This window comes from Poecile atricapillus, chromosome 4, assembly GCF_030490865.1.
Source record: "Poecile atricapillus isolate bPoeAtr1 chromosome 4, bPoeAtr1.hap1, whole genome shotgun sequence".
In the NCBI taxonomy this organism is placed as follows: domain Eukaryota; kingdom Metazoa; phylum Chordata; class Aves; order Passeriformes; family Paridae; genus Poecile; species Poecile atricapillus.
The window spans coordinates 40,830,367-40,974,545 of NC_081252.1; the positions used below are offsets into that span (position 1 = coordinate 40,830,367).

Here is a 144,179-nt window from a genome sequence, read left to right on the forward strand (position 1 = left end):
CAATTTTAAAATTAGTGTCTTCTTCTGTATATATTTTGTACGGATAATAACTATATGAAACAAAATGTACTAAGAATCAGGTCTCTTTTCTTGTTTCTTTAATGATTTGAGACAAATAATTTGCATTGGGTTACTTTTGTTTTTTCAGATGTTTGAAATTACATCAAGGGAAGCATTTGGATTTACTGACGCTTCTGGATTCTGGAAGGGTAACTAGGTCTTTTTTCTCCCACATGCTCTCTGAAATAACTGGCAGTCCCATTTAATAATCCTTGACATGCAAAACAGTTTGGCAGGTTAAGAGAAAAATTAAAAATAAGTGTTGATTCTGAACACATTGTCCTTAGCAACAGGAAGGAGGGAATAGAGGTGTGGCTGTATTCTTGGAAATAGTGGAAACCCAAATGTAAGAATATTAAATTGTGTTATATTTTATTGCAATTTAGATCATTGCAATTATATAAAAACTAAAAAAATTGAATTACACATTCTCTAGGAGTGAAAGACAACTTTAAAAACAGTTTTTTATAGAGATACTACAGATTTCTGAATTCACCTTTTCTTCTCTGAAGACAAATGTTTTTCTGTAAATGACACTGCTACGACCTAAATGTGTCAGTGCTTTAATCAGCAATTTCAGATTTTTCTTTTCTCTCTCTAAAAAAGTATTATCATGCAACCAAAACACTTTGAGGAATTACGCTGAGATGTTCTTCTAAGGTTTATCACAAAAATTTTACATTCAATAACAGAGACTCCTCCTCTTTAGGTGACAGATATATGCTGGGAACATTCTAATAGCTCTCTAACACTGAGACAATCCTCCATATGAAATTAGTTTGTGCCTATGAGCGTATGTATGAAAAGGGAAGGATGGAAAATCTGTTTTTAATTTTCTGAAAGCAAGAAATGGCATGACATGAATATTTACTCAAAATTTCATGCTTTCTTCCTTAAAAGCACTCTCATTACAGCATGTGAATAATATGTATCTTGGCTATGACAGGGAAACTTTGTTATTATTGAGTGATGGGGACAGCTCTACTGACACAGTCTTAAAGCCTTTGAAGACTTCTGAAGCTGGGGAAGGAATTTTAAAAGGAAGGTTTACAAGATGTGACCAAAATATCTTGCTCAAATAAGAGCAAGATATAGCCATAGCTATAGCAAGTAGGAGACTTACTAGTATTTGTGCACAAAATAAAATATATGGATTAGTATGGTATGGCTGAGAATGAATCAGCAGAGGCATGAAGCTGTGAAGAAGAAAACATATAAACAGGACCCTATAACCAAAACATGCAAAGTAATCCCTCTTCTCTGCACCTCACTAGCAAGGCTTTCATTAGAATACTTGGTATAGTTCTGTTTTTTCCTCTCCAAAACAAGCAGAGGATTGGCTGAAATGCACAGAGGAGAGAAGCAACAGTGATTTCAGCTCTGGAAACCATGATCTATGAGAAAAGAATAAGTAATTTTTATTTTTTTTCCTGAAAAACAAAAGAGAAAAATGAAGAAATATGGTGTGGAGAAGGAATGCAGTAAATAAGCCATTAGCAAAGAGGAAGGGAGTAATGCTTTCCCTGTTTGTTGAAGATAAATTGAGAAATAATTACCTAAATTGCAAAAAGAAGGAGTTACATAAGGTATTTAGAAAAGAATTTCTGAGAGTAAGAATTATGAGCTGCTGAGAAGCGGTGAAGTTCTTTTAGTCAGGTTTAATAAGTATCTGTCCATACATATATATCTGATTCTATGCCAACTCAGAAATCTCTTTTACTTCTATGATTTTATGTTCACTTACAACGCACATTTTAGATACACTGAATATATAAACTTGCATCACATAATTGGTATTGAACCTTTTTTTCTTAATCAAAACATTTAGTTATGGAATATTTCAAATGTACCTGTGGGATGGACTCATGTTGGAGAAGTTGATGGAGAACTGTCTCCCGTGGGAGGGACACCACATGGGGGAAAATCGAATTTGAGGAGTCTTCCTCCTGGGGAGGGAGGAGTGGCAGAGATAATGTGCAATGATTGCAACCACCTTTCCCCATCCTCCTGTGCCTCTGAGGGGGAGTGGGTAGAGAAAATCAGAGGGAAGCTGCGCTTGGGAAGAACAGAGGAGTAGTGGGGATGTGTTTTCAAGATTTAGGTTTGTTTCTCACTATTCTGCTTTGGTTTGATTGGTAATAAATTCAGTGTATTTCTCCAAGTTAACTCTGGGATTTGCCTGTTACAGTAAGTGTTGAATGATCTCTCTCTGTCCTTATATTGAACCACGAACCTTTCCTTATAATTTTTATTTGCACAGTTATAAGAAAACAAATTATTTAGACAGATCTATTTCATAAGTAATTTTTACTCATTACAATAGCCAAGGATGATTCCTCTGCGTGTAAAATATGGGTGTAATCTGTTTCATCACCTGTGCAAATTTTTCCTGTTTCTGATGATCAAAGGGAAGTTCTTATCAGCACAGAAACTCCAAGGAGGATGTTTATATGTTTGGACTTAGAGCAGTGTCAAAAATATCTCAATTCAATGGTATATATGTTTGGAGGGTACATGCAGATTTTGGAGTCCACTTCCTTCCACAAAGGATTTGCTTTATTTTAATAAGTTTATTGTCTGGGGAAAGACAAGAGTTGTTATCATTTAATGGGTTTAAAACATTGATATAGAAAATTTCAATTTGGGTTTTGAAGCAGGAAAGGAACAAAAGCATGACCCATTTGGGATAGTTATGTATATTTTCTAAAAACTTGAAATAGAAAGAAAAAAGTTGTTTTTTTTCTAAATCTCAATCCAAATATGTTGTCTAGAGCTAGGTGATTAAAGTGTTTCTTTCCTTGTTTTGACCTCTGCTGACTATTTACTATCTAAATATTAACAGCACAAACAAAAATATTTATTTTTTTTCCATAGGGTTTTATTCCTAGAATTAAAAAATAAAAAACAAACAAACAAACAAAAAAAAGTTAGAGGATAAAATAAGTGTCAAAAAATTGTATGATGAAAATAATTTTTTTTGGTAGTGTTTTTGGACATTGCATGGTACTATGTTACCATCTCTGACAATATTTTCCATATTTATTTTACTATTTAAAATATTATAATTGAAACCAGACGCTCTTGGGATCTGAAGAAATATTTTTGCTTAAGGCAGAGCTAGATTTGATGGTAGTAGAATTAAGAGAGGCAAGATGGCAAGAATATTTTACAGATGTTCAAGTTTGGTTCAGATGTTCATTTTAGATTCTGCTGCACTTTATTTTTATGAAGAGAATAAATAGCTCATTAACTTGCAGGCACACAACAATTAAACACTGGAAAAGACTCACAGTTTGCCTAGCTCCATGAGTTGGGAACATCTGTTTAAGATCTGAAGTAAACTGAAGTTTTTCAGAACAATTATATCAAAGAAGAGAATTCAATTTCCTTTGAAAAAACAGTGATTAAAATTCCAGCTACAATGAGATATGTAACCACTGCCTTTTGTAAGCAGGTAGACCATCCTGATCCAATTTCTCAAACATTTTTCCATTGACTTCAGACCCACAAGACAGGGATATTGGTAGCTACCCAAACAGGCTCGACAGCAAATTCTCATTCAAAATAGATTCACAGAAACTCCAGCCACTGAAACTCTGTCAAGGATATTAAGCTCAGAAAACTGCAGCTCAGAATTAACTCAGTCACTCACTGATTAAAACTATTGACTATGCAATTTGAATTACCTTTTTCAATGGAGATTTACATCAGGAAAGGTGGATGGGCATGTATAATTTGTAACATTCCCACAGAGGTGATATTACAAGGTTTTTCTCCCAGGTAGACAGCCCAGAGTGGTCTGGTAGCCTGGTTAGACACTGTGAAATAAAAAATTGTTTTGGATGGTTTTGCATATGCCCCAGGAGGCATGCAGATTATGTTGTTTTGGTGGTTACAAGTAAAGTATTCTGCTTTAATTTAAAAAAGGTTAAGTAACCTTACAAAATCGACAAATGAACAAATGCTGGCTGCACCTTGAAATTACCCTGTAGACATCTCATGAGTATTAGAGAGTAGGATAAGGTTGGATGAGAGCTAGTACAGGCTCAGGAGAGATTATGAGGGTGGACAGGAAAAGAGAAAAGAGAGTGGATAGGATTTTCTGTGTGTTTACATTACTTGTCCTGCAGTCCCTTTGGTGCTTCCCAGGTGAACACAAGGAAGGAATGAATAAAAAAAAAATAATTATAAAATATGATATGATTTAGGCATAGATTTGATAATTTGAAAATGTGTAGTGAAAAAGATACTTATAGAAGGTTTAAGACTATTTGGACCACTAATACTGAAAAATCTTGAGCTCTTTCCAGGATTAGGTAGTAAAGGAAGAGGTGAGGAATTTTCTAGTAACTCTTATGCCAAGAGAATGCTTGGGGTTTTCATGTTAATATGTCCATACTTTTCCTTGCAGGGAGTGTCAGAGTAGGAGCACAAGCATGAGTACTACAGGTGAGAATAAAGTGTTCTAAGCTTAATAATCTGCAAGGCAATGTAACTGTTCTACAAGTGGAGCAGCTCTGTGAAATGTTGATGCTGGTCACAAGGGAGAAATAATTAGAAGGTGAGCAGGGATAACAAACCAATTAATACACTTGCCCTGTGTCATAGGGTGGTGTTGGAATGTACTGCCTTTCAAATGAAAGCAGCATTCTGGTGGTGACATTAACAAATAAAGGAATTAACTCGGGTGAAATCAGTATGTAAGGAGCTCTCAGAAAGGGGCCTTCTTACATCAAGATTTTGCCTGAACACTGAATTACTACACAATCATTAGAATCTTTTCCTTGTTCCCTCATCTAGAAGCTGCTTTGATACTGCTTCAGAAATCTTCAGAAATTTACTTGGTCTCGTATATTTGCAATAACAAAATTCAAAGGTTTTTTTTTTGTAAAAAAATAAGTTTTTTCTTATAAACCTTAACTAAATGTGAGGCTAGTGGAAAGGGGACAGATTATTTTTGAAAGTGCTTTTAAATTTATTTTCTCAAAATGATGTGTACTATAGAATTGTTTCTATATTATGTATGACCACAGTCACATACAATTCAAAATTTTCCTATTGAAGTAAAATATGCTGTTCCTTACTTATTTTTACTGACCTCCTTTTATTGTCAGTGAAGTTAAATACAAACTAAAGTAATTCAGTTGAATGATCACTGAGGAGAGCCTGCAAAGCTTGTTGGGAAAAAGAGTTTAACAATCACAATACTCCTTGATTTTTAAGTCGTAAATACTTCTGTAAACCTTTAACACACAATTCTTTAACTTGGGAGAGATGTTTTATTAAGTAGTACTAAATTCAAAATTAATAGTGTTAATCGTGGTCCATTTTAATTAGCATCTTAATCATGAAAGAAACTGTATGTTGTACTCTCTTGAGAAATGAAGGAAAAACAATAAATGTATATTAGACGTACAATGTAGTATCTATGCTAGTCTGCAACATTCTGTAGTATCTATCTGTAATTATCTTCTCAGTATCATTTCAGATCTAAGTTCAGGGTGCTCTTGCTGTTGTTTCCATATTTGTTCAGTGAACGTGTAAAGGTGTGAAGTCTGCTAGAAAAGCAAGAGGGTGGTGATAAAACAAGCTATCAAAAGGGAAGCTGAGTTACAGATTTACATTGTTAATATTGCTGAAGTTTATGGGCTCACCACAACTTGTATATGAGATAATATGAAGTTATCCATTCCTCAGTGAAACCTAAACGTCATAAAAATCTTAAAATGTTTTAGATTGGAAAGGACTTTAAAGATCATCTCATTCCAACCCCTCTGCCATGGGCAGGGACAATTTCCACTAGACTAGATTGCCCAGAGTTCCATTCAACCTGCTCTTGAACACTTCCATGGGTGGGGCATCCACAGCTTTGGGAAACCTGTTCCAGTGCCTCCTCACCCTCACAGGGAATAATTTCTTCCTAATATCTCATCTAGACCTGCTGTCTTTCAGTTTCTATCCACTCCCTCTTGACCTATGTATAAAGTTTTCACATCCTTGTAAAAAGTCTCTCTCATCTTGACAGTTCCCTTCAGCTACTGGAAAGCTGCGGTGAAGTCACCCTGAAACTTTCTTATACTTCCTTCTTTGTGTTTATGACAGCATGACAATACATGCTGTTAATGACTGTTGTGCATATGTAATAAGTGATGCATTTACCTGTAGCTGTACCTGTACTCTGAAGGCATCCTTACCCTGAGGAATCTACTCCAAACACCTTCAAGGTTTAACTGTGTTTCTAAGACAGCATCGCCTCACAATTTTTCCATCACTTTCAAAACGAATTCTGACCTTTAGCATGAATAGTAAATATATTTTATAAATTTCCTTTTTAATAATGACTGCCAGTGGATGGAATGTCTTCAGGAAGAGTGTATTTTGATAAGATTTTTTTCTTTAAACGGAGCGTGTGTTCCCAAAACATGGCTCAATCCATATGAGGGCGCGCCATCTTGTGGTGCAGTTTATACTGCGCTGAGAATCCATGGTTTTCCTACAATAAAGCAAGAAATGGGTGGAGAGGGACGCCTGGTTCGTGTATAATGTAATGAAGTATAATTGAAGTTTGTAAAAATATCCAATAACCTCCTACTTAAAGTATGTTAATCCTAATTAACATACTTTAAGTATGGAGTAACGTGTAGATATGTTCTGATCTCTTCATGAGGCTTACTCTTACTTCATACAGAATCACAGAATGGGTCAGGCTGGAAGCGACTACAGTGGCTCATCTGGTCTGATCTCTCTGCTTAAACAGGGTCATTCCAGAGCACATAGCACAGGATTGTGGCCAGACAGTTCTTGAATATCTCCATAAGGGAGACTCCACAACCCCTCTGGAAAATCTGTTACAGTGCACACTCACCCACACAGTGAACTTCTTCCTCATATCCAGGTGGAAAAACAGCTGTATCATATGCTTTTAAAAACAACTTTTTGATGTCTTCTGTACCTACAAAACTTGCCTAATGAGAATAACGAAACACATCCAAAGTAACACTGAGAAATTTTCAAGTCAGGTCAGCGTGTTATTTGGCTTGTTAAGAGAGGAAATAAAACATAAGTAGGGTTGAGGCTGAACTCAATACCCCAGTAGAGGTTTTTAATACAGATTATTTAAATGGGAGCTAATATTACAAGAAAAGTATTTTCAGCCTTGTGAGGGAACGTGCAAAGCCCTTCACCTGAGAAGCAACAACCCCATGCACAAGTGTATGCAGAGGGATGAGCAGCTGGACAGTGGTGTCCAGAACCTGGGGTCCTGCATGCCTTGGGCTGAGCAGGAGCCAGAAACGAGCCCTTGTGGCAAGGACCGCTAATGCTAGGCTTGGCTGCCATCAGAGTGCTGCCAGCAGCTTGAGGGAGGTGATGGCTCCCTTCTGCTCAGCACTGGCACAGCCACACCTGGACTACAACATCCAGTTCTGGGGGATTTCATCAACTCCTGTGAAAATCTCTGTGAAGCATACAAAGATGTAAAGATGATGGAGCCAGGCTCTTCTAAAAGGTGCTCGGTGGCAAGATTGGAGGCAACAGGCACCAACCAAAACACAGGACGTTCCCTCTGAAAATCAGGAAACACTTTTTACTCTGAGAGGGACTGAGCACTGGCACAGGTTACCTGCAGAGGCTGTGGAGTCATAATCTTTGGAGATTTTCAAAAGCTATCTGAACATGGCCCTGGGCAACTGGCTGTAATGGCCCTTCATCAGCAGGAGGCTTGCACAAGAGGACTTCCAGAGGCCCCTTTCAACCTCAGCCAATGTGAGACTTTGTAACTCTGTGAAATAAATGTTTAAATATTTCATTTCTGCTAATGAGAAAAATATCATATATAAAATGTATACTTGTTGATTAAATTTTTGGGAATATTAATACATTTTTGAGAAAGTATGATTAATTTCCAAAAGGAAAATTGATCTGTAATTCTAGGTCTGTGACTTTTAAGTATTGTTGTCCCAGGATTTAAATTCACAAGCTTGTGTCTTATTATGGGGAAAAAAAACCAAACCTGTTCTCAGATCCTGATAGTACAAAATAAAATCCACTGTATGGATTATGTGAAATTAAATATTTTTAAATGATTTGCAACAGCTAGGTATTTTTAAAATTAATAGGTCACTATATATGCAATCATGAAAAGAGGATATTTGATATCTGTTTTTCCAGAACATTGTGTTGAAAGGGCCACATAGTTTATGCCATAACTCACATATTGATCTCTTTAAAATGTTACTTCTTTTTCTTGTGATTCTCGGGTCACATTATTACTTTTTGTTTAATTGCTTGTTGCACACCTGCTACAGTGCATTTTCAGTTTTCATGCTCTGGGAACTGCGTGCCTCATCATGGGAACATTTTGCTGCTTGCAGTAGTTTCATGACATTGCTGCTTGTGAATATATCTGAACAAAGACAGAGGTACCCGCTGTGCTTCGCTTTAGGAAAGACAAGATGCTATAGATCTGCTGAAGCAACAGCTGTCACAAATAGCAAAGATCTGAGAGTTCTGCGGGCTCTGTGAAGGCTCACTCCAGATTTTTGCTAAGGCTTCTCTGGTGTTCTTGTTTCATTTGCCTGTTCCTTTGAGAAATTTCCATTTTATAAAGCTCCAAGCTACAGGTTTGCAGAACTGAATTACTTTCAACCAGTAATGGAAACACTCCTTTTGTAAGTAAGTCAAACTTGCTGTTTTGTGTCCCATCAATATGATAAGCAAATTGAGAGACATGAACTGATTGACCCTTTGTCACATGTAGGCAGGGAGTGACAGACAGCTGTGTTGTCCCCTAAAGACGTGGCTGTTACTGACTGTGCTCTTTATAAGAGTATTAACACTGCTCTACTCAGATTAGAAGAACTCACTGTTCTCAAATGACTTCTTATCTCCTAACTTCAAGTTTTCTATCAAGGAATACATAGGAGGGGCTCAGATATCTATAAAATTTTCATAAGGGTATTTTGCTGCAAGTGAAACTCTTTGCCTTTTTGATAATAAGTTCAGCAGAACTATTTTGGAGTGGCTGTACTTATTTCAATAGGCACTTACCAAGATAACATTTGAGTTTTCAGAACAAGGCTGTTTTTTCAGAGCTAGAGCCCATATAACAATCAAAGGCACTCTACTCCTCTCTCTTGCTTTGACTCCTGAAATAGTTAATGGTAGTGCATTGTAACTACTGCTGAGGGTTTCATCCTTTTATTCCAGTGTGGTTTTCTGTCCCTCTTTTGACTTTAAATTCATTGCCAAAAACATAAAAAATATTTCACAGTTTCTGAAAAAAGATAAGTTTATTTTTTTGAACAAAATATCTACAATGACATGGGTGACACCATAAATTTCACATTTTTAACACTTCTGACTGCAGAGAATGTCAGTTTAAGTGCAATATGATACTGTAATACAATAAAAAGGGATCTAATCAAATCCATGCACAACACATTTACAGATTTTTGCCAAAAAAGGAAGTACTTTGAGATGAAATTGCTGTCAGAGAGAACTCACAGGAGAATATTTTGAAAACTCACAGACAAGTTATTAATACACTATCATATCAAGTTTTATTTTTTTCTCTCTGTAGCCTTTAAAAAGCCAGGATCACTAACACACAAAATACCATATATTATGTTAAACCTTTATGTCAAAAGCTTATGGCACAATTTCATTTATACAGCTCACAATTCCACATTCATGGAACATCAGTAGCTACTTTAGTCCATCTCATCTGTTAATATCACTCTGATGTACATTAAAATACAAATGTAAGAAATGTTTCTTGCATATTTCACAAAGATGAAAGTGAAGAAGTGCAGTAATACTCGAGAATGTCAAGAAGACAGGATGAGCCAACACTTTTTCTGGCAATAATCCACTGCTTCTAGCAATCTAACCTGCTTCCACAAGCCTTCCAAACCGATAGTACTTCAGTAATTACTGTAGGTTATTGTTGCCTGAAGACACCTTTTCTGTAACCACTCCAAAACAGAACACCCATTTTATTACTAACAAGTAGTCTGGTTTGAGACATATGTTTTTCTTCTTAGTTGTCTCAAAAAGGAAAAAAGCCATGAAATCTGGTATTGTACTCACCTAAATAACCATATGATTGTGCAGTAAGGTGTGGAAAGTTACTTTACTACCTCACAGGGATACTGTATGTATTTCTAGCTCATTCAGCAGTTTCACATTTTAAAGCCAAACTCCATTCTGTTGGATTAGATTAAATTCTGTGATAGCTCAGAGAGCAGAAGTTGCACAAAAAGTGTATCTTGCAACCAATCATGTCAGCTTGGACTGGGAATTGTATAGATTTATTTCCTTCTACTATAAAACTATTGCTGAAAATAATACTTTTACTTATTCTAAGATTAAGGAAGACTTTTTATCTTTCCCTACTGTTAAAAAATATAAGGTTTTGTACACATTCTATCTTTTGTATTATATTCTATGTTTATCTACATTATCAGTCTACAGTTCTGTAAGGGATTATACACAGTGGAAGCAAGACCTCACTCCTTAAATGTAAAGTGCAAATTTAATCACCTAAATATTTCTGTCTAGTGAGTAAACAGAATAATCTCTCACACATCACAAATTAATCTTTATAAAGCAGATTTTGGAATGAACTATAAGAAAAAGAATCCAAAGAAAACTAATTTATGATTGAGATGAAAAATAATTAAATCTTAAGTAAATTCTCTATTCTTCCTGAATTATAATAACCTGTTTAAATAATACTACTTGCTGTAAAATGTCCTTGAAAGTAAAATCTACTTTATTTTGGTGTTAAAATAGCTGAATTCTAGGTAATAAAATACTAGTATTCCTTATTCCCTTTCATCTTCACATAGTTTTGCAGCATTATAGAGAAAAAAGCCATCCCTCTAACCATGCAAGCCTACTGTGTTGGTATTTGAATCTAGTTTTAAAAATAAAATGTATTTAGCTGTTTGTAATTTAAGTTGAAGTTTGGTACAGTAATAGTTGAGTATTTCTACTGCACCTCTAAAGGGCTTTTCTTCTCCTCTCTCAAGGTACTGAAGTTTTTTGCCTTATGAGTGGTGACATGGATTCAGCCATTCAGTCATTCAGTAAGAGGTTCCAGGCTCTGCTTTGGGCTTTCTCTCTCCCTGTGGCCCCTGCTCTGCTGTGCACAGCCCAGACTTTTCCTCCTGTACCTTCCTGTTCCACTCCTCTTTCCATCACGAGAGGATGGTGTGGAAGTCAATCTGCACAGGTAGAAACTACTGTCACAAAACAGTATAAATTTTCCAGCAGATGATATAAATTGTTTTCTCTCATAGTTACTGCTTCCACCTGAGCAAGTGTACCTAAGGAGACATGGTAGGGCTGGGAAAGATACTAAGGGTGCCTAATCCCTTTCTTCCCCTTTATGGTGACTGTGTCAGCTCCTCAGTAGCTCTGTTACTCGGGTATTCCTCCAGATCCTACAGTGCCTCCCTCTGTTCTCATTGTGTTACAATGTCCTTCTAAGTGCCAGTATTTAATTTTTGAAGTATAGGGCTGGTCCACAGAAATCACATGAGATCATGACCTGAGCAGTCCAGGGTCTGTGTTGAGTGATGACTTGGGACAAAGCTGCATTATCCTGCCACACAGGCATTGTGCTTATGAGAAGCCTTCCTGTGTTCTCTGCGGAGGCCAGCTTCAGTGACAGTGAAGTGAGGTAGCTATTACTTCTGCTAATGGATGGGGCTTTTTTTATATGTAGGAGGAACCCTGCTAGATACCATTTGCCTCAAGCATTATTTCCTTGATGATTTTTTCCTGCATTTCCACTGCCTCTTTGATGGGAGTGCAACATAAATAGTGAAGTCTGGTAAATACTGCAGGGTACCTTTCAATTCTTGCATCTCAACATCATTTCCTGCTGCTTCATTATACAGTTGCAAAAAAAAAAAAAAAAAAATCATCTCTTACAGTAATCTTAGCTGATGTCAGTGGCTGTTGATTCCAGCTTTGCACAGGGGGCTGGCATGCCTGCTGGCAGTTTTGGACTATTCCCCTTGTCAGTGGTGAGTAGCAGGCATTTGTGCCTTGAAGTTTCTTACCATCTTAAATGACATTTCTCTCTTTCTTTACCATGTGACTTTATACAAAGTAATTTAGGAATAATCTAAATGAAACTTAAATTTAAAGTAATTATTTCCTTTTGAAAAACACACAATTAGTTGACTACAGAGGCTTCTGTTACTTTGGTAAATGTTATGGTTCCATTAAAAAAAGTCCACAAAACCATCAGCCCCAGAGAGACCTTGGTTCCATCATATCAAAACAGAATCACATGCCAAATGTTTTGTGCATTTGAAAACAGCCTTTAAACAAAAACCAGTTCATTTTGCTGATAACAGAAACATGTTAAAATAACTTTTTCCTACAATAAAATTAACCCTAACTTTGAGAGAGGTGAATGTCAGCCATAAATTTGTGATACGCCCTCACACCTTCAAAAGTGAATGAGATTTTTTTGGAACATGCACATAAAGAAATAAAAAAGATAAAAGAAGCAGACACAATATCAGAAAAAAAAAATCAAAAAAAGTGAATTGGATTAATTTTAGATTATAAATGAAGCAAAACTATTACAGAATAATAGTTTTGAAATAAAAGTGGGTTATACATGTTCTTCCTGACACAATTTAAGAAAAGGTAAGAGCTGCTATTATAGAATCTCTCTAACTAATCCTGGGAGGAAAACCATAACAAACAAAACCCAAGGTTGCTATGTTACAATCCCCACCACAGAGTTACATTGCTTTTGTTACTTCACATGCAGGGTGCCTTTGGCAGTGCACCAGATGTTTGCCTCCAGCGATTCTGCTTTTGTACACACATTCTGGTCATCAACAAAGCACAGATTTTAAATGTGTTCAAAATAAAAATATTTTGCAATGAGAATCAGCCTCACCTACTGGACTTAGAGTATCTAATAATTCTAAATGCTATATTTCCACATCATAGCATGGTTTTGCTTTGCCAATGGATTGACAGAAGTAAATACTCTTGCCTAGGTACGGTGCCAAAAATGTGATGTATGGTGTTACAATTCAAAGAAGCAACTAATATGGCTTATTTAAACCTAGACAGGGAAGGTTTTTCTAGACATTTTAATAGTTGTTCTCCTATTTATTAATGAGAAATCCAGTAAATGTAAAAGACCATTCAGGTCTTTTTTTATGTTTTAGAAGAGCTGCAAGGTTTTCCAAAGTTGTGAAGAGCTTCTTAACCAGTATCTAAGACATATTAACAAACTTCAAAGAATGAATCAGAAAATTTGACACATTCATAAATTAAACTTCCTGTAATTATGTAATATATAGGAGATGAATGTGCATAAACATAACTGTATTCATCCTCCAAATGCTTCAGTGAAGCAGTTGACTTTTTGCTTTCAGTTTTGGTCCAAGATCTCTGCATTGAATCAAAATGAAGCATTGCAAAATTTTGATGTAATTTGTGTATTTCACAAGCTGTATGAGTTTTATGAACTGAGAAAAAAACCACTTAAAAATATAAAAAAGGTTAAAGAATATGCTTCAATTATGAAAGTGTAAGTAATTAAAAGGAACAAATCCTTTCAGGAATCAATACTTTACAAATTTCTCCCATGAGATGTAGACTGTTAGGCTGTATACCTTGTGCTGTCTGAGATTATTTCAACATACACCTTCCAGGGGAACATTAATATGAGGTACATTGAATAAATTATATGACTTAAATACATTATGTATGTTAAATTGTAAAACCACCAGTACTGTCCTTAAGACTAGATCAAGTCCTTTAAACTGTTTTCTCCAATCAGTAATTTGTCATTATATTGTAAAATTAAAATAAAACTTACAAACACTAATCTATTCTGTAACACTGTGGGATTCACCTAGATTATTCTGGAAACATTTTTAAAATTAAAAATACACCAGAATTAAAAAAAATTAAGGACCATCAAAGAATACTGTACAGTTATACCACTATGTAACAGTATGTATAAATACTTGGCAGTAAAGCTTCAGTAGAGAGTGATTTTCAATGAAAAAGTTGTAAATATTTAGTTTGACAAGGAGAGTTTGCAATAGCAGATGTATCTTCTCTGGGTGCCATTCTTCCATCCCAGTGTAGCTGGTCATTTTAGGCCGTGCAGGATCCTCTCTCTCCCCATCATTGCTTTCAACTCTTCCAATCAATTTTCTGAGGTGCATTTCTAACGAAAAACCTCCTGTTGAGTGTGACAGCCAAATCTTTATGTACTGCAAGCGTAAATCTTGTTATTGGTGAATGTCCTCGTGCCTGATGATTTTGTAGATTACCCAGTAAAAAATGTTGAAAATCAGAAAGGCTAATGGGAAACAAGCTCTGGATATTGTGTCTATCTTCTTGGCCCGGTCAATGAACACCTTTCTCATCTCATCAGGGCTTTTTGGTACAGCTTGAACAGGATTATTTGGCCCCTTTTGTGTTATTCCGTCTTTTGCTGGCACACATGGGCCCACTCCATATGCTGTAATGCTAAACTGACTATCACGTGTATCATCATCCTGCTGAAAAAAAAAAAAGAAAGAAAAAGAGCAAGACATTTGTTTGTTTTTTTTTTAAATTATTATTTACAGAAATCTTACCTGCTGCTAAATAGCAGTTGCACCATTGCCTCATTGACTTCTTGAATCCACACCTTAACTTGTTGAAATTTCATCCCTATTAGGATCTGCCAAAAATATTGCTGGATTGCTAACAAGAACAGAATTTTTCTATTTGTTTATAGACTCTGTAATCTATTTAGAGAAATGAGAAAGCCTAGTAAACTAGTTGTAATTGGGAAAAAAAACTTCTGCTTTGGTTTAAGTTTCCCCATTTACAGTAAATATGTGCAGTCTTCAAATGGACAAATTTCACACTGGTCTTATAGAAAACAGCTATTAAATCTGTACATTGCCTTAAAACCCAGGATCCTGGCCTCTAGAGATGCTCATCATAAAATTACTAATGATATGCACATTCATTATCTTAGTGAGAATTCTGCCTATTTGGCTTCTGTATATTTAATTAATCTCAACTGTATGCCTAATTTCTGCTGTTCCCTGTGAATGCATCAGATAAAGAGAACAGCACACAAAGTGTCTTAGTTTAAAATAAAGGAAATGGAATCTAAAGGCCAGATTTTTCTTCTGACTCACTCTTCTGTCAGTTCAGGGGAAAACTGGCAAAGACATTCAGGATTAGGGAACTATAAAAGAAAGTGATTCTTAATCACATGGCACAGAAACAGTAGATGTTCTGAAGATACACATATTTTCATAGCATACAATTTAAAAATGTAGCTTGTGTCTGGAGACATCCTTTTTACTTCTCTTTAACTAGGTATCCTTAAGTAATAAAAAAGGCACATATGCAGACAAATAAATGATACACAATCAGTGAAGTCAGGGCTAAATTTGGTTCTGAAATATATTCCAGTGTACTCCTTCTTTACATAGATTACTCAAAAATAATTATGCAACTTTGATGGCATTCACCATTTTCTCAATACTAATTTTAATTCAGGAATGTCAATTTTTCATGTCTAATTTAGTCTAGTTGCGTTAGGATTTTACATTTTTATGTAATATAGAAATTATTGCATTAATTCTTAAATAAGTATTTTGAGAAGTGATTTTCATAAGTATTACAAAATAGTTGAGCAGCTGCCAATATTTCTTTTATAGGAGAAGTTTTCATATTTTAAAGCTCTTCTTAGCTTAAATTAAAATAAAAGTCTAAAAATTATTTATTTGCCAAAGCAAGTCAAATAATTACAGTTTCAATTCAATAGCTAGAAGCATTTTTTGTTTTATTTTATACAAATACAATTTCTCAATGAGCACAACTTAAATCCAAAGTTCCAAATTTTTCATTTTGAAAATGTCTGTGACATTTAGAAAATCTGAAAACACTTTTCAATGAAGAATTAATTCTCTGAAAAGTATTTAAAGCTTCCATCAAATAATTGCTAATTACTTTGTTTAAAAAAAAAAAAATCCAGGTTTTATTATCAATATAAGTTGACTATGTTAGCTACAAAAGAATGCAGATGAATTTCCTAATTTGTAGTGAACTATTTGGCCATCAGCATGACCATCCAGCAGAGCTGTAGATGTCACCCAAGTGAAACACTTTTTCATGTATGTAAATTGAGTAAACATAGAGACTGATAAAGCTCACTGAAACTACTACATCTAAAATCTGTATTAGAATTTCCCTTTAACAAATAAAAATAAAGAAAAAATAACATAAAAGAGAAAGAGGAGGAAAAATCACTGACTGACTTTACTATGGAAACGAAAAACAGAAATACAAAATGATAGGATCATTATTTGATGACGTGATAAAAGAGAAATTTAATTACTGCAATAGTGTTCCTCTCCTGTCAGACAAGAATGGGAAATAACATCTTCAATGTAGTTTTATTCTAGAATAGCTGTACTCATGCTCCATATAATAGAAATATTAAGTTAGAAATGCATGTACTATGAGAATTTACTATTAACTTGCCATTTAAACATCTTCATATGTACATTTCAGGATTTTGTCTTTTTATGCTCCTCCAGAAAATAATGCTGATGACTGCACAGGCAGAGAAAGATAATAAAAGGATTCTTTGGAGTAGCAGATTTCAGCTCTGATGTTTTCAGGATCACACACTATATACTAAGACTTTCTTGTCATTGTTTTAGGTTTATTTGAATGGAATGATACCCCTAGAATGTTTTAAAGGTCAGGTCTCTCCTTATTTTTGCTCTTGCAGACCTCCTGTATTTCATCTGCAAGCAGACTGCTTGGAAATGCTCTCTGTTGTTGAACTGATGTGAAGCTCCTTGCAGGAGTCCAGCATTTCTGCCCAGTGTCTGTCGGATGGTGTCTCCACAAGGGAACGCAGGATGGCTGGAGTCAGCCAAGTGACTCCCAAGTGCCAGGGCTGGTGGATATGCAGGAAAGGACACCTTCTGGAGCATACCAAGAACTGCCAGAATTCTTTTCAGGAGCAGCAGCTTGAATTTTCAAAATGTGGTTCTCCATGTTTTCCAGCAGATTCACAATGCAGAAAAATCACTAGGTTGGCCTCAGATTCATATCTGAGGGTGCTTGTGCACAGCAGGAAAGATGCAGTTACTGTTATTATCTGTGCTAGCTCTGAGTGCTTTTTTGAAGGTATTTATGTCAGTTATTATTATCCCTTTTCTTTTTTTTTCTATTGATTGACTTGGCTGAAGTCCCTCTTTTTGACAAGAAATATGTCTCAGAAATGCATGTGTCTGAGTCTACAGATGTAGAAAACATCTGAAGGACAATACCCTGTATCACCCAGTTGTGAGCCTTTACAGTGAATCTTCCTGAAAAAGTCCTGCATATTGGCTGAATTAATAGAATTATTCTTTTAAGTGATAATGAAGCTTTTGTTTCTTTTGTGTCCTTTTTAGTGTATCATCACTAAAGAAAAGAAAACTGTTTGCTATAGATGTTTGATAAAATTTTGAAAATGTTTTTATGAATGAACTTTAGTAAGAGTTTGATTTTAATGCATTTTTTACCCATTCAGCTTTAGAATTAACAACTTGAAAGTTGTTCTGCATGCAGTTACATTTAAATATTTTATCATTTCTATTAAAATTACTGTAATTAAGGAATGGAAAAAACTTAGATAAGAAGTTTTATTTGGAAAGTTAGAATTCTTTAGTGGTCTGAAGGAAATAATTTCAATTAATTTACTTCTGCATCAGTGTTGTTCTACAAAATACCTGGCTAGAAATGAATAGAAAACTGTGAGTTTTGTGATCTTGTGACTATGGTGTTTTCTGTTGGTGTGCTTAGTAATACATTTATTTTGAGAAATAAAATGTATATAAAGGCTGAAAAATAACTCCATAGTCATTTGATTGTAAGGTGTCATAACGACTTGAATATTTATTTGAAGCCTTGACTTTGGTAATTTGAACACTATCTTTTTTACTGCTCAGTTTTGAGAAGGAAAGTGGTATTGATTGTTTTGCACTACAAGCAGTGCAAAAGTTTAGTATTATGTTCTAATCCAGATTTAAACAGATCAAAATGGATTATGAAATTAACAAGAATGAAATTAACAATGAAATTAACCTTTACTAACATTTCACGTCATCACATACAGGTAGCAATGAAGGTATATGAAGTTCACATGGGGAGATGTTACTGTAGACAAAGGGACACGGCCTCTGTTAATGGTTGGATAGCACATTATGACAAATGGGACATCTTCTTCATAGTTTACCCTTAAATTTGTACTGTAGATTTGAGGCAAAGTCCCGTCTATACGTCCTGCACATCTCAAGCCATTGCTATGCTGTAATGATTCACTGATTTCATTTCCATCAAGAACTCCCTCAAAATACTTTCATCAAAACGGATGGTTGACCAAAAAGAAAACAAAAGAAAAAAGGCATGATTACCATTAAAGACAATCTAGTGTGCATGTCTATTTTCCTCTCTAAAGATAGGGTAATCTTTAGATTTGGAAAATAGAACTAATAGACTGAATATTCCCAAAACCTAAATACATTAACAACTAACCTAAAATCAAATAGTTATTGTTCAGTATATGTACAGAGTTAATATTTTTCCTATAGAATGTAAATGCAAATAAGAAAAAACAATGATCATGGCTGTGTTTCAGTATCCCTGTATGATTTCTGTCATTTTTTTCCTTTTGTCTTTTAGGAAGGAAATGAATAATTAACATTCATTCTGAGGGAATGGTAACATAATATTTCTGAATAGTTTTTTTCTGGACAGGTTTCTTTTATGTTGAAGAACTGTGGCTCATATACTAAGCATCAAATGAGGTCTCAAACCAGGAGCCAAAATTCCCCTGTTCTCAGGATTCATTATGCCATGTGTGTAATAATAAAGACATCAGACCCTTTTTAAAAAATATCCTATACCTACTGTGATGCTTATTGGAAAACACCATTGAGTAGGTTGCACATTATGTTGCAACAACAGCTTTTATTTATAAATGAATTAATAACACAATCCCAGACACTACAGAATTTTTGCTATTTCTGTACAAACTGGATAGGGCCTCTGAAAAGAAATTTGCATTTAATTTGGAATAACTGAGTGAAGTCCATACTTACAATCATAAAAATGGTGGCCAGAGGGTGCAGCTGTACCTAAGAATTGCCTTTGATGCTGCTGCTATTGTTGTCTGGGAAGGGAAGCCACAAATGAACCAGATGGCGTGAAAAAAAGGCAGTGACTATAAGTGGAAAAAGCATAAGGAAAATGGAGAGGATAGAAGAACTCTGGATGTCAAAATGTCTTGTTGCAGTTCTGTACATAACTGTAATTTGTATAACTATGGAATTTACTGCAGGGGTCTTATCCGAGTTCAAACGTGATTCTTAAGAGATTCCAGTTTCTCTGTGTTTTCAGAAGGACATACCCATAGTTTTAATTAATTTAAAAAATATTCCAAACTGTGAAAACCTGAAAATTTGTTTGAGGATTTGTTTAGAAATAAAATTGAATTCAATGATTCGAACAAAGCATCTGAAAAATACAGAAGAATCATGACATTTAGCCAGAAATAATCAGCTTTGCATTAGATGGAAAGCCAATGTCTCTGCAGGGTGTTTCTCTGGAAAAAGACCTAGAAGATATGGAAGATCACTGTTGTGATATGGGTCAGTAAAATGATGTTGTTTAAAAGGCAAATGGTAAATTGGTTGGGATAAACAGCTGTATTAATTTCATCACTTGATCCTTTAGCTGCTTTCAACTGTTACTGTATAGGTTTCATGTTGTTCATGTTGCAAACATAGTTTTGAGGAATTATATGGACTTACTAGGAGAATTTCCAGGGAAGGTGAATGAGAAAAAAACAAAACAAAACAAAAACACCAAAACCCAAAGCAAACCAAAACCAAAAACTGTATCTACTGGGAATGTTTATAGAAAAGACTGAATGGAAATGTGCAAATGGTGGCATGAAGGAATGAAGCAGTCTGGTGTCTGTGTCCTTTCTAGACAAGTCATGACAGGCCAAAAAATACATTAGTTAAAAAAACCTTTTTAAACAATTGGAATAGATTTCAGGGGAGCTTGTTGATTTTTTTTTTTTTTTTTTTTTTTTTTTTTTTTTTTTGGCTAGAATAAATTAGGTATGAATGATCTTAAGTCAGGAAAATGGATCCACTTACCTCCCAAAGACACTGAAATCCAATCATAGGACTATTTCTTTGGTTACTTGGTAAAAATAAGTATTTCTTGCAACAAGCATATATTTCTAATTACAAAGAAAACAAACTTTGGAAAGTCTTCAGCTTCCCTACACATATTTGAAATGAAACATTTCCAAACTGATATATTTTTGTACTTCTGCGACATGTCAGATCACTAGAAGTTTTGCTGTACCCTTGTAGATAAAATGCCAGTGGCAAAAAAATCTGTATTCAACAATTAGAATTCACCTGGAGAAAAACCTGATCATAGTAAAATGTTCCAAGATGGTAAGCATACAGAAGGAAAAATTCTAATAAATTATCCTATCTGCTTTATTTCTCTAATAGTATTTACATCCAAAACTATTTTCTCTTTGTTTTTCTCTTTGCCAAGGAAGAAGATTTAATTTTCAAGGAAGCTTCTGAAGTTTATTTAAAATGCAGCCTTTTTATGTAACTTCTTTTCACCTCTTGACTTTATGGTCAAATGAACATTTTTTTAATATACGGTAGTTTTCAAAGTGAGAACAATCTAATCCTTGAGAGCCAGTGGCTGCTTGACCTAGTCCAAAGGAATAACAAACATACAAAATTTATAATCATGAGCTATAGTTACTGACTTTAAAAAACACAAAAGAAGAAGGAAAATCAAGTTACTTTGAGTTATGATCCTAGGGCCTGCATTTCATGTTATAAATTGTGGTGAATAAATAATAAAATTTGTGGTAAGGAAGTTACTAGCTGCAATTTTTAATCTGTAAGTCTTCATTTATTATTCGTATACCAGAGGGTTTAAGATGTGATCTAAATTTCTTTTTGAGAGATAAAATCTCCATGCTCTTTCCTGTATATTTTTTGGGCAAGGAAAGGTTTCATAGAACGTGGAGAAAGAGAGAAGCAATTAGTTGAGCTGTCTCTAGAGCTTGAGAAGATGCCTTCTCAGAGGTTAAATCTGTCCAGTAGCTCTAGCTCTACATGAAATTGAAGTGAGTTAAGAAATATTTAATTAAATTAATATTTTCTGAAAAATTACTATTTTTCTAAAATCATAATCTTGTATAGGGACAAAGCATTTTGTGCTAAATTTAGATGAGAAGCTTGTCTCATGATGAAACATATAGGTACAGGGAGAAGGGAAAGCCCTATACCCCCAAATATATTTAATACCCACATCTGAAGCATATTATGAAGAAAAGCATTGAAATGCATGTCTCCATCCTTCAGAATCAAAGTGAAGTACTTGGTACTTTATTGTACACTCTAAAGGCTCTAATTCTAATCCTGCAATTTTATGAGAATTTAGCAGGCAATCTACCTGAAGCTAAAGACTGTCTAATGAAGCATAAAATTAGAATAAGGACTTTTAAATGTGAATTCAAAAATACCATGATCCAGAAAAACACTAAAGTCAATGCAGTTATTAATGCACAAACCTTTTTTCTTTAAAAGGTCTTCTCTTAGAAGTCCTTTTTATATTGTGGTTCCTCTCTCACATACTTCTAAGCTGAAATTGCATTGATTGTGATTGCTTGAATGAGTGTCTTTGGTGAATTTGAAGTCTTGCTAAGAGGGAGCTGAAAAGAGATTTGGTTTGATTCTGAGGAAGGAAGGTACTATCTGCCAGTTCCTAATCCTGTGGTCATGATAACTGACCTGCATTTAAGAAAGATCCCACTTAAGTTGAATGTGGGAAATTTGCTTGAGATCCAGAACAATAATACTTGGTGAGAACGTTAAATGGACTAAAAGTATAGTGACACAATATATCACTTACCACAGCTGTTTGATACACAATTCACTTGTTGTGACTTACCTACCCCTGTCCAGAAATTCACATCTGCCCCACCCCATTCTTCCCATTCCAAACCTTAGGACAGCTCTCCAAGAGCTGCCATATTCCAAGAACAAAAAGCTTGTTACAAAACTGCTGTTTTTTCTGCTACTGTCAGCAGGAAGAAAGAAGCACATTTTTCATAGGGTCAAATGCTGAATGAAGGTACTTGCAGTCTGAATCATCCTCTTGTCTACAGTTTGAGTTTCTCTGTGCCACTGAAGAAGTCTGGGACTCAACACACAGGGAAAGGCAAATGTATGAAAATGTCATTTTCACCTGACTGTCTGGCCTGCCTTTTAACAAGGAGTCTTACTAATAGGGACTGCTTAGGTGGGGTTTACAGCAGTGCAGATTTTCAGTATCTTCTAAGAAGGAAACTTGCAAAACGTCTTCTCCTGGTGATGTAGGCAGTAGACTAAGTCTTCAGGAATGAAATATGGCTGAACTGAATTGTGTTGCTTTGTTCAAACTTTCATCCACTAGTAATCCGCAGATCCACAGGCTCTGCATGATATTGTTGGAGGGGGACTCATTTAACAAGCAGGCTGGAGAACTATTTACACTTTGTAAAATCTGAAGTAGGAGTTACACATTGTAAGAGATTTTCCTTATTGCTTGATTTAACTACAGATTTTAGAATTCAAACTTGTAGCCTTAGCTGTTTGGCTTTGCACACGGGTAGTGAGTTATTTTACTGGAAGTCTGTATAGCTCCAGCTCTAATATAAATACTAATAACCATTACTATAATTAAGTTTCTTACTAATAATATGAACAACTAAAACAGAATTGCAGGACGGAAGAAAAAAACCCAAACTTACCCACCTTTTAAAGCAAAATGTTTGTTCTTTTACCAATAATGTTATTTGAATAAGTACTTTGAGTATTGAAAAAATATTTGCATGAAACACAGCTGTTAAGGCTTTGAATTGAGTATTAGAATGAAATTAGGAAACAACATTTGTTGAATCTCAACGTAGTAAAAACTGCCTCAAATACTAGTAACATTCATTCACTGAAGTATAATCTAACTCTTCCAACAGAGTGAAATTCATGCTTGTGCAGATGGCTCCCACATGGCCCATGCCTCATTTAAATCCCTCTTAATTCCTCTTTCGAGAATTCAAGTTGGATTTATGCAATTCATAGTCCTTGTAGTGACCCTCTGCCCATAGTGAATTTTATGCTGTGCTGCCATTTTATTTCTATTGCCACTTCAAGCTGCAGTATGTTTACCAAATTAACCCTGTAGCCTAGCATAATTCAGTCAGACCCATTAAAAGCTGTGAACACTGTTACTTTTACCTTGCTCTTCTTCCTCTTGCGCCGGAACCGCAGAAGCTCTTTATGCTGCCTCGACACAAAGTTAACAGCCGCATACTCCAGAAGTGCAGAAAATACAAAGAGCAGACACACCGCCATCCAGATGTCAATGGCTTTGACGTATGACACCTATGAGAGGAGACAGGAGAAGCCTGACTATGTTAAAAGCACAGATGTGAAGTATAGTATTTCATGGCAGGAGGAAGTGCATTAATATCTCCACATCCCAACAGTATTTTTATCGAACAAAACTTTGCATGACAGACAATAATAAGAACAACAATTCAATCCATACATGTTAAATTTTTGTTTAAAAAACGTATTATTTTACAAAATGTGTTCAAATCATTAACAGTTCCTTACAGCGTACTTTGTATTACATCACAAACCAAATAATCCTCAAAATACACATGCTGTTCCTTCATTTGTCTGACTGAGATCTGTGAATGGCACTGAGGATGCAAAAAGTAGCTTCTAGTGGGACAAGTGGGAATTCCTGAATTAAAATGGATGTGGAATAAAAATTTACAAGAAAGGAGATAGGTGGAGAGGCCTGATGTGTTCACTCTCTGCTGATATAGGCACAGTAAATTGAATGCATAGTTTCAAATTAATCCTGTAGATTTGATGCAGTGAAAGAACTAAAAATCAGACTCAGATTAGAGCTCATTGCAATCCTGTATTGCCAAGATCAGATGCAGGATGGGATCTGAACCAAGAAAGTAGTCTGTGCAGAGTTACAAGATTTTTTTTATATAAGTAAACATAGCTAACTTCATTCCTCAAAATGTGACAAAAATAATCTGCAGCTCTCTGTTAACCTCTTACATTGTTGCTTTTTTGAGTTTTTAGAGCATTCAGTTTTATCTATTGATGTTAACTTTGGATGCATCCAGTTCTGTATATTTGGGACACAAAGCGTGCTCAAATCTGCAAGGGCTAACTGTTTCACTTAACAAAAAAGTTAAATACACAGCCTAAAAATATAATGTTAAAACTAATCCAGAATTGAACTTTGTGTATTTTTATTGTATACATTTTATTTCTATTAACTGCAATGGCACATGAAGGTGGCCAAGGAATAAATGAGACAAAATATTTAAAGCAATTACATCTCAGAATTAGTTAATCATAGAAATAAACTTTAAGTGATTTTCATTGTGTTGACAATCATTTTTATGCAATTGTTTGGAGCTGTTAAAGTTTACCATTTTTTACATTTTAATGTAAATATGTAACTAGTGAGCTAATTCATAATTTAGGCAGTTTTGAGGAAAGGAATATAACTGATGATCTATGGTAAGAATCTATGGCCTTTAGAATTTCAGTCATATCTGCTAGCATGTTATCAGATACTGGAATGTGAAAAAGGATGAGCCAGTCAATGGTTAAGCAGGGTTTATGCACTATGGAATAACACTGTTTTCACTACTTGTTAGGGTTTGTGGAATTAACTAGACATGTGGCTGGCTATATAGTTGAGACAAAGGAGAAATAGAATATATTTGAATAGAGAATCAAAAATCCCCTAAATATTTCAAAATTATTTGTTTGATTTAGAAAATGATTGGATGCTAATAATTAAAACACATAAGGTTGACTGAAAGTGTTTTTCATATAATATTATGATTAACATGGTACAAACAAAGGAAATTTAGCCTACCTTTGGAAGAGATGCTCGTGAACCTGAGCTTTGTGTTGTCATGGTCAGTACAGTTGTTATGCCTAAAGCCACTCTGGCTGGAGCTGCATCCATATTGATCCAAAAGGACACCCAGGAGAGAATCACGATCAAGAGGCTCGGGATGTACATCTGGATGAGATAGTAACCCATCTGCCTCTCAAGGTGAAACCGGACTTCAATACACGTAAACTTTCCTTTTTACAACAAAGAAGAAATATTCAACAGAAATAGAATGTTTTTACTGTCAACATCTAGTGCACACTCCTGAACAATGTATGACGTATCAATTATATTTGTTCACTAGAAAAATATTTATGTTTTCAATTCTCTACAGTGACTTGCAATAAAGACAGACCCAATTACAACAGGAGTATCTACTGGAAAGAGGAAGAATATCTGAAAAATTAAGAATTTGATATGGTCTGAAATTCATATTTTTTTATTAAAAAAACCCTACAATTCATTATAACAACAGGAAATTTACATGTCCTCTGTGCAATCACCCATCTTTGAAACTTATGTTTTGGAAATACTTCTGTGTACAAGGAAAATGTTTGCTTCCCCATTGTATAATATCTTCTTTATATTTGGTTTAATTTTAAGCTTAATTTTATTTTTATTGAACTGAAAATTGGGGAAAAATAGTTATATTAATATGAGCATTAGGTTATCAATAGGAGAATCTGCTAAATCTCTCCCTGTGTCCCCATTCAAACTGTTCCAGCTCATAAGAGAAACGATCAAGTTTCAAACACTGATCGAAGACTGGAAAGACCAGAGATTAGGAAACTTTAGGAAGGTAATTAAATGACTTAGTTTTATCCAGATACTGAATATAAAGCAACTTCTACACACTTATTCAAATCAGAACAACAACAACAACAAATCTATTGGTAGCTCATAAAAATGCAATAAACTCATATTTTTATATTAGCCAGATTATGGTGTGGTTGGGGGATTTTTTCCACCCTTCAAGCTGTAGATTATTTCACAGATCTCAGCCCAGCCTCACTAGATATTTTAACTCTGCCCAGTGGCCATATAAGTCACATAGGAATGGTGCTGAAGGCAATGCTGTTACTGTAAATGGTGTATATAAAAGAGCTTCTCACAGCAACAATTACACATAATTCAGTTTTCTTCCTTATTTTGAGGAAAAACATTTTCTAATTCTAAATTTAAGAAGGAAGGCTATATCATTATATTTTCTTAAGTGGTATGAAGCTCTTTGGTTACGTTTTCTATTTATTTTTGAAAGATATTTTCCTAATCAATTTCCATTTGCCAAAATGCCATTTTATACAAATTTTTTCCACAGTAATAGAGAGTTGATGCTTATCAGATTAAAAAAAATTATGTAATGGATTTATAAGCTTATCATATACTAATGTATTTTGTTTTATGCTGTGACAATAGTGTTGGGCATACAGAAATGAACTTCAGATAAAGTCAAACAAATATTTTTATTCTAGGGATATTAAGTGCTTCTGAACTTCATTATTTTCATAATAGTTCTTTTAACAGGCCATTAGTTTTTCCATGATGTCATAATGAATCCAATTTTATGACAATTTTATTCTCCTGAGGCACTAAAAAAAAATTTAGAAAGACATTTGTTATGATGTTTAATTTTAAGGTTACATTTCGTATCTCAGGAGTTTTATATCTGCAAGTTCAATTATTAGTTTCATTCCTAATTGCCAGCATTCTCTGAATCCTATCTAAACTCCCGAAATCTGTGTCCCAGATCCTGCCTCAACCATCTGCTACCCCAGCTTCAAGACTGATTTCTACCTCAGTCACAGGATGAAATCCTGGTTTAAAAATGTGAATGGGAATTTTGGTGTTTACTTCAGGAAAGGCCAGGATATTACCCTATGCTTCTCTTCCATGGCCTTAAAAAGGATACCTATGCAATTTAGTCTTTCATTTAGCTGTTCAGTACACCCCACATACCAGAAGTTCTGCACTAACTGGCCTTTGTTGGAATCATATTCTTACTTCAAACTGGTTCTTACCCTGAAGATTTCTTTTTTTTTTTGTGACATTCATTCTGTTAATTCAGCAGCCTTGGACAGCAGCAGTCTGTGTCTCATACATCACAGTAAATCGTGGTGGTAAGGAGTGACAGAAATGCATCAGCCCAATCTAGGTCTAAGCAAAGCCATTTTATTTGGCATCATATCAGTATGAATTGCTCAGCATGCAATATTTTCTTCTTATAGGATCTTATATTCTCCTTTTAGAACAAAATAGGAAGGAAAACTAAGGAGCATCAGACTGACTAATATATGCATATGCGTATATAAAGTGTCAATAAACATTAGCTACTGTTTGTAGGTTGTTTTTTTTCCACCAAGAGAAATGTGGGATAAGAGATCTGAGTTTCTTTCCTGAGGACTTCAGTGGACTTGAACTATTACAGACCGCTCAGCACAAAAATTCTGTGGTCCTAAATGGTGAACAGTAAATAATATAGTAGCTCTGATATGGATTATTTTATGTGGTTGCAAATTTGACAGATCTAATTGAACTAAGGTGGAAGAGAAGAACAGTTGTAAACAACAGAATCCTAAAAAAATTAAAGAGATTATAAATGAAAAAAGGGCAAATGGAATATATTGTAACCACAGAGAAAGGGAGAAAAAAGCAGGCATAATGAAGAGGCCAGAACTTGGACTGAATGATGTGTCAGAAGAATTATACAAAAGTATGTTTTTGCTTGGTTTAGTATTTTTGTAAATATCATTGTCCAAGGAAAAAAACCCTCAAAACATGTAACACCAAATTGAAACAAACAAAAAATTGAAAAAAAGAAAAGGAAAAAAGAAAGTGGATGTGTCTCAAAGTAGAAAAATACTTTTGCTTAGCTTCACAACATGTGTGAATTAGAGTCCTGCCTTTGTCTTAGACCCAGAGACTTTATGGACTTGCTAGGCATACTTCCAGTGCTTCCTAGTCAAGACTACTGTGTTCCTCTCTTCCTGTACAGCTCTGACAAATTAATATACAGCAGCTCCTCCAGAAGACTGGTGGCTACCCAGCTAGACACTCTGCTGCTCCAGTACTGAGTGATGGAGAAAAGCTGCAGATTGAAGTCAGTCTAGCACTGCAGTTGCAGCAGTTGCTGGTCTAAGTGTGAAAGAGTTGATGTTATCTTTTGCCCTTCCTGGCTGAAATCAGAACCACTTGCATAAACTTGGCTAATGTAGCTGACTGAAAAAAGAAAACCCTTGTACTAGCAGATGTGAGTCCTGCCAGAAGAGGCTCTGCTGTTTTTTCCCACCTGAAGCTGTCGGTCTCCTTTTCCTTCCTGTATTCCATTTCAAATTCAAAGGCAGGTTAGCTGTGGTTTAATCTATTTGACTGGATGCTTGAATGGATCAGAAGAGACATATCCATAAAGTCACCTCAGCTGGGGAATGAGATAGACAAGCAACTAAGAGCATTGCTCTATTAATTCATTTGTAGTACATGAAGGGTAAGGTCTAGTTCATTTTGACAGGCACTGTGAATGTCACAGAGAGTGCCTAGCAGGAGGATAGAAATCCCTTGTGGTATTGTGGCTGAGTAACAAATTAAGACCTGATGGTAGTTTCAGACTAAAGCTGTCTAAATATAAGTGTGCACACAATCCATAAAATGGATTTTTGTAAAGCAAAAGAATGAAAAGGTATGCAGGGCTTCCCAAAAGAAATATTTTTTCCTGAATTGAGGTTACATTTTTTGTTTTTGTAAGTCTAGTCTAACCAGGGATTTAAGTGCATGAAAGGGCCCAAAAGTGCTGACTTGATGAGCATTGTTACCTGTGCATGCGAGGTGAATGTACTGGCATATATGCATGTGATGGTGCATTTTTGTCTCTTACCCATATTCTTTGGTAACAACGTTAGAGCTGCTAGACTGCCAAGATTTCCATGCAATGTCCATGCTGAAATCATTAGTGTAGTGAAAAAAATAAAATTGTATCAGTCTGTATGAGATTTCTTTTCCCCAGAAAGCATAAATTGCTTTTCTTTGGAGTCAATATCTAGATCACACACTTTGTTGTTTCTTGCATGGCCAACTGTGAGTAACCCAAGAAGAGCATTTTGCTACTTCAGGTCACCTTCACACTACACAGCCTCCTCTGACTGTGGCATGTGCTGTTTAAAAAATGGGCTATGCAGGCAGCAGTATGCTTGTGTCATTAAAAAGTACTGTCAGTAGCGTGGGATGTGCAAGAGAAATCAAGCATAAGTTGTAAATTCAGGCCATAAAGAGTCCTCTTTTATAGTGTCATCTGTCTCAAACTGTCCCAGAGGTAAGAGTTGGTAGGACTTAAAAGTGTTTGTCTCCTTTTAGCAGCCCTTAAGGTGTGTTTTGGGGAAAGCTTTTATTACTGTACCCCTACAATGTCATAAACAGGTTATGATTCCCAAGAAGGCTGAGTAGCTGTTTTTGAAGCTATACAAAAAGTTTTAATAAGGGAGAATTACTTCAGGATTCTGAGTCAAGGGAATAATGTGCCTGAGAAGTAATTAAGAAAGGAGTAACAATTATTAACTATAATGAAATTAAACATTAATAGCATAATATAATAGAAAATTAATAAGTATAAACAAATTAGAAAAGAGCTAAGCATGCAGAGTTCAACTTTTTATCTGTGCAGAACAGAAAGTTATCTGCTGAAGATTCTTGATGCTACTTTAGATAGTAGTAAATGGTAGTCTGACCTTGTAAGTCATTGATAATGTTAATAAATGATTTGTTGTGAAATATCTTATGGATATAGAGAGAACTGTAGCTAAAAGACTGTACAGTTTAATGAAATTACATTAATCTATTTACTTAAAATAAGAATCTTATGCTTGCTGAATAGAGATGATTTAAAGGCTAGCAAAACTGAACTGAGTTAAGCAAATCTGAATAAATCTTTATGGTGTTCTGCAGAATATGTGTCTTGGATCTGGGAAGCAAATACTTCATATTGTGATTCCAACACATCTGTCAGTATGGATGTAGACTACACAATTCTGATTTTACCAGTGACCGATAGCCAACAAGCAGCCAGTCTAGCAATCAAAATATTGCTAGCTATAGAGATTTGCTAACAGAATCCTGGGGCAATTGGACTGTGATGATGTTCCTGTGCAACAACACTTCACTTTTCCTCATGAAAAAAAGCTAGAGACAAAGGCTTAGCATGAAATTAGAGAAAAAAACTGAGAGACAGCAGGGAAGGAGAAAGGGAGAATGAGACAACTTCAGTGGCTCAGATGTGCTCAACCTAAATGGCTGACTCAGATTTAGATCTCTTAATACGATAGAGAGCTTCTGCCACTTGTCTGTCTTCCTGAAAGTCATTTCTTAAGCACCTCAGTTCCTCTATTCCCCATATCCTGACAGAGATCCTAAATTCAAAATGAGCTTGAAAATTACATTAGACAGAGTATTTGCCTCTCGGTGTTATTTTAAACCTCTGTTGTGTTCAACATTTTTAGACATGTTAAAAACAGAATTTGACATCTTATGTGGACGAGATAACATATTGCAAAAGCCAACTGACACTTTTCCTTATAGAGATAAAAGTAATGATAGTTCCATCTTCTCAAGACAAAACTTAAAGACTCTTCTTCCAAAATGAAACAATAGGTGAACTCAAAAAACAGGTTTTGTATAAATGGATGTAACATGGCTATTGTATCTTATGCCTTTGACTGCTTTCTATATTTCAATACCTTGGATTCTTACTACTAAATTTTAATACTTGGATCCTTACAGGTTCTTACTAAATGGTTGCCACTGCAATGCTTTGAGTAATCCTATCTACTCTCTGTACAAGGACAAATATATACTCTAAACAAACACCTGTTGCAGGACAACACACACTGAGGATAGTTCATGACATATAATATATACTGCAAATATGATTTCACTGCAGGCCATCATACACCTTCCCTTTGCTGTATTTCTCCAGCCCTTCCTTAATGCTGGTTCTGCCACTTGTCTCCTCCTGAGCTGGGGAACTTCAGAGTGGTAGGTAGTAGAAAGCTCGTCCTTTAAATACTTGTGTGTTAAAGAACAGATAAAGTTTTATCAGAATTGCCTTGACACAAAATCTTTGATCATTTAATTAATCAACACTTTTATTAAAGACCCTGCATATATAAATCCTAATGTTTTATCTAGTATACAGGATAGAATCACCCGGGCAAAGGTCATTGCCTTCAATAAGAATGTGGCTATTGGCTTCAGCTGTCTTCAGACAAAATGGATTGATGAAAAAAAAAAGCCCCAAAAACCAAAAAAACTAACCAACCAAATAAAAAAATCCCCAACCCAAACACAAAACAACAACAACAAAAAAAACCACCAAAAACCAAAAAACAAAAAACAAAAACAAAAACAAAACCCAAAACCTTTTTATATTGGAAGTTATTAATGTTGAAAGGAAATTTTCTTAGGATGATTTCATCTTCTAACTGAAAAAAGTCTTAGCTGAAAATAGACAATCTCAGGAGGAAATAAAACTCTGTATGAAAACTGATTTTCATACAGAGGATGAATGAGAATGAAATATATAAACTGACTTTTCCATAAGGAAATACTGTCCCCTTAACTTTTTCTTCTGTTTGAGTCATTATCAGAATCACCACAAGAAAAGCAGTCCACTTGATTTTACCCTGTTCAGCCTGCCCTGATACAGGCTGGGGGTGGACTGGGTAGGCAGCAGGTCTACTGGGCCTGGGAGCCTGAGAGATGTCAAGCTGAACAGAAGTCTTGCGATGTTAAAGACTTGTCATGTGCTACACTGTGTTAGCAGGGGCAGAGAGGGGAGACATATAAACTAAAGAGGCATCTAGATGTGATATTTCCACTTCCAGGACAGAAGATTAATTTTTTATTCAATGAATCTAAAGTAGAATGCTCAGATTTTGATCAGTGCAGGGTTGACATTTGTGGCCTCTTTGCCCTTGAGAAAAATGTCTTGTTGGAGTCAGGAAGTGCCATTTTGTGCATCTAGGGATGGTCACATCCTCAGCCTGCCACAGACTGTTTTCAAAAGTGTTTATAATTCCTGCTTTTTCAGCAAAGGAATGAGCAGCTTCAGAGATTTCACACCCCCTGGGTAAAAAGTACAAACCTCCTTTTTGGAGGAATGGTCTATGAAAAAAACCTGAGGGAGTTAAAAAAGTAATGTCTTAAAAATCACTATTATAGTCTCAAAAAGAGTGTTTTAGGTGTTTGTGAACACAAGCAAGGATTTGAATTGTTGTGAGAGTAAGACACTGAAGTTATGTCTCTTTAATCACTGTCATCAAGCTGGCAGCAAAATGGCTGAATATAAGGCACTAGGTCAGTCGAAGGTGAGACTTTAGAAGGGCCACAATCTACAGCTTGTGAAGCAACTTTTTTGGATATGGGAGGACAAATGGGATCATGAGAAAAAATTGTGTTTGGGATGTGCATATTAGGAAGTCAGATGGGGAGTGTGGAGCTAAGGAAATATGCTGTTCATCAAGATTGCAATTATCAGAAATGGTCATGTATAGAATTTATCAGTCCTGGTGGTGAGGGCAGCAATCACAGCTCCCCTGTTTCCAGGACCACTACATCAAATTTTTTGATCCAAAAGGGATTATTGGACCTAGGACAGTTCTGAGCAGCATCGCTCAAGTGGGAGTGTAAAGCATTATCCATGACACAGGAGTAAAGCCAAGACTCATTTGTGCCTCTGAGCCAATGAATTTATGCATAAATTCATGCTACTGTATATTTGCATTTAAAAAAAAAAAAAAACAACCCAACGAGCTTTTTGCAGCTGTGATTGAAATTATCTGTGATTGCAATAAAATGTAGGTGTTGCATAATAGCCCAGGGAAGCAATTAATGTCACATAGGAATGCGGCAAACAAGACCATCCTTGTAATGTAAATGGTTCATGTGTGATTTTTCTGGTTGTTATGATTCTACTTCACTTTCCAAATTGGTCACTGCACATATGCCTGTGGATGCAAAAAATGAAAATTATCAGAAATGTTGTTGTGTCACCTCAGAACACAAGATTTGATGAGCCATTTTGCTGTACTGCTGCTGAAACTGTTATATCTCTATATTTAGACACAGTTTATTTTTTGAGCTCTGGTTACAGTGAACCATTTTCAACTGGGCATGAAACACTGATGAGACATGCACTGATGACTTTCCACATACTGTCCTGAAGCTTCATGCTAATTTGCTTCACGGGGAGAATTTTGGGGTTTTTTCTGTTTTACAGGATGTCTCAGAAGAGCTTTCCATCCTGTGTTGTAACTAAATTTAATTTGAAAACTCTTCTTTGGTCACTTACTACATACCAGCTGCAGTTGCTTAGCATTATTTTAAGAATTCATTTTATCTAATCTGTCATAGGCCAGAGAAATAGACTTCACATCATATTTTAAAAATTGCTTTTTGTAAATTTTTGTTCTTGTGAAGTATCCTAAAGGCGTATCTTCCTGCAATATCTCATTGCAGAAGCCTTAAAAAGCACATTACTGATGATGTATCCAAGTAACAGAGTGAAAATAGTTGTTGTTGTCTTTTAATATAATGTTTATGGGGTTTTAGCCTACAAATGGTAGTTAATAGTGTTGGTTGGAACAAAGAATTAAAAGGAGTTCTTACTCTCCTAGAAACCAAACCCTTCTAATCAGATTAAATTTGCTTCATACTGAAGATTTGAATTAAAAAAAATACTTTGGACAAAATACTTTTATCTTGAAGAGAAGACTATCACAATAAATGTAGTCCTACATGGGTAAACCCACCTTTTCTTTCTGATTTGCCCTGACAAAGTTCTGTACCTGTAATTTTGGTGCTGTAACTCAGAGCAGGCCACTCAGCTGCTTCCTCTGGTGAGACACACCCTTCCACCTCCTGCTCAGCATCAGCATCACCATTTTCCCCTCTGCCCATCACAGGCAGGTCCCACAGCTGTGCAATTGCTTTATTTTTTGCTGACATCTTTCAATATTTCCATCCTCTACTGCATACAGGCTTCCAAGGTTTCTGTGTTAAACGCCTTGATTTTTTTGTGGACAAGTTAAATGGTCCAATTACTTTTTCAGTACAGTCTTCATCTTTCAAGGGCTGTGGGTTGCACTCACCTCTTAGAGCATGTTTGGCTAAGAAATGCAGTTTGGCCAAAGCTATACAGAATACAACAGGCTGCTGACTGGACACACTGTCCTCTAGACTTATTGTCCCCTCCTCACCTAAATGGGACAGAATTGCATGGAGACAAGCACACTTGTAGCCACATCTTGCGAGCCATGAGGCCTCACATGCAGCTAATAACATCTGTTGCTCCTGCTTCTCCACTCAGGTTAGGGCCACAGTGAACAAACAGCACATATAATTTGACCCCAAAAAACCTAGTATAGTATAGGCGTAGCATATTTTCCTATATTTCCTTAGATAAAAATGAATACCAGGTTAAATAGGCTTGAAACATAGGTTGTGAAGAAAAATGTTGTGCCTTCAAAATACTGAAAAAATGAAGTTTTAGTCAAAATCACAAGGTTTAAACTCTGACGATTATAATGTAAGTCCTCAGACAAATGAGTAAGAGTACAACTCAGCTTTGGGTGGAGGCTTTGAAAATCACTGGAAATTCTGAAATTTTAAACCGGGTTTCCATTCAGTATCAGGTTAAGCATCACAGTAATGTCTCAATTTCTCAGAGGTTTTTGATGCATCATATTATGAAAATGGACTTTAGAAAAAGGAGAAGAATACTCTATACCATGGTTTCTTATCAGTTAGTATCATATACAGGGTATAGAATACAATTACAGACACTCATTAAAATGGCATAAAATCAGGTGAATCCTAAAAAAAAAAGGGGTAAGTTGCTTGTATATTTCAAAGGAGACAGTGGAAAATAATGAAAATAAAATTTTCTTATTTGTCATAAGGATTATGGTAGAAAGGAAAAAAGGAAAAATAGGAATTTCTATCTTATCATTAATGAATAAATATCTGAGTGAAAAAATTATTCTGCTATAGGATATGTATCATATATTTTAGAAGGTTATTCAGATATTGGTATTTGTACAACAGAAGTGCACGTTAAGTATTTCCAATTTATTTTAGGAAGCAGTTCAAAATATCTCTCTCAGTATCATCCTATTCTAAATGGAAATTATGACAGAACCTTCCCTTCTCTTAGGGCACTACTGCAGTTGCGGTAAAACTCGGTGTTGGAAAGCACTCCTCCTTAATTTTGATTATAGCAGGACATTCCTTATGAACACCATCTATTTGATTTTTCTCTCCCTGACATTTCAGCAGAATCCAAATGATTCTGCTGAATTTTAAGACATGTTTAATCATACTGGAGAGCAAGAATTTAAAGATACATGGATTAAAATGGAAGACCTTTAACTTTTTATTTTTTTCTCAAGAAAATATATAAACTATGCAACTTAGGCTTTGCTTTTCAGGATTATTAAGCTCGTGATTGTTCAGTTATTGATATAGTTTTTCACAATTAAAAATAAAAAATATAATAACTATAATATTAATGTTAATCCCCTCCTTTTTCAAATTATCCCAGAGATGAGCTAAATACCTCAGTTCAACAAAGGCAATGATTCAGTATCATAGAATCATAGAATTAGAGAATTATAGAATGGCTTGAGTTGAGAGACCCTAAAGATCACCTAGTTCCAGCTCCCCTGCCATGGGCAGGGACACCTTTAACTAGACCAGATTGCTCAACCAGCCTGGCCTTGAACACTTTCAGGGATGGGGCATCCACAGCTTCTCCGTGCAGCCTGTTCCAGTGCCTCACCACCCTCACAGTAAGGAATTTCTTCCTCATATCTACACCTACTCTCTTTCAGTTTGAATCCATTCACTCTTGTCCTGTCACTGCATGCTCATGTCTAGCTTGTACACCTTGCCATTGCACACTAAAATCCTTTCAGCTCATTCACATTGCCCCCTTGCTGCATGAATTAAGGCAGGAATAGCTTGGCTCAGCCATGCTATGTCCCTTTCTCCCAACTGACCCAGGCTATGATTAGTGCACAGCGTGTAGACCTTTGGATTTTAGCAATGCTTCAGATCCCACATTGTAAATGGGGTCACAGCACCTACTGAATAAGTAAAACCCCTGACTGAACAGTTTTGGAATTATTTCAACTCTATATTTACTTAAGGTACCTAAAATTGAAGTTTGTTCAGCCTTCAGGTAGTTTTGATTTGCCAGTTACTTAAGACTGCATTACCTTGCACAATACACCTGTGTGTTTTAAGCCTCTTCTGAATTCAGTGAGAATATTTAAAATACAACCCAACTGTGACATTTACATAACAATAAATGTTAAATGTCTTTCAGTTGTAATCTCTTTCCTACCTGTATTGTAATGCTTGGTGCAGTAACATAAATCCTTTTCTTCTTTCAACAGAAACTGTGGCAGAGTGAGACCTTCGGCTACTTGAACCGCTCCCTTTTCTTGCCACTCAAAAATGAGATCATTCATTGTGTATCCAACTAAAACAAAGAAAAAACCCAAATAAACTCTAAGTTAGCTGCAAACTTTGAAAAGCAGTAACATATCAAATTACAATGTTTAAAATAAATATTGTAAAAATGAGGTAATACAGAGGGCCTGCTTATACTCGTTAATCACAAATTTTTATCTGATATTCTATATATCTGATATATCTATATTTATATAGATATTCTATATCTATATTCTATACCACATATACACCAACAAAATGGCTGTCTTATGAAACTCTTTTATATCTTAATAATTAGATACTCTATTAATGAATTCAACAAAATCGTTTAAATTACCTAAACATCCAAATCTCGTGTGCTTAGGAACATCTTTTACTCCCCAGCCCATGAAGGATAAAATAGGCCGTTCACACTCTGATCTCTTTCTCCTTTTACTTGAGGTGAAATGTGGATTGTCAAAGTTATGTTTATGGATTTATGTCAATTTGAATGGTTAAGTGCAAATTGTTCAAAGATAAGAATGAATTAAAATTCTGCAGTAGTATTAGTTGAACTGAAAAACAGATTTTCTCTGAAACTGGAACAACACATGGGAAAGCAAATGATTATAATCTTCTCATATTAACTGATGTGATATATAATGATATTAAAAAACACCGAGCTTCAATATTCATTCTCCTGCACTTATCCATACTTTATGCATGTGTATAAGATTAGATATAAAAGCAAAATACATACTAATCAAAGCCCAGACTTTATAAGGGACAAGTACCTTTTCCTTATATTTCCCTCTCTCAGATAAATATTTGCATGGCATATCATTGGGGAAAATATCCCTATTTCTTCTGAATATGTGATCTGTTAATTTTCCCAGGCATTTCAATCTATTTTTTTTTCCCTAAATAAATTTTATCTGGTTATTACAGATGGAAAAAAAGGCTTCATATTCTCATTCAAGTTTGAACCACATATACTAGAATGAACCAGAAGGTACAAGGATAATTTTTTCATCTAATTTATATAGCTTTCAGCTTCTTTGCAATATTTCCTTTCTGCTTTAGTCCAATACTAATAAACTGTTGAAAATAACCCATCGAGAACCAGAAATTCTTTCAACCTTTCAGTAACAAATTGCTGTTTCAAGTATATTGTTCACAACCTTCTAAGAGTAATTGTCTGCCCAAAATTACTGACATTTTGAGTTTCAGCAGAGAAAGTAACCTCTTTGCTCTGTGGGCATAAATCTTACCCCATTATATTCAGTGACTTTGTTACTCTTTTAATACACCTACTAATGGCATTCAGTGACGTGATCTGCTAACCTGAAAATTTAGATACACTTCATCTCTTCTTATCTGTGCTGAATGAACCTAGGAGCTAAGAATTAATGTTTATAAATATAAAAATGTTTTCAACATTTCTTCCTCCGTCTAAATTCTTGATGTTTCTTTTGGGGAGAACCCTTATACAGGGTATTCAAAGGAACTCAGGCTGACTGTTGAATTACTTGGCACTTTTTTTTGAGGCTGGATGAATATGATAAAAATTATACCATCATATCCTTTTAAATAAGTAATTAAGATCAGATGCTGCTCAAGCCACTCCAGGCACATATCAAATGTGCAAGAAAACACTTGCTTTTCTTGTTGATTGCATGATATTGCATAAACACAGTTAGAATTCACTATTAAATGGCATAAACTGTGAAAAATCAGAAGTATATATCTTATTGAACTTTGCATGAATTCAGACAAAAAAGCAGTTGTGTGTAAAGCAGATTACTGCTTGAAGCATGTAGATTACGGCCAGAAGTTATATTCCCTGAGTAAAACTCATTGAACTGTCTAGAAACAACTGCTGTGTCAAAATGTATTTCACTAAATCCAGTTCATTCATCTCTAATGCGTGCTTTTTATTTTTTCTACGCTGCCCACTAATTCTTCTGTAATGTGATATACTACAAATAATAGCAGCATATTCAAAATGCTGCTTCCATAATTAATTTTTGTCATGTTTACATTTTAAATGCCCAAATATAGTGTTAGCATTCAAAACTGTAACTTCAGTTTCGTAAGTCAAGGTCACAGTCATAAATTAAAGGTGCCTTAAAATATAGAGAAATTAATGAAGATGTGAGTTTATATTATACCAAATAATTTTAAAATAGCATAATGTTTCCACTAGTATGTTAAATTAAATCAGCTTGAATGAAATCGAAAGAAAATATCTTTCTTCAATTAATTTTATGAAGAGGACCTGCTGAATAGCACAGTACTTAACACTCAGAACGCTCATGGCACTGTATGCATTGTACGTAAGTGGAAAAAGATATTTCTATGGAAATCATTCTTTAAAACAATCAGTGGTTACCATACCAAAGTATTTATACTATTACAGTTTAGGTATATGGTGTTATATATGCAATGAGCCTAAAATACAATCCCCTGATACACTGATTTTGGGACCTCTCCTGATTAATTGTAATAACTGTCCCTGTCCTGTTCTAGAAATAAGAACCTGAAGTCCACCTGAGCTTTTGGCTCTTGGCTACTGGCTACCCAACTAACAAACGTGCATTATCTTTCAAGCAATTAAAAAAATGTCATTCAGTAACATATACTTAACTAAAAGTGTAAATGCCTTTTACTGATATTGGTCTGCTTTTGAAGATTAGAAATACACTGTGTGTATTTTCCAAATGGTCTGTGAGCTAAAAACTCCCAGAAGTTGTGTTCCATTACACAGTTATCACTGTGCAAATGGAGCAGTAAAGTGTAGTCTTGAAAGTGAGTGAAGGCTTTATTCTGAATGGATTTGTGGTTACCAGTACAGACTCGTGCTATATGTGTTAGTTATATTGTTAGACATACTATGTAACTTGTAAGAACTGCACTGAAATAGGTAGCAGTTATAAAGAACAAGACATTTCTCCTTGGAGCCTATAAGGAATTAATGCAACCTAACATGGTATTTAGCCTCTCATAAAACCAGAAGTTTTTCTCTTTTGACTGTGAGGGGGTGTTGATGACTATTATAAATTGCTACCAGATATTTTTTTTACCAGTGACTGGGAAGTACAGTGTTATATAGGGAATTCCTAGTGGGTAAGTTTTATTGTTGAATAAAGGACTGACAGTCACTAGCCTAGGTAGTATATGAGGGTGCAGCTCACTGGTGCAAAAAGTGAAATCTTTTATTCTACGTGAATAACTGAAAGCAATGGAGGCTATAAACTAGCATGGTCTTCAGGGCCAGGCCAACCTAAACTAAATCAAGTGGCTTAGTAAAGACCTCTATCACTGAAATGCAGTGTTAGGGTTTGGGTTTTCAAGGCACGAATGAATGAAGAATGGGAAAGGAAGTACAGTTGTTGTCTTTTATGGGACAAACACCAGCTTCTGTGGCTGAAGGAGAGAGCAGTTGGCAGTGTATTTCTTTTTGTCTGGGTACTATGCAGCATTTGGTCTTACTTAATTCTATAAAGATATTACAAATTACAGAAAATCTAGGTGGTATCATGGAACCATAAATAAAGGAAAGAAGAAACAACCTTGTTATGTTTGAACAGCGGTGCTCAGGAGTTACAGGGCTGGTTAGGTTACAGTAATACTCTGTCTATTAACCCAAAGTCTGAGGTCTTGCACATTTAAAATGCAAAAGCAGGCCATAAATTGTAGGTAATTATATGACAAAGACATCATCCCAGGAGGAGAATGTTTCCAGGGGGAGTATTGCTCAGGAAAACTGAAGAAGTGTCTGAATGTCTGGTGCTGTAGTCTCTGTGCAAACTGTTCTCTTAAAGAGACAAGTAATTTTCAGGAGCCTGAAGTCATTCCAGGTAATTAGTTAATGAAGCATATACTGACAGAGTGAGAGCTCTGCCTGAGATGAATATGACAAACTAGGGAACTAATGAGAATTTAGAATTTACTAGAAGGGAAGAGGACATGAAACAATTGGGCAACCTGGATTTGGTCCACCGAAATATTATTTTAGAAAACAATGTGCAACAGAGGGTGTGACAAAATTAAAGTAAAATTCTATCACACTAACAGAGGGAGAAGGTGGAAGAGATAAGACACTGATGGAAAGTAGTTCTCAGGAGCTGTGCCTGGAATAGTTGATGGAGGGTTTTTAATAACTGGACATGAAATAAAATTAAATTGTAGTGGTATTTTATTTAGTTCATGTAATTGATACAAAACTCTGGCAGATGGTGGACAAGACAGACACAGTAACTTTAGTCTTTAGACAGCATTGAAAATTGTTTAGCTAGACTAAAAATTTTCAGTATTTTCAATTACAGGTTCCAGAAAAAAATTCAGGAAAAAAAAAGAATGTGATCCTGCTGAAATATTTCTAAGTATCAAGGGCATTAAAGTGTCTTGAAAGAAAAACCAAACTTTTCCCTTGGTCTGACTCATCTTTCCCAGAAATACTTATCTTTTCAAAAATGGTGAAATCAACGCTCATATGAGGTTCCTGAAAGAAAGAATTAGACTGTATCTTTGTCTTTTGTTTCATTTTTGTTTTACACTGCCATTAATAATAAATATCAAGTTTCCATTCATCCAATTTTGAACGTATAAGACTAAAGCCTGCCTTAAATTAATAGAGCCCCATTCAACTCACATCAGTCCACATTACTCTGTAGAACTTTTTGGAACCAGGATATTTCTATTAGTTGCATGCTAAGAGTAGGAAGATTTTATTTTCGCCAATTCAGTATCAGTGGTAGGTATGAAAAGGCCATTATCTCATAGACAAGACAGTGAACATCCAACAAGTGTGTCTTGAAGAGCTGTTGAAGTGTCTAACATCTCTTCTCCTGCTTCTCCAAGGACTACACTGTCACATATGTTTTTATGTTATTCAAGGCAAACAGCTCCCCTGTACCTTTAGAGACTCTACACCTTTGAACCCTCATTGTCTTGGCAATGACAACATAATTCCTTTATCACATTTGCTGACACTATTTTAATTGCTTTGTCTGTCCACCTTTAGCATACCTTTCCAAAGCATGAGAAAACTTGTGATCCAGCTGAATATCAATATATCCTGTAAATTTTCTACTCATTCTGTTTTATTACAGGATGGCTGTGCTTCCCTTGTGTCATTTAAAAATACCTACAGGTGTATTAAAACCCACATTTTCCTCACATTCATATGTCTAAAAAGCATAAAACAACTGAGTGTATCTGGCTTTTTTGTAAAAGAGTTTAGTTCAACTAAAAAATTTATTTTTTATTTTTTAATCCAAATGATTTATCTAAATACCATTCTCATTTCTTTAATTTTTAGTAAGGTACAGGTCCAAAAGTATCATTGGATTTAGTCAGTAAACCCATCACTTCTTCAGGTCTACAGCTGAAGCAAGAACTACAGTCATGTTGACTAGGGTTATTCCACTGCTCTTCTGTTAGGCATCCCATCAGTTTGCCTCTGGGACAAGCTGCCTGCACATTACTGTTCCTAAGAGCATGACAGACACTTCAATTGTGCCCTAAATTCCCAGCAACATAGCAGGGGGAAGATATGCCAGAGCTAACGAGTCTGGTTTTGGCTTGAGGTTAGAACAAATTCTTCTACATTATGCACTAAATATATTAGCTTCAGAAATGAGCTGTGATTCATTTCAAGGCTAGATTTGTGCTGGAGCTCCAAGAAGGCAGGATTTTATTCAATGTACTTCTGAGCAGCTTTACAAGGTGTCTGCCCCTTGCACTGCCCTTTAAGTTGTCTGAAGGAATCTCTCCCTGGGGAGTTATAGGTTTATTCGTCTTAGCCTGAATTTTGGAAAAGAATATTTCAGCTCAGCACTCTAGCACATCTCTCAAACCTACTATCCCTTGCTGAAGCTTATAGGTGTTCAGCTATCACATTTATTCTAGTTTCTGAATGTCAGCAGCAGTTATACAGTTACTACTGCCCTTTCCTCCTGCATTGGTCAGGAGCTGAAGACTACAAGTATCCTGATGTTTGTAGCTGTGTGTCATGTCTCGCTTCAGATAGACACAATAGTTTGAGTCACATATCTGCACAACAAAAGCCACAGCCTGAGCAGTTGATAGTTTTTGTGCTACTGAAATGGAAAGGAGAGAAGCAGTATGGTTTCTATACCTTCGGGCACAGACAGGCATTGACCCAGTGTGCCCATAATTTCTGTCATTCAGGTAGAGACCTGAGGATTCCCTGGCAGATGAGAAATACACTCCAGTTATTTTATCTTTCTTACATTGTCTTTGTGCGGTTGTGGGAAAGGAAAAACGTGCACATACTTTTCTGTAATGCATTGGCTTATACTTCTGCAGCCTGCATACCCACCTTTCCCCTTGTACAATCTTGAAATTAGAGACTGGGGGGAAAGAAATAGCTCAAATAAGAATCATGTGGTATAGAGGGAATTTTCTTTAACAATCCAGAAGACAAGAGCATGATTGCTTAGAAAAACTAAAAAGCCTCCATAAATAAAAAAGGGGGAAAAAGGGCCACTTAAATTTAAAAATAAATATAAAATTAAAATTATGAGGTAAGAAAATGCTTTATACTTTACCTATGTTGCTTTTCATAGTATATTTTTTCTTTTGTAACTTAGTCTTTTCAATATTCTTTGAAAATTCAGGAATATTAAATGTCACATAAAGTTATAATTGCAATTTATGAATAAAGGAATGCTCTAAGGTAAAAACAAAACTTGAAAAAGGAAGACAAGCTCTAGCATATGAAAGAAAACCATTTCTTTCCTGGGAGACAGGCCACAGAAATAAATATGTATCTAGATGACATTTCTTTGTATCTTATTCAAGCAGAATAAAACTAAAATTATCCCACATGCCTATAGGCTGCCCTGGTGTAAGGCATAGAACTGTAGAAGGGACTATTTCATATGTGCATTTTCATTTGTTCCCTTTCTAAGATAAAAAAGCAGCTCATTCTAGCTGCTGAGAAATCATTTGGTAAAATAAATCCTTTAAAAATAGGAGACATTTCCACTTAAATATTTTTCAGACACTTCATGATCTAATGAAGTACTTTTGCCAGGGGCAAATCCAGCTGCTTAGATTGACCTTGGAGAAAACATTACATGAGCCAGCTAAAAATAAAGATGTCATTTGGGAAAAAAGGCTATACATGATTTTTTCTTTTAGACTTTTCCATGATGGAGCAACAGTATCAATACTGAAGGAAAGTACCTAGTACTAGAAGAAATCACTGCTTTAAAGGAGAGACAAAACTCATGATCTGTCTCTTGCCAGTCTTTGCAACCCAGTGGTAAAATGAGCAAAAATAAAAGATGAGCGATTTATCCTAATTTGCTTAGTGACACATGCAGGAACAAGGCTTGCAAGATCAGACACGGTTTACAGAAACCATGAGACAAATGTGCCTTGTAAATTCATAACGTGCAATGTCCTACACAGCTTGGCACTCTGTGGAAAAACCAGCAATGATCACCACTTCAAAAAGAAACATCTGGAAGCATGGCTACTCCTGTTTTGCTCCTGCAAACACTTTGGTTTTTATAACATAGCCTGGTGGTCAGATCATTCACTCAGGACATGAGAGGGCTGTGTTTTCTGTTTTGAATACAAATGTCTTCCACTTCCCCAGACAAGGCATTAACCACTAGGGTTAGTGCTTTGATCCCTGTTTACATTGCCTCAATGTGCACCAAAAAATGCAAGGCAGACACCCAGAGCAGAGTATGACACTGTGGCCTAGAAATTAGAGATGCTTGGATGGATTTGGGCTCTCAGGGTTATGTCAGTTCTTACCTCAGGAAATTTGATGTGAAGCCTGGGAAAATGCCAAATGCACCCATCCTCCTTTTTTCTTCTATAATTTTACATAGAACTGGATGCCTTTTCTTAGCCAGTGACCCTGGAATTTGAATGTTTCTGCTCATCCTCTCCTAAGTTTTGGAAATTGGTCAGAGTTCACTCTTATATAAAATAGTTGGTTTTTTTGGTTTGTTTTTTGTTTTGTTTTGTTTTGTTTTGTTTTGTTTTGTTTTAAATCTGGTTACCCTTCTTCCCAGCATGTAGATATTTTTTGTAACACTTCCAAGCAGTCTGTTTTCTTTCCTGTCCTTCCTGTACAGAGAAACTGACTACGGACAGGTGAATTCCTGCTCTCAAAGATCGAGGATCTTGGAACTTAGGTCACATATCTGCTTTGGATCTGTCCCAAAATAATCTCAGGGAACTGCTGCCTTGTTCTTGAAAACCTAACTGGTTATTCTGCTATCAGACGTGTAAGCACATCCAGAGCTCCCACACGCTGCAAAATTTTCTGCCTCAGGCCATCATCTTTTCCCACAGTCTGTTTTTGATGTCTGAAGTTACAGGTAAAATAGAATTAGTCAAGGCAATATGGGAAAAGCTTTATTACTTGTAACTTCCTTATGAAATCAAATTTGATCTTTGTGAATAAAGAATTTGAAACTGTATTTTCTTCAGCTCTTCTTTTGTGAGAACTGCCTCTCTTTACCATGTGAATGTGCAGCTGGGAATTTACTCCCACTGAACTCAATGATTAAAAACAAGACTTCAGTGAAAAATGTTCTGCTGGAAAATACAGTAGAACATCTACAGTGCTATTCAACTAATAAATGTTGGTTCCCTGTGGTGCAGTTTGTGGGAACTGTGGGCTCCTGCAAGGTTTCTCTAAAGCAAACCAGATGCCTGTTTGTTCCAGAAAGCTTAGTTTTTGTCTGACCTGTCCTCACAGCAGCTGAAAGAAAGGAAAAATGCAGCTGAGTTTTATGAAGCTGTTAAAGCATAAATTTCATAATTTACATAACATACATTTTTTTTTAATGATACATATTGCTTGTTCAGTCAAACACAGTAATTCTTCCTCTTTGAAGCATAATTGCATTTAGTGAGAATACCTGCCATCTGCATGTACTCTGATGCAACTGCCTCCTGTTAACCTTTCTTTAGTCACATTAATTATAGAGGTGACAAAAGTTATGGGTAGCATCATCTGCTCAGGTTGACTGTGGAGTTTTGCTCAAATCCTGGATATATAATACTGTCCTAAATTCCTTAACATTTGTGTCATATAATGATGATTTTAGTCAAGAAAATTTCTGCTGTCAGATTCAGGTGTTGTTCTCATATTGAAAGGCTGCTTCATAATGTTACCATCTGTCCATTGTAATAATAAATCTGGCTTTTATACTCACCCTGCAATATTCTATAAAAGCATACCATACAACAAACAGCTCTGACATACTGACTGATAGATGATTACCTCCCCTTCCCTTAGGTGCTGCTTTGTCCCAGTAAAAGAAGAAAAAAACCTCCAAAAATACCTTAATAAAATTATGTGTGTTGTGCTTCTAATCTATGATATGTTTCAAATAATCCAGTATGCTCATTCTATATGAAAAATTATTTTATTTTGAAATATTTTACTTATTGTCCCTAAAACTGTAAAACTAGATCTTTAAATGAATACTTCTTAATCTGTCTTGCTCCTGTCATTAATCTGCACAAATTTAGGATGGCTGGAAGCTTTCAAAGAATGCTTTACTTTATTTTATTTTTGTTCTTTGCATCATTATGAAGATTTTCCTGCTGCAACTCTCTTTCAAAGTCCTCTCATTTTAAGGGAAACAGCAATTCCAAAATACTTTCTATCACAAGGAAGATGAGAATATAATGCATCAGACAGAATAGTTGATTTCTCCTTTTGTGTTTGTGCCTTGAAATGGCATAGCTGCTTTACACTTTCCATCCTCTTTTAAGTAACAAGATAATGAGGTAGATAAGTAAAATATATATCTTAGAATATAATAGTTTTATTTCACATAAAATCCCATTAATCAAAATCCCAAAAGTCCCCTTAAATTCTTTAAGTTATTCTTATGTTTCCTTTATGTGCTCCCATATTATTCACCTTCTGTATGTGTGAACACAGAAAGACTTATGGTGAAACCCTATAAGCAGAAATTTTGTATAAACTGTCATTGAGTACTTAAGTTTAATGATAACTTTAGATATATACAAAACTCTTTATTTTCAGTTCAAATAGATATGAAAGAACCTCTTCCTCTTAAAATCATGCATATTTCACAGATTCTACTGATAAAATAGAAGATTCATTTTGAAAATTTGTTCTTGTACCACTACAAGGGATTTTCCTACCTCCTGTATAGCTGTTGCAATCCCTGCAAAAGTATGTATAGGATAATACATTACGCAAACTTACAGCTTTCCAGCTGCATTATACATGTTTGCACGTCCATTGGAAAATTTTTGAGATCCATCGGACAGGAAAGTATTAAAGTCAATCTGAAAGAACACAAAAAACCCATTAAAAATATACCCCCAAAAAAGCCACAGAACTGTGCAGGAAGAATGCATGAATATAATGGAAGCAACTAGAAATAGAATACGTGTTTCAATAGAAAGCTCTCAAAAAAGATCTCTATTAGCTGAACCCATCTAACTCAGCCTAGTATGACAACATGGAAAAAAATTTTACAGACTTTCAAAAAAATAAATTTTTCAGTAGGGTTGCCTAACTTAATGACAAGTCTAAAAGAATGCAGCAACAGTGTGCCCTTTTGTGCTACAACAGATTTGTTGGACTGTTTCAAATCTTTGGCATAAAACTTACCCAAATTTACAAGAATTTCCCAACATATGTCAGCTGAAAATCGTGGAGGAAAAGTAGTTTTATGTGTTACTCTCCTAAAATAAGGTGTTTAAAATGTCAACACAAAAGTTTAAACATTTTATGATTTTGATGGTAGACCTAAATATGCCTGTAATTTTGAACTGTAGCTGTGCATCAGTGTTAGTCCTAATACTTCCTGTGAAATTCTTTGCAAATTATAGGCAAAAGTGGTATTTTTAAATTTTAGATAAATACAATCATTTACCTTTCAAGTAGAACTTCTCCAAGGAATCAGAAAAAAGAATTTATACAAGATAAAGGCACATGTTTTCCCTCCCTGGCCATGCCTAGGTACCCATTCATTATTCAGGGCCATGACTCTACCTTCATTAATCAGTTCACTTGATAGAATGTCTGACAAAAACCTGAGGAGCTTCAGTTCAGCTGCTTACACACAAGGCTCTTCTAGCATGGCAATGCTCTAATTCCCCTCCCTTGAACCCTCTCCTCTGCTTTTGGCACTGGGGCTAAAGGGAAGTGGGCAACAGCTGGCAATTATGGCTGTATATTTCTTTTACTTTTTTTATTTTTCTGACCAAACCTCCTTGATTCATTGTTGCTATAATTTCTGTTTAGCCAAAGTCTGCATTAGAGAGGAGAGTCTGAGGAGAGAAGTCAGACCCATCCCCTATTCCCATGCTGTTAAAAATAGTTCCAAAGGCAAATTTCAGCTAGTAGGCTGGTAACAAAGCAAGTAATTTTGGAGGTACCTGGATTTTGTGCTTCAGTAAATATTTTAGTATTTTATATTAAGTATTCATTGAGCTGGGAACTGCTACCTTCCATTATTTTTTGCCTTAATTTTTCCAGTGCAATTAGGGATGAGGAGAAATTTAGAAAGAAGGAAATTTAGAAAGAAGGAAATTTAGAAAGAAGGAAATTTAGAAACTTCTGTTTTTAATATCAGCACACTAGCAATTACCATATCTCCCCTTCTCAGAAGGTTAACTCACTCAAATGCACATAACTAAACTAGATGCCAATAATATGATTTTAAATCTGTTTTAGAAACTATAGTAGTTTAATTAAATCAAGGCAACACAAAATTTCTGGCTTCATAAGAAACTTCATAAGCTTCTGGCTTCATAAGAAAGAGGAGCTATCTGGTATTTTCTGTCAGCACAGTTGATGTTTGCCTTTATAAGTTAATATGATATTTCTCACATTTGGGGTTTTTCACTCCATTTTATGTAGCCATGGACTTGGTCTGAATTGTATTGAAGGTGCAATCTAAACTTGTTTCTGCTGAGTGGTGGGGTCTATACTGTGTGCTGTATGTCTTTGGAAGGAGCAGGGAGTTATTTGATTAGCGTGGAACAACAGCCAGTGCCTCTTGGGATGACTCAGACAGTCTGCAGATAATTGATTTAGATCTACTTTCTACTTGAATCCAGAGAAGGAATCCTTTTAACCTGCTTTGAACCTGTTTCTAGTGACAGAATACATGTTGTGACACTGAAGATTGATAATGCTCCCAGAGTGGCAGACTAACCTCCTTTTGGATATGAAATCCTCATAAGAATGTTAACCCAACCCTTTCTCTTTGTGTAAGCTTGAAAAAGTGCTGCCTAATTGCACTGGAAGGAGGGAAGGAGGAAGGAGATTCTCTTACCACTGACACATCCATGCAAGTCATAAAGTTCTCTTTTTCTCCAGTACCCAAACTGTTCACAGATTCCTGATGTATCTTCAAAGAGTCTAATTATGCATTAATTCAGTGTCGTAAAAGCATGCAAAGCAAAACACTGAGTGGACAATAGTATATTTATTTTGGAAAGAGTAACATTTTGCACAAGTGAGTCACTGCTTCAATACCAAATCTATACTGTCTAGTGGGCCATTAGCATACTTATATCCAGTGTGTTTCTCATTAGGTTGGGTGTTTGAAGTCAGTGGTAAAATGCCTGCTGATGTCTGTATTAAAAGGAACGTGGAGGGAAGAGAAGTGGGATAATTAGATTTTGTCAGTACTTATGATTGCTGCTTTCAGCTTCTTAAAACCTTTTCAAAAATTTACTTTCCAGTTTTCTCTCCATCTCCAGCAGTAAATGACTAATTTTTAAATGCCATTCTTCTTCAAACAGGCCATGTTTTCATGTTGAAGTGCAACTGCAATAAGGGGGAAAGGAAGTAACATTGCGTTGTCATGACATTGGAGGCTACTGACTGTGAAACTCATACATAGGCCAATTCAGATTATAATAGTACAGGACTGTTTGTTCTGTGCAGTGTCCCAGCTCCTTTAGGCTCAGTACCTGTACTTTATAATGGGAAAGATACTTTTCTTATTACTTTTACTACGTGCATGCCTAATGAGCAATCATTTTCTATTTTAATATTAACAATGAATGTTGACAAAATTCTGCATTCAAAACTCACACATAATGGTTCTGCATGACTAGCAACTGAATATATTTTTTAGCAATTCCTAATTATGCTTTTGAGCTGCTACATGAAAAAGATCATTAGATTCAAGACTCACCTGATGGAATAAAGTACATTTCCATTTTTGAAAATCCGCAACAACTTATTATCTGTTGTAACTTCATGAAAGTTGGCACCTTTTTCATTAGCAAAGAACAAATCAGGTTTCCAAATTGAATCCAGCATGGATGGATCTAAATCTAAAGAGTCATCTGGATATTCACTGTATGCGAGGCGTGGATCATTCCAATTCTGACGGAGAAAGATGTTCACTCGGTAATCCTGAATAAAAGAGAAAACAAGCAAAGCTTTATCAAGCATAGGGATTTAGCTTTTATTTCATTTCTTAGCCATGTAATCCCCTGTCCATCTGTGGATGACAAAAGAATTACTTAGCTGAATGCCAGAATGATACCTATTTATATTAGTGGGGACACAATGGATAAGAATAAAGATGCATTTCAGGGCAATCAAAAAATATCCTAAGATAAGGAAATCCAACCTCAATGTGCAGTTCATATAATTCCATATAACTCAACCCCTATCACAAATTTGTCTTGAATTTGAAATGAGAAACATAAAAAGAGTTTTATGATGTTAACTTTTTCTGCTCAAATCTGGGGTATTCCCACCTCCTTCTCCCTGTCAGTGAGAACCTGTCTCAGGTTAAGGGAAGTTAAATTAATTTTTTTTCTCTCTCTCTAATCTTTACTTGTTTTAGACCCACCACATAGGCTTTCTGTACCTCAGTTCCCCATTGAACATTGTGTAGCAGTAACTTGTCATGCAGCAGTCTGAGGAGGGCACATGTTCCTTCCTCCTCTCTTCAAATAGGGTAGAAATCATATAAGTCTTTATGATAAATTAGATTAGCTACAAGTGCAGTCACCTTAATTTCTGCAGAAAGTCCCATCTTAATCAAGAGTTCCTTTATAGAAAAGGTGAGTGAGTACTTAAAACTTCCAGAAGTCATTTAGGAGCTGCACATACATTCTGTCAGAAATGTATTTATGGCTCCACACTTTCTTACAACCTCACCACTCTGAAAATATTTGGTTTTAAATAAAGGTGAATAACAGCTTCTCATTACATTGCATTTAGAACTGAGACTGAACATAAAGGCATAGGAACTATACTATTATTGGTCATAATAAGATTTTCCTCATTATTTGAACTGCATTAATGGGAAAGGTAAAAATAAAGTAGAGAAAAAGATAGGTTACCTGCAGGGGGAAAATGGCAATTGGTTGTCGGACCTTACATGACACTTCTAAGTATAACAAAAGTAAAAAAAATCACTTGTTTATGGTTAAAAAAGATGACGCGAATTTATTTTAACGAGAAAACTTTTTGAGTCAGAATGGGAAATGAAGTGTACAGGGCTGAGAAATACAATTTAGCCAAAAACTATGGATACTGGTTATTATAGGTTAGACTAATTTTTGAAAACCTCATTGGTGTAGAAATTGTTGGTTAAAAATCTAGCATTTTATCAATATTTCTTTTAGGAAACTTGGAGCATGCAGCCATGTAGTGGGCAGAATCGTGCCAATAGACCTAATAAAGGCCAACAGAAACCTCAATATGCAACATTTACTCATGAGAAACAGTTTTTCATATCTTCAGTATCCTGCTGTTTTGGTAAATTTAATTACTCAGTTAGTCTTAGGGTAGCCAAATATGCTAAAAACATGCTTATCCAGTCCTGCCAATTTAGAATATTGCAAATTTTACAAAGAAAGTCCTGATAAAGAATTTTATCTTCACATAACCTTTAAAATTTATAGGACAAAGAAAGTAAGTAGAAAACTACACCTGAAGAATGAAATTAATTAAAATTACTGTTTCCAGCAGAGAGGAAAAAAGCTCTCTGACCAAGTGGAAGCATGCAACATTAAATGCATAGGAATAGTTAACTGCTTTATTTAAAGAAATAAATTGTTAATTAATTTGTTAAACACACACATACAAACAGACCACAATCCCTTTCAGGAAAGGACTGAAAGACATTTTCTTTTTCATCATGGGTAGTGACAGCCTCAAAAGCCATAAAAAATTCTTATGAGAACCTGTTGGTATTTTTTATAATTAGTACCACGATGTTATACAACCAGAGCCATGTTTATAGATGCAGAAACAAGCCTGTATTTTCTGTATGTTTCTAAAGTAAGACAAAATTCTTAGACAAGCTTGTACCTCAGTGCTCAAAAACTATATTTTTGGTGTCCTCTAGTAAGATGGAATAATAACCCCTGATATAGCCTTATTTCTTTGCATGACATCCCAAATACCATGGAGCACAAGTCTCCATTCCAGATTGCTGAATAAAATCAAAAGGACAGGAAGAAGGAGGATGATGGCTCCACTGCCTTTCCAAGCATGGGCAATCCTTGAGATGAAGGAAACATTATCTCTAAACCTGGGGCACTGACGTGGAGGACTGCAGCTCTCAGGACTTTGCATTTCAGCCCAAGCTTTATATTTTAAATTCTATAACCTGAGGTATGTCTATTTACTTTACTTTTCTCAGTAGAACATGAAAAGTTTATGGACATGATTAGTTGCAGAGTAAAGGTCTTCTCACATGTGTGAGACAGAAAAGGTAGAAAATGCATAGCAGGAAGGCCAAATGGAAAAGGAAAATGGAATACGACAAATGATGGAATCCATTCAAGATTATATTAATATGTCCATATGAGTAAAGTTTATTAGTTTAAATTGTTTCCAGCTTTTAAGATAAAAAAAAAGTCCTGGTTAAACTTTTCACTGAAGCAACTGGAGCTATTTTTCATTGTTCTCTCTGTCTCTCCCCTGAAAACTGACTTAAATTGGCACTTATTATTCACTAAAAGAGAAAAAAATCAATCCTAATCTATCAAATGGAAAGAGATCTATTTGACTGCTATTTTATGAAGGAAAAGTATTCATCATATCAGTTTATAATTACACATTATGAGCACAAGGCCTAACTGCTTTAAAGAAGTAGGGTTTTTTGATGCAAACACAGACACCCGAATCAAACTGCCTGAATTGTTTTGTTATCCTACAAGAGGCTCCATATTGTCATGTGCTATTTGCCTGAAAGGATGGCTCCTAATTCAAATAACTGTGACAGGAAGGCTCCTTGAGGGGAGAGAGCAATCATTGCAGTTGTGGTGACTTCCAGAGCCTCATCTGTAACCTCAAGGCTCCCGTTATCTGAACAGCTGCTGCACCCTGGTTCTCCAGAACGAGAGAGACATGGGGCTGCACTTGTTTCACCACACTTCAAAACCTTAGCCACAAGGTGAACCTTCTTAGAGGGTCAGGATACTGTTCATCTGCTTCATAAGGCTCAATAAAATAAAAACTAGAGATCAAATAATTGCTCTTTTCTGTCCATGCCAAGGCTCAGGCCACCATGGACCTCAGTACTAACATTTTGATTAGTAATTTCCAGCACACAGTAAAATCTGAAAAATTTACAGAATGTTTTGATTTCTACTTCATTATACTTGTACAGATAGAGCTATATTACCATAACATACAAAATGTAGCTTTATGGAGATTTTTGCACAAATCTCACAATACTAATTTCCCAGTTCTCACTATTTCTTTAATGCATTTTTCATATTTACTGCATGTAGAATCCTTCCAGATCTGAGAGATTCCAATATATTCCCCTCATTTGAACATTGAATATCACCTGCTCTCATAATTTTTTATGCTGTTATTTGAACCAAGTATTCAGAATTTCATGCATAAATTACAGAACTCTCTCTGTTGCCATTCCAAATATTATGATAATTTTGCCTAATATATACTTCTAAGTGAAATCTAGTCTTGTCTTTTGTATAATGTAGTCAAATTATTCTTCCTTCACTTGTTTTAACTCACTGTAAAATTTTAATGTGGAAATCTTACAGACTTCGAAAGAAGACTGTTAAAAATGAACATAAGACACTAAAATAAATGTTGTTCTTGTGGAAATTTTTTCTTCATGTATTAACTATGACACTCCTATTGAAAGCTCATTTTTACTGCCGTATAAGAAGAGCTTATATGTTACAGAACTCATTGATAGTTTTAATTTATACTGCTGAGATTTTCCAAAGTTACTGTCTTGGTGTCTGAAAAACAGGCAACTTGACATGCTTTTTATTGCTGCCTTGACTGGTATAATTAGACAGGATGGCCTGTGGCATAATAGTACTTTTAGTAATAACATCTTTCCATTTTAAATTTATTCACTGTTCTTAAGCACTGTGGCTGCACTTTAGGTAATTACTTTGTCCAAATTGATGGAATTTTCTAGTTTTCCTTTCTGTAGCTGAAAATTTCGGACTGGACCAAAAGTTTGTCAGATAAAAATTTCAATATGCCTTTGACAAAACTTTTCTAGTTTTGAAACTAGAAACAGAAATTGAAACTCAAATATTTAAACTGAAGTTAGCCACTCAAATTGTCATTTTCCATGCAGGTTACCAATGCCATTGCCATATCAAAGTAGGAGAAGAACCTTGAAATTCACCCTCATGTTCAAGAAATGCAAATATAATTTTTGTATTCTGAAGGATTGCCTTGTACTTCCTCATGCTTAATAGTTGGAGTTCCGTCATTACTGAGATTACTTATGGTGCAGGCTTAATTGTTCAAAAGAATATGTAAAAGAAAGTGCCGGGAAGGATGATACAGGACTGGACAGGGTAGTCAGTTCTGTGAGGGTAGACATGAAAAGTTTCATGTATTTGTTTAAATTGATAATGCAAAGGACTTGTGTTATGACTTAATTTATTTCTTGATTGCTTTCTGTAAGTATATCAAAGGGGAGGAAGAAAACATTTTAAATCTAAAGACAAGAATATCCTTCCTTAACTTTCAATACATTTAGACTGAACTGAAATGGTTCATCTCTTTTCTCATGCTAAAAAACACTGGTGATATTTTCATTGGTCTTACTTATTATAGCAAATAAGGGGATTATTTATTTTTTGTTACATCTTTGCACCATTACTGGGGTACTGTTTAAAATTCCTGTGTTGCCAGCATAAGAAGCGAACTGTTTGAGCAAGTCCAGAGGAGGGCCAGAAACTTGATAAGAGGACAGGAAAACATTCTGCTATAAAGGCAGGGTGAGAAAGTTGTGACCATTCAGCCTGGAGAAGTTTGAGTGAACAAATTTTTTACAGTGAGAGTGATGAGGTACTGGAACAAGGAGGTTCTGGGTGCTGCAACCCTGGCAGCATCCAAGGGCAGGTTGGATAAGGCCTTGAACAACCTGGTCTAGTGGGAGGTGTGCTGCCCATGGCAGGGGAGTTGGGACTACACACTCTTTAAGGTCCTTTCCAATCCCTTGACATTCTATGATTCTGTGATTACAGGGCTGAATTGCAGCAAGGATAGTGCATATAGCTACACTCTTTGGCATTTCAATTAATGAGTGAAAACCACTTGCAACAAGCTCCATGCTCCACCATTAACTGTAACATATTAATCCATCAAAGATTTACCATAGCAGCTAAAGAAAAATTAACTGTGATTTAAATCAATTGCTCAGTAATTAGCTTTAATTGACACATTAAATCTGTGTCAGAGTACCAATATTTGAGTAATGCCAAACATCCCTGAGAACGAGCTTTTCTGTACTGAAGAGCTGTAGGGCATTCATTACAAGAAGCAACGCAGATACGGTGTTAATTATGATAAAGAGTTTGTCTAAGGCACAGAGAGATCTGTTGCTGGATATTTCCATAGGTGGAATGTCTCTTTCCAGAGCTGATTTTGGCAGTGGGTAAAACTAAGGATGTCCTTACTGTTCTGGCTCTGGAATTACAGAACCCATAGAGAGGCTGAGAGCGATTGCAGTACTGTACCACTCCCTTGGAATGAAGCAACTTTGTGAATTTTCTGATCCCTCCCTCATACAGCAATGTCTTCATGGATGTGCCTTAGGAAAATGACTTCTTCTTGCAATTTTTATTTCTAATCCTCCCACTCCTATGATTCTATTGTATAAGGAAAAGAATCCAGTTCCACACGCAAACATGTGGAAAACTTTCCTGTCTGGTCCTGCCTGAAGTTAGTTGGCTAAATACTTTGCGGGCGATTAGGATATCTAGATTTCAGCCCTTGAAGGCTGAGGATGAGCAATAAGGACTGCTCAGTTCCTGGATAAAAGCTCTAATCCTAGTCTAAATTGAAAACTGTGCGTGCTCCTGCTCCCTCCATTAAGCAGGACAGCCCAGATGGATGGGAGGTTGAGGTGAGGACTAACTTGCCTCTGATCTCAGAGAGATTTAAAAATTGAGTTATTCAGAAAAGACTGTTGATGGATTTGGATGAACAGCTCCTCTGAGCAGTTCATTTTAAAGCATGTATTAATGTTTTTAATATTTCTAGGGTTTTGAGGGGTTTTATGGTAAGTTAATTTTTGGGGTTTTAGTTTGGTTTTGTTTGTTTTCGTACATTTCAGAACTAGTGGATATCCTGATGGGTGTTCTGTGAATGGTTTGGTTAAAATTTTATTTCCGTTTTCCCTAATTCCTTTAAGAGTTTTTCTCCAATAACTATCCATCAATACTCATATTGAAGTCAATATAACTAGAACTCATTTGGCAAAGAGCTGGCTAAAACTAGTACTTTAACAATGCTACCTGTAATGTCAGACCTCTCAGACTTCCTTAAAAAATAAAAATTCAGAGTTCAGCAAATAAATTTACACACTACTTCTGCACCGGGTGCTCTCCCTTTGTGTGCCACCTGCTTTCGTACCCTTGGATTCTGAAGTGGTACAGCACGTGTTAGCATTCTGGCTGGCACAGATGAGTGCTTCTTGCTTTATTTTCTCCTGGGATGACTAACACCTCATTTGCCACCACTGCAAATGATGGAGGATGAGAACTTACTGCAACTACTACGGTTCTGTCTTTGCCTTAGAGAAAGTATTGGGTCATTTACAGCATGCTTATTAGCACAGAGCTATTGGACTTTGTCATTCAACCCCTAGCAAAAAAAATAATATAGTCAGTGGTTTCTGAGACAGCTCCTTGATTTTTGCCTTACTTACTCCCTTGTCTTTTTCACAAATCATTCAAAATCAGTTGAATTCAACAATGTGCTACAATATCTACTTATGTTCCATATCTTTTAGGGCTAAAACATTGCAAATGGATGGGTTCAGTTTATTTTAGCATTGAGTTCTTTTGTTGAGTTTATTATCAGTAGCAATATTGGATTTTAGTTTCTGTGCTCACATATAATCATCAGAAGTCAAAGGCAGTTAATGTCTAGGATGGTTATTCCTAAAAAGATTAATTATAGTACTGTCATACTGTATAATAATGTTTGTCATAGCTCCTACTGCATGTCCTAGAATATTTATTAGTTAACGATTGAATATACTACTCCCATATTTAATGGAAGCTGTGTGTTCCCAAGTCCTAATGCATTACACTAAAATCACATTTTGAAACTTGTTCAGTGTAATTGCTTTTTTAAGATTTAGCTCAGGGGCTTTTAAAATGTTTGCACTTTCAAGCAGTCGTATAAGGGATTAGATGAAAAAAGACATGACAATTACATGAACAAACAACATACACTAAGCCTCTGTCTTCATTTGGTCCTTGCCATGCTCTCAGTTGACAAAAGATCCTGGGCTTTTTCTGCAGGCAAATGATGTGTCCCTGAAGTTTTTGCTCTAACAGCAGAAGGTACTTCTTGCTAAGTGAAAAGTTAAATTTTCCTGAGATTATTCATTTTCTCACATGAATTATTGGTGCTATATATTCCATTTTGTTATTAATGAATTTTATGTTAGCCCTGTGAGTATGACTGGTTTCAATGAGTGACTGAATGGGCTAATTTTATAAATCTTTAGTGAAAATACGTATTTGAAATCATTCTCTGTTTCATCTTTTCAGAGAAATATAACTGAATTAGATCAAATACAATTTTGGGAATTCAATATTAAATTTCCCTGATGCTTTCCTTGTGTTGGTAGACAAATATGACATTGTCTAGAATAAGGTAAGTAAGGTAAAATAAATGGTAGAGCTAAACCAGGTCAAGCCCAGAAGCAAGGCCTGCTAACTCTTATAGTCTAAACACCTGCTAAAGTCAGGTAGGAGAAGGAATATATTTCTAACTTTAAACAAACTTGATCAGATATGAGTTGACCTTAATTTTATTTATATGCATGAAATACACCAAGAGGTCTATTAGGAAAATCACATTGCTTTACAAAGATACCATGGCAACACATCATATTTTGTGTATATTTGAACTGTAGCAGTATTGAGGAGAAAGGGAACAATTTGTTTGTCTACCCAAAGACATCATCTAGTGGCATTTGAAAAGCCCTAAGATATTTTGCCTTTTGTCTGCTGGTTCAAAAAGCTGAATGCCTCCTGCAATTCCGTGATATGTCTACCTTCCCAGATAACTCAGGGAGTCTTAGGGATTATTAAAGCCTCACTAAATGCACTCAGGCAATGAAATAAAACTTTAACAGACACAAACTCCATTCAGTATCGATTTGCTAACCTGTTCCTTTCATGAAAAAGTTAACTTTGTGAACAAGTACATGTGAGTCTAGCTGAGTGGTACGGGAGAAAGAAGAAATGTCAATTTTATGGGCTTCCAGTAGATCCATGATGAAAGGGCTAGAAGTAAAGGTTACTTATTAAGAAGTGAATCCTTATTTTAAAAGATCTCAAATACTATAATTTGTAATACTACAGTAGTACCAGAACATTGTCACACACACAAATATAAAACATTTTCCCTACATTTTGCTAAGCTGGGAAATAGTCTTTTTACCTTGTAAGGTCTAATATAAATGCTTAAAAAATTGAAGCAAAACAATCCAAAATTAATGAAATAATTAACCAGTGTGAAATATAAATATATACATTGAAAACTGTTCTTATATTTGTATATAAAATATATTTTATGTATCTATATGATATACATTAACAAGAAATGGAAATGATGTATTTAATATAATCAGTTTTATGAAACTGTAGAGCACCCACATTCACAAAAATAAGGAAAAACATATTGCAAACAAGGGACCTAATAATGTCTCACTAGAAACATCAAATTTTCAGTATTCTATCCCTTCAATCCTACAGTAGTTAAGTAGCTAAACCCTCATTCAATTTAAATCTTTTAAAAGAAGATAGAGGAACTAAAAAGAAGATTGTGAGAGATCCTGCATATTGTAGCTTACAATGTTTGTAGATGGAAAGCAGACTAGAAATCTTCTTTAACTAATCCTGTTATGCCAATAAATTAGCTTGCATATGTTCCTATACATTTACGTTTTGAAAATCCATTAACTGAAAAAGAAACCTAGTGACTGAAAGATCAGGCAATGTAAAGACTGCTTATTTTTTAAAGCAAGGGAATAAATTCAGATTCTCCATCAGTGCTTTTGAAGATTATTGTTTTATCATCAAAAACAGGTAAACAAGAAATAATGAATACCTACTTTTTGTCAGTTATGTACATTCAATACATTTGTTTTTAATTCACCTTCACTATCTTCATGGTTGTAATAAAATTTAGGTCAGTACCTATTCACACTGCCTTGCTTCCAATGAGAAATGCCTTGGGGAGGTGGCTGCTTGTTTCTTTTTTTTTTTTTTTTTGTCTGAGAAAGAAAGATATGGATTAAATTTGCTCCTAGGCAAAATTAAATTTTAAGCCTAGAGGCTTGCAAGTTGGGATCTTTCTGAACTCTGGGGAAGGCTGCAGCTTGTTTGAGCTGAGGTAAAGTTAATTTACTTCACAGTGGCTGGTACAGGGCTCTTTTTTGATTTGTGCTGAACACAAGGTTGATAATATAGAGGTGTTCTGTTATTGCTGAGCAATGCTTTAACAGAGCCAAAGTGGTTTTTGCTTTCCCAGACACTGTGCTGGTGAAGAGCCTGGAGGTGCATGGGAAATTGGGAAGAGACAGAGCTGGCATGGCTAACACCCACAGACCAAGGGGAGATACCATACTGCATCATGCTCAGTATATATCGGAGGGGAGAAAGGGATAGGGGGGCAAGAAGGAGGGGGGGCATATTTGAAGTGATGACGTTTGTCTTCCCAAGTAACTGTAATGTGTGATGGAGCCCTGCTTTCCTGGGAATGGCTGAACACCTGCCAGCCCATGGGAAACAATGAATTAATTCCTTGTTTTGCTTTGCTTGTGTGCTCAGCTTTTGCTTGCCCTATTAAACTGTCTTTACCTCAGCCCATGAGTTCTCTGGATTTTACCCTTCCAATTAATTCTCTCCCTGATCCGACTGGTGCAGCAATGAGGGAGTAGCTGTGCGGTATTGGTTTGCTGGCTGGGGTTAAATCATGACAAGAGGGATTTTTGTTGGCTTTGCAGTGCTTTTGAGCCCGGGATAAAATTATTGAGAAATTCAAAGCCTCTGCAAACTGGAGCACTAGAGGCAGAGGAGCAGAGAAGCCTGTGAGTTGGGATTACCTGCAATTTGGAGAGAAGGAAGAAGGTGTCAATCTGCAGAAAGAAGGCGGTAATGACATAGGGAGTGGCATGTCAGTAAAAAATGCATATCAGACCACACCTTGCTATGATCATATTGACTTTTAAAGAAAATTAAAGCCTGATTCACAAACTCATCATACTACTTGTTCTGCTAGCTTTGGCCATAATTGATAGCATGATGTGTATTGTCTATGGAAAAAGAAAAGTACTATGCAAAAAACAGATTCTTACAAGAACTTCAGATAAATTGCATAATTATATGGTTCATTTTAAAGTATTATAATAATTATATGTATTTCAACTTTCAAAAAATGTATTATTTACAATATATCTTTGCACTATAGGTATGATGTATAAAAGTCAGCATACAGCTCTTTCATGCTGAGTGAGTATTTTGGCTACTGTAATTAAAAATTCACACCCAGCATATGCACAGCCAGAGTGCAGGAAGTACTAAGTATTCAGAATAGAATGACGACATGATGGGAGAATGGAGTTTCTCAATGATGCTAAGATGATACTTTGAAACTTATTAAAATCAAGAATTTCAAGGTCATGTGGAATGTTTTTACTGGGAATTTTTCTAGGGCATATTCACTAGACTCAAAAACAGAAAATAGGACAAAGGTCACAAGCCAAAAATCCTTTATTTTCTTAATTCAGGTTCATTCAACAACTACTCTAAAGTCCTATTCCATAGTTTTTGTTACAGTAAACAGAGTTAGCAAATTGCAGGTTCATGCAAAACTGAGGGAGACAGGCTATAGTCTCCTATAGTGATAGATGGGGATTTATGGACTTAACTCCGATTAGCGTTAATGGGAGTTAAGGACAAAAGCCACATTTATCATAATGAGATTAATTTCCATTGCTTAAATACATATCATGAAGCAGCTGCACTAAAGATATTTTTTAAACTATTACTTTTCACCTAGTTCTTTGATTTAACTATTTTTTTATAATGTTTTTACACTGGTGTTATGGTTTTAGGAAACATCACGAGTGTTACATAATCATAACCCCAAGTGAGTTCATCTTTCATGATTGCAACAAAATAAGAAACTTCATAAAGAGCATGCCTCATATGATGTGAACAGAGCCATGTAGTGATGCCACAATCTTATTTTCACAGATAGTAAGATTTCCTACAACAGTGACTGAGTAGAACTCAGCTTGCAAATTAGATATTTTCACAGCTTTTTCTGGATAATGCTGCAGTTGCTATACCAGGATGTAGATTTTTAGGAACAGTCTACCTGGTAACAGGCTTTAAACAGATTGAAAAGACTAATATAATAATATGGAAGTAAGAAAGAAGATACAGGAAGGGATGGGAGTAATGCCACATGATTTCATAGTGCAGTGCTGTACAAGTAATGGTTTTCCCTTTAAGTGAAAATGAGCAATCAGAGGAAGCGGAATCAATGTAAACAAACAGATAAGGGGAAATAAGAGGTGTGAACTGTCCCCCAGCTTTGCTAGAAGATTTTAGGTAAACAAAGGATATAAAAATTTAATTAAAGGCTAAGTCTCCCTTGGAATGAGAAGATAAAGATTCTGGAAGAGCCTTTGATAAGTCTGTAAAGAAACCATTTGAGTTTTAGAAAGCATTAGAACAGGTGAGGAGTAGTATTTAAAGCAGCATTGTATGCAGTAGCAAGGGCTTGAGCTGATGATGAAGGAGGTCACTTCAGGTCTTCTGTAGCTAATTGCAGTAAGTGCTATGGGGAAGTAGAAAGTTTTGTGTCTACAAACTGAGTTATTCAGCTTTCTGTATAGTAAAGTGTTTTGCAAATTTTTAAAGAATGCTTGTTAAAATGAACCAGAAAGAAGGATACATTGGTATGTCTGGATGACCTAATTGTAACACCTATCCTGGTAAATCTTTATCTCTTTTAGATAAACCAGAACAATTATAGCTTAGAGTAGCAAGGCAGTTGTAGGTCTGGATTCAGCCTTTTCTTCAAATGAGGTAAAAAATATTTGAAGCTAGGTTTTCATTAATGTAAAGAAGACTTTTAAAAAATGTTACCCAGCACACCAGCAGCAAGGCTTTTTCCCTAGACCTAAGAAACAACCTCTGACTAATGGGTTATAAAATATTTTCACAACTTGTTTATAACCGAAGTTGGTATAGATGCACACCTGATTTGACATTTCTTCAAGGACCAGGAAGTCAAAGCAGAAGATACTGTATGCATTTGGTAGTAGCATAGACATTTTTTTGATACATTAGCATATCAGTTACTTGACCCTCATGTTTCTATGCACAGCTTCAAATTGAACTCATCCTTAACCAACACCTCCGACAACATGTCCTCAACACCTGTTAGTGATACAGGTGTTGATGTTAGTGATACAGAACACCACCCTTGATCCGCTGTTGCAAGCAGTTGGTGCCAGGTCACACCTTGCAGCTTGGTGGGACATCTGGGACATGGCTGTGCTACCTTTGCCCTGTATTCTCTTGTCCCTCTCCATTCATTTTGTGGTTGTAAAACCAGCCAATGTTTTACCTGTAACTTCCACCACAGTTTCCGGGGAATTCCAAGACTGCCTTTTAAAAGTTATTCTTGACTTAAAGTTCCAGAGCAGAAGGGTACAAAAAAATGTCTTCCATTTCTGCTTGGAAAGCCAATGGGCATAGGAATTATTTTTTAAATATGGGGGGACAAAAAAAAAGGATGCTATTTGTTTGCTAATTTGTATCTTGTATATGTAGTTGTGTTAGTTGCGTATGTGTGTCATGACTTTACCTTTAAGATGGCTTTGGGAGCTAAGGAAGTTGAAGCTGCTGGTGGCTGATGGGAGTCTTTTCTCCTGACCAATTATCGGTCATTTCTAAGAATTGACAGCAGTTTTGACCATTGAAAAGCGAGATCGTCTTGTGAACACTGCCTTAAGATGTAAAGCCAGAGCTCTCTTGTTCTCTTTGTGTTTCCTGCTTCTAAAAAGGTAACAAGGCTTTGTCTTGGCCTCCTCCCCCCTCTCCAGGCCGGACAAGGCCGCAGAGGGCGGGGGAGAGGGGGGAGAAACTGAGCCGGCCGGCCTGGCTTGGTTTGTAGTTTCTGCTGCTGGACTGAAACCTGACACCATGAACATCTGCAGCTTTCCAAGACTTTAATTCTTTTACTGCCTGGATAAAACGTACAGATTACTCTTTTTTCTCAGAGAGAGAGAGAAAGAGACAATCAACATGAAGAAGACAGTGAAGAAGAGAGTTAAGTTTTAGATGGGAAAGAGAGAATAAGGAGATGCTTTATAAGCTGAAATATTTTTCTGTAAAAGCTGTGGAGATGGACAATAGTGTTCTGAAAAAAAACCTCCTTTAATTCATGACAGAGTATATTGGGAGGAATGGAGTGTTCAAAGTGTGGATTTTGAGCAAAAAGTAGAGTAATTGCGATACAGTGAGGTGCTGGAACAGAGTGAAGCAAAGATTTGAGGCCTTGAGGGCAATGAGAAAACTGTTTTCCAGCGAAGCTCACAGAGGCAGATGAAGAGGACTTTTGCCTTTGAATAACTCATCCTTAAAAATGGCATCCCTAGACTCATGGCCCATACACACCTCAGAGTGATGTGAAATGGGAGGAGTGAGCTGATGGCAGGATTTCCAGGCAGCTGGCATCAGAGAAATAGAAAACTATAACAGAAATAGTTTTCTCGTGAGAAACTCCATAAATTAGCAGAAGACTTCTGTTTCTCTTCAAAGACTGATGAAAAGACTCTAGCAGGAATTGGGACTGTTTTAAACACCAAAGTTCCAAAGTTTTTTGTCTCTATGTTGTCATGTGAACAAGGGAATAGTGGATAGTGGGGGATAAAAGGGTTTTCTGGAGGTTTATTCTGGTGTTCTTATTCTTGTAGTTTTGTTAATAAACTTTCTTTATTCCTTTTAAGTTTTAAGCCTGTTTTGCTCTTGTTCTAATCCATATCTCACAGCAAGAAATAAGTAAGTTTTCTAGTAATTTTTTAGTTACTGCTTTAAAACCACGACAATGTGTAGTTGTGTTTTTTGAAGCATACTTTGGCTGCATCCTACAGAGTTTTCTTATAATACGGAATAGGTGCTGTATCTCAGGAGGATAATATGATCTCTCTGCTTAGAATGCAGGTTCAGCAACAGGATTTCCTGGATTAGTCCAGACATGTAACAAACTGGACAGCTGTAGACCCACTAGAATTGGTAAAATCTCTGTCTGCTCCTGACTCTGTGACCCAGGGATCAGGGTGGCAGAGGCCAGTGTATGAAAATAAAGGATGCTATATAATCTGATGTCCAAACTTGTACAAGAACATTTTCTGTGTCTTGCTAGAAGGAAGTTGATTGTCAAACAGGGAATTATTTTTTTCCAGTGTATTTTCAGTAAAAAAGGCATCTCTTTCCTTGTATTTGAAACAGTAGCCTAAATGATTAATTTGAGAAAAAATGTCTGGTGAAACTCTTCAGCATTGAGGTTTGTAATGTGTATAAGTGAACATTTTTTCCAAGCAATCTATTGAAAGACAACCTAGAATAGGTGCAACAGAACAAAAGCTAAAGAAATTCAAGAGTTGTGGCTCATTAAAGGACAGTAATTATGGTGGCTTAAAAATGGGTTTGTCTGGTTTAAAAGCTCATTTTATTTGTAAATGCAAGATAATCTCATTAGTGGGGGGAGTACAGAAAGATTTATAATGTGCTTCCTATCAACATTCAATTATTTTCAGACCGAATCAAGAAATACCCCTGCACAAAAACATGGTAAGGCCAAATAAGAGACATATGATTTTCAGTTGTTAATTTAGATTAATTAAGAGTGTAAAATTAAAATTAAATTAAGTAATTCAGTGTTAATTGTCTTCATGTTGCTATTTGCCATCACATCTCTTTGATGTCCCCTTCAATGCACTTTGAGCACATGCATTATGCTAAGCGTATTAACACACACTGAGTAAAAATTGCTGTAAATCTGCATTAAGGTCAGTGTTGTACCTGACCTTTAAAACTCAGAAAACCTTGAGCAAGTTTATCAGTCACTTTTCCTAGAGTAAAAGCAGACATTTTGGTATGGCCTACTACATACCCAATAGACTAATTGCTTTGTGTATTCAGTATTCTGACTCTGAACATTTGCAGCTGAAAATGTTGGCACTGATATTATTCTGACCCTGTATGACTGAATAATCTGTTCTCCTTTTTTTTTGGCAATTACCAACAACATATATATGACAACATATATGTTCACAATATATATGACACTTCTCTTAATGATCACAAAACCTTTTAGCCTTAGGAGATACAGTGTGAATACAAGCTTGAGCTACAAAAGCTCTCTAGAGGAACTTTTCAAGGTATTGTGATAAATGCTGAAATTTAAGTTCCACTGCACCAGTAAGAAAAGTATTTGCTTTTCTGTAGTATATGGTTCCCATATTGCCAGTATACATTTAATTTACGTGACCAAGCAATCCAAATGATTTGTCAGATTTTTAATGTTATGTGTGTTTAGGTACATTACTATTTATCTCAAATGAAAAACTTCACATGTTAATTTGTATTAAATATGTTACAATGAAATAGTAATTTTATTCTGGGCTTTCACAATTTTTTAATCTTTTATTCCAGATTTCTAAATTCTTTTGTGTAAAATCCCAGAATAACAGAAACTTGTAAAATATGAAACACTGGTTATTTATGAAACTTAGGTTTTCCTTTATATGTGTGAAGCAATGAGTTTTACTTGTTCAGAGGATGAGTGAGAAGTTCTTTGTGGATATCGAGACATGCACAGATCTAGTGCTACCATTCAGCTTGATAACACAGAAAAATTGGTGAGGCTGGATCCTATGTAGTGCCAAAGATAAAAGTCTGTTTTAGGGAGCTTTCAGTTGTGTAGTTTACTTTTTTGCCTGCCTCGTCAGAGCAGAGATGACATAAATGAAATTGCTCATATGATCACTTAAAATCACCTAGGTTAAATTAGAACCACAGCTTCCTGGCAAGAGGTGGCATTCTTCTCCCTGCTGTAAACTGTCTGATTTGTATTTTGAGAAAGAATATGAAATAGCAGGGGGAAGGGAAGGGAAGGGAAGGGAAGGGAAGGGAAGGGAAGGGAAGGGAAGGGAAGGGAAGGGAAGGGAAGGGAAGGGAAGGGAAGGGAAGGGAAGGGAAGGGAAGGGAAGGGAAGGGAAGGGAAGGGAAGGGAAGGGAAGGGAAGGGAAGGGAAGGGAAGGGAAGGGAAGGGAAGGGAAGGGAAGGGAAGGGAAGGGAAGGGAAGGGAAGGGAAGGGAAGGGAAAGAATCAGTTTATAGAGTTGACAAGCTGTAAGTCAAATTATGCTACTTGTTTGGTTTGTCTGCCTCTCCTGAGCTGTTGGAGGAGGTGTAGAAGGTTTAAAGAGTGTGCTTTCCCGAGAGACACACACTGCCCTTCCATTGCACACTGCCACACTCCTCGTCCTTACTGAGAGCTGTTCAGCCCAGCGATGTGAGATTGGCACCAGGGCACTGCGCAAGCGACGAGGGTTGTTTTTAACCCCTTGTTTTTCCGCTTGTTTACTCTGTTATGCACAGCCGAGGCAGCAGAGGGAGCTCAAAGATTTTGGTCATCAGCAAGAGACCCCGGGAAGCCCGGACAGAGACTGACACTGCCAGGGGACAACTGCAGTGACAGCCAAGGATGCAAGCAGAGCCAAGGGCTCCAGGTATTCGGACTTATTTAAAGCTGGTAGATTATATTCATATCCCATTATCAACTGCTAGTTTTAAATACAAGGTATCAGTGACCAGGTTTTATTTTGCACTCGTTGCTTACTTAACCTGTTCTGTTTACAGGTTGAAAAAAGAACTATTTATCAAGACTTTAAAAGTCCTTTTTGAGTCTAAAAATTTGTTCTAATGAGTTAAAACATAGGTACCTGAATATTAATTAATACAGTAAATTCAATTGATAAAATAGTGAAAATTGAAGACATTCTGAACTGCAATGAATTGATTTTTGTCAAACCATGCAGAAATTCTGTTTGTTAAATAATGCAAGATTATTTTCACTGTCATTTAAAGGTAGAAAGATTTTCATATTTTTTAGAAGTTTCACCATCTGTGTTAGGGAGAAGAAAAGCTAATAAACCACACAATTGAAAGTCCTGTCTAAACAAAAGCATTTGTTTTTCTGCAAAGAAAGATTTGAGTCTCTGGGAGGTCATCAGCAGCTGACAATAAGTAGAAGTCTGTTTTGAGCTGTATCAGTGAATACATTATGAACAGAAGAAGCATCATGAAGGTCAGGGTTGTGCTTAAATATCCAGGTTTTGGATACATAAAAACAAGAGAATTAAAAACCTTGGGGCTCTGACCAGGTCTGATATTTTCTGTAACATATGACATTACCTTGAACTATTTGTTACAGACCAGGTCGTTGTCTACCTTGAGTGCTTCAATTTGCTTTTGAGGTAACACTGAGCAGAATGTACTTTCATTAAAAAATAGAAATATTGTACTAACTTAACTTAAGTTGCACTGAAAGGAAATATTTATAATTCTCTGATTTTGGTGAGAAAATACACTGGAGGTGTGAATTTGATCATCCTTTTCCCAAATTCAGGACAATTTTTGTGTATTAACAACTCCAGTTTAGTATATATCCTTTAAATAGCAATTGAGCGGCTAGGTCTTTGCACTCTACTGACCTTGTGGTCTGTCACCTCTTTTGGACCAGATTCACTCATCCAGACATTAGGAAGTAGCTGTGGAACACTATTCTAATCATCTGGGCATTGCTTAATCCTCTGATTGAACCTGAATAAATCTCTCTGGATGCCCTGTCAATCTGCTTGGGATTTACAATCTGGAAAGGCCCCCAAATACAAATTAAAGTAATTTTCTATCTGAAGAAAAGCCATGTGTCTCTCTCAGTAACATCTACTACTATATTCCAAGGTAGGTAAAGAACAGGCAGTTATACTTCTTGGAGACAGGGGGATAAATATTTGACTACATGACTTTTTCTTATTATTTTCCTGACTACAGGTCCTTGGTTACATTAGGGTTTTTTTGTAGATTTTTGTTTGTTTGGGTTGTTTTTTGTTTGTTTTTGTTTTTTTTTTTGCTATATCAATTCAGTTCTGTCTTTACAAGTACATTTCCTGACTCCTGAAATCGTTGGGATTTCAGAGTATTTTCTATATTTGGATCTTACAAACTCCCACAACTGTTCTGTCATCTCTCTGTATTTTAGCCCTCTCTGCCCCAAAATTACTATGTAACTGTTTTCAAAGAGGTATTTTTAACTGTCTTCAAAAAAATGTAAAACACTTGTAGAGGGAAGGAATTCAAATGTCTCCCTCACTAAATTTTAGTGATTATACCTGTAGTCCAATTTACTAGCATATGTCTCACCTTTTTAGTGAGATTATCCTGGGGGTTTTCATCAATTCACAGTTTAATATCTAGTTCTGTTACCTTTACACTCTGACTTATTCTGTCAAAATTTTATCATCTTGTTCTGTATCATCTCTCTTTCTTTAGTAGACAAATTTTAAGTGTATGTACAAAAGCATGCAATACTCTTCTTTTTATTCCAAATTTATATAGCAGTTCAAAGTTTTAGTCACTCTATTATTTCGGAGCAACAACTCTATGGAAGAAGGACTTTTCAAATAAAGTATATATCTCCATATGCACTGTATATGATGAAATTAAAAAATGTTATCAACAAAGTGGCTTAATGAATTAGCACTTTTGAGGTTAAAAAGGTGGACCATTATAGAAACCAGTAACTGTCTAATAATTATTTCATAGGAATTGACAAATAAAACTTAGGGAGAAATAATAAAAACAACACCTTCTACCCTTGGCTTTACTTTTACTTGTGTGTGATGGTATAATGATGAAATTTTTGTTAGAAAAAATCAATTGCCAAATTAGGAATTCTCACTTTCCATTCTCAGAAGTGGATTTCCTTTTTTGCTTAGTTCCAGGTGAAGAGAAGCTAGCTTTAGAGCTTATGGAACATATTTAACTTCAAACATTGATTAAGTTAAAATATCTTACCATGGTTGTCTCTGCAATGGATCCAAAGCTGTTTATAAATATGTTGCATGTGACATTAACTGGAGGACCTGCAAAACAGAAAAAAAACCCTCACCAGTCCCTGTTCCAGAATTATTGCTTATTGATTGATTATTCAATATAAACCATTAATGAACAATATTTATTGACTTTGGAAGAAATAATGCTGCATTCACAACTAATTTAATGCATGATTAAATTTAATGGTTTTTAATAATTTTCTTTTTGATTTTTCTCAAAGGCACACTACTTATCTGGCCAAGTTTAGCAATTAAAAAACCCATAGCAAACAGCAACAGAGTTCAGTATAAACCTGCACACATTCTTCTATACAAAAAGAAAAAAAAAACAACATTCCATTTAAAATATATAGTAAAATATTTTGTGTGTATGTCAGTGAGAATGCATGTCACTTCTCACAACAATTATGGGGAAAAATGACTTTCTGCACCCAAGGCAGCTTCTACTTTCAATGTTATCTGCATAACTGGCAAAATAAATAGATTATTGCTGCTCTTATCTCTAGTGCTTACAAAGTCATTTAGATTCTATTCCCATTTTTCTTAAATTAAAAAAATGTTTAGGAGTCCATTTAAAACTGAATCCTTTGTTACTATGGGTCTCAGTCAACTGTTGTTTTGTCTTATCTTGCACTTTGAAGTATCAGTAGTGGCAGAGAAGTCATTATGATAACTGAACAATTAATTGCCTCTTAATGGAAAAGGGTTTAAATTATTTTCTAGAAGTCTCTTTAAAAATGTCATTATGGAAAACCATGCTAATTTTTCCATTATTCCTTATCAATTTCAATCTGTGTCCAATAGAAACAAGGTTTCTCCATCTCAAGTTTTTTTGTTACTTTTCTACAACTCAATATTCTTATATCAATAAGCCAGTTTAGCACTGGAGAACCTGGATTGTTTTTGTAGTTGTAAGCAGTCTAACGATGAGAGCTCTGTATCTGGAATAGGAAGACTGGTCTTATAAACCTTTATGTAATATCTCTTTTTTAGTATCACTGTAGAAAGAAACTGCTCTGCCTCTACTAGTGATTTGCAACTAGCAAAATCTAACATAGCCAATAAATTTCACATTAAATACTTGAAGAAGCAGAATGTCCATTAAAAGTTCTGCCCAGTATGACAGAATTTGGAACACCCAGCTTTCTTTCCTGACAACAAAAATTGTTCTGTGCAGCAGTTCTAACAAACCACTTCTACACGTACTTCAGTCTTGGCAATACCCGAGACTACACCTATGGAACAGAATTCTCAGGTAAGGAGGTAGCACTTGCAGTCACTTTGGTACACAGTTAATTATTTAGAGTTGTTGAGTATATCCTGTACTTCTGAGAATTCAGTAAAAGCTTTACGTGCTCAACTCCTGAAAAGGATCAAGGGGAAAAGGAAAAGCAGAGATGGGCAGAGTCACTAAAAACCGCCAGGGAGAAAATTGTTCCTCTTGCCCATTTGTTTGCAAGGCAGCTTTTCTTTCAAACACTTCCACGTTGTAGTACCTGCCATCTTTTCAAATTTGATGTGATGCTATCTTGCTTAAAATAGTACTATACTTTGAAATACAAGTTTGCTTTTATCAACATAGTTGTTTTTATTAAGAAAAAGCTCTAAGTCACTCCAGTGCTGATGCCTAATTTCAAATTACAGTAAAATAGTTAATAGCTAGTTAAAAGGAGCACAAAAGTAGAAGCTAAAAGTAGCCTGCAAATGTTCTAGAGTTAACTCAAAGACACTGTGCTGAGAGTAAAAATGAACTTCCCAAAACATGGTCAAAAAGAATCACGAATGAGAAGCTGTAAAAGCTGGAAGTCATATTTGAACACAGGAATTCAGGCAAGCTGAACATAGATTAAAGAGAAGCAGAAAAGAAATAGAGCTAAAACTCACTAGAGACAGAACAGCTAACAATGATCGCTATCTACAAGGCGTTAAAAATAGAATCCTGCCAAGATCTGAAAGCTGAAAGAAGATGATTAAGGTATGAAAGTATCCATGGAAGTGAAGAAGGTCAGAGTAGAAAAACCAAATGAAGTCTTTGTAGCAGCATTTGTCTCCAGTTGCGGGCTGTGTCAAATACTAGAGCCATTCTGCTGGAATTTTGTATGAGGACTGTAGAAGACATTTCAGACCAAGTGAACAGGAGCAAACTGACTGGCTGAGGTGATATAAATCCAGCCATTAGAAAAATCTTTTCAGAATTGTGGAAATACAATTCACTGTGAGTCAGCTATCACCTGTGTCACTTTTCTAATCAGTGGAAATGTGTACCATGTCCATCCAGTATAACTTGAATTAAAAAAACCCCACAGATTTCAGGTATGATGGTGGGGGACATGAATATGAACTATATCCCTGCAAACCTTACCTCTGTACTAGCCAAACTGACAGAAATAAAGAGAACTTTTATGATTAAGAGATACATATTAATATTATATATAAATATATTTCATAGATTAATATATCTATATGCTAGGCAGAAATACATCAAAAAGTCAAAAAGGATTAAAAATTCTATAAAAAGCTGCCACACAAAACCAGCTGAAGTGGAAGAGAACCCTTCACACCGGAAAAGGTACATAGTAGGTAGTAATCTGCAAATGTACATATTTGCAAAGATCAAACAGAAGTAATACTTCTCCACATCACTTGGCAATAAAATCAGTAAAATAATAAACAAATTTAAAGGAAACAAAATTATACTTTTTCATATTCCAAAACACAAAGGTTTTGCCAAAAAATAATGAAAAGACCAAAAATATGAACAGCTTCCAGAAGAGATGAGAAGAACATATGTTACTAAACTAATTTTTTTTCAATTAAGTCCTGGCTTTCAAAGCTTCTAAACTAACGATTGCTGAAAAATGCTTGCCAATAGCAGGGCAAGTAACACTTTGAATTTTCCTATACAAATGCTCAAATTTTTACTTTAATATTTAAAGTTTTTATACCTAGGTTACATAATTGTGTTCAAATTTGAAAGACAATAAAGTATTTTGCATATTTGCAGGAATGGATATTGTCTGCAATGTGGACACTGAGTAAAAGCACCTTGCTATGTAACCTTAAAAATATAACATTAATCTATAACACTAAAAAAAAAATTGCAACTGGAACAAAGCTTTTACAATAATTTTCAATTTCCTGTTGTATTCCATAGCTGAATAAATACCATGTATTCTCTATTATGGTTTTTGAACAAGAATTCATGTGCAGATTCAATATCCAAAAGCAGAACACACAGACAGAATATATAATTTCGCCTTCTTGACCAAGATTAATTATAAATAAAATTGGTCATTAAAAATATTGCCTGCATAGAAATTTTACTGGAACAAAAAATTATTTAAATTAATGTCTGAGTTATCTTATTAGTCCTGATTCTCTTTCTTTAAAACTATAATCAGTTTAAAACCTCAAAAAGGCATTAAGCCCCAGCACTTGTTGTAGGAGTAATAAAACTAACCAAAAAGTGGCAAAGTCACTTAAGGAGATACTTATTCTTAGTGGTAGGTCTGAATCATTCTGGGCAGATCTGTTCAAGCTGCATAGCTGTCCAGAAGATTTAGAATGTGCACTTTTTGAAAAGGAACAACGTCAAATTAGGTTTTGTCTCTTTAAGTTACAATAGTTACAAAACAAGGCCCTAAATCCTTTGAATTATACTTTCAAGTACTGCATTTAATTTTGCAATCTCTAAACCATCTGCCTGTTCTTCACTGTTGCCTCACCAGAAGATTGTGATTGGATGCTGTCCATGACAAACTATAAAATTCAAACCCCAAATCATATAGAGATGTGTTGGAAATTCCAATGCACGTTTATAATTTCCTGAGAAATATCAGCATCACTAACTTAAAAAGAGAAAAGTATTTTCAGCTGCAGTAAACCCTGGGTAAAAAGTTTATATATACACAACTGAGTGTTTATGGTTTGCTGATGAGAAAGTAATCTGACAAATCTCTTACATGGTCCTTATGAATCAGACTGGTCAAATTCTGGTAAAACCAGCATACAGCAGTGGCTTAAGAGTCAAAACCACTTGAGTTTCTGGAACTTGGAGATGTCAAAAAATTATAACATTTCTTGCTGAATAAGAATTAAGATGGAAAGGCAGTGACAGATGACTTAGAGGAGAAAGCACTGCCAGCTTGAAGGAAAATTTTTGTAGTAAACATGGAGTAAAGCCTTATAGTGAAATGTTAGAGCTAAGAGAACCTCTTGGACTCAGGAAGATAGGCATAGGAGAAAGCAACTAAGGAAAAGTAAGAATAATATAATTTTTAATCACAATAGGTTTATTCTTTCAAAACATTATTTATATTCTGGGTAATTTAAAGAAGTTTAAAGATTCAGTAATAGAGTTAAATATGGTTCCACTATCAGACTGGAACTCCTTGTTTTCAAAAAAAAGAATAGTCAAATTTACCTAAACTTCCCAGAGTACAAAAGTTAGAATGGATGGTGTTTGTCTGTATGATACTTCGCATATTCATATTAAAAATATGTTTTGTGTAATCCTTCATTAAATACTCTAATGTTCCTGAGTCTGGATAATATGCTAAAATCCTCAGAAGACACAGTCATTATTACATTTGCAAACTTTGCTGTCTCAGTCTTTGAATCTGCTTTGTTTTAATTGTATCTCCTTTGTGATAAGTGCATAAAAGGCACATGCCAAGACAAAATTTCATATATTGAGAACTTGAAATTTCTGTGGAAAATGGGGACAGGGAAAATAACAGGAGGAAGGATGGTCCTTTTGGCATTTCAAGGCACTAATGGGACCCAGGAGTGAGGAATATAATTTGGTGGTAGAATTGGTAACTAAAATAAGCTGCCCTGAATTTGGTGGTCGATGTCATTAACACACTCTTTAGAACCAGACAGATAAGATTTGGACAATCTTTCACAGAACTTGCTTTCCATATTGTTTCATGCTATGGCAATCCAAGGTGGGAATCTGAATCCATCAGTAAGCATTTCAGGAAAGGAAAGAAACCAGCAAACCTTATTAGACAACTCAAATCTAAGGATAAGGTGTATTTATGAAAGGCCTGCAATTGGGCAGCTGTGAAAGTGGCAGGTGTAGAGTGTATTGCTACTGAAATGAACTGCCATGCATACAAAAGAAAGGCAAAAGAAGGCACCTCTTTTTTTCTTTTTAGTGAATGTACATCTTAGTTTTCGTATTTCTTTCAGAAATTGCATTTTTGTGAGCAGTAATACTGACATACTGAAAACCTGAAAGTTTAGTTTTGAAATTACCTTTGAAATTTGGTCTGATCCTCGCATCATAGCCTGACATCCTACCCATTAGCTTATCCAGGAAATCGGAGGGTGACATTGGCATGCTACGAGATCTTGCACTGTCTGTTTCCTTCGTGGCTACCAAGCTAAAAGCAAGGAAAAACAAACAAACAAACAAAAATTTGTTAGAAGTTTTGCTAGCGAAACTTTAATTTTATTTAGTCAATCATAGTTCATTTTTGTAGGAACAGGAAAACAGGAAAGTTAAGATAGTCTTTCAAGTTGGTTAATGCTTCAAAAATAGCAGTAGCAAAGAGATTGAAACAGTAAGTTCCTTCTATATCTGTCATTTAATATATAAATCTTATTCTGCTATGCTGCACAGTTACTGGTTACTTCCTCCTCAGAACTTCTGAAGATTAATATCACTTTCAGTCAGCAGTAATCAATACCATTATCACAGCATTAAATAACGTCATCTACAGAAGTAGCTGTGTATGTGGAATGTCATATTTTGGAGTCTATTCTGAGACTGATCTATTTTAACTGTGTGTACTGTAATAGAAGACTGGATCAGAAAAAAAAGAAATACTAAGGATCTTGATTAGAATAGTACTACTATCACCATGTTTTATATTGATATGTAATCATAATAAAACAGGTCAGTCTTTTGGCAGGTGGTATTCTTTAACATTGTCCTAGAGTTTAATTTTCTATTAAAACAAAAGTTACTGCTACAGTGGGTAAAAAATACCAAAAAAAACCCCCAAACCCTAACAACTTACTGAAGAAACTATTTTAGGACAAGCTTTTCTTCTCAGGGAGGCATGAGAAATTCCATCTGCTATAGCTTCCTCTTCATATACATGCAGAACTCCCACTGACATTCTAAAGTGTGTTCTGCACATGCTAAGAGAGCAGAGTAGTGGCACTGTGATCAGCCATGGAACCCAAAGGAAAAATCTTTGTTTAGTGGAACACTTGAGTGCTGTCTAGTCAGAAAATACATTAATTTTGAATAACATTTTGATACACGGTGCAATTGAAACTATTTGTGGCTTTTGGAGTCTCAAAAAAGATAAAGAGCTTTGTATGTTTGTGCTGAATTCAAGTCAAAAGTCTGTTACAGAAGGACTTAAATCTCTTTCCCAATTCATTGTCTCCATATCAATTCACTCTTTTAGAACTACTTAAATATGCTTTTGTTTAAATGTAAACACAGGGAGTAATATAAAGCCTCTAGGAATTTTCTGATTCATAAAAAACCCATGCTAAGCTTTGTTTCTTAACCATGGATGGAATATCAAAATAGAAAAATTCCATACAGGAATATATGCAGAGACCATGTGGAGCGCAGAGAGAGAATGTAATTTCTTTATATTAAAGACTCTTTTACTCAGGATGTTAAAAGTTACAGTTTTATAGAAACTTCCATTCAGAAGGTCTGCTAAAATTTTATCTTCAAATTTGACATTTGGATTTATTATATTAAATAAAGAATTCTTATTAGTCCTTTAGAGTTACAAATTTGGGCACACATAGAATATTAACATAGTAGCCTATCGAATGCAATGGTTTGCTCATATTTAAATTAAAAATGGAAATTAAGTATTTTTAGTTGCAATATTAAATCAGAAAATTAAATCTTATCCTCGAGTTTATTTGCTTAGCTAGTGTTTATTCTATTCAGTGTGTAAGTTGATTTGTATGTTCTTAAATTGTTTATAAATTGTTATATTGTTGGGTATTTCTAAATTGTTTTGAATATTTTGGTATCTCTTTCAGTAAAAAATGTTTCCTTACTCTCCTTCAATAGCTAGCCTAGTTCTTCATTTGTTCCCATAGCTGCAGAATGTATTTCTGTTTCTGAAAAGTATTCAACTTTTTCTTTTTACAGTTCAGTTTGAAATTATCCTATTGACATAATTTCCATTATCAATCATTCTGAATTGATCAGATTCATCACATTATTACAACCTGTAGTGATAAAAGTTTCTGTAAAACATCACTAATGTCTATAAAGCAAATAAATACAAGGGTCAGATTACCCTTTGCTAGGTATTATCAACTTGGAAGGGGGAGAATCAAGTTACTGTGAGTATACACTTAGTACGTACACTTAAACACTTAGATTTCTTTTTAGTAGTCTTCTATAAGGAATATATATATATTCTGTAGGTATATAAAATTTCTATACTACAGGATATACAATCCTATATTTTTATTCTTAATATACATAAATTATCCTGAACACAAATATAGAAAGCTTGAATTTCATTTTCTGGAAAGGAAGGTTTCTTTGCTCTTTTTTTACTTCACTGAACTTTTTGTAAATCTTTGCTCATTGTAGTTCTTGCTTTGTCATGGAATAAAGTACTTAGGTAACTAATGCTGACTGGCAAAGATAGTAATTGCTGTGACAATGGATTTTATCAAAGTGAAATTTACCTTTTCATATGATGGCATCATTAATATTTGCTTTTATTAGTCAATTTTAAGTGTCAGAATATCTTGTATAATTTAATGGCTGTTTATGAAAAGATACAACTTTTGAATAAACAAAAGTCAGCTGCAATTTGTAACTAAATATTTCTTCAAGGAATGTTTTCCCTTTTACTAAGCTTGGGGTGTAATGAGTAACAGCTGGTTGAGTTCTGTAGAATTCTGCCCTTTTGATTTAACTTTTATTGTAAACTTGTATTTCATGAATACTATTGGACAAACAAAACTTTCATCAATCCAAGCTGACTTGTGGAATATTCATCTATTTATAAAGGAGCTGGACTCAGTAATGTAGTAAAACCCGAGTAAAGCAGTGGCTTTTAAAAAGGGATTTTCAATTTCCAGATTAATATAAAAATTTACTCTGCATAGTAAGGGCTCTTCATTTTTATTGCACACTGCCTCTGAAAGCTAGGCCTCTGGCTAAGGGGTTACAGGAGGGTAAACTCCTTCCATGAACTAAGAATTGAGCTTCTTTTAGTGTTAATAATGCACATAGCTTTGTCCTTGATACACAACTATTGCATAAGGAATGCCTTTGCGTGCCTCCAGAGGGAATTCATTCTGACCTGTCACAGTTCTTTAAAGAATTTGTACATGCATTTTCTAACAGGCAGAATTATAGGAATTTAATATCAGCAAGAATTTTAATATCAGCAAGGTGCAACGGCCTTGTGTTTAGTATAAAGTCATTATGTGACTTTAAGTTGCTGAGAAAGAAAGGTGTACACTCTTTTCAGAGGTAGAAGCTTGACTTTGCTGAAGTCTTTTATTGTAGGGAGATTATAACCTCACAGTCTTCTGTTCTGTTCATATTTTATGAGGAAAATTTACCAACAAGATGTTCTCCCTGGTAGTGATTCTGAGTTGTTCCTGTGAGCTATTGGCAAATATTACTAACAGTTGTAAGGATTTATACTATTTTCCAGTTTCAGATAGAACAGTACTTGACTTCAGTTTCCTGGATGTATCCCAAACATCTTTAAAATGTAACCTAAGCCTTCAAAAACAATTGAAAAGAAATTTGATAACTGAAGTTGTGGAAAAGAATCAAGAAAAAAATTGAAAATATCAAAAGAATCATTAAAAACTGATTTGTGACCAGACAAATTTACACCATCAAAACTTAGGGTAAAAATTTTAGTTTGAAATAAGCTGTCACACAAAACCAGACAAGGTCAGAAAATTAGAATCACAAGGACTATTATTACTCCTGCCTCTGGTCTATTCTCTCCATTAACTTTTTTTTCACCTAAATCTGAGGACAGATGAGCTTTGCATCAATTCCTTGAAGCCTGTCAAGTTGGAATTTCAATCACTGAGATAGGAAACGATCCTAAATGCTTTGCTTACAAAAGGTCATATTTGAATCAGAAACTGTTAGGTCAAGCTGAAGATATTTCAAGTGGGATATAAATGTTAGTAAGAAACAGCCTGACACAGACAAGATGCAGCTTCTCTTGATCAGCTACCACATCCTAAATTTCAGAAAGAAAGCTAAATGAAAGAAAGAATGGTGTTCACTAATGCCATCTGTAAAGAAAATGCAAAGCAATTGATGGTTTAAAACTAAGAAATGCAAAATGAATTGACGGAGACATAAATTCTGATGATGTGAAGAAAACAAACTCTTTCCTAAAGTCAGCTCATTTAAGTAGAAGAGTTTAAAACGAGTAGAGGAAGGATATTAAGAAATGTATGAACTGTGAACATGGGCAGAGCTGGAGAAAGCAGTGAAGAAAGATTCAGAATTCCTCAAACAACTCAGCACAGTTGTGGTAAAGTTCTCACTGAACTACTGTGTTATCCAGTGGTGTGGAAAGATTGAAAGAGTGAGTAGAAGCATGAAGGTCACTTATTATTTTATACGATATTAATGAGACCAGTTCTGGGATGTTGCATCAAATTCCATGTCCAAGTTTTAAAAGGACATTAAAGCATTTGGAAAGGTACTGAGCAACGCCACTAAACCATGACCTGAGAGTTAGGGAAATTTGCTTCTAGTAAGAGACTTTAAGAGCTTAATCTGCTTAGTTTATCAAAAAAGAAGAGCAAAAAAAAAAAAAATAGCTTGATTGAAGTGTATAAATATCTCAAGGCAGCAGAAAATGCTGGACATTTATCTAAAGAAGAAAGGCAGAAGAAAAACCAATGAGAGATAGACAAATTCAAATGGAAATTTGGACACACAGTTTAATAGTAACTTAACAGGAGATCAAACTGTACCAACCAAGACAATACAGCTTTATGGAAGAAACAATTTAACAAAACATAAGGTATTGTTCTTCATATATGGCTAGCTTGGTGAAAAGAAATGAGTTCTGATATATAGAAGAGCAGGCTAAGTTCATATTAAACATTACAAATCTCATGAGGAAATCTTCAGCCTGTGAAATGGCACTTGGTTGATTTGAGGAGCTTAAGGGAGGGAAGCAATGGGCATAGTTCCAAGTGTGAAATGATGTCTTCACAGGGTTCTTCTGCACAGGGGCTGGGTTGCAGGCTTGCAGTAGTTGTAATGAGGTTTTGCAAGTTATAGCTGTAATGTTGTCTCATCTTGCTCAGTTCCTTTCACAGCTGGGTATTTGACTTACTAAGCAATTGTATGAGCATCAGCTCCTTGCACAGTAGGAACTCAAGCTCCAGAATGGAAAGTGCACTAGAGCTGCCCATAAACTAGAAGCAGCTTAAAAAATCAGAGGTTGACAACTAAAAAAAAGAGAGGTGAATATTCTATGACCTGCACCTGCAAAGAATAAAGAATTGTAAGCCAAACTGTAATGTTGTCATGAAAGCAAATGGATATGAAGTAGCCAGGAATAAATTTAGATCAAAATTAAAAGACTTTCAATCACTGAAACCTTTCAGTTATGGAATAGTTGAACACTTTTGTTGAAGCAGGGTCTGGCGTTCGGAAGATATCGGGATGTAACGGATATAAACGGATATAAAGATAGTCACCCCCCTCCTCTACAGTGTATGGTAATGCCCCCTGTAATTAGCCAATAGCACCTAGCTGTGATGAAAGCAGATGGGAGTAACACAGTGACCCTAGGTTATAAAATGTCAAATTCTCCAGCAATAAACACCATCCATCAAATTGGTGTCTGTGGGTAATGGACCGAATGGCCAAGGGTGCTGGCCACCGTGCTGTTCCTTGAATCAGGGTGTTTGCCTTGCTTAAAAGGCAACACACTTGGAGTTGAGATAGATAGCCCTGTATGTTTCAAGATGGAGCTAGGCCTTAGGATGCTGTCACATGTATGAGTGTGACTGCAGGTGATGGGATTTGGTTATTTTTTAATCCTCTGCTGAGAATATATTTACATTATTATTGATTCTTTTATGTTTTTAAAATAATTGCTGCTGTTACCAAAATCTGAAAAAAAATATTGTTAACACAGCCTACAGCCAGAGCACCAAAATCAACAGAATTTAAATGGGAGATCTCATCTATCAGCTGGTAATTTTGTTACCAAGATAAAGCATGGGTCACGAATTTGTGATCCTGAAATGTCTATTTAAAGTAGGCATGTTTTTGAGAGAACATCTTTCTCTTCCCTTCATCCGAAAGAAAATTATTGGGAAAAACTCTCCAAAGGGCATTTACATTCCTCACAAATGTTTCCTTCTCCAAAACATTTAAGGCTGCAAAAATCAGATTGCTTTCTCATATATATATATATTTTTTTTTTTCTGAAGAACTACTTTGTTCTACCTGTAAGTTGTCTCTATCTATCCTAACCTTCTGCATATTTTTACCAAAACACAAACAAGGGAAATAAACTTATGAAAGTGCTTTATACAAGCTTTATTTTAAAAAGTATATTTTCAAATGTAATTTCAGGCCTACTACCTTTGAGACTTATCTTTTTTGTACTGCAGAAAGTGCTGTTTTTTACTGATTTCCCTCATTTAAACATTCATCTTCAAGGTGGGTTATTAAAAATTGTTTTCAGTGTGTGGTTTCAGCCTTAAAATATATACATTTGTTTGAAAATATTGAAGAAACTAAGTAATGGACTACCATCAGCATTCCTATAAAAAAGATTAAGAAGGGCTCAATAAGAACAGTATAGACATAAGGGAAGGAAGAAATTACATCTTACACCATTTGCTGAGTATTCTCGTTTTGTTGCTTCTACAGGGAGTTGACAGAGATAAAGAAAGAGTGGGGTGTGCTGTAACCGTACCTTCCACCGAAAACTTCCTAGAGAGATGTTTCCAAGTCCAATTTAGGACAATCTGCTCATTTATTCAAATTAGCCTGAGAGTAGTCTCCAAAGTCTCACAGATTTACTTTTGAACACAATTGATACAAATTATCTTTGAATTTTATGGTAAGTTCATTTTCTCCCTTTCATAGGTAAACTACTGATGCATTTTTTTCTTGAAAATCTTACATTAACACCAAGTTACTGTCACATTTGTCTTGGGGATCCTTTTCATCTGATCATAAATTACTAATTTTGTCTCAAACACAATCCATTTTAGTCATTCAGAGAGGTAGAAGGTTTGCATTTCATCTTACAATGTGTACTACAGTGCTGCTACTGTTGTGATGGTCCAGTAAGTCTTTCATTTCATTATTTAACTTATTCTCTCAGACAGCAAGTGTGGCCAAACCCCTGGAGCAATTGGATGTTGTGTTTGTGGTTCATTCTCTCCAGCTGATGTTTGAATGTTTTTAACACACTTCATATTAAAATGCTTCCCAGAGAAGTTCAAAGAAATTAATTACACCCTTAGAAGGAAAGCAAAAACTGCAGCCAATATGCATTTAATTGCATCTCACATATATTACTACACAAAAGGACTTTGATAAATTAGTCTAGTGGTACTTATTCACTGGTTCACCAGCAATGGTTAGGTGAATTAGCCTCATGACTAGTCTCCTTGATTCCACAGCTGTAAGCAATGGTGATAGAATCCACCAGCTTTGAAATCAAAAATTATTCACTGTAACCATGTAATTAAAGGGGTCTGCTAGGAAGGAAATGATCCTCTAATTGGTGGTTTTGGATCATCTGATGGTGTCTTGTATTTTGAAAATTTTAGCAGTAAGCTTTTGTGCTATGAAGAAAGCATTCAAAGCCTCTTCTGAGAGCTATAGACCTTCATCAAATACATTTGTTAGAATTAATAGGGAAAGCAAGCTTTTAATTTGATGAGGTCAGAAGCATAGGATGGCTTTTTTTTTTGTAATGGTAATGTCTCTAACTATCTGATCTACTAATTAAGTGGGTAAAGGACTAACAAAATCAGAGTTTATAGTAAGCAGAATTTGCACACATTATACATAAACCTGAACAAAAATATCTTTTTGAGAGTAGAATGTTCCAGCATGTGACAGCTTAAAATAAAAAGCAAGGAATATAACAAGAATGATTGCTGAAGGCCCCAAGCCCACCCAAATTAGTGTTTTCCTTGTTTTTACAAAAATAAATCCTGCTCTTTTTAGAAAGACAAATCTGCCTTCAATTTTACACCGAAAAATATAATACATTTATGTAAAGCATAAACAATACTAATTTGTTTGATTTTCTGGGGATAAGGCTAAGGTTTTTCTAAATTTTTGCATAGTTTCTCACTGAAGTGCATTTGTTCAGTTAAGTGGTATGACACATATTCTTTTGAGGTGTGATGTGTTTAAACTGGCCAACTGAGATAGCTTGTCAGAAGAGAAATATAAGTCTCTGTGTTTCACTGTGATAAAGAATTTTAAATTTGGAAACCTTGGAGATTAGCAAATATTGTGGAATGGGAGTTCAGAATACAGGATAAATATTTTTTTAAGCAATTATTTTTTAAAATTTCAGTAAAATTTAAAACCGATCTCTTTACTGAAAATTAATGTGCTTCATGGAAAATAAAAGATAAATAGACTTTTCTGATTGGAGGCCATTCATTACAAAATTGATTTATGAAAATCCAGGGCCATTCTGGAAAGGCAGGAGCTGTGTCAGGGGGTCACAGCTGCATGGATCCAGAACAGACAGAAATTATCTGTCACTGCTGTTTCATTCTAGCTCACACAGAGATACTTTCTTCTGAGAAAAAAAACAAAACAAAACACGAAATTCATCTCCTTCTCTGAATTATCCTTGAAAAACAACCTCTTTACATTATCTGTATGGTGAACTCTGGGTAACTCAACTCCTAGTTTAGATGCCTCAATTAGAAAATGTCACCTTCTACCATTCAAGGTTAATACAAGGAAATAATTTCCTTCCCACTCCTTTGTATTCCATTATGAAAATAACTCTATTTGAATAATGATTTATTGGTGAATAAATTAATTTCATTCTCAGAGACAAAAAAAAGTTTCCAATGGTGAAAGAATAGTGGAAGAGGGTGGCATGTAATAAAGCCAAAGATAGTAAAAGACAGAGAAAGAATTAAGTTTTCAATGTGTTAACAAAGCCTGAGATTGCAAGTGCTTCTCATTTTATTTCTGCTAAAACTGACAATAATGTGTGTCTTGCTAATTAAAGATGCAATCTCTTTTACTTGTTGTAGGTCATAAAATTGACAGTTCCTGGTGCAAAGAAAATGCAGATTTTCATATCCTGCAATGTTTCAGATAATAATTATTTTATCAGAACAAACACAGAATTCTTACCTCATGTATGCCAGAGTCTCATATCAACTAAGAGGAGCAGAAGCATTGTATCACCAAGACTAAAAAGGTATTTTCTAAGAAAAGCCCTCAAGAAAATTTTAAATACTTTGTGTAAAATTTAGATTTTCAACTGTTTTTCACAGTTTTAGATTTTTCCTATCCTCTTATTTTGACTAAGTGCAAATGGTCAGACTAATTTTTCAATATAATGCTACAGAGATAATGCAGCGTCGTATCAGGACACATTTTCAGCCAAAGTAGCAATACTTATGTACAACAAAAAGGCCTCCTTTCCATTTTAAGTTCACTAACTAGCTATTCTTTATTATTTTAGTGGTTATAAATGATAGCTACATTAAATATATAGGGGATTGCATTTCAATGGAACTATTAGAAAAATATTTTCTTTCAGATTTGAATAATTTTTCTGTTTCAGCTACAGAATTAACATTAAATTTTAGTGCTGCTGTAGCTCAGGCAATGGTTACAAGCATATTTTAACATTCCTGATACCTTTATGGTGCCATATTTTTTTCTAATTTATTAATACAGTTGAGAATTCCTCCAGCTCTACAGTCTTCCTCTAGTCATGTTTGTCATGGAGGTAGAATAGCTTGTTAAAGTAAACACACGTTTGACACATGTTAACATAAAAGTACATAAATTATGGACTATAGTTTTGAAAAACTTTGGATTGCTGTGGAATGTGTCAGCTCTTCCTAACAGAGCGAAAAACCAGAGAATACTGTGATCTGAAATCTTCTGATTAAGTCACTCTGTCATGATCACCATTCTAGTATAGTATAGCCTGGATAATGTTAAATTTATATATTTTTTTTTGTTATTGACTTGGTACATATAAATGAGCACAATGCTTTACACCTTCCTTAGGAAAAGCAAATTTAGGGTAAAAGAAGAAAACTAATTTTTCAGCATTCTGCATAGTTCTATGGGAAAGGCTTTCTATCTTCATTAAGATATGGAGTAAACAAACTACAGGTTGCTGCCGTAATTTTGCTTTGTTGTAGAAGACAAGTTTATTGTTGCCAGTTTCAGCCATGCAACATATGAATTAATACATTTTATAAATTAGGATTCTGTTCTGAATGTTTTTCATTGTTTTCCCAGTATCCCCCACTAGTCTTTTAACCTGTTGTATAGATTATTTTTATAAATTATCTAATCTTACATCTTAGCTTCTTGCCATTTTTTAATTTATTCAGCCAACTTTTGGGGGAGGAAAAAGTTAACTCAAAGTGGAACAGAGAATATTTCAAGTATTCAAATTCAGACAAATCTCTCACTCTTCCAAGGACCTAGCGAATGGGTTTAGGTTTTGCCAACTTTAATTTTTAATTAAAAATAGTTAGATCTTCAAATTCAATTAACTTTGTTTTGGTTTGGACTGGGTTCTTTTGATAGGTCGTACTTGACTAAAAGGAATGGAATATTTTTTAAAAATATTACAGAATCTGTAAAACATTTATAGTAGTTGGAACTTGCATTCTTCTCTCACTATAAAAAGTAGTTTGTGTATTCACTAAATAATGCAGAAAAAATTTTGGCATAATGGATAGGCTGCAAAATGACCAAGTAAAATAATTTCTTGAATACTCTATGTTATTACACCAGACAGATATTCTTCTATAAAAGCTGATAGGGTTGAATAATTACATTTATTGTCATGGTTCCCCTAACCAACTGAACTTGTGCAGGAACTGACTGGTGTCTTTCACCACCACAATGAATGGTAATGCAGCTGATGACAGTGAGGCAACACAAGACTGAAAGGCAAGTTAATGCAAATGAGACTTTTGACTGTAAACTGTTGTTTCTCAAGGCAATTCTTCCTAGATCTAGGAAGAACCTGTGAATTCTGCAAACAGAAGTCTACAGATTATAGCTGTTTTGTTGATTCTGTATTTAGAATACATCTCAAAATGTCCTTTAAATTGTAGAGATGCATAAAAATGAGTTTCTTAGTTCTAATGGACTTATTTATGGGAGTACCCCATCAGCTTTGCATTTATTAGGCTGCTGTAGTCTCAACAGTATAAACAGAAATAGTGTCCAGTGAAGTGTACATTTGTGGAAGAGATGTCTTTCTTGTAATCATAATTAATGGCCAATTAGAATGTCATAGGTATTCTGTTCCTTATCTTGTTTTGTTTTAAAAATCCACTTTCGTGAGTTGTAAACCATAATCAAAACTGAAAATGGCCTCTTTGCTGTGTTTCTTCTTAATTTTTACTAAGCATAAAAATCTCATAAAATTTTGCATTGGAATAAAATTATTGAGGTTTATAAAAACTAGATAAAAAACTGATTTTGAATTAAGCTCCAGATTTGTGAAGACTGAATCATAATTCAATGAAACACTATTCTGTTTGCCTTAGGGAAGGTCTGCTTGTATCAGTCCTGTATCTTGAGTGAGTATGTGAGATGGCTGTTTAGAGGATTTGACTTTTTCTCTAAAACAAGTTTGATAAAAGTTCTGAAAGAGAAAAGCTGAATATAGCCTGAAAAGTCACTATAAAAAGTATTTTTTTCACAAAATCATTCTCAGGACATTGTTTATTTTGATTAGCCAGCTAATTATAGTGTAGATCTGTGTTATTACTAATAATTTAGAGTTTTCACTTAAAATATTTCTAGTTGAAAAAATACTGTTTTCGTGAAATGGAGTTTTAAGGAAACATATATATTTCAAGGTAGTTTCATGAAATGCTGGCAGGCTTGGATGGAATATTGTCCAGTGTCCTTTCTATTTTGTCAGTAAAAATCAGTTTTTCAATGGAAACTGTAGTTGGAGTCTCATGTTCTAATTTTCAAAGACTCTGAACATCTTCCCCACAGAATTAGCAGAGATTTTTCCTGCTTTCTGCAACTTAAACTTCTTTTTATGCATTTAAAAGTGAGAAAATATTTTCAGAGCTTTGGAATTTTTTTGTGAGACAGGAATGGTGATGTTCAATCAGCTGTGTTAATTTACATGATATGTGGATTAAGTAATATTTTCCTTTTTATTAATTCTATCCAGGATCAACCCTGTAATAAATCAGTATAAGACTTTCTTTAACCAGAACAGAGTTGAGCTTCAGGGTGATGCTGAGAGTGACAGAATTCATGCCACATAATGACAGAACCCAGTATTCCTAATGCATGCACTGAAGCATATTCCTTACGGAATAAGTCAGAGAAAATAATGTGAAGGTTAAAAAACCAGTACTGCTAACCTTTTGTGCTTCCTCCAAAATTATCTTGGTCCACCACAAGCATTCTCCTTCACATGCAGCAAGTGGTGTTTAAACTTCCCGTCAGATACATATTTAGTCTTTTTTTAGTCTTCATTATGGCACCATCCCCTTAAATTATCATCCCAGTATTATGAATTTTGTGTAAAGAACCCCAAGTAAGCTGAGGGAAGGAAGGGTCATGACCTGGGCTGATCCCCCACTGCCCTCACAAATCCTCCACCAGATGAGCGCAGTGTCCAGGTGGAGCACCCTGTCCCCTTCCCTGGATCACCATGAAAGCACTGAGGACACTGTCCCCTTCCCAAACTGTGTTAAAGGCTTTATTATCTGCAAGATCCGTTTTCTCCTGAAGGAGTTATCCCTGTTGAAATGGAAGGAGAAGAACATTCTTTTAACCATTATTTTGGGAATCTGAACACAATTAGAATCTCTAAGATCATCAAGTCCAACCTGAATGAATGAACATCCCCATGTCAACTAGACCATGGCACTAAGTTAATATCTTAGTTACAGATGAAAATTTGAGTGCTCGTGGATCCAAAGATATGTATAGGGAAACAACAGAAACAGTAAGGAGATAGAGGTATTCTGAGGGCTCATTTGCAGAGTGTTAGAATTTGGGGATAAGTTTTGAAGATAAAAGGTAAAATGTTAACACATATATGGAGTGTTCCAAATAGTATTTTTAATTTCAGTTCCCTGTTGTATTGTACAGTTTGTCATCATAGATTACTTCTCAAGTGGGGACATTTGATATTCATTTTGTGTCACAAAAACTTGCAATATTTTGTTCAAAACAATTGACTATCAATTTTTAGTGCACAAGAACTGAGGGAAACTACAAGATATTTTATGCTACTTCAAGTCCTGCAAATTAAGAGTTCAAGCAAACTCTGATAAATCTGCTCCTTAAAAAAAAATAATAAAAAGATAAAAAAGATAAAAAAAAAATAAAAGAAACTATTCAGAAATAATTCTTTCTAGCAGAATGAAGCAATGAAAAAACCCACTATGGATTTAAAAAAAAATGTCTTTTAGGGGATAGATTCCAGATATGATGCTGAAATCAGCCCACTTTGAATTTAGTTCTAATACTGCTGAGTCAGTAATGGATCCGACCTGATAGCATCAGGGAAAACATCCCACAGATGCACATCCCTTTACAGAAGTTCTATATATGTGCTTAGGCACAGAATTGACATTTACCCTATAACACAAGAGATAGACACAACTCTGCTGTGCAAAGTCAGTGCTTTAGTCATGATTGATTTCAAGGTGTTTATTTTTGTCAGCAATTTATCACTTTGTGACATTTATTTTATCTAGTAGGGCACTCTTAGTCAGCAGGTATATTACTCACAAACCTGGAAATTTACTTGGTCCCTGAAGATGGCGATGTCTTAGCCTACATAGCCCAGAGAATGGACTCTCCTGTGTGTTACTGAATCTAATAAAGGACAGTGCAGTTTTGAACCCTTTATGAAAATACAAGACTTAGCAGGACAAAAACTCAGGATCCTTTTAGAAATTGAGTTCCACTGTATGCCAGAACATTATAAACCAACTTTTCACAAAGTAGTCCCGAAGCTCTGCAGTCCCCCACTAAGACATAAAGTCATAATACTTTTAAAAAGAAACAAAAGAAAATAAACCTTTAAGAACCATGCTGGTATAACCGTATTAGCTAGGTATTTCTGCTGAGTGGTTACTTGAGAAGTTAAAATTAATTAAAGTTAAGTGTTGTTAAAAATCATACAAAATTGTTAACAGCCAATTTTGTAGAAAGTCATCTGTGAAATTGCATATTCTGGTACTTGTGGATCCTCAGAGATGCTAGGATTACATTAGGTTCATATTTTACCTTTCAAAATTCAGAAAGTGAGAATATATTCAGAATGTATTTTATAAGGAACGGAGATAAACTCTAGACACAGTGGAGTCTTAATGTAAACTATACATGGTATATGAAGCCTTGAGCAATGGTGTAATGGGCAACACAAGCCAACACTTTTTTTAGATTAAACGTATTTATACATCTTTCCATCCATCTTGTATCAAAGAGGGAATGCAGCAAAGAGCAAAATATTAAGACAGGAGGTGATGTAGTTGTAACTACAGCTTGAATTTTATTAGAGGAAAAAAATGAGTTTGCTTTTTTAAATTTCATAGCTGTTTTCATTTTGCTTATGATACTTTTCCTAAATTAGTTTTAACTGTAAGAATCTCATGCAGGTTAATAACAATTAACTCAACCTAAGTAACAGTTTGAGAAAGCTTAGTACTCCTGTGTTCTACTCTACTGTTTCACTGGTAGAGCCTCGGGATAATCTGCTGCCTTGCTTTTTCCTCTAACCATTGATTTGTATTAGTCAGCAGCCCCACTACTTGTGCAGCTCCATTATTTCAACAGCCCCATCAGTGACCATGATCATGTCAGACCAGAGTGTTCTTGAAATCTTTCTACCTTTCCTGTGGTCTCAAACTATTTCCCTTGGAAACTGCATTCTGCTAATGTTTCATGTCACCAGAAAGAAACTTCAGTAATAACAATATCGAAGAGGACTGATCTTCCTTAGGGAAGTTCCTACCTAGAAATAGCCCTGACTCTCCCTGCTGTCTCCAGTCATTTTGTACATCAGTGGTAAGCCCAGAGAAGTAACAGGGTGGAAACGTGGTATAGATTTATATTAAAAATGTTGGAGTCTGGAGTCACTGTTCCTGCAGATGTTTGATTAAAGACTGGACGTGGCACTTAGTGCTGTGGTGTAGTTGGCATGGGGATGTTTATTGATAGGTTGGACTTGATGATCTTAGAGGTCTTTTCCAACCTAATTGAGTCTATGATTCTGTTCATTATGTGGAAGTCCAGTTAAGTGTAGACCGGGTGTTATTACCCTGTTTGCTGTTGTATTCAAGCTTGCTTGTGCTTTAGGAAACTAATGTGTGTTGGAGCAATTCGCTAGACATTCCTGACTGGAAATGTAATAATGAAATACATTCTTTTATACTTGTATAAATATATACAGTCTATTTTTTTATTTTTTACTTTTTTTTTCATTCTTTCTTTTTATTGTCACTACTTACATTTCCCATGCCACACTATCTAAAGGCATCAGCCAGAAAGGATAATATTGCTGCAGAAGCCATAAAAAATAATATTGGATTGCGCTAGAAAAAAGTACAGTCTTTAAGATTTCCACCCTTTTCTCTTGACTTTACTGTGCAAACTATTCGGCTTTCTGATGCTCTTCTCATTCTTCTGGTTTGGCCCTGCAGTCTTGTTAAACATAGTTTTTTACTGTGTATTTTCCTGCTCTCTGAGATGTTCCCTTTTTGCTGGTAGTTGATATCTGCAAAAAGGTGCCTTTTACTTGACCTATTCATGATGCCTATATATCAGTGAAAGTGATATCTTCTATTTCCTATCTCCCTTCACTGATTCTTTCAGTAAACATCATGAAGTTTAGTGGGAAAAGCAGTAAAGAGGACAAGAAGCAACACCACACACAAGGGCTCTTCATCATTCATTACTTGAGAAAAGCTGATTTGCAGGAATAATTCCCTATAGGTATTATTACATAATACTCAGTAAGGTCATTTGAAGCCTGTATTCTGAATCTGTTAAAATAAGATGCCTTAATCTTGTAAAAAAACCTCATTTTTTCTGAGTGTTGTGATTCCTAGGAAGCGTGGACAAAGCGAATCTCATAGAGGAGCTATTACATTTATCACCATACAGAAGCACAGCACTTATCTCACAATATTACTTGCTTTCAGTTGTTGTTATCATCAATTGGCTAGGAATGAATTTAGAGAAGTTGAAAAGTAAGAAAATATCACTAGCACTGTAAGAATTGAAAGATTCATGGTTTTAATTGAAATTTCTCTGTTAATTAATTTTCTTAAAAGTTATAGTATCATAAACACAAAAATATATGCATAATATATAAATATACAAGCCTTTCCTGAAATTATAAAGATGGTAATCACTTAGAAAAATAACCAAGATTTTATAGAAATAAAGAATGAATAGCTAAAGCCCTAATCAAATTTGTACTCATGAAGAAACTCCTATTTGGTACAAAGGGATTTCAGTATCTTCAGTGGTGTAGCTTTAATACAGGAGAAGTTGGTAAAGTTGAAATACAAGAGAATTTGAATTACATATTCTTGGTCACAAAACCCTCTTTTGTCACATTTGTCTGAGTTTTGGAAAGTACAATGGTAGTGACTAAAGGTACTGATGCTCTCTTCCTAAACTTTTAGAAGGACCCATCATCACAGGAGTTTGACTGACGGGGCTCAGTGTGCGGTCTGGTAACTCAGCTTTGAAACAGCGCTGTTTGTATTTGTTTTGTAGAACCCCCAGCAGGGGTTCACCTCTCTTCTCTGATGACTTGCTTTTGTTTCTTTTAACCATGGGTTTTCCTTTTTTTCCCCACCCTCAGAAGTTCTGAGGAGGTTCTCGTGGTCTCTGCATGAGCTAGTGTGCAAGCATTCACCCAGTCCTGTACCTTTGTCATTTTGATCGTGAGCCTGATCTGCTGACCTGACCCTTTGGCCTTGACCTTGGACATATCTCTTCATGACACCTTTGTCCATCAGTTTGGACTTTTGAACTGTTCTTCTGCTGCACAAGTGCTGTGGGACTGCAAACTTTTATGGCAGAATCCTGTTCCTTCCTGCCCTGCCGTGAGTCTCAAATCCCACCTCACCTACCCTTCCTTTGCTATTCCCAGAGATGTGCTACATGCTTTTCATTGGACCTGGAGTCTATCAACTGATTTATTACACAGAAACTATCCTTCAAATTAAGTCTGAGCTGCTGAGGAAAGGTATTGTGCCTCAGTGCTGTCATCTTGCATTAGTGGATTTTCTTTTACACACTTCTATTCACATCTTGATTTAGACACTTTTATTTCTTAAGTAACATTGTAGGTCTAATTATTAACGTATTAATAAGCTACTGAAGCTTCATTAGAACACCTGAAAATCTTTGTTTTCAAAGATGCTTGTGATGCTATGTCGGATTTAATAGTTCTTAGGTGTTGTGTTTTTTTCTCTTTCATTATATGAAGTAGCTAATACTGGCTTAAAGGATAATAACTTCTGCTACTCATAGCTATTCACCCAAAATCAATTTGCAATGAAATACAGGAACGATTTCAAAATTAAAATTTTTTTAACAGTAAACTCAGATATACCACATAGTTAGGTTGCATGGAGGTTTTTCCCACAAAAATCTGTTTTTTAAGAGCAATTATCTGTGTTTGTGATACTGTTTCCTTTAATGCAAGTCCAATGGAGTAGTGAAAAGAACGAGGAAAGAGGCAATAATCTAATTGTAGCATGATTCTTGGTCTTTGCTAATATGGATAAATAAAGAAATACCACAGAGGGAGAACCTATTTTTCACTTCTCCAGTGCAACCTACCTTTTCATCCTGTTCTTTCCCCATACACAGGTCTACATATAAAATAGATACACTACACCCTTCAAGGAAAAAGCAAATTCCTGTTGAGTCCCTGACATCATAGTTCTAACAAATCAGTGCTGGTGTCCATGAAAGTTCCTGAGTTGTTATGCAACTGTTTTTGACTCACAAAGCTGATCTTCACGTTTACTTTACAAATATGATCTTGCTTTCATCATGACCTCTTGGAATTCAGAAAAATCCAGACAATTTTTTGTTAACACTATTACTTTATTGAAAACTCAGAAGAAAATACTCAGTCTTAGACATTATTATATCTTCAAACTATGTCTCAGAATTTTTTTCTTTCTTTGGTAGTAAATTACAGTTATTTTAAAGCTATATGACATTATTTTCCTTAGATTTTTCCTGGTTTTTGTACCTGGACCATCTTAGTATCACACTCAGGCTTGGACTGGCATTAATATTAATAAGTAATACTATTTTTATTTTGGGTTTGAGAATAGATTGTCTCCCTATCCTCAAATATATTGCATAAACCAGAGTGTTATGTGCTTTAACTATTGTTTTTGATGTTTAAAATCTATTAACACATTATCAATATGTGCATAAATCTGTGACATAGCAAGTACAAACATGCACAATATTATGAAAGACTACCGATAACCACAGAATCATTAAGACTGTAAAAGACCTCAAGATCATGAAGTACAACCTTTGACTGAACACCACTTTCTCAACCTGACTACAGCTCCAAGTGCCATGTCCAGTCATTTCTTGAACATCTGCAGGGATGGTGACTCCACCACCCCCCTGGGCAGCCCATCCCAATGCTTGACCACCCTTTCCATGAAGAAATTCTTCCTGATATCCAATGTGAATCTTCCCTGGCACAGCTTGAGGCCATTTCCCCTTGTCCCGTCACTTGTTGCCTGGGAGAACAGGCTGATCCCCACCTGGCTACACCCTCCTCTCAGGCAGCTGTGGAGAGCAGTAAGGTCTCCCCTGAGCCTCCTTTTCTCCAGAGTAAACAACCCCAGCTCCCTCAGCCTCTCCTCACAAGACCTGCTCTCTAGACCCTTTCCCAGCTTCATTGCTCTTCTAATTTTTTTTCTACAGCATCTTCCAGAGATCAAATTAATAACTAGATCCTATAATGAACAATGTGCATCTTGTTTCAGTCATTGCAATTTGAAGGATCATTTGATGTGGAATGAAAAATGAATTAGCAAAAAAAATAATCAGCTGAAGTTTCTTCTTTTGAAGCATGCATCTCGAGATTTTGCTCATTAAAGTAGCAAGTCTAAATTTACACTAAAAAATATAATTTTTTTTATCTTCACGAGCATATGATTTAAACATTAATTTTAACTAGCCTCGGGGCTGTTGGACAAGTAATGAGGACTTCTATTGTTAGTTTCATTCTGTTTTCTCACACAGCCTTCAGTTCCTTAATGAAGAGTAGAAAAGTTTCAAAGTTGCATGATGTAAGACAAGATAACATAATTTCTTCCAAAATGTGTGAACAAATAAGCCACTTAAGGTTTGACTGTTCCTAGAAATCCAAAGCACATCCATCTTCTCATCAAGTGTTATATAGGTGCTAAGGGTGGAGTCTGTGTCTAACAGAGAATGGAAGCAGCATTCTACTATTCCCTGTTCACTTTGCTGCAATGTAAATAATTTCACAAGGCTTAAATTGGAAAAGAAATAATGGCTCCAGAAGAGTTGAGAATTTTACAGGTTTTAATATTTTAATTTTTTTTCACCTTTTATTTCCATTTTGAAAGCATGGAGAAGACTCCTATATGTTTTGAACTAACTCAGGTTTCTCATGTGTTATTTAGAATAATAGACCTAAAGTTATCAGCAGTGAGATTGATATGAAAGATAAGCATGGATGCTGAGCAGCTTTCTGAACTCTTTCTCCCCCCATATAGTCCTTGTTCACAGTAACCATGTTCATTATCATAAAGTGACTATTTATGAGCAAAAGGCTATTAAAATACCACAGTTATCTGGATATTGAACAGTTGGAATTTATGCTAAATAAGATATCTGAATGTGTTTGGAAACAACTCAGAATTAGTCCAGATTTATGTGATGCAAAATACCTGCATGCTTTTCATAACTGATTTTATACTTTTCCCCCCATCTTGGAATAAATGTTTTTATATTGTTAAAATTAAGAATGAACAATTCAACACTAGGATGGCATGAAATAATATGCAGAGGAAAAATAAGGTCCATAAGTACATTGAAATAGTATAATAATAGCGTAGTACTGCTTGTATTGCCTTCACTACACAAGTGTTTGGTCACCTACCCTGAGCATTAAATACTCACTGAAAAATTTAAAGTGTATACAAGCATTGACTCTTTCCTTGCAGTGTCATTCTCATACCATGTGACCAAGTTTCTTAAAATCTCTTTCTTTTGGCTCAATTACAATAAAATCACGTTATAAACTATTTATGTTGATACAAAGCGTGTCATTAAATTAACTTTAAAAAGGAAAGATTTGGTATAAACCTGTGAGCACTTGTGAAGTGTGCCATCATTGTGAGCAATACATGCTGCTGACTTAACTTCATGGTTATAAATCCCTTACATGTATAATCCCCAAACCCTCTTTTCAAATTTAAGTTTCCATTTTTTTGTCTTTGTTAAGACACTGTGAGTCTTAAAATAGTCTGGCACTGTCCTGTTATACGCTGTAGTTTGTTATTATGATACAGAGCTGGAATGTTTGTCGATAACAAGCATGGCTAACTGCATTAGCAGTGACTATATGATGACACTGAGGTCTCTTTCTTTACATGTGTGATTTTTCTTTTAAAGTTTGCTCTCATGGAGGATTCAAGTTCATTTTAGCCTGGTATCACCACCTGGTATCACAGCTGTGGAGGGGCTGTCCAGAGCTATGTGTTAAAAGAATGCTTACATTGCCATAATAATATTGCTTTACATCACTTTACCTAGAAAGAGTTTCTCTGCTGGGCAGAGAAAGCTGTATGAACCTCAGTCTTCTACTCAGGTCATAATTTATGGATATGTTGCCATCTTTCATAATACAAATCCTAGACTGTCGGTAGTAAAGCAAATGCTTTCCCTCTTAAAGGAACTTCTGTAGACTAAATTCTCTCTTCACTCAGCTAGTTTTTCTGTTTCTGCACAAGACTTCTGACCTAATGCAATCTGTGATTTTCCTTTTGCTGAAAAGAACTAACAGTAATAAAGAAGTCTATTCCCAACTCAGATAATTTTCTGTAACTTTTACGTATAGACACTGTGCACCTTGAGAATTTTCAATACCATGGATGTTACAATTCCTGCTAAAAACAGTGACAAAATTCACAGATCTTGTAGGGAAACTCCTGCGAGCAAGTGAAGGAAGTACACAACCTCCTGCTTGTAAAATGCAAAATGAGGTTCGGGACAGCGCAATGTTATGAAGCCTCTCAGGAAGCGTGGAGCTCAGTTTCTGTGCCCACAGCCTGGCTGCCGAAGGTAGCCGGGCGTTCGTGGTGAGGGAAAGCCGGTGACCGAGGCGGCTGTCCGCCCCCGTCCGGGACATTTCAGCTGCCCGAAACCCGGAAAGAGGGACACCTCTAGTTCCCCAAAGAAAGCAACTCACCTGAGCAGTAGCGCAGCTTCCCACAGATAAAACCCCGAGACAGCCGCGCGGAGGTACCTAATCCGGGCCATGCTGCTCGGAGACGCGGCGGAGCCCGGGAGCGGCGGTGTCGGAGGCATCGGAGGGGCTCGGACGGCGCGGCTCGGCGGGCTCGGGAGGGCAGCACCCCAGCACCCTGGAGAGCTCCGGCGGCTCCTCGCCCGCCGCCCGCCTCAGCGCCGGGCGGCCCCCCACGCCCTCCCGCTGGGCCCCGCCGCGCCCGCCCCGCCGCTCCGCATCGCAGCCCAGCGGGAGCCTAATCCCAGCCGCGGCGGCGGCGCCGAGCCGCGGCGGCGGCGGGAGCCCCCCTGCCCGCCCGCCTGCCCCCGGCTCCTGGCAGCAGCCGGCACTCGGCCGCCGGACGCATCCCGGGCACGGGGCGAGCCGCTGCCGGCGGCGGGGCGGGCGGGAGGCTGGGCGGGGGCCGGCTGCGGCCGCCCCCGGAGAGCGCGGCCGCCGCGGAGGGCGCGGGGCGGGACCGGGCGCGGCGGCGGCGGCGGCGGCGGCGGCGAGGGGGCGCCCTGGAGGGGCTGCCCGGGCAAGGGGCTGCCCTGTGGAGGGGCTGTCCTGGAGGGGCTGTCCTGGAGGGGCTGTCTTGTAAGGGCTGTCCTGGAGGGGCTGCCCTGGAGGGGCTGTCCTGGAGGGGCTGCCCGGGCAAGGGGGATGCTCCGCGGGGGACGGCGGTGAGAACGCGCTCAGAACGGCCCCTGCCCGAGCGCCTTCCCTCCCGCGGGGAGAGGGGCGGCGGAGTCGATGCCTACACGGGTTAGCGACCGTCAGAGAGGTCGGGTGAACTCCCTGAACCTCGGGGGTCGAGGAAGATTGGGCAAAGAGGGGCGTTTCTGCATTGCCTGTAGGTCTGTTGGTAGGTTTTTTCTTAGGAAATAGGCGGGGGGAGTGAGAAACCCATCTCTGTATTTCACTCTCCTCTTTGAAAGAACTGTGCTGATTGACACAGAAAAAGTATATCCTGTTCTATTTGACTTTTCCAGAAGAGAAGGATGATCTAGGGCCATAGGGTGGACTTATGGTGGGAAACCCAACAAGTCTGAAAGTTTGACTGGGAGGGAGAGAGGAAGGGATTATGAGAAGAAACAAGGGAAAGAACATCCTAAGAGGAAAACCAAAAAGTTATTAATGAGAATGGGGGGACAGAGAATAAGGTTACAAGTACAGGTGTCAGTAGGAAAGTGACGTGATTACATTTATTGTCAGAGAAACCAAACATTCCAGGCAAAGCAGCTGCTGCTTTCCTCAGCAAGGGTAAGGCTTTATGAGTTGATATTGAGAAATATTGTTTGAGAAATTCCTGTCAGAATCTATGGTTTGTGTGAAAAGTAAAACGAAGGATTAATTAGGAAGGGCTACACCTGGTGAAGGGCAGAAGGGGAAAATATGTATGAGATTGTAAAGCAGGGCAGCTCTGTGAACCTGAAAGACAATAGCTTCTGAACACCCATATCGTGTCTGGGAGAACCAGTGGGAAGAGAGATCTGAGAGGACCAGTTCAGGACAGAGCTCTGCATATGTGAACAGCATCTGACAGGCTATCTCCCTCTCCTTGACTGCCTCAGTGTGATCTGCCTGCTTTTTTTTTCCTGTAGCCACTAACTTGCGTTAAATGGCAGCCCCAATACTTGTGCAGCTCCAATAGTTGCACAGCCCACACGATTATCTCATGCCAGACTCTTATTTAAACTATCAAAAGTCACAGAAAACTTAAGTGACAAAGACAGAAGCAGATGTGGAAAAAGGCAAAGGTTCAGCAAGATAAGGCACATGAAGCAAAGAAAAAGAAACTGAAATTTGAGGGAAGCATAATAAACTCATTACAGAAAAAGGAAGATGGAGAGAGAGTGAAATATAGAACAACTTTTAACACAGAAAAAAAACCTGATTAAAAGGTCATCAAGTAGAGGAAATGCAGGAAAGAAATAAGAAACAGAGATTTTACACATTCTTTATGTCCAAAGATAGGTGTGAGTTAGAAATAAGGTATTCCATTAGAAATCTTGAAAGTAATCACATGTACCATCTACAGGAATATTGTCTTTTTAATTTCAAAAAATACCCCACACATGGCTTTCACCACAGTTCTTAATTTACATTGTCCATTTTCACAATATCACTATTCTTTTTTTTTAGCTTTTCTTCAAGGTTGTTCCCAGCAGGTATCGCTAAATATTAATGCCTCCCACACATTTTAGAGCCAGTTGGGATTTCTTTGTTGATACCTCTCAAGTGTATGGCAAAGAATGCACTAAAATATCACTAACAATTTTTCCTCTGTTCCCTGAACTTTTTTAATTTGTAGTGGTTACATAAAGGAAAGGATGCTCCAAGTTTCTAGGTCCACTTTGCAAAAAGTTGATCCTTTTTGTTTTTGTTCTCTCTGTAGACCTGAATGTCAACAGTGATCATGAAAGAATCTTGTTAAAACCCTCAGCTTGAAACACAATAACAAACAAACTAACGAATCCCTCTATTTGCTCAGGGACAGTCTGTCAATGCCCTTCAGGTACTCTACAGAAACAGTGGAGTACTTTCTTTTTATATTTAGAAGAGTTGACTCCTATCTTTCCCCTTAAAATGAGTATGCAGTGAGGCTGCTTCTCCAGGAGCTGTTTATCTTTGTGCATTATGTACTTCAACAGTGAATTGGTCTAATTTAATTTATTTGCACTGAGACAAATACATTTTTCTTATGGTGCTATTAGTTGAAACTACCATCACGAACTCGCCATGTGTCCAATAGGAACAGTTCTATTAATTATAAATGCAGGTTATACTTTAGATATGCAGAGTTCAAGCTTCTCAAAATCCTTGTGGGAAAAATATATGCTTGCTTGTGCTTTAGGAAACCAGTTTACTGTTGCATTATTTTATTTTGCTAAATGAGACTGTTTTCAAACTTTTGAAAATTTTCTGCTGGTAGTGTTGAATGTTAAAATATTTTCTTCTGAATGAATTCAAACAACCCACTTTGATTTATAAAAGGCTCCAATTCAACAAAACACTCAAGCTTATACCATTGACTTCAAACTTTGATAAAATATTTCCTAATTGTTATGAATGTTTTAATTCACTATTGTTTTAATTACCATCTTTTTAGTCTTTCCATATCATTACTGGTAGATTTTCCTGCTTATTATATAAAGCTAAACCAATGGATATGTCCCATCTTTAGAAGATCTTTATGTTATCTTTTGATACTTCTGGCAGTTACAGTAGATTGAAAGGCAAGACTGGTTTGAACATCTCTTTTAAAACCAGAATCAACAGAGCTTCTGTCTCAAATATTAATGTTGTTTATTTATATATGCCTCACGTACCTGGATAAAAAATCAAATCATATTGCTCAGAATTCAAAACATGATAGTTGGTGTATATCATATGCATACAAAACTGAGCTGCATCATTTATTTTCAGTAGTATTGGAGGTTAATTGAAGTGTATTCTTTACAAATGGAAAACATCAGTATGCTGAAAAAAAAGTTTTCACCAAAATATTCTAATGTCAGTCTCTAATTCTCCTTATAACCAGTAGGCTGGATAGCTAATGTGTCTCTGGTTCAACCACAATTTAGCTATATATGAAAGTAAATCAGTTGTATTTATGAGCTTGAGAAATGTTCACTAGGAGTAGCCTGTGAGGAATAAATGCTTTAAGGTTACTGGCAGAAGGTGCTCCTAATGTGCACCTAATTATTAGATAATAATGGAGTATAGATAATAGAGGAGTATAGATACTCCTAATAGTATCTAATTTTTTTTTTTGTTCCGAAAATGGAGATGCTTGAAAAAATTTGTATATTAGGACAGCAAGAGCTAAGATAGGTTAATATTATAGACTACCTCAGGGTGTTAACACACAGTTTATACAATTGAATGCAAGATAATGTAGCTACTTCAAGTTATTCACATAGAGGAACCAAGGTGCATGTATGGGTGGAATGATTAATTAATGTGTTTTTTGGTGTGATAGCATTATTCTGTAATATTAAGACAAACTAATCATAGTTGTAGTCATGAGAAGGTATTATTATCATTTTAGTATGCCCAATCATAAACACATTATGGTTCAGTATGTTTAATCATTCTGTAAAAAAGAAGCTGACATATTTGAAAGGTTTCAGAATAGAACTACAAGAATTTTACAGCTTGGAATACTTTTTTAATATAAGATTAAAGTTTGTGTAAAAAACTGGAAGGTCTTTAGACATCTGCATGAAGCAAAAGCAATTGTGAAGTCAAGGTAAAAAAAATAAAGTTTAAAATAATTATAGGTAATAAATTGGCAAGACAAACCTGATAAAAGATGAATTCAGATTAGAAGAAGAATTACCTTTCTTTGAAGCAATTAAATGATTGAAGTACCTAAAGAGGGAGCAAAACTGATCACCTTTAAAGTCTTTAGCTCTTGGTCAATTGTATATTCTGGGTTTGGTCCAGAAGTCACTGGGTAAAATCTGATGATCCTTGAGATTCAGTTCAAGTCAGCCATGGCTCCAATGTTAAAACATTGAATATATAAACCAAAAATGTTTTATAAAGATATATGAGCTACAGAGTTATTTACTTTCTTATAAAACTGGCTTCCAAACAGACAGTTGAAAACCACATTTATCATGATGGTAAGGAATAGAGATCTCTTGTATGTAGTCCTTACCACACTTGTATTGCCAGTATGTACATTCTGGCATTTTAAGAGGGTGTTGTGATGGGATATGACATCACTGTAGTTTTAGATACTGGTTTTACTGAGACATGTTTGATTATGTTAATTAGTCTGGCTTTCTCAGTACACAGGATTCCCCAGGATGTAATTCATTCAAGTGTGAAAACCCAGAGGCTCTGACCTATTACTAAACACAAAACTACAAATAGAATAAATGTTTTTCGCCAAAAACAGTCCTAAAATAGAAAAGCCATTTTTAAGATATAAAAGAAACTTCACAAAAAAGAAAAATGTAGTTGTTCAATATACCACAGCAAGCAAGAAAAGGCTTAGAAATTTATTTCAGTCTCTGAAAATAAAGTGGAGTCTGTATAAAATAATTTGCTGAACAGTTTTCTCTAAAAAATATAGGTGTTCAACACAAGGCTTAAGCAAAAGAAATCTGAAAATGTATTACCTCAAAATCTCTTTAAAATCTCTTTACTTTAAACCTCTATTTATTATAAAATAAATAGACTTTTTAGTTTGGTTGGATGAACTGTTTGCCATTACATTTAATTTTGGGGTACACACAAAGAAATTGTTTCTAATTCATGGTTAATTAAACTTTCAATCTTTTAACAAACTGTGAAACACAAAATTGCATGTATTTTCCTTCAGATATTTTTTCTTCTCAAACTCATTCTACCTTAAACCTTAATTCTCATAAATTAGATGGAGTTCCCAAGTTCCAATGTCAACAGTTTTATCTGTCATGACCTTTATATCTGTGCTAATTTATGAGACACCAATATCTGGAGACATGGGTAGTAACAGAAAATATAATGCAGATAAATTGTCTATATTTTACTTCTGGTGTAAGATTCCAATCAATGTTAAGAGTTATTTCAGTGTATTATGTAAAATATTTTTCAGAGTAATAGCGTATCATGTGAAAACCCTCACCATCTTGTAAATAGCAGGTATATACATATAAATACATATAAATAAAGTTGTCTGATATCAAAGTATAAAATTATTGTTAAATATTAGTTATTATGGTTTCAAAAAGTGTCTCTGTGTATTCACTTTATAGGAAGACAACTCAGCAAGGATATAAATACAGTATAAGTTTGTACTCCAAAAGTAGTCATCACTGAAAAGAAGTCCTGAGGTGTTCCTGGTCTGTTCTCTGTGGTGTCTTGACTGCCTTGGAGCAAGATCTGATTTTCTCTTTATGCGCTTATAATTTCTGTTAGAAAATAAGAATCAATGGGAACTTAGTATTTCCTCTCTGTTTTACAAAAGAAAAATCAGAAGAGTCTATAAAGAGGGTAGAAATGCCTATGAACCATTGTGTGCACAGTTCAATCAAAAGCAGAAAGATTTCTAAGTTAATTTTGTACTTTTTTATTAACTCCATTAATTAATCAAGGGTTCAATCCATTTAACTCTACTTAGCTCAAAGCAAGTGAGCTGTTCTGCTGGAGTCAGCGGCACTGTGAGTGTTTCGCTGGCTCAAGCCTCAAGGGAGACCATTCCTGCTTGTTAGTGAGTGCTCCTTTCTTTGAATTTAATTACTCCATGTAATCATATCAGAACAATTCTGAAATATCCAGAGCAGCCTGACATTTTCCCAGTGTGAAACTTCCAGTTTCTTCTGTTTGAGTGTTTTGTTTTGTTTTTTTTTTTAAATTCACCCATGGGATAGTTTTGCATGCAAAAATATAACAGAAAAGCATATTGTACCTCTGTGCAAATTAACTCCCATGGATTTTGATGCTAGAAATATGATTGCTTATAAATAAATAAGTATAATAAAATAAATATAATAAAATAAAAATATAATAAAATAAATAAAACATAGCGTGGGTTGAGACCATTTTTTAATATAGTTGAAAATCTGTGGGTCTTGTGGTGAGCAGGCTTATTATGAGGATACCTCAATGCTTTATATTTTAGGCTGTGTTGATTTTTGTGCTTAAAGAAGGGGTTTAGATAGATATTTTTGAAATCTGTTGGGACTGGGCTACCTTTGTTTCTATTGGAATATTATACATTAAAATGTAAAAAAACCACTGAAACTCCAAACCAAAAAACTTTCTAAAACACTTCTCAGTGGCCATTAGCAGATACAGCAAAGTCATAGTGAAAACAGGTGTACCTAAAAAGAGAGGAGATAAAGCTGAACACCCAGATTTTCTTATCCTGCCATACTTTACAGCATTTTTCTTGCTCATCATGAGAGTATACAGATTTTGCAGTATGTCCTGGGAGCTAAGAAACACAAGTATGAATTTAGGAAGAGTAAATATTTTTGCCAACTTTCTGGTCCAGCATGGCAATTATTTTGTTTGTGGATGATCCAGTTACAGGTATTCTGAACTCTGCACTCCTAGATGCTTCAACAGCAGGAGGTTAGAGTGATGGCCAGACACTTAGAGGAGGCTGGAGCATATAACCGGCTCTAGTTATTGTCAAGGTGTAGGTGGGGGATAGATGTGACAGACAGCTTGTACTACTCAGCTGTAGATAGTGTTTTGTTTATTCTCTGTTTCATTAACTATTACATGGCCTGAATGTGATGTGTATATTTGACTTGTGTGCACGTGCATAAATACACTACAGCATATGCTTAAATATGACACAGCATTAAGTTTTGTCTTAAATGTGGTTCAAAAGAAATATTAAAGCCTCATCTTGAATTAATGATTGACAGTGTTTATACCTTAATTTCAAATTTTTATTCTTCTCTGTTATCATTGAGTGGAGACAATGTTAAGATTTTTAAGTGTCTTTTTTGACATAACTGCAGCATAACTACAAACTAAGATAACTACAAACTGAAAGACTCTTCAGAAGTATAAAGTGATAATGAATCATAAAAACATTCTATTTTAGTGACATATATGTTTCATATATTAAATGTAACATCCTTGTCTGCATTTTTAGTTCAATATGACATGAATTGTAATTCAGGTGTAGATATAAAGTTGATAAGGAACTTAAGGCTTTATTTAATTTATTAATAAAGAAAACATATGAACATAGATAAAGAATTTCAGAAAAGAGCAGGCACTGCACACAAAATTTATATTAGTGCATTTCTTTTTTCACTTGCAGTAAAGTCATTAAACAATAAAAAAAATCACAGCAGAACTGAGATTTTTATTTCAAGGCTTTACTTAAACAAATATTTTCCTGTGAAGAAAGACACTGTCCTCATACAGGCTTTGCATTAGTAGATAAAATTTGTTTGGGGGACTTTATGTGAGCACTTGAAGAAGACTGCTGCTGGGAAATGGAAGAGGCACTATACTCAGAGACACACATTCACTTAGGTCATGCATGTGTTGTGTACTCTCAAGTGGGTGCTTGCAAAGCACTGGCACATGAAGAACCCTGTGGTCCTGACCCATGGAGCTGAAAACATGTCCTGCTCTACAAGCAAACTGTGTTTGTTCTTTCCAAGTTGTATTTCAGAGGATGTTTTTACGTGGCACAGTTAAAACAGTGGGACTCCATAGACTGCATTTACTGAAGCTTTTATGGATTGGAAACTAATAGTTTCTAAAAGTTTCTAATTTTTGTAAATTTCTGAATGACAATATCCTTGAGGATATTTTGAGACATGAAGGTAGGGGGATCAAAGGAAGTGGAAATCTGTAGCTTCACGTGCTCACGTTGCAGTACTTGTAGTGTCAAAAAGCCTAGTTACCTCAGAGAAAAAAACTTTCTCCATCTACAAAACAGTACCAGTGAAGGGGAGTTCTGTGTTTGTTGGCAGGATGTCAAGTTCACATGCATTTCCTAGTTTTGGCTTATTGAAGACTGACAATCATAGAATTGGAGAATATTCTGTGCTGGAAGGAACCATCAGGATCATTGACTCCAACTCCTGGCCCTGCACAGGACACCTCAAGAGTCACACCCTCCTGGCTGCCAGAGTGCTGCTGACTCAGGTTCATCTTTCTGTCAGCCAAGACTCCCAAGTCCCTTTCCACAGAACTGCTTTCCAGCCTCTCATTCTCCTGTCCGTCTGTACATCCAGGGCTGCCCCATCCCAGGTGCGCTTTCCCTTGTTAAACTTGTGATTTGTGATTGCTCAGCCCCTCTCCTGTCTCCTTTGAGTCATCCATGAAGAAGGGTTTTTGCTGAATTAAGGAGCTTCATTGGAAAATATCTTGTTCTGCTTTTATGTTAACTTGCAGTCAAACTTGGAGTATCAAGTTTCTTCATTCTGAATGCTATTTCTTGTATTTTTTGCACTTTAGTTTTTTTCCCTGAGGAGAGGCAGAACTTGAAGCAAGTCTATTTCAGTCACAGATGTAGACAAGAAAATTCAGATTCAACTAAAATCATAAAACTGTGGCGAAAGTGGCATGGACTATTAGTATGTATTTAATACTGAAGTTCTGATTTGAACCGTGAACAATTCCAGAGATACTGGAAGAATTAACAAGGTCAACTTATCATCACTGTTTCAATTGTATATAAATGTTATTTTTCACTTAATTCTCAGTAAGAGTGCTTATTGATGGAATTGTCATCAAACTATGTTTTGGATTCTTTTAAAGAACTGGCCCTGTATGTGAGCTAAGGAGATAAGACACAGATAAAAAATATGCCAGCTGTATTGAGTGTGAGATTTTGGAACAGATGAGGCTCTGGATGGATCAAATTCAAATTCATTCATATTTCCTGATTGGGAGCTGTGGTCTATATGCAGAAATGATGTTGAAGAGTGATTCATACTTTCAATCTGGAGACATAAATGTGCAGAACTCAAATAGTTTCTGGCTGATGAGTAATCCTATAGTGGATTTTTGTGACCTCTTCCTTGGAATAAAGGAAGTTGGATGAAAAACTGTGATACAAATGTAAATAGCCTTGCATTACAAATGTAGTGTGTCAGTTCAGCAATTAGGATTTCTAACAATATGAGGCCTATTACCAAGGGAGCAGGAATGCAGTAATGGCAAGAAGCAAATTAAGCTGCTGTGCATTTTCTGGGCCTCAGTAGGGTTAGGATGCAGTCTTCAGGAGTACAGAGAGAAACTGATGCTGTCAACAGTTCTGTTCTTCTCTCTACAGCACTGCTTCATACCACTTTTAGGGAAACAGAACTGTGTTTTTAATTCTCTGACAAACTGAAGAGTCTCCAAATGCTTTGGAGATTGTAATGTTGTCTAATCCTGAGGATGTGCATAGTAATTTTCAGAATCTGTTCTACACTATTGCTATTTCTTTTTTCTTTCCAAAATCTAAAATGGGAGAAAAAATTCTTGGTTATTTGCTTCTTGGCATAGCTGCATGTAGATGTGACATCCATCTAGCTCATTGAGTACCACCCTGATGATGGAGGCAAAGGAGAAATCCCATGTCTGAGACATTACTAATATATAGGATTTTTAAGCAGACCTGATCTGCTGGAAATATTGCTAATGTTTTTCAATAATCTCAAGATACATCTGTTAGAGGAAGGTCCAAAATATTTTTGCTCTGTAAAAGCCTCTTCACAAAAATATCTCATTCATCAAAAGCTTTTAATAAAGGTGGAAGGGTTGAAGCTTTTAAGACATCCTTGTCAGCAGATAAGGCAACAAAGCAAAACATTTAGGAAAAAGATGACTGCTACCTTCACTTAGCTTGAACAGGATTCAACAGCAAGTTCAGACATAGTTCAGAAGCTCTGTTTGCTTTAAAAAAACCAATCTATGTCCTGCATTCATGAAAAAGTAGTGATACAAAATCTGTATAAAGCAAATCCAAGCTAATTAATATTGATTCTTGAAAGCATCTCAATTCTTTACTTCCTCGGGCAATAGTAATTGTTTATTTGTTTCACAATCTGTTTCAGTTTCTCACAAAGATTAGCAGTGAATGGAGTGAGCTCTGATGTCAGTGAAAAATAAGATAAAGCATTGTATTTCAAATATCTGAGCAGTGTTTATCAAGAATCCAGACTTCAATTATAGTGTTTATTTTTCTTTCAATATTAAAATGAGACAGACTATTTTTATTATAATGACGTAGTCCATGCAGCATGAGGGGTAAAGGTTTAGAAATGTATTTAGGCTTATCTTGGAAGTTATGTTTTACCATTATGTTTCATTTAAATGGTTGCATTTATAACTGAGATTAAGAAGTATGCTTTGGAAAAAAGCTCCAATTCAATATAATCAGCATCACCCTTATTTCACAGTGCTCTTTCTTAAAGGTATTATATTATGGATTATTACTTCAGAAAAATGTTTCTTCATTATTATGCATGCCTGGTTACCTATGGGAATCACTTTGAATATGTGAAGGCCATTAGGTGAAACAAATGGAAAATGGAAAAATTGTTGAGTTACCAGAGTTAATAACAAAGCTGCTTCATGCCTATTGGCAATAGTGAGACATAACATCCTTTATCGTAAGGTTGCACATATAAATGAATTTCTGAAGTTAAATACAGTGCAGGCATCTTGCAAAGCCAGTGGGCAGGAAACAAATTTCCCTGGGCAACCATGAGACATTTAGAGCCTGGCATTACAGTGAACCAGAATTTCTTTCCAGCTACAAGAAAGGAAAATTCAGCTCTTTGAAACATTTTCTCAGAAAATGAGATACGTACAATGAGCTTATTTCAATAGATATTAGAATGCAGTAAGGAAGATGGCTTAGTGTACCCCAGTTTTCCCCTTTCAGCATAGCATTCAGAAAAGTTTTTAAGACACAGCTGTTTTGTGTAAATGTGTTGCAAACTGTGAATGTTTTTTTTTAAATCTATTATTTATTGAATGAAGGCAAATGGGAGGAGTTTCAGAATAGTTTAAATATCTCATCAATGCTAGGATACTGGGGGCAGCCTCCTCAGGGATCTGATCATCAGCTGTCCTCATAACTGAGGATTTTCAGGATGTAATTGGATGTTGATAAATAATCTGATCTAGGCTCCTTTTCCCATGGAAGGCTGGACCAGATGATCTATCAGGGTCTCTTCCAACCTGGGCTGCTTTTATCCCTGTGGAATAGATAGCTTTTATGAGATTTGTGTTGGATTGGGTCTCATGCTGACCATTTTCAGGTGTAGATGCTTGTCTGAGACTTCTGAAGGGTTTGTGTTTATTGCTGAGGGGAAGGAATTTGTCTTAAGATAACCATTTTGAAATAGTACTTTTTCTTTTTTCACTGACAACTTGTCAAAGTCAACAGTAATTTATGATCAGTAGTGATTGATATGCCTTATCTAAGATCCTTTGCTTTCCAGATAGTGAAACAAATAACAAACTACCCATTGTGAGTTGGATCTATTTGTTTATGGAAAAGCTTGTACTGTTAGCCTTAACCAATCAGTTCTAAGACAGGGCCATTCTGACACAGTAATATTGTCTAGGCCTTGCCAGGTCATAAAATAACTGAGATTTCAACAAACTTTTGTTGATTTGAAGTGCCTGTAGATAAAGCCTGAAAGTGGCATGCAAAAAACACCTGTGAAATTAAGAAAACACTTAAGCATGGACTCAGTTTTGCCTTGAACACCAGATTACTTTACACATATTTTTTATCTCTTACTTCATGAAAATTAATTTATGCTGTGTTGTTCTTTCACCAAACTCTGAAGGACACTAAATACACACATAAAAAATTGTATTTGGCAAGGTAAACTGACCAGAAAAAAATATTTTGTTTTTCTTATAGTTTTTCTCATTTAAGAGGATTTCCTCCACTGGAAACCAGAAGTTGAATATGTAATGACTTCTTTTCAGCTTCCTATTTTAGGGGGTGGGTGTGTATATATAAATATATATATATATATATATATTTATATATATATATATATATATATACACTCCTGTACTTAAAGATAGTACCACCTAGTGTGTTGAAGAAACAACATGTTTCTAATTACATGTTCTGAAAGAAGAGATGTGACTGGGCTTTGCATAAATGTAGGCCAGGTCCCTTCTTAGCTCTACCTAGCATCCAGTTAAACAATAGAAAAAAGTCTAATGGAACAGCTGGAAAGCAACTGAAAGCAACTGAAAGCTGGTGAATATGCTTTATTTATTCTGGGAAAACTGCTCTCTAAAGGACTGAGTTATTTTCTTCATTGATACCCTCTTACTAGTGAAATTTGTCAATGTAATCAAAAATCTACCAGATTCTCAAAATGGTCTTACCTGAAGAGGAAACAATGCTGCAAATTTTCATGGCTTGTAAGACCATATGAAGAGAGTTACCCACTTACCACTGGGTAAACCATTGGGATTCCAGTGGTGGAACTGAGGGATGGAAATGCAAGCAACACTGAATGCCCTCATTTTTTTTTGTTTTTTTCATGGGCATTATAAATGAGTTTTAATGTATTATTTCACCAAGGCCTTGTAGACTCTTTTTCATGGCCTGTAAAAATTGATGTGTACTGACTCCCTGTGTGCTCAGGAGCGTGTGCATGTTGGAGATTGCAAGTGTTTATCTGTTGTTATTGCTAATTCTAAAAGATCTGACATATGGTGTTGCACTTGAGATTACTGACACCGTGTTGCCTAACTGCCAATTTCCAAGTAGTATCTAACAGGGAAAGCTGTTAATGTGCTATGAATTTTTAAAATCCTTTTAAAAAGATCGGGTGTTAAGTGACTTCAATGTGTTTAGCAGGATGCCTGGTCAAGGGTATTGGTTGAGCAACATCTAAGCTGTCTGAGTAGAAGCAGAAGCTTTGTAGCATTGACATCTAGATGAAGTCATAGCTTATCCCTGATAGGCAAATGGTGTCAGACTTACAAAATGACCAATAGCGGCAGATCTTCACCTGCTGCAGGTGGTGCTGCAGTCCCCAATTCTGAGACTGTAACAGTCACAAAGCAAATTCTCATCTGGGTGGCTGAAATCCTTCCTGCTTCCAGAATAGGAGCACTGCACTGCAGTCTTAGCAGAACACAACTAATTCCCAGGGCTGAGAAGCTTATTGAAAATAAGTTAGTGAGATTCAGCATTATTGGATATAATTATAACAGTAAACTGTACAATGAAATATTGGGCTAATTTGTAGCAGTGCCCTTTGATTTCCTGTGTTTATGCTTCCAATAAGAAGAAATTTCTTTGTGCATTTTAATATAATACAGAAAAGTAGGTTTTAACTTGACTGCACAGGCCAGACAGAAACTGGCTGACCACTACTTCAAGAATTAATACCATCACTTCAAGAATTAATGCCATCATGTTGGTCACACAGTTCAGAGAGTCATAGAATGGTTTGGGTTGAAAAGGACCTTAAAGATCCCCTAGGTCCAGCTGACTTGCCCATAGGCAGGAGCAGTGCTACACATGTAGCAAACAAATGCCTTTTAGGTACTCCTTGGTAGAACAGGTGCTGAAAGGCTGCACCTCCACATAGAGATGACTTCTGTGAGTTGCATGGAAATACATTTTATTAAAGGTTCTGCTTGCCCAATAACAACTTTGCTTAGAACTGAGAGAAGTTAGGATTTTTTGTTTCTCTGATGCCATTTCCTTAACATGGGTCTGCTTTACAGTGCATTTTAGAAGAATTTTCTTGATAGCATATCTGAGCAATGAAACAAAAGAGGGAAAGCTGTGTCTCCAAAATGTAAACTGCTTCATTTTACCTTTCAATAAAAAAAAAAAAAGTAAAAAGTCTGATGTGCAATATATTATTTAAAATTAAAAAAAAAATTATTTGATGTTTTCGTGTACTGAATATTAATGTAATCCACTTATACATAATGAGACAACTTCTGAAAATATCAGACTGCTCTTAAGCCCTGTTTCTGCTCCCTCCTAAAGCAAATAAAAATACATGATGAAAACAGATATATATAAAAAAAATAAATTAACATCAAACAATACTAAGGATTGAAATGTTTACTTAGAAGACTGTCCAAAGAGGAGATATATGTCCAAGAGATAATTAAAATATATTCTTTTTCCTGAATTTATCAAATAAATGCTTTCTTTAAATTCATTAAGTTTTCTGTTGTAATGAGCAGTTTTCCAGACATATTTAGCAAAAAGTTGTTTGCTAACCTTTAAACTTTATTCTATCCCCTCAGACATTTCTTGTTTTAAATTTCTTTTTTCCTTTTAAAGAATCCTCATGGAAAACTGGTTTTGTATATAGAAAAACTAAGACACACATGCAGATATTTTCTTCAGATTTATATTTTTTTAATATGCACTGGACATTTTGTTGTATTCATGTTTTAAACTGTCTTGCATATTCAGTAAAGTGACATGGATCTTAAACATGAGATACTAAGATATTCTGTAATAATAAGCTCTAATAACTCTTGTAGTTGCAAACAACATTCTCTGTCTTCTTGTGTTACCTTGTCTTTTAATAGAGCGAACAATACATGTTTTTTCCAAGTGTCATTACAATGCCAATATAGTTTCCCCAATGCTTGACCACATCTTGCAGATCTAAGCATGTTAACTTTAATTTTAGAGCAAAATGATTGAGTTGATGACCATAGCTATGCATTACAAAAGTGTGTGACTCTTTGGTGTAAGATAAAACCTCACTGTGAATGCTTGACATCCTGTGGAAGTGGACCGGCTGTTGACTACTATGATTGAGCTTGACAATGACCTTAGAGATTTTTTCCAATCTAAAAAATTCTAAGATTCTATGTGGTGAGGTTGTTTGGGCAGATACATTTTCAGAATTTTCTTATGGCTCCCCATTCTGGTTGAAGTTCATTTGTTGTACAGACAGCTCTTTTGACATTTGTAGCTTCATGGCTAGAAGAATGCTATTGGAGGCAAAGTTTAAACAAAAAATGAGGGGTATATAGTGATTGCTTTCAGACACAGGAGGTATGAAATACAGCCGCAACCATTTCTGAGTTTACTCTGCAAGTGTTACTAAGTATCTATCTCAACAGCATTGCACTTTATACTGATCTGGGAACAATTCAGTCAGGAAAAGTGAATGTGAATTTTCTGTCTTCAAATAATTGCTTATATTCTATTAATAGTAAAACAAATACTAAAATTCAGCATGGCAGAATATCTGTGAAAGCTTCTGTCTGAGGAATATTTGAGGAGGAAGAATGATTTGACTGCTTTCTCAGTAAACAATCAGGTTCTCTATGTGGCAATAAAGCAACGTCTGCCAGGCTCTGTAGGTTCTGGATAAAATTCACTGTATGGGTCCAGTCGACTTAGTGAGCACAGCATTGAAAATGCACTGTAGGAGCATGACAGCCCCCTTGTGTGTACCCATGTATTCAACTCTGAGCTAGGTTACTTTCTTAGGGTTGATATGAGCAGAGAGTTGTAGGAGATATAAGTGTGCTTGATCCATTCAGTTGCAGGAGTTATTGAATCCTTAAATTAGTGTCAATTATGCCACTTTTTCTTTAGGTTTTGGACTGTGATTTATTATATTACTACCTAAATATCACCAAAAGTGAGGAGGAGGGGGTTGGACTTGATGATGTTTATGAGTCCCTCCCAGCTTGGGATTTTCTTTAAATTCATGAACAGGAGACAAACCATTCTTGATCAGGCAATGAGAAGTCTCAGATTTGGGGATTTATAATTCTAAATTTGTATATGGTCTACTTTTAAACTTTAATATTAAAATTTTTGTATTTGTTCTTAACAAGAGAGGTGCTTTGGTAAATTAAAATTGAGAGGATTCAATAGTTTTAAGACAGAAATTGAAACATCCAACAGTTTCTTGAAGAAAAATGTATTTCAGAAACTTGTACTGTTAGGTTTAAAAACTAAGCTATTGATATTTGCCTTTGACCAGTTAGTTTTGCAAAATCTTTTTAACAAAATATTCTTCCAGAGTATCACAGAGTAGGCTTTTGCATGTCTGTCTGTCATCTATGCTAATTTTACAATAATCAGGCTTAGCTGCTAGTTTGACTCGCATATGCAAGACATATGAAAAGCAAGAGAAAAATAAAGGTCTGTATTCCCAAATTTAGAAGAGTTCTGAATGAAAGCCCTTCTCATGCAATAACTGTTTGGTTTTTTTATTTATGCATAAATGAGATAGCTTATTTAGTGTTTGTAATATCTTAAGAAAATATTAAATACTTGAATATCCCTATACTGCTTTGTTTTATGCTTTGTTCTTGCCTATTTTTCTTTAGTCTCTTTTGTGTGCTGGCATTTTCCCTACAACCTTCTGTCTACCCTACAGCACTTCTAGCAGCAGATCTGTTTTCATAAATCACTTTGAGAGAAGCCAACACTCATAAAGAAAATATATGTTGATTTTTGCACAGTCCTGACATCTAACGGAAAGTTAAAATAAAGGCCACAATAAATTCCACTGCAATTCATACCATGCTTGGTTTGTGTTCTGTGGATATGCAGCTTTTCCTTTAGATTAGAATATCATTCTGATTTTAATGGGGTTTTTGTTTGTGAAATAAGATGGTAATGAAATGAAACACAACTAGGTTCCAGTCCTGAAATCCGCTCTTCCTTTTTCATAAAGGCAAAGCTTTCACTGATGTCAATGACAGTTTTGCCTAAATCAGAATTGCAGGATTGGGCTGATAGTGTCTGACTTAATGAATTTCAAAGAGGAAATTTCATTTCATGACCAGACAGATCATTTTGGAGTGTCTTTCACAGCCAGTGAAAATGCATCTTGTGACTATGTTTTTGTTTTCCTCTTGCTTTCATGCTTCTTAAAAGACTTTTTTTTTTCCCCTAAGAAAAGCTAGTCTAACAAATAAGCAGAGTGTTTTACTTGCAAGGATAGTAATGAGATTAATGGAAGAGCATTTTAGAATCTTACTGAAAAATGCATGCATTTTTTTTTATTATTATTTTGTTCTTTTCAGTAGTAGGACTGAAAAAGGTTTTGCTGCAACATTCTTTTCTTTTTCTGTAGAAGTTTGTTTTGCTGCTTGGTAACTGCAAGGCTTATTTAATTAAAAAAGACAAACTCCCACGCACACTTGAGTCATCTTAAGATTGGTTAACAATCACAGATATTTAACAAGGAGAAGGCTCAGAAGAAAGAAGAGAGAGTTTGAGTCCATAGTACACAAAGCAAGAAGTGTGTATGGAAGAGAGGGTTGTTGGGGATTTTTCTTTCCCATGTGCTTTGAGAACAGAACCTGCTACCTGTTCTGCCTAATATGCACTACTTTGCAACTTTTGGCATTTTTGGAGTAATAAATGTAATCAGTTCTAACCCAAAACAAGGCCTGCAGGGATTGAAAAAGGGAAAATACTATTTTTAGGACATCTTCTACACAGAACTTATGAACCATGCTATGTATGGTTCAGGGATTTGTTTGGGTTTTTTAAGGCACAGACAGTCTTTGTGTGCAAAAGCTCTCTATCAAGATTTGCAAGTGACCTTAAAGTGAGGTTGCCTATTGCTGAAGTGAGGTAACTCAGCCACAGGCAGTTTCATAGATGATACTGCTTACTGTGCAATCTATCACTGGTTTTAGACTTGAACTGTAATGACCAGCACTCCCTCTTGGGCACACACAAAATTATGTGAATGGCACAATGGAAAACAGATTTTTAGTCTTTATTTGAACAGATGTAAGTACTATTTTTTTTTCTCTTCCTCACACATTTGCTTAACATGTGAATATTTTAAATGGTACTGGTTCAGAACCAGCATCTTGCCTGCTGGACCTGGCCTTTGTAAATATTTAAGAGAAAACATGCATTAATTGTAATTTCTCAGAAGGATGTTTTTGTGAGGTGTTTAGATTGCTCTGTTTTACAAACTGTCTAAAGGGAGAGGTTTATAACAGCAAACCTACTGAACTGAATTCTGTCTTGTGCCAGACTTCTTTTCTCACTTTTTCCCTGCTATTTGAAACTTGTGACAAAAAGGCAGGGCACTAAGGAGCTGAAACTATATTTTCAAAAAGGCTGAAAAACATAGGTGGTATAGGAAAGGTGGATCAGGATTGTGGAAAATATGCCTCAGGATGATCTGATCTCTATTAAGGAAAATAGTCTAAATATATGCAAGTATTAACTATAGGATGGATCTTTTTTTCACTATGGGAGTCAGTGCAGTAGTGTTGCTTCCTTGCCTCTTTGCAATTTGCAATATGAGGTGGAATTGTGTTGTTTTAATTTTAGCAATGCTTTTCTCTGTTGTAGCTGCACTATTGGAAGAGGAACTTGAGATGTTCTTTTGCTCAGTGCAGCCTATTTAAGGCTAAGTGGTGGTGATGTTTCCCTTTGGTCTGGAAGGGCGAGCAAGGAGACAATAGTACCTACACTGTTTGCATTAGATCAGACTTTGGGAAGACTTACTCTTCTTTATGGAGACAACTTTGTCTTCAATAGTGACCCAACTATTTAAAGACCAAAATAAAAATAAGAAAATCCCAAACCAACAAGAAATTTCAGGAAAAAAGAATAACAGCAACCCATAGAGCTAGACGAGCTGTCTCACCTCATGGTCTCCTTCTATCTCTTTTGATATTGTGTCAAGGAGGCAAAAAGTAAAATGCAGCAGACTGGATGGCAGCAATGGTAGCACACTTTTCCTGCTGCAAAATGAGAGATGTAATCTGAACACTAATATTGCAGATTGTATGTAGTCAGGGACCACGTACTTCAGATAAGAGTAATCAAGTAATAGGTCATACAATTTAAACTAATTTCAAGTTTTAGATGACAGAGCCAGCAAATGATGCCCAGAGCTTATTGAGGCTACGCAGGTCATTAAGGCAGCATCAAGGAATACCAGTCATTTCAGCCAGAAAGCCAGCTTCACTGTGTTATCACATGCAGCATGGGGAATAGAGGAAAAATGGGATGTGCTCATGCCTGTAGGGTTGAAACCGTATTGGCATCATTGAAACACTGTGAAAAGGCTCTTCTGACTGCAGTGCTGAAATGAAAGGATATAGGATCTTTAGGAAGGACAGGCAGAGGAGAACCCAAGAGATCTGGATGATACTCCAGGATTGTGTCCTCCAGGCTCAACAAATATGCATCCCTACAAAGGGTAAATCAGTGAAGTACACCAGGAAGCCTGCATGGATGAACAAGGCAATCCTGAACAAATTTAAACACAAACAGGTAGAGTGTGGAACCAGTGGAAGGTAGCCTGGGAAGAATACAGAGAAATTGTCCAAACAGCCAGGGATCTTGCTAGCAAAGCTTAAGTACTGACAGAAGTAAATCTGGCCAAGGACATCCAAGGTAGAAAAAAATAAATTCTTTAGGTGCACCAAAAATAAAAGAAATATTAAGGAAAATAAGAGCTCTCTTTTGCAGAAGGTTAAAGCAGTGATTGGGAGAATGAAGCACTGCTCACTGTAGGAAACATAGTTTGAGACCATCTAAGGAACCTGAAGTACACATGTCCCTGGGACCAGATGGGATACATCCATAGGTCCTGAGAGTACTGGCAGCGGAAGTAGATTCACCATTATCCATCATATTTGAGAAGTCAAGGCAGTCTGGTAAAGTTCTCACTGACTGCATAAATACCATTTTTAGAAAGAGAGAGGATGAAGGAAAATACAGGTCTCACTTCAGTGTCTGGCAAGATCATGAAGTGGATTCTCCTAGAAAGTATGCTAAGGCATGAGAGGAATAAGGAGGTGATTGGTGAGTGCCAACATGGCTTTTCTAAGGGCAAATCACTCCTGACAAACTTGGTGGCCTTCTATCATGGAATTATAGCAGTGGTGGATAAAGGAAGGGCAACAGATGTCATCTATCTGGACTTGTGCACAGCATTTGACACCGTCCCACATGCCATCCTTGTCTCTAAACTGGGGAGACACGGATTTGATGGACAGACCACTCAGTGGATAAGGAATCAGCTGGAGGGTTGTACTCAGACTTGCAGTCAACGGCTCAATGCCCAAGTGAAAAGCTGTGACAAGTGGCATTCCTCAGAGATACTGTGTTGAGTCAACACAGGCAGGCAGCCAGAACAACCCCAAAGCCACAGCCAAAATGCCAAGAGTAAATTTACTTCATTACCCCACTGCCCAGGGGATCCTGGAGCAACACCCAAGTGGAGACACACAGGCAGGAGCAGAGGCCTTGTCAGGCTCAGTCCATCCCGGCACACGGCAGGACTTCTGTCTGCACCCATTTATTGAGGGTCCACACACACGTACTTTAGCTCCATGCTGTGACCTCCTTGTGCTTTCATGAGCCCTGAGCTCTGGTCTCTCTCCCAAGACAGGGAGCTCAAGCACATCTGTGAGAGTGCCTCCAAGTCTCTGCAAGCACCTGTGTTATCTCCAGACAGAGATTCCGCTTCTCAAAACACACAGAGCGTAACAAGCAGTGGACGTAATAGATGGCTTATACATGAGGTTTCCCACACTCTTATTCTCCAGGCCTCAACATTCCCAACTGCAAGGTCACTTGAGTGAATCTACCATCCTCCTCTCCACTCTTCCATTTTTAACCCTTTCCTCACAACAGATGGGTGTTGTTCAACACCTTTATTGGTGACATGGACAGTGTGACAGAGTGCACCCTCAGCACATTTGCTGACAACATGCAGCTGTGTGGTGCCATCAGCATCTTGGAAGAAAGGGATGGCACCAGAGGGACCTAGACAGGCTTGAAAGGTGGGTCTATGTGGACCTCATGAATTCAACAAGGCTGAGTATTTGATCCGGCATCTAGGTCAGGGCAATCCCGACCACAAGCACAGGCTTGGCAGAGCATGGATTAAGATTAGCCCTGGGGAGAAAGACTTGAGGGGGTGGTTTTTTGATGAAAAATTCAATATGACTAGACAATGTGCACTCGCAGCCCAGAAGGCCAACCAGATCCTCGGTGCCACATGCTAGGACTCAACAAAGAGTCATGTTCAAGGAAGGTGATTCTCCCCCTCTGTTCCTTTGGGCATCTGAATTTACTCATTTGTCAAAAAATACAAATAATGTTATTATGACTACAGTTACCTGTGCATATGAAAAGAAAGATGCAAAACACTATTTTTTTTTTTTTTTTTTTTTGCAGGCACATTAAACATAGGAGGCTGGTATTAAGTGAACTAACATTTCAGGCTTCCAGTGTCAGTGGAATTTGTGTTGGTTTAGCTGGAGGAAGTAGTCCAACAGACTCACTTTGTCAGAGACTATTAATAATTTCCTGGTTTAATTCAGGCTCTGATGTAGTATATTTGTGAGTGAATCCTAGTACCAGCTACAAGATTATGACTCATGTCCCCTTTGTGTAAGGAATGGCTGGGGAGGAGGGGAGGTAAGAGAGCCTGGAATGCACTTTCAGAAAAATTCAGTGATAGAAAATATACCTGTAAAAGTAATGTGATTCCAGAACCCAGAGTGTTCAGAAATCCATGAGTTCAATATAATCTGTGTTGTCTGGTGGAGTTTAAATATAATGCAAGTTCTGTTCCTCGTTTGAAATCTGAATACCTTTTGTAGTGGCAGCAGCAAAGTATTTCACATTATTAATGGTTTGCAACTCTTATTTCTAGGTAGCTGAAATTGTATTTCTTCTGTTAAACTTTTCCAGGCTCTTGAGAATTGTTAAGTGCACAGTGAAAAATAACTTACCAATTCAAGTATATTAAGAACTTACTGAGTTGTTAAGTTTTTATGCAGATGTTTGTTTGGGTTATGTTTTTATTATTCAGTAAGGGGTCTCTAAAAAATCCTTTCATATTGAATTTGGTGCTCAGTTAATGTTCCTCAGCAAATATTTACCTTATTCAGAGTGTTTTACATTGGAATAATTTTTCATTTGCATGTTAATTTGCATATACATAGATGGTCTTTGATAGCCTTAATTGTCAATGTTTGTGGGTATTTCTACTGCTGGTAGGCATGCCAATTTGGTTTTGGTAAGAAAGGTTACAAAATCAACAACTGGATAATGAAAAGAAATATTCCAACTAAGGATTTTAATATCTAGCTTTGCTGCAGGAGTTCACACACAAAGAAGTAGATAATGTTAATTTTTGTATCAAAACCTAGTTTATATACTTTGGTAACAGGTCTAGACAGAGATAAGATTTAGATGATCCTACAAGCCTATTACTGTTCTGGGATATTTATATCTTATATTGGTATCCAAAAGAGTTAGAGCAGCAATTGGACCTACAAGGGACACAACATGGAACATTCCTGGACTTTATTTGAAACACTGATTTTTAAAATCTTTCAAAATTGTTTCTACAAATAAACACTCAGGCTGTTAAAAATGATACAAGGGTCTTTGGAATTGTGAAGAGCTAAGTGATTGTGTTATAGTGAATACACTTCTACAGTTTGTTCCTATATTGATGACAATTATTGTCTCAAACAAAAGTGCTAGAAATAATTGGAAGTAGTACAATGGAGAAAATCTTTCTTTTCTTCTCCCCCTTATATGTTGCTAGAGGAAAGGCAGCTTCATTTTCACTGTCTTTTTATGGCCTTGAGTTGTCTTGCTAAAATAGAAATATTTGCTTTAGAGAAAGCTTTGAAATAGGAGAAAGCTGCATGTACTGATTTGCTTAAACTGCTGCTCCTGGCAGACTTCCACATAGATTCTATTCTATTTGTGTTTTTATATAAATATAAACTTAGTATACTGAGTACTCCTCTATGTTATCTTCTTTTCCCAAGATAATCCTGGTTAAATGGAGTTCTGCCAGATAGCGATTTGCCAAGGAAAAGTTCCAAAAATGGATTCAGACATTACAAAATAAATGTATTGGTATTGCTGAGTGAAATAGAAATATTTCCACTTTCAGAGTAATTTGAATACATGCTTTGGCAAACAGTGAATTTTTTGTTAATCAAAGGATGGCTTATTGTGACCAAGTAGTTTGGATACTGGTGGGATTGGTGCTTATGCAAAAAGGAGAATGCATGGATATACAATCTCACAGTTTTGGGTTTTTTTTAGACAAAAACACCTCCACAACAACTGAGTATATGGAATCAATATCTTAGTGTAAATGAGATGTTTGTGTATGTCACTAACTCGATTCAGAATTCTGCCAGCTGTACAATGAAGTGCTTGTTGCCAAGACACCAGTAATTAACTTCCACTTAGAACAAAATGCCTTTGATTTTCAAATTTTTTTTAATAAAAGATCATTTAAACACTTCTTGCTTTTTTGGATCACGTTAAATTTAAATAGAAATTTTACTTGTGATTTCATGGGTTTGTGAGGTGATAATGTGTGCTATCTCCATGGGATCAAGATCTAGACAAAGGTGGCATTACAGATGAGTCAGTGAGATGTCACAAAGAGAGCCAAAGCATAAGATATTGTGGATGTATCCAAGAAGGGAACCATAAAATGATCCCACAGGTAGAAAAGTTTATAAAGCATTTAAACTTTCATGGTATTTTAACATAATGAATGGAACTGAAAAGAGTTGAAAAGAGAGTAATATCAATTTTGTAACCTGGATATAAGATCTTCTACTTTGAATTAAACACAATATATTTCTCAACAAATTGATAAGAAAGTTCAGGGATATTTTTTCCTGAAACCAAACTTTGCTCTGCCAGTGGACATGTACAGGCAACTTTATTTGTGCTGAAGCTCTTCTGGCTGTCATTGCTTGCAGCAGTGATCATGCAAGACTAACTCTTGTGGCTACCGTATTCAATGTTAGTAAGGCTGAGAGAGCTTTGTCTTGCCAGCTGCAATCTGACCTTTTGATGAGTGCTTTTTGGTTTTATTTGTTTATTCTGGATGTTTTGTTTGAGTTTTTTCTCCCAAGTAAATGACATTTATTGCAATGCAATAGTAGGTCTTGAACTGCATCAGGAAAATAAAATCCAATTAATCACATATTTTCTCCTACTAAATATTAATAGAGCATTCAAAGTATTTATTAATAATTATTTATCTCAACAGAACCTTCAGGTATACTCTTTAAGAACTGCAAATAATATAAAAATGAGTGGCAGGTTTTTTCTTAACTGCTACATGGTTTCAGGGAAACAGTTAACTCCTTGTGGGAGCAAGTTTCTGGCTAGAAACCTCATCACCCACTGCCAACTACTGGTCCTGAAGCTATTTATAAAATAAGAAAGTTATGCCTTACAGTAAAGGGGAAAACTATGACTTTATTTGTATTTAATTTTATCCATATTTGTGAAAATAACCTAAAGTGGTTAACAACAGCCCAATGACCTTCTGTGGTATGGATTATTAAATGTAATATGCATAGCAGTCTGTGATGTTCTGTGTTGTCTCTGACTTAATCTGTTACAAGAGTAGGCCAAATCTCTTACTAAGAGTTATACTTTTACTAAATAATTCATGTTTTCCACAAGAAACCCAGAAGATTCTATTTTTCCTATTCTGTTGTACTTCAGAAAACTACATGTGGCCTCTAAACTGCATTTTCTGTAGAGGAGTTCTCGAGCTTGATCTTGGTACTGACAAAATTTCAGTATGATTCAATTCTAAGACAGATATGTTGCACCAAAGGTATTTCTGGGTTTGAGGTCTGAATATTAACATTATGTAGGCAGTACTACAGCACTGTAAAGCTTTGTGCTGAGCAGCAGGGTCCTGTAAGTAATTAGGATTTTAAACTTCTGTTTCCAAAAGGCATTTTTGTGCAGAATTTTTGAAGTGTTTTGTATGCAAGGAAGAATTAAACATTCTGGATAATATTTTGGTTTATATTTTATATGTATATGTATATGTATATGTATATGTATATGTATATGTATATGTATATGTATATGTATATGTATATGTATTTATGTTATTTATATTTTATTGGATTTTATTGAATTTCATGTATCATCTAATACATTTTGGAATAAATGCTGGATAAGGTGAATTTTTATTTAGCCAGTTTTGGTCCTGTGTCCTGATGTTGCAGTGCAGAAGTATACAAGATTCTGAAAATGATTGCTTTTCAGTTTTCTGCTCTCGGTAGAGTCCTCTTGTCTAAAAGCTAGACTTAACAATAAATATATGCATGGATCAAACACATTTATTGTAAAAAGCAGTCATGGTTACCCACATTGTAACAGCTGATGTTAAATTCATTGACACTTTGTGCTCTCAAATTTTAAAACTTTATTATGAAAAATAATATAGGATCTATAGTAAAATGAGGTTTTAATGCACTTTTATGCTGGCACAATCAATCCTTGCTCAGTCTTCTCAATGTTCAGTGACTAGAGAAGCATTTGAGAAGCTATCAGTTGGAAGTGTGAGCCTTTTAACACAGATGACTCATGAGTGGTTTAATAATAGACAGGACAGACAATTTCTGTGTATAGACTTTATGAACAGGGAGGAAATTGTTTCCAGGCTAATATTTCTACCAATGTCATTATCTCTCAATTATGGCTCATAATTAAGCCTGGAAACAAATAAGAAAATCCTCCCTTTCCCCAAGTAGTCAAAGAAAAATTACTTACATTATTTTACTTAATGCTGGGTACAATGATAAGAATTTATGATAACATGGGTAGATGAATATTTGGCTTTCTTTGGTGTTGGAGACTGGAATGTGTATGAAAGCAGTCAGTCACATACTTTGACTTACATTCCTGGTTCACAGATGTTCTCTCTCCCCTTCTTTGAGACTTCTTTCTTCCCACAGCGAGATTCTGACCCTAAACCTTAAGGAACTGATGAGAAAGGGAGAAATAGCATTTCTGGAAATATTTTTCCAGATTTTTTTCAAGATACAGGTAACGTGATATTAAAAATCATAGGTTCACTTGTATAAAGTTTCATTTAATTTGTTATAATCTGCCTTTGTTCTCAGTATGTAGTTGATAATAAAATTTTTCACTGTTTTCCAGTTAATCTCACCTAACATTGTAAAATCATTAGCCACCCGTTTTTGTTACTAAAATTCACAAGCCAAAATCTACATTTACAGCTATATGCAAACTGTGAATAGTTTCTGTTGAGATATAAAAAACTTGAATTTATCTCTGCTTGAAAGATTTTAATGCAATCACTTCAGAGCTTTGACTTGCAGTATTACATAAAATATAACAGCCTTTTACAATGCCGTTGCAGAATCTGTCATATTTTATTGCTACTTGTGCTACAATAATTCAGAATGATTCAGGTTTATTCACTGTTCTCCTGAGTGATATTAGATGTAATTGAAATGAATATGATACTCTGCATTGTTTGTGAATCCATCACTGTGTTTCTGAATGACAGTGTTGAAACTCCTTATAGGCCTTTTGCTGTTTTTCACCGAACACAATAGATGTAATTAGAGCGTTTAATGTTAAACGCTCCAATGTTCTGTTGGGGCTGCAGGGAGGATGTCTACTTTCAGTAGTATAAGAGATGAGATCCAGAAAGAATTCAGGGTCTGAAGTTCCTCTTCAGGTCAAGTTTAGACTTGAAAAATTCACCTGGTGATGATCTATCAATAAAGCTATCCTATGGTTTTCTAAAAATACCCAGAAATGCTTAATCTCTGCCCAGATAAGCAGCGTGTTGTGGGCTTTTTTTGGAATTTTTGTTTCTTTTTTGAGGTTTCTTTGATTATAGTGATAGGAGTTTCCTCCACCTAAGTCTTTGTCCAGTGGTTACAAGCAACACTTCGGATACAGGAAATTTACTTTAATTCTGCCTTAATCCATTTGTTTGTGTCAACATTCACTTGATGTCAGTCAAATATTCACTCAATTTTGAGTGAGACTAGTGGAAATAAGGATGACAGCAGTAAGGGAAAAATGAGATTTTCAGGTGCACATGAGGAAGCCAGGATTTCTTAATCATTTCTGCCTGTTGACATTCTGGTTGCAGACACAGGTGACGGCTAAAAACTAGAATATTATACGGTGGGATGCTTCTCGCTCTTCCAACCTCCTGACTTACTACTTATTGCATGAAATAAAGTTACTCTGAAAATGATAGATGTTTTGGATGTTGGGTGATGAAGGGAGAATACAAAAGGAAATTTTTGATTGACTTGCATTGGAAATGGAAAACAAAAACCACCAGAACACAAGAATTTCTACATGACATATATGGATGTGTTTCTAAGTCTTTTAAAAACCATCTGTGTTACTTTGCAGGACAGAAAATTATTTTAGAATACAAAGCTACCAACACAGTCTTTTAAAAGTATATTTTCAAAAGTAAAGATATAAGTATGAAGTAAACTTCATATTTTAGCATCAATTTACCTAAAGCATTTACATCTAGTGGAGACTTGCATCATGAGCGATTGTGTAAGTTGTAAGGGTCCTTCAAGGCAAAACTGAAATTTAACAACGTAATGTGTTATTTTTTTATGGAATAATGGACAAGTTTGACATTGTGTGTCAAAAAGGAGAACTCAAAACGTGTGTGTTTTCTGTTAAGTGTAACTAACTATGCATTTGTTAAGTAGTAGTGTTGAAATGGTGAAACTAGAAGGAAACATAGAGCTTACACATACTACCTGAGTTTTATTCTGTTATTTCAGTAGTTAATAAGAGGAAAGTGAAGCAGATAAAAATTTGATTGACTTTATACTAGTTTTTTATGCCAAAAATGTAATTATTTGGAAAATGCATAGTCTAATACAGTAACTAAAGATCTTAAAGTTTGTTTGAAGAATTAATACATCTTTTTCATGCTACAAAGTCTGCTCTGATTTTTAAATTCCATTTTTTAAAGACAGCTACCACTAGGTAACTCCATGGAATTTGATTCTTACTTAATCAAAACTACACTGTAACAAAAATAAAATATATTGTATTTTGTACAATACTTGTAGAATAGGTTTCAGCATGAGCACTTGGAGATTTCAAAATGACTTCTTTTTAGTCTTGTTTTTGGGAGTGGTATTTGAAAGAAATTAGGTCTATATTCCTAGCATAAAACTAATAAAAAAGATATCTCCAAGAAAAATCTTGCAATGCAGAACAAATGTGGATTTAATATCTGATGAAAAGTATGCATGTGTGTATCATCTAAAAATCAATATATATGTGAAACAGGAGATGGAAAGGGATCTATGTGGCTAAACTAGAGGTTTATTTTTGCTCTTGCCAATCATTTTATCTGGCAAGAATTCCTTGTAAGCTTTTTTGAAATTTCTTACAGACAGTTTGGGACATACATGGCAGGGTGTTGTGCATTGTCTCATGTGTAGGTTTATGGTGTTTCTTTTTACCATGCCTTTTCTCAATCCACCTTCTCTACTGTGGAGCATACCCTTTTGTGCTTATACGCTGTGAGAGGGATTATTTTAGGATGAAATGACTGCATGTGACAGCAATATGATGAACCTGAAATAACACTTATGAGAGGTTCTGCATCCTGGCAGCATGTGAAGGCTGATGCAATATTAAGGGCTGGGTGCTCCAGTGCTTGCAGACAGTGCTACAGAGTTGGAATTTGAACTTTTGATCACTGGTAACACTAACCCCAAAATTTGACTCTGCCTTAACTGAATTCCTTGGATTTTTGTTGTTATTTTCAAATACCTCTATGTGTGTACTTGGAAACTTGATCTGATTTCCAGTTACTTGAGCTCAAAATCTTTTGAACTGCGGGTGATATCACAAGGTTAGTGTCAGTGTGCACTAGCTAAGATTCTGCTAGAAGGCTTTGAATGTTCTGACCTCTTAAGATTAATATTTCCACTCTCCTATTTCTGTGAAGATTTAATATTTTTTTCTCTAAACCTCCTTGCACAGTGATCTTCAAGTCTACACATTTGTAAACAGAAGAATGTCTTAAATTGTTTGTTTTAACCTTCCATCTTTAGGAATGCAAGGTATTTCTCTTTCATTGTCAGTAACAGGATAAATACTTCATAAACTTTATTGGCTAGTGTAATCTTACATCCTGCAAAATAATGTGCAATTATTCTTAATCCATGGGGTATTCAGACAATAATTTTCCTGCCAAAAAATTTGAGGCAAACACTGTTATAGTGCAAATATATTTATAGTGAAATATGAGACTGGTTTTGTCCTGTTTTTGCACATTACTTTAGCAGAATTGCCACACTTCATTGCTAGTTCACAATTCTGCTGCAGCCATTCGTATCGAGAAATTATATTCTCAAGGGAAAGAGAACTAATTTACATCCCAGGTTGTTTATCCACAGTCATCTAGATCTGAAAATTCAAACCTGAATGGCTGTGACTTGATTTTATAATTTTTATATATTTTTTTTAAACAAAAGAAAATCAAGAAGTGATGAACATATTTCAGAAATCAAAACATTGTCTTGATTCAATGGAAATAAATTATCTCTAATTCTGGAACACTTTCTAATGCAAAATACCACAAAACCTAGCTAAAAGATGTCAAGTAATAACTATTATATTAGTCTAATTGTACAGCAATCAAAAATGTAGTGTAGGTAGCATCTGATACTTCACTGAGGGAATAAATTATTCACTTGTTAACTTACCAACTTTCACAAAAAAGGAGTCTGTTATCCTTAGAAATGCCCTATACTTTTTTTTCTTCAGAATTTTCCTGTTGTTTAGTCACTTTTCATGTGCCTAGAAAATATTATATTGACAAGTCTTGGGCACTATGCTAGAAGACAGATCCAAGCAATGTAAGTTCTCAGTCATGGAGGAAAGAAGGGGCATAGCATGTATGTGTAGAGAACTTTTTCTCTTGCCATAGTTTAAAGTAATAGAATATTTTATAGGTTCTTACAAAGTAGAAATGGAATGTAGTTTTGCTTTCAAGTCTCTCTTTTGGTAGAAAATATGCTCTGAGACAGGTAGGTCAGAGGGAAGGACTCACTTTAAAGAAGTTGGTAGAAGACTGTATCCCATAAGAGGGACCCCACAGTGGAGCAGATGAAGAATGTGAGGAGTCTTTCTCCTGAGGAGGAAGAACTAGCAGAAGCAACGTATGATGATCTGATGTCAACCCTCATTCCTTTCCCCCATGTACTCTTGGGATGATGGCACAGAAAACTGAGAGTGAAGTTGAGCCTGGGAAGAAGGGAGAAGCAGAGTGAAGGTGCTTTTAAGATTTGGGTTTTATTTTTTATTATCCTACTTTGATTTGGTTTGTAATGAATTAATTTTCCTAAAGCTGAGCCTATTTTGTCTGTGACAGAATTGGCAAGTGATATGTTCCACCCTTTATCTCAGTTCAAGGGTTGTTCATTATATTTTCTTTCCCCTGTTCATGTAAGATGGGGAGTGACAGAGTGGTTTTCCTGGGCATCTGGTGTTCATCCAGGGTCAACCCATTAAAGGATCTCAAAACCACCTTGTATTTTAAGTTCTTAGAGGATTTTCTTTTAGGAAGTAGAAATGTTCTTTATTTCCTGGGGTTTTTTTTGGGGACATTTAAATGTAAGAACAGACACCCTGCCAGGATCATATGAAATATAGATTTTAAATCTCTGTTATCAATTATAAAATAAAAATCTGCAGTTAGTCATGCATATTTTACTGTGACTTTTTTTGGTGGTATTTCTACTTTTTAAAATAAATTAGTGTTCAAGTTGGACAGCTTTAATGCACTTCAGATGGTTTTAGTTCTTTTTTGTAAGTACTTAAAACATGAATTTATATTGCTAGGTCAATTTAAATATTTTATTTTGGCCGCTGATAATCTATTTATTGGTACCTCAGAATTCCTATAGGTTTTGTCTGACCTGCATTCAAAAGCAGTCTTAAATTGGATCCATGGTATATACAAATAAAGATGACTTGAGCAGGATGATAGCTGCTACCCCTGCCTCCATTTCCAATGTCTTGATACTTTCGTCCAAGAAAGAACTGTCTTCCTTCCAACAGTGGTGAGGTGACCATCTGAAGTGCTAAATTAATATATTTGAATTTTAGGTGTAAACAGTGAAGTGCATTTAATGATTTTTTTGGTTCTGCTTCAGCTAATTGAAGGTTTCTGCCAGTAATAGCACATACTCTCTGTGGAAGTCCTATACTTGCTTGTCCTCTTCTCTATTACTTGCTTATTATAAAATTAAATACATGAGCTGGAAGAGATTCCGGCTTTCCACCAGTGGGCAGTGGTGAACTTCTGTTGCTTTGATTTTATGGTGTTTTCCTGGGTCTTGGATGCCATTAAGCTGCTTATAATGGAAACCTGTCCATTTAATCAAAAGTTTGTTAAAACAAAATTTTCTTATTTAAGTAAGATGATATTTTAGAGAATTTTTGGGCAAAAACTTTCCAATTGACTTCTACTCTGATATTTGAATTAATGGACATTGCCAAAACAAAATTTCAGTTTATGAAACAAGACAAAATGCTACTGGACACAATATAAGTTTTATTTATTTTATTAGAGACACATGATTTATTAAAGATGTGAATTGATTGCAGTCACAAGTGAAGAGACTGCATCCAGATATACACAACTGAAATTGGTTCTCCCACAGAACAGGAATTATAGACATTGATCTGATCTGCAAACCAAATTGAAAGTAGAAAAAATTATGGATAATCTTAAAAAAAAAGAAATTCTCTATGTCCGTCAATGATTAGGTTGTATTATTAGCATTGTTGGCTTGGAGTGAAAATTGCTGATATTTCTATTGGGAATGATATCCCTCCATATTTCTGAGGAATTTTCATTTGTTTAATGCATGTAGAAAGTCACATTTCAGAGCTGCATGTGAATTAAAAAGTCAAGAATGGAGGATCTCTTACGGCAGTACAAAATGACTCAAGTACATGTTAGAGTCAAGATGACTACTTGCATTATTTTCACTGATAACGTATTTCTTTGGGGCTGGAGGGTAAGTGAGACATTGATATAAATATTCCTCTGTTTTCTATGTCTTGATTTTTAAATTTTTTTTTTTTAATTTTTTTTTTTAATTTTTTTTTTTTTTTTTTTAAGATAAGTGCCCATGGTTTAGCATCTTCCACTGAATGTTTTAAGTTTTGGAAAGCAGTAAGAGTTGTAGACTGGATAGTCCTTTTCCATGACATATCTCTTTTAAGTAAAATCACAGTCAGGAATCTTAGTGTGACAAAAAGACTGTGCTCCATCTCTGGAAGTGCTGAAGGCCAGTTTGGATGGGACTTTGAGCCTGGAAAATGTCTTTGTCTCTGGGAGGAGTTCTGGAACTAGAACTTCTTTTCCCAAGAAAAATCATTCTCTGCATCTATAATTAGATATTGAATCTAAACCAAATAAAATCTCTAGCTCTGTACCAGAATTTTTCAGAAAGAAAAACAATTCTTTCTTTACCCCAGAACTAATATGAAGATCAAAAATGGGACACTTAAACAATGACCAGGTTTTTTTGTTAAACTCATTTGCAGCTATTATGTTTTCACTACGTGTTCGAACACTTGACTCTTAGGTGTAAGTCGAAATGGCTGACAGGTTTAAATCTTTGTATTGAATAAATCAACTCTGTCCAGTTTTGTAAGGAAGTGTCATAATTATCAGGCTGTCAGGCCTTCCAAGATTCATCTCTTAGAATTTTGTTTGTTTGTTTTGTCTGTGATTATGCTCTAGCTTTCAGTACATTCTAGCCTTTCAGTGAATTCTTTAAAATTGGAAAATGGTGAAGAGAGAATGAAGTTCTAGCCTGTGACATTTTAAGCCACTTGCAGGAAAGAGTACCCTTAGAGTCTGGACCTTTCCACTTCTGAATTGTTACCTCTACCCCTTGTTCAGTAGCTCAGAAGACAGTCTTTCCTTTTTATATTTGCTTAAAAATAAATTTATAATTGTGTTCTCTTTTAAGAAAACAAATGAACATTTAAATAAAATATTTTTCCAGCTGTATAGAAAGTGTAGAGAGTGATTCTTTCATCCATGATCCAGAACAAATGGGTTTTTTACTATCTCTTAATATCACAGAAAGGTCTGAGAAAGAAATTAGTTGCTTTCGTACCAGATAAAAAGAAGGAAAATGTTGCTGGCCTAAATGCTATGGGGAGCTTCAGAATGTGAGAGAAGCTTCAGAAGAACATTTGTGAGAAAACTATTTAGGTCTGCAGGTGTTCAGAACTGGCACAAATGCAGAGCAGTGTGATCTTGGCATGCTGGTGGTGTAACATGACCTGGCAAAAAGACAAAGACCTCTAGTATTTTCATGGGTGCTCAGAGCCTCAGTGGAGCAGTGAAAGGACTCCTGCTCTGCTGACCAGGAAAGCCATGAACACTGCGAAGGTTTGAGAGAGGAGTCTGGCTCTTTAGGCTGTTTCAGAACTCAGGTAATTCACTGTCAGTGGTATTGTACTGCATACACATGCCATGATTTCATTCCTCCTGTGTTGTTTGCATTAAGGGCTGATTGCAAAATGTTACTTTTGTTTTCCCAGTGCAAGTAGCTGTGTCTTCCTAAAGTCAGCACACCTGTTAGAAATGGAGAGGGTCCTTCATATTATGGCACCTGAGAGAAATAATCTCTGCTTATACTCTTCCATTTGGTAGTAGTCTTACAAACAGATTTTTTAAGATTTAATGCATTATGACTTTTGTTTTTATTCAGGATTTACTGAGCTTCACGCTCTCCAAAAAATTTACTCTTTGTACACTTTTTTCCTTCTGCCTTCATGTCTCCTTCCACCTCAAACTCAATATATTTAGCTCTTTACTTGGATTTTCCATGCACTGTTTCTCCTAGACTGCAGCAGCTCCTGGGATTTTGAAAGAAATTAGCTCACAGGCCCTGTTCATATGATCTGGTTGCAAAGAAGTATTGCTCTAAAGTGTCATACATTTATCTTCCTATTACTGGGAGATAATACATTTGTATTACCTTAGGCTAGTATAGTCTTTCTCAACAGCATTTCAAGTGGAAATAATGCCTTAAAATAGTTGGATGTAATAAAAGGAGCATTTTCTATCATATGACAGCAGCTATTAAAAGAACATGCTGTTACCTATCACATATGCCACTGACTCTTTTGATGAAATAGGCCAGCCAAGCACTAAGATTTGCTCTGACAATCCCACAAAGATCTTGGTCAAGGTGAGGTGACCATGACATTAATGGTCCTAACTTGATGTCTGATAATGAGTTCTCTCACTTGTATCCAGAAGAGGTAAGATTAAAAGCTCTGTCTCATCTAGGCTGCCCAAAATAAGAACTAATAATTTTTACTACAATGAAAAGTTTAAGATTTTAAGTATTAACAAGGGGAGGTCTATTACAGTATCAGTTAAAAAGAATCCATTTTGGTTTCTGTTTTAATAATCTGGAAAAGAAATTAAAAATAAGGGCTTTTGTGAATCATGGTTAGACCACTGGCAAGGGGTTAAATGAAAAGGCTAATGGTGGATTGTAGATACAAACAGAACAATCACAATCTAACAAATAGTCAAGGCAAGCTCTGGTGTGTTTTGAATCAAGTGTTTGCAATTCCTAGTGTAGCTGGATGAATGATACCTTACAGGGACAAGAATCCAATAAATATTACAATGTTTGGAGGAGAAAATCACTTTTTTCCCCCTGCAATCCCTGGTGCATAGGGTCCCGTTCCCAGAAAGGTATGTGACTTGGGTGGGGTTGAATGGGGTTATGCAGCAAAATGTATGGTGCAAAACTGATAAGGCTGCATTTACAAAGAAACTGCAGTTTTTATATGGTGATGCTGGTGTCTTGATGGTCAGTTTTCAGATAGTTGCCACCTCTTATCTGAGTAGATTAGATTCTGACTTTTTTTTTCCTAATCAGGTACAAAAGCAGTCTCTCTATTTGGGCAAAGATTAAAGTCATAGCTTTAGTTATATTGGGTGAAGTCTACAGTTGAAAAGTCTTGTGGTAGTTAAAAGGTTTGTAATTTGTCACTAAAGGTGGGAGGAGAATAGCTTAGACAGATAAGAGCTATGGCATTGATTTTGGTGGGAAGGAAGTTGTGCTATATTTTGTATTGTTTTTTAAATGAAAGCTTACCATCTCTGAACATGCTTACCATCATACTAAAAAGACTGAACCCCTAATCAAAATAGGTGTGTAGTGCACCTAGCAATACTAACCAGTTTACCCTTTCTTAAAAAACTGCAAAGGAACACTTAGTTATTGTTTTTCACTCTTTTATCTCTCCTTTATGCAGCCCATAAATTCACAGTATTTATTTTTAAAGTGTTATTAGCAGAAGAGCTAATATTACTAGAAAGGCTTCTTTTAAAAAAACAAAAATTGTACTCAGCAATTCTACAGAATCCAATTGCTGCTAGATTAAATGAAATCTAATATAAATTCTTTTCCTTGGTAAGTATACTGCTTTTGAATGTTGTCACAGGAACTTTGGTTTCCTTTTATACTTACATACTTTGGATTGTCCTACTGATAAAGCTTTATAAAAAAATTCTACGAAGCTACGCAGATAAAAAGTCCAATTTATTGCTTCAATTGTTAATTTCACAGTTCAGTGATTATTTCAAAACATACGCTGGTTGACTGAGCTACAGCTGTGGCCAAATATTGATTTTTCTGGGGAGGTTTTGTTGGGTTTTTTATGTAAAAATTACTTCACCTAATTGTCTATAATTTTTTCTTTATAATTAATAAAGTGGCAAAATTTTCTGCTCAGTCAGAAAGGTGACATGAAACTTTGAGATAGAGTATTTTTATTGTTACCAAGAAGATAGTGAAAGCAATTTTCCTTTTATAAAATATCTACATTTAGTCTCTGTTTACGATAACTTCTTCCTGGAGCTAGGACATCAAAAATTCTTTCTGTATTTCCATTTAACTAAATGGAGATGTTCAGTTTAAAACTCTTGTTGTTTTTAACAACAGCTTGTTGCTGCTCTCTTGAACCTCTGTTTACTGCCTTGCTTCAACAAAGCCTGTTGGCAGCTCCCTGTCCTTTAACCACAACACAGAATATTTCTGGCCTCAGCAGGAGTAATGTACATTGTGAACATTCTGCCCAATGTGCAGTGTTAGTGGAAACATTTTGTAAAAAACAAGAAGTTTGAAGAGTCAAAAGCATAGAGTCTGTGGTAAAATACCTTGCCATCCACTGATGTTTCAAAATCTATATAAAGCAGGACTCATACATGTCAATGCAGCTTAAGTGGCTTTTCCATGTTGTATGCATGAACCAAAAGAGCTACTTCAAATATTGATGCTTTTCAACTCATCATTGAACAACAAGTGGATTTTGAGATCAGGCTGTGTTCCTGTAGCAACTCCTGCTGATGAAGTTGAACCACTGAAATTTTCTGTGAGCTCCATGGCTTCAGTGGAGGAATGCAGACTCATTTAGAGGAGGTTGATGAAACAATATTTTATTTGTAAAATATATATCCTGAGACCATAGGTTAATGTAATCAGTGAAAGCAAACCCACTGATATTTTTAGGACTGCTTAAACACATCTGGCATATCTTTTCCAGCTGCAACAAATTCCATTAAATTGCATGCTGCTTAAAGGTCAGAAAACAGATTACTTCTGCTGTGAAGATATTTGTAGCATCCAACTATGTAGATTTTAGGTCCAATTTATAATGGCCCCATGAGATAAAAAGGGGTTAAAGGGATGAAAATACAGATCCACAAGTTAGCAATATTCAAAATAGTACATAGTTTTACAATACACACAATAGTATTTAGGACAATTTAATGCCTTCTATATTGCTATCAGGGGAAAGTATCTCCCTACTTACTCTCAAAGACATTGGTGTTACTGTACTGACTAATTTAAAATGATTGTCATTATGGGACTTTTTTTGTTGCTTGAAAGAATAAACCTGAAGTTTATTAGTTAAACAGCATTCATATAAACTTAGTAACACATCACAAACATAAAGTTTCATTGAAGCATTTAAATGACTTTAACCTAGCAGTTTTCCTTTTCTCAAAAGTTCCACTGTGAAATTGTAGACATCAGTGAGCCTTCAAGCCAGTTTTTAATTTAACAAAAGTTTCTTCCCATTCACAAGTATTCTCCCTTTTGTTCATTTCAGTTCTTTTTTGTCCTCTGTCATCACTCTTAGTGCTGAAGTCTATGAAACAGAGTCTGGGAAACAACCTGATAATTCTTTCTAGACCTTGTGACTCCAACAATGATAACTGAGGCTGTGGTGATGCCTTAAGTTTTAGATTTCATATTTTCCAGATTCTGTATTGCATTAGTATATAATTCTGAGCTTCATACAGAGTGTTAGCAAGTTCTCTTCACAGTTGAGTTAGATAAAACAATCCTTTTCCAGCCCAAGAACTAAGGATTGCATTGCAGCTTCAGGCCCAAAAAGTAAAAAAACAACTTGAGGAGACCAGTCTGTGACAGTTGGACTTCCTAACCTGAAGCTGTAATTGTACAATTAACCCCAATATGTAAATGAACCAAAACTTATAAAAGTGTGAAAACTCATGACCGGTTGTCCATCTTGGTTGTAACCTCGGCCAGGGTCTTGTAGTGCCCAAGGTGTATCCTTTGAAGCCTTTTTAATAAATACCTACTTTATTCCTTTAATGCTGTCTAGCCTCTCTTCTAGGTAGCCTCTCAAGGCATCACTGGGTCTTTTTGTTCTGGGCTTTAAAGTGTCCACTTCACCATCTAGTGTTTGAAAGTCTGACTACCATGCAAATTGTGAAGCTCGTAAAAGGCCTCTGGAGGTGTCATTTGAAGAAAAAAAAGTCATCTTTTTTCTCAAAGCCAATTTTTTAATAAGTAATGGTGGGTGAAGGGGGGGGCGGGCACGTCGGTGTGTTTATCTAAATATAAAATTTTTCTTTTTTTAATAAAATGTTTTTCTCAGAAAGCAAGCTGTAAAAGTTTTGGGAAAAGATTTCAAGTTTCTGGTTCCAGAAACTAAAATGTGACTATTAGCATTTTTTTGCAAGTGGGGCTTTTCTTCATTACTTTTCTGTAAAAATACCCAGTTACTGTATGTCTAAATATCAAAGACATCGGGAGCAAGGTCAAATATCCTTCCCACTGTTCAGAAGAATTCTGAATGGCATTGAGTCGTTGTCTTTTAATCTCTTTCTTCCCAGCTGGAGATGATAAGCAAGCAAACAGTGCTAAGATTTGTAACTGACAAATGAAATTTAGACTGAAATTAATTCATGTTCTGTTTTAGAGTCGTTATTTGGAATAGTGTGAGCCCTCTATTCTCATCTCCTTTAAGCTCCTAAGCACTTGTAGTAACAAAATAACCTCTACACCAAATTCTTGAAATGCTATTTCAAGTAGAATAATTTTTATCTTCAGTTATTCTTCTTCCCAATATAAGTAAAAAAATTAGTAAATCAGTAAGTTGAAATCCTGTAACAATTTCTTATTTTTATAAATCAATTAATTTATAATTATTTCATAATTTTAAATTGTCATCAATTACAAGAAATATGAAAATATTTCCTGTCTGTAGAATATTCTGTAGAACAATTTCTGAATGTTGTCCTTGTAGAAAATACGTCACATAATTTTAATACCTGTTAAAAAAATATTTAAAATGTATATTTCTCGGTGCTGCAGTATCATCTAATTTTGTAAAACCTTGTTTCCATGTTAATTTTGTTCAGGCTTCAAAGGGCAAGATTAGAATATAGGATTGGAACTTAATATGGTTGAAGTCACTTTGTTGAGTACTATGAATACATATTATGTATTTTCTGATTTCTAGTCTACCTTCTTCCTTTGTCTACTGTGTAAATAAAAAGAAACTGATTGGAAACCAAAACTGTATTTTTTGTTTAATCTCTATTTGGAAGCACATGTAATATACATGTAAATAGGAAATACACTGGAGAAGGAAACAGACTCAGGCCAGTTGGAATAAATATAGGGAGGTTGTCAGAGTAAGTAGAAATGAGACAAGAGGGCCAAGGCCCGTCCAGAAATAACACTAGCCAAGGATGTCAAGGACAACAAAAAGGGCTACTTCAAATAAATCAATAACACAAGCTCAACAAATGCAGGCTCCTGCACCTGGGGAGTGGTAATCCCATGCTCCCCCACAGGCTGGGGCTGATGTGCTGGGAAGCAGCTCTGTGGAGAAGGACATGGGGACCCTGGTAGACACCAAGCTGTCCCTGAGCCAGCAGCGTCCTTGTGGCCAAGAAGGCCAATGGTGACCTGGGGTGCATTAGGAAGGGCATTCCAGCAGGTCAAGGGAGGTGATCCTGCACCTCTACTCAGCCCTGGTGAGGACATATCAGTCCAGTGTTGCGTCCAGTTCTGGGCTGCTCAGTGCAGGAGAGACATGGAGAACCTGTAGAGGGTCCAGTGGAGATCTGTGAAGATGATGAAGGAACTGGAGTATCTCTCTCATGAGAAAAGGCTGAGGGAGCTGTACCTGTTCAGCTTTGAGAAGGAACAACTGAGAGGGGACCTCATCAATGTCCATCAGTATCTGAAGGGAGGGTGCCAAGAGGATGGAGCCAGGCTCTGCTCAGTGGTGCCAAGCAATAGGACAAGAGGCAATGGGCAGAAACTGCTGTAGAGAAAAAGAACTTCTTTACCATGCAGATAATGGAACGCATTCGAACAAATTGTCCAGAGAGATTCTGGAGTCTCCCCCAGTGGAGATATTCAATAACACGTGAATGCAATCCTGTGCCATGTGCTCTGGAAAGACCCTGCTTTTGAACAGGGAAGTAGGATCACATGACCCACTGGGGTCCCTTCCAACCTTATCCATTCTGTGATTTGGACCAAATTCTGACAGAAGATAGGATGATATTTTGCTTTTGATTAAACAGTTTATAAAATAGCAATGCCATTTAGAGTCTATTTTCATAAGCATTAATACTATTTAAAATAAAAAAATGGACCCCTCTCTGATGTCCAGTCTCTGATCTTGCTTTTGGCAAAGTCAGCTTACTTCACCAAATAGGCCTCCCTCTATTTGACAAGTCAAGTCAACAGTGACAACCGAACCTATTTGGTTAAATACCCTATAGTTCAGTTGTAGATAAAATGACCTGGGGGGCTTTCCAGAATTTGACTTTGCTCGTCTGGTATCACAGAAAAGCTGCAATTGAGGAACTGCAAATGTTGTGTATACAAAAGCATATCCTAGAAAGAAGTTGGTCTTCACTGCATTTGCCACACAATATATGAAGTCTGTCTCTTAAGGAAAATGATTTTTACAGATCCAGGTTCCAAAATAGATCATCTGTATTTCTTCTCCTTGCTTAGAAAATGAAAGTTAATTTGTGCCAACTCCTCTATCTACTATTTCCTTAAGGTGACAAAACATTTTGAATTATGTTTTATCTAGATCTTTGAACTCATAAAAAATGAAATCTTCCAAATAAATTATCAGATTTTAAGAAAAACAGATACTTCTATTAATTAAAAATATTTGTTATAAAAATTGGAAGATAAATTTTATATTAAAAAGTAAAATGGAAGTATAAAATTCTTATTATTTTTGTGAGGCCTGCTTTGGGGAAACACACAAATATTTATTCTTACTGTGTTTATATAACTTGACTCTTCCTGTGGATTGGAAGGATATTTATTAGAGGAATAACATTTTTCAGATAAATTGTGTTGCTTTTGTTCTGTAACTGAGATGTCAAAAACTTACACAGAAATATGTTAATAGAATTTTAAGAGTATTGCAAAAAATCCAAACCCATTTGAGAGTTAGGAGACAACATTTCAAATTCTCAAATGAAAAAAACTGTATTAATTAGATGAGAGTTAATAACTTTTTAAAAATTATGCAAGATACCAAATGTGAGTTATTAATACTCTCTATCATTCTAGGCTAGGTGTATCCTATAGACTTTAACAAAACCATCTTCTGTAGATTTTTGTCTGTCTCATGCAGAGACAGAATTCATATTTTTACTAATAACAATGGTTAAAAACAATCTTAAGAAGGTCCTCATGAAAGGAGATTGTAGTCAGGTGGAGGTCAGTCTCTTCTCCCAGGCAACCAGTGACTGGAAAAGAGGGCACGTTCTTCAGCTGAGCCAGAGGAAGTTCAGGCTGGACTTTAGAAAAAAATTCTTCACACAGAGAGTGGTAGGGCATTGGAATGGGCTTCCCAGGGAGGTGGTGGAGTCAGCAGCCTTGGAGGTGTTTAAAAAAGCCTGGATGTGGCACTCAATGCCATGCTTTAGTTAGTAAGGTGGTGTTAGGTCATAGCTTGGACTTGGTGATCTCAAAGGTCTTTTCCAATCTAGTTAATTCTGTGATCCTGTTTCTGAGATTCTTTGTAAAAATTACTATATTAATAAGCTGTCTTCATCCCTGTTCATTCTTAGTTATGACCATAAAAAATTTGAGTATTAAATCAGCTAAAAGACCATGAGAATTACAAGAAAGGCCAAGGGGAAAAATCCCAACTCTCAATGTTCTTTAAATTAACACAAAACCAGTGTCCATAATATAAATACTACAATGAAGAACAGACTACATGAAATATAATAATACTGATATCTTGTCGTATCAGAGAGACTGTTCTTCTTGCTTAGGATTTTTTCTTCATCATCTGAGATAACACAATTTGTTAATCAGAATAACTTTTTATAGGAAAGAATAATTTTCTTTCCAGTAATTCAATTTCCCTATGAATTTCTGGGCTTAAAATTCTATAGTTTACTTTATAGTTTACTTTATCTTTTCCAATTTATTTTTTGCATGCTGATAGACAGCAAGTGGTGGAGATGATACAGAGGGCTTAATGAGTCTTCCCTTCTTAGGGAAGAAGATATCTGTAAGAGAGATTTATAATTAACTGATAGTAAATAAGGAAGTGTGCATGGACTGCTTTCAACTACTGCTTTCTCTGAAGCTAACAAGTAAACATAATGGTCATTATTATTTCTGAGGACTTTAGTTCATTTCAGGTGATTTCAGTGGATATCAGGAAATGTATAAATTAAAATTAATGCTGTTGGTTTGTTTTTTGACATGAAGAAATTGATCTTCAGGAACAAAATGTACTGAAGGTCATAAGTGGATTCAAAGTAGCAATATATATAAAAATCTGCTAGCGTCTATTTTAATTTCTTACCCCTTGCGTGAAAAAGCCTTCCTACTGCAAAGATGAATTTTTTTCTTCCTTTAAATTAATATATTAAAAATTGGGCACTATAGGTGCAGGGTCAGTCTGTGACAGTGGAACAGCTGCTTTGCCTTTGCCAGCCAGCCCCAGAATAGCAATGAAAACTCGTGTTTTATAAGTTAGAGTTTCATAGAAATTCAGGTAGTAGATAAAACATTTATATTTTCTTTCCCCAGATATCTGTCACAAATTACCTAATTCAATAAAATAAATATTCAGTTTTAAAAATGAAATTGTTTAATTTGCTAAAAAGGAACACTTATTTTGCTATTTAAAATTTTGCAACTAGGACTTGAATAGGGAATCTTCAGTCAAGTAGAAGCATAAAAACTGCTTTAGGCAAATATTAAATTTCTGTGAAGTTACACATAAATTGTAAAATTTCTGAATCCCTCATGTTCAGATATATGGATTACAACCTTGGAGAAACATGCATCTTGTACTAATGTTACTGACCAATGTGAATAACTTGATCCAGATGGGGTTGAGTAGGCTGTATAAAAGTGTTCCTTTGCAGTTACTGTAGCTAGTATTTACGTGAATATCACTGAATATGTTTATCAGATTTCCTCAATGCTAAAACCATAGCAGCTGCCAAACTCTGAAAAAAACTCTGTTCATGTGTAAAAATAAGAAAAGTAAGTTAATTCTACACATAAAGTTCAGAAGTTCAAAAGTGTTTCAATAAGTTGAAAATGAACAATAGAATCTAAAACATCTTGCTCTTCAAATTAGCATTTTATTAAGTAATTAGGAGTCAAAATAAGGTCAAAAAACCATGCTAAACGTAATGCTAAATTGTTATTTTCTTTCAAATTTATGCTAATTTCCAATTTAGAAGAGGAAAACCAAAGAGGAGCACTGTATGTTTAAATTATAAAACTTACATTTTCTTTCACTCTAAAGAGAAAAAAAATAAAATTTGGGGTTCTGGGGAGGGAGACATAACATCTTAAGAAAACTAGTTGCCTTTTGAAAATCAGTGTTTCTTTCAGAAACACAGACCTGTGAGCCAAGTGGGCAAATTTATTTCTTGCCTGTAACCTCACCTTTCTTCATTGTGGGTGTAGGTGATCCTTCTGTCTTTCAGTGTAATATGATTTGATTGTACTATTTATCTTCTTCTCCCCCTCTGGCCTATAAACAGGCCACTTGATTAGGCTCTCATTTTGTATGCCTTGAACAGCTTTTTGACCAAATTTTCTTATTGGAAGGAAAAAAAATAATAATGGTGCAATGCATGTGAAGAGACAAAAGTGAGTGACCAAAGAAAAAAATAGCATTTATTCTCCCTTGAGACTAAAGGGAGTTTTACATTTGAACAAAAATACAACAGAGAGATGAAACTCTGCTGATATTAGACTACAGATCACTAGTTTTGAAACTTAGCAGTTGTGGTTCAGCAAAGCTAATACCAAGTAATTGCGTAGGATGCTATGGATCTGAAAGGAACCACAGTTAGAATATAATTTAATTTTCATAAAGTTAAGGTAATAATTTATTTTATAGTTTAAAACTTTGAGCTTTATTTTTTCCTACAAAGTTTTTTTTAATACTCTAGTACTGATTTTCATCTGGCAAAGAATGTAAATGTGAATATCACTGAACAAAGTATGCCTAAAGCCATTTTCTAAAAAGCAGGTGAGAAGCTGATTTATAAAAATGGGCTAGATAACCGCATCAAGAGCAGACAGTAGCCTGAAAACCAGAGCACTTTTGAGAGACATGAGAGTGCTCTTAGAAGTTCCACCCTGCTTATGCCAAGTCAGAATCTGGAAACCAGTCTCCTTGTTCCAGGCTAGTACTATAGACACCAGTTAGTGGCCTTTGTTATGTGAGGATCATATAGTGTTTAAAAAAAATTAATGATACCTAGCTGACTTTTTTTCCCTCTTTTTTGGGGGGGGTGAGTCTTGTAAAAGACCTTTTTTCCCAAAGACTCTGAAAAAAATCTCTTGGAAACTCTTAGATTTGGTTTAAGTGCAATAATTCTATATATTCTAAGAAAATCTGTTATTTTTATTTATTTTATTTGAGAAAAATAAATCATCTAATAGTAACAGCACTGGATGACTATGAGCCCATTTTAAGATCTGAGATCTAAGATCATCTCTAAGTGAGGGATGTTTCCACCCAAATTAAAGTGCAAATGAGACTGCATGCCAAAGTCAATATTACAGATTTTATTAAAAAGTTAATTTTAAGTAGAGAGATAAAAAGAAATAGAAGAGAGAATCAAGCAGAAGATAGTTAACATCCATGGATCCAGTAGTATTCCTTTGATCCTCCTTTACCCTGGGATTCTTAGTAGTGGGGAGCCTGATGTTAAAAACTTTTCACTATTTATACATTTTAGGAAACATAGGAATTGATGTTCATTGGCTGCACAGTTCTCTAATGTTAATTAGTCAGTATGCTCAGTCTTTTTTTTTGAGTCAGTGGGTTTCTTGGGTTGATGGGCCGTGAGTTGGTGCCAGAGATCTCCCCCTGCTGGAAATATCTTTATTGTATATTTCTTTTGGGCTCCAGACATATAGGACAAATGGTTTTTCATCTGCTATGGAAATCACTTGTTTGTCATCCATCTGTAATATGCTCTGGCAGTTAAAATGGTTTTCTATTTATAAATACTAAATTGAATGTAAACAAATTTATCTCACTCTTGCTTATGACTAAATTTTCACAATTAGTTATTGTGTTTCTTTACAATGCACACAAATGCTATTGTTTCAAAAACTCTGTTGTAAAATGTAATTATCATCTCGGGTACAGGAAAATGTTTACCCATTTATCTTGTTGCTTAAAAACAAGTAAAGACTTAATGTTTTTTTTTTTTTTTTCTGTCTTTCCTGTTGCTTATTCTCAATAGGTTTGTTAGTACAGCCTTCCTGCCCTCCTCAAAAATCAGAGTTTAACCTATCCTGAATCTTCAGCTTTCCTCTTGGGCTCAAAATTGAGAAATATTTAATTTATCATGCTAAAAGTCCTTTTCTGCTCTGATATGAGTCATGAGGAATTCAACAGCTGTCTGTGCCCTCTTAGGGCACATGAGTAATCTGGCCAGGAATAGCACAGGACTGTGGACACAAGGACTGGTTTGTTTCAGGGACGTGTGGGGCTACATGTGGCAGGTGGAATAGGGGGAGCATTTTATGGGGAGCTGTGGATGGCTCATGATATAGAAAGCCTATTTTTACACATTCTGTGAAATAAATTTCTCCAGTTCAAGTTTTGCCCCTCAGTGGTTGATTTGGCCTTTTCTCTGTCATGTCATGAAAAATGCACCAACTTGCAAACAGTACAGAATGCTAGCAATTTTACCTTTGAGGATAGGTATGATTGTACACCACAGGCAGGGTCTAAAAACAGCTAATGACCTGAGATAACGAAGACTCTTAACAGAAATAAAAAATTACTCAACCTATTCATTAAAAAGCATCATATATGTTTATGGTGATGACTCATACAGTGAAAACTGATTAATTTTATTGAAATGCTTTATATTAAAAGGAAAAAAGAAAAGTGTGTGGGTCTGCATAGCAAATCGACTGTTCAAATCACTTGGAATACATGTTGTGATATTTGCAACAAGCCACGGGTAGTGGAGCTTCTGAGCTGTAAACTTTGTGAAGTGGGAGTTAATTGCAGGTTTTGGTCATGCGGGCACATCCTGCTGTTCGAGGTTATTGCAGCATGGGAATGGATGCTGTGTCTGCTGATTGCACCAGGGAACAAAATGTTTTCATGTCGCATCAGATATGCTGAGACCATGACCTCATCCCACACAGTCTTATTAGCAGTGATGAGCATGATTTAGGTCTGTTCACCCAACAACTCCTCTGAAATATTCTGTCTCTGCTTACCATTGAAATGATGAGCCCCGTATTAGTGACAAAGCCTTGTACGTATCCTGTACAAAGTCAGGTTACATCTTCTGAAGGGAAACAGAACACTAAGACAAGCTGCACTGTAAACTTTAAATATGTTGCTAGTGGATTGTCTCCACTTTTCCAACTATTTTTTATATGACATGCCAGCAATTTACAACAGCCTATTTAAAATTACCTATTTAAAAATGTCTCTTCATTTTTAGGTCTAAGAAAGAGATGTAAGTAGAATGGACAAATAGTTGGTAGAAGAGAAGCAGAGAGGTATCCCTGAACTGTATTGTCACCTGAACTGTAGTCATCACTGCAGTTCTACAGTTTTATGCTGTTGTTTGTGTAGTAATACATTGATAACTCATCTCAAAACTATAGGGGAAATGCTGCTCTGAGGAAGTGAGTTCAGTGTGACCTTGACAAGATGCATAGACTGTCCAGCAGTGCCTGTCTCAGGGCCAGTTTCCTATAACCACCTTTTTAAAAAAGGCTACTGTAAATTGTCTCCAGTATTTCACACCAGTAATGAGTTCAGTAAAAAAATGAAAGTTTTTAATAAGCCATCATGTTCTAGTTACAAACACCAAGCCTAAAGAGGTAAATAAATTAATATAAGGGATTTCTTATTGCATGCTTACGTAGAAGATTTATTTCTGCTGAACAAAATTCCTTATTTTGGGGCACTGGCTAGGAAAATTGAATTGCTATACTTAATTACACTCCTTTTCTTAGAATTCCTTCCATGTGTCCGTTGTTGCTCCAAATGCCTATGTGATCTTGAAAATTTCCCTTCTTCATCCTGAAAAAATACAGATGTGAAGAGTTTCTGTAAATAGTGGGCATAAGAACTAATTTTCACTAAAATTAAACATCAGAAAATGTTAAACATTTTATCAAAGCTTGTGTTTTAGACAATAATTGTGGAAAGGACAAGCACCTTCATAAGGCTAACTTCCCATATAGAGCATTAGGCTGTGAAAAATTGAACTAAGGAATTTCAGTATTTTTCCACTATTTGCCTAACTTACAGTAGGCGCTCCATTTATAAATAATTAAATGTGGATGAGATGGATGCAGTGCAAAAAGTTCAGTTACAGCAGACATTTAACAGGATTTTCTGCTCAGTTAAGGGGATTCAAATGGAATAGGTGTCTTCCAGCACAGAAGAGCATAGCTGAAAGCAGTTCAGGAGTAGGGTAAGACCTACAGAGGTTTCTGGTCACGGTATACAGAACTTTGTTAAAAAATTATTAGTTTTACCATAAGATTGGAAGGCTGATGTTGAGTATAAGACATAAAAAGTGGGTGGGGGTGACAAGATTGTTGTGTGTGCCTTGTAGAGAATGGATTAACCAAGTCTTTGTACACAGCTACTTGAAAAGCTTCCTAAATGTCCCCTATGAAGTACAATCAGACACAGGACCTTGCACTAGAGACACATTGTGACTTGATTTAACTTGACATTTTCTGGGTCTGGGCTATGATTTTGACACTCTATGACACAAATGTGTTTTTATTCAATATGACCTTTCATGTTAGTTTTTTCTTTTTGGGCACCAACCTGTTTTTGGCTGCAAATATGTCCAAAGGGACCATATGGCCTCTGTACCATTCACTGTAGTAAAAAACCATGGCTGCTCACCATGAGGTCCTCAGTTGTAACTCCTGACTTAAGCAACTCAATATGAGCAGTTATCATTTATTTTCATTTCTCTGAGGGCAATATTAGGGAACATTTATGAGAAAAATGAAGAGCA

At 35.7% G+C, this 144,179-nt stretch overlaps 1 protein-coding gene across 2 annotated transcripts; it reads right to left on the bottom strand.

The window, feature by feature from the left end:
• Positions 1–13,897: 13,897 nt before the first annotated feature.
• GLRA3 (glycine receptor alpha 3) lies at positions 13,898–96,412 on the bottom strand. 2 transcript variants are annotated; one of them, XM_058839074.1, is made up of 9 exons: positions 96,004–96,412; positions 74,570–74,697; positions 69,270–69,337; positions 49,812–50,035; positions 46,859–46,941; positions 36,530–36,667; positions 25,123–25,337; positions 23,442–23,588; positions 13,898–14,612 (listed from the first exon to the last, which is right to left on the bottom strand). In XM_058839074.1, the coding sequence occupies exons 1-9, from the start codon at positions 96,120–96,122 to the stop codon at positions 14,343–14,345; spliced, it is 1,392 nt and encodes a 463-aa protein (XP_058695057.1). In that variant the 5' UTR covers positions 96,123–96,412; the 3' UTR covers positions 13,898–14,342. The 2 variants fall into 2 exon arrangements, with proteins under 2 accessions (XP_058695057.1, XP_058695056.1); XM_058839073.1 differs by having other exon boundaries at positions 13,898–14,615.
• Positions 96,413–144,179: the final 47,767 nt, after the last annotated feature.

Excerpts from the sequence above, each read along its gene's own strand:
- GLRA3 (XM_058839073.1), bottom strand. The coding sequence starts at position 96,122 with ATGCCTCCGACACCGCCGCTCCCGGGCTCCGCCGCGTCTCCGAGCAGC. Across the intron at positions 69,338-74,569 it reads GATCAGACCAAATTTCAAAG|GTCCTCCAGTTAATGTCACA; the intron begins GTAATTTCAAAA and ends TCTGTTTTGCAG. Across the intron at positions 23,589-25,122 it reads CACGAGCATCTCTTCCAAAG|GTGTCATACGTCAAAGCCAT; the intron begins GTAGGCTAAATT and ends CTCCTCTCATAG.